The sequence below is a fragment of the Phyllostomus hastatus genome, unplaced genomic scaffold (assembly GCF_019186645.2).
Source record: "Phyllostomus hastatus isolate PE091 unplaced genomic scaffold, TTU_PhHast_1.1 phas_contig_34, whole genome shotgun sequence".
Lineage (NCBI taxonomy): Eukaryota > Metazoa > Chordata > Mammalia > Chiroptera > Phyllostomidae > Phyllostomus > Phyllostomus hastatus.
The window spans coordinates 49,999,566-50,141,732 of NW_025333857.1; the positions used below are offsets into that span (position 1 = coordinate 49,999,566).

General features: G+C 50.7%; 1 protein-coding gene across 1 annotated transcript; it reads left to right on the forward strand.

Moving 5' to 3' along the window:
- Positions 1 to 20,788: 20,788 nt before the first annotated feature.
- Positions 20,789 to 116,329, forward strand: COL15A1 (collagen type XV alpha 1 chain). Its single transcript, XM_045840807.1, has 41 exons — positions 20,789 to 20,907; positions 21,108 to 21,207; positions 21,298 to 21,383; positions 54,034 to 54,581; positions 55,767 to 55,841; positions 56,546 to 56,626; positions 61,930 to 62,077; positions 65,413 to 65,522; positions 67,557 to 67,742; positions 69,049 to 69,201; positions 71,048 to 71,206; positions 71,751 to 71,924; positions 74,872 to 74,964; positions 76,028 to 76,162; positions 76,701 to 76,763; positions 82,037 to 82,072; positions 82,416 to 82,556; positions 82,748 to 82,816; positions 83,604 to 83,639; positions 83,741 to 83,824; positions 85,284 to 85,352; positions 87,093 to 87,128; positions 88,358 to 88,420; positions 90,727 to 90,795; positions 90,906 to 90,941; positions 93,480 to 93,533; positions 93,634 to 93,693; positions 95,803 to 95,871; positions 95,995 to 96,036; positions 98,550 to 98,595; positions 100,976 to 101,056; positions 101,488 to 101,537; positions 101,650 to 101,751; positions 102,632 to 102,776; positions 106,468 to 106,532; positions 107,767 to 107,895; positions 108,042 to 108,101; positions 108,797 to 108,856; positions 112,847 to 113,032; positions 114,565 to 114,680; positions 115,622 to 116,329. The coding sequence occupies exons 2-41, from the start codon at positions 21,197 to 21,199 to the stop codon at positions 115,833 to 115,835; spliced, it is 4,140 nt and encodes a 1,379-aa protein (XP_045696763.1). The 5' UTR covers positions 20,789 to 20,907; positions 21,108 to 21,196; the 3' UTR covers positions 115,836 to 116,329.
- Positions 116,330 to 142,167: the final 25,838 nt, after the last annotated feature.

Consider the following 142,167-nt stretch of genomic DNA (forward strand, 5'->3'; position numbering starts at 1 on the left):
TCTCCCATGGAGAGGTGGAATCTAATTCCTGGCCCTTGAACCAGGACTGGCCTTAGTGATTATTTGACCGACTCTACGTGGCAGAAGCATTGTTCTGGGACCCCTGAGCTCAGGGGTCCTTGCAGCCTTAGTCTAGAACTCTCTGAATGGTTGCTCTGGCTTAGGGCCAGCTTCCACATAAAAACTCGAACGCTGCCTAGGGACTGCCCTGCTAGAGAGGCCAGGTGAATGAGTCATGGTTGGCAGATCCAGCCCAGCCCAGCCTGCTGGCATCCCTGGGCATCGGAACCTGAGGGAATCCTTGGATCCGCTAGACTCATTTGCCAGCTGAGTACCAAGTGCCCTCAGGGGTCATGAAGAGCAACTACATTGCTCAGCCGAGCTCTGCCTAGGGCCTTGCAGTATATTTTGATATCAGGCAGCATGGTATCTCCAACTTTGTTCTTCTTTCTACAAATTGCTGTGGTTCTTCAGGATCTTTGTGGTTCCATGTAAGTTTTTGGAGTATTTGTTCTAATTCTGTGAAATACACCATTGGTATCTTGAAATGAATTGTGTTGAATCTATAGCTTGCTTTGGGTAATATGGACAATTTAAATAATGTTAATTTTTCTATCCATTAACATGGTATAAGCTTTCACTTATTTGCATCTTCATCAATTTCTGTCTTCAGTGTCTTGTAATATTCTGAGTATGGGTGTTTTACATCCTTGGTTAAATTTATTACTAAGTATTTTTTAGTGCAATTGTAAATGGGAGTATTTTCTCTTCTGACAGTTCATTATTAGTATATAGAAATACAACTGATTTCTGGGTATTTATTTTGTACCCCACCACTTTACTGAATTCACTGATCAGTTCTAGTAGTTTTTTAGTGGGATCTTTAGATTTCTCTGTATACAGTATCATGTCATCTGCAAAAAATGACAGTTTTACTTCTTCCTTCCCAATTCAGGTGCCTTTTATTTCTTCTTCTTCTTGTCTGACCACCATGGCTGGGACTTCCAGTGCTATGTCAAATAAGAGTGGTGAAAGTGAACATTTCTGTCTTGTTCCCAGTGTTGATGGAAATGCTTTTAGTTTTTTCCATTAAGGATGATATTGGCAGTGGATTTATCATAATAAGGCCTTTATTGTTGAGGTATGTTCCCTGTATTCTCACTTTGCTGAAAATTTTTATCATAAGTGGGTGTTGGGTTTTATCAAATGCTTTTTCTGCATCTACTGATAAGATCGTGTATTTTAAACCTTCGTTTTGTTTATGTGGTGTATCACATTTATTGATTTGTGGATATTGTACCAACTTTGCATCCCAGAAATAAATTCCATTTCATCACGGTGTGTGATCTTTTTACTGTATTGTTGTATCCGACTTGCTAATATATTGTTGAGAATTTTTGCACCTATATTCATCATGGATATCGGCCTATAATTTTCCTTCTTTGTAGTGTCTTTATGTGGCTTTGGAATTAGGATAGTACTGGCCTTGTAAAATGGGCTTGGGAGCCTTTCTTTCTCTTGAATTTTTTGGAATAGTTTGAGAAGGATAGGTGTTAGTTCTTCTTTGAAAGTTTGATAAAATTCACCTGTGAAGCCCTCCCGCCCTGGACTTTTGCTCATTGGGAGTTATTGGATTACTGCTTCAGTTTACTAGTTGTAATCTGCCCATGCAGATTCTCTGACTCTTCCTCATTCAGCTTTGGGAGATTGCGTGTTTCTAGGAATTCATCCATTTCGTCCAGGCTGTCCAGTGTGTTGGCATATCGTTGCCTGTAACATTTTCTTACAACCCCTTGTATTTCTGTGGGGTCAGTTGTGACTTCTCTTTCACTTATGATTTTATTTATTTGGATCCTCTCTCCTTTATTCTTGATGAGTCCGGTTAAAGTTTTGTCAGTCTAATTTATCTTTTTAAAGAAACAGTTCTTGGTTCATTAACCTTTTGCATTTTTTTTAAAACTGTATTTCATTTATGTCTACTATGATCTTTATTATTTACTTCTACTCACTTTGGAATTTTTTATTCCTTTTTTTTAGTTCCTTTAAGTGTAAAGTTAGATCATTTATATGAGATTTTTCTTGTATCTTGAGGCAGGTCTGTAATGCTATGAATTTCTCTCGTAGGACTGCTGTCACTGGGTCCCCTGGATTTTGTGTTGTTGTGCTCTCATTTTCATTTGTTTGAGGTATCTTTTGATATCTTCCTTGATATCATTGTTAACCTATTCATTGTTTAGTAACATGGTGTTTAGCCTCCATGTCTTTGTGTGTTTTCCAGTTTTTTTCTTGTGACTGATTTTTAATTTCACACCATTATGGTCAGAGAAGATGCTTGATATAATTTTAATCTTCTTAAGTGTATTGAGACTTGTTTTGTGTCCTAACATGTGGTCTAGCCTAGAAAATGTTCCATGCGCACTTGAAAAAATGTATATTCTGCTGCTTTGGGATGAAATGCTTTGAAGATGTCAGTTAAATCTATTTGATCTATTGAGACATTTAAGGGCATTTTTCCCTTGTTGATTTTCTGTCTGGAATATCTAGCTATTGATGTCAATGGGGTGTGTTAAACTCCCCTACTATGACTGTATTACTGTTGATCTCTCCCTTTATGTCCATCAAGATTGACTTTATATATTTAGATGATCCTAAATATGGATGGATAAATGTTAGATTGATCTCTTTATCATTATATAGCATCCGTCTTTGTCTCTTTTTATAGCCTTTATCTTAAAGTCTATTTTTTCTGATATAGATATTACTACCCTAGCTTTTTAAAAATTTCTATTCGCATGAAATATCTTTTTCCATCCCTTTACTCCTAATCTGTGTGTGTCACTCTGAAGTGGGTCTGTTGGAGATGGCATATATGAGTCTTATCTTCTTATCCATTCAGTTACCCTATGTCTTTTGAGTGGAGCATGTAAGTCTTTTACATTTAAAATGATTATTATTATTTTCTTTTTTATTTAATTGTTGTTCAAGTACAGTTTTCTGTCCTTTACTCCCATCCCAGCCAAGCTCCCCAGCCATCCCCACCTCCCTCCCATTTCTACCCCTCCCCTGTTTTTTGTCCATGTGTCCTTTATACTTGTTCCTGTAAACCCTTCCCCTTTTAAAGTGATTATTGATAGGTACTTATTTGTTGCTATTTTATTTTTTTTAACTATGTACCTCTGGTTTTTAAAATTTCTCTTCTCCTCTCCTCCTCCTCCTCCTCCTTCTTCTTCAACAAGGTCCTTTAACATTTCTTGCAATACTAGTTTGGTGGTAACAAACTCCTTTATTTTTTGTTTGTTTGTTTGTCTGGGAAGCTCTTCATTTTGTCTTCAATTTAAATGATAGCTTCACTAGATAGAGTAGTCCCGGTTGTAGGCCCTTGCTTTTTATCACTTTGAAAATTTCATACCAATTCCTTCTAGCCTAAAGTGTTTCTTTTGAGAAGTCAGCTAACAGCCTTATGGGAGCACCCTTGTAGGTAACTGTCACTCTCTTGGTGCTTTTAAGTTTCTCTCTTTGTGTTTAACTTTTGCCATTTTAATTATGATGAATCTTGGTGTGGGCCTCTTTGGGTTCATCTTGTTTGGGACTCTCTGTACCTCCTAGACTTGTGTGTTGTTTTACCTTCACCAGGTTAGGGGAGTTTTCAGTCTTTATTTTTTCAATAGATTCTCGATTCCTTATTTGTTCTTCTCTCCTTCTGATACCCCTATGATGAAAATGTTGGTTTGCTTTATGTTATCCCAAATGTTCCTTAAACTATCCTCATTTTTTAAAATTCTTTTTTCCTTTTGCTGCTCTGATTAAGTATTTTTTCTACCTTGTCTTCCAATTGCTGATTCAATCATCTGCTTTATCCAGCCTACAGTTTATTCTTTCTAGTATACTTTTTTGTTTTAGATATTGTATCCTTCACTTATGACTGGTTCTTTCTTATGGTTTCTATGTTCTTTTTAATGCTTACCATTTTGTTCTATTTTGTTGTTTGTTTTGAGATCATACATTCTTCCCCTAAAGTCCTTGAGCATCCTTATAACCATTGTTTTAAAATCTGCATCTGGTATCTTGGTTGCTTCCATTTCATTTAATTCTTTGGGGGTTTTCCTTGTTCTTTCATTTGGAGCATATTTCTTTGTCTGTCCATTTTGTTTTCCTTTTCGTGTTTGTCTCTGTGTATCAGGTAGCTCTGCTATGACTCCCAAACTTGTAGGTGTCTTGTTGGGCTCAGTGGTGCAATCTTCCAGGTTACCTGAGCTCAGTGATTCAGGAATGTTTCTTGTGAGTATGTGCTCCCTCCTGTTGTAGTTGAGTCTTGAATGTTGTTGGCTCTTTTGTGGGTGGAGTCAATCCCTCAGGTAGCTAACTATAAGGATAAACCTCAATCACTGTGTATGAGTCACTCTGCAGGGGCTTCCCCCCACAGTGGAGTTGTTTCCAGCAGACTCTGGTGCCTGCCAGGACCCCCCTTGGGTGTGCCACTTGTGTGGCTAGTTGGGTTGAGCTCTGGTGTTGTCTGATGCCCACCACTGGTTGTATTGGTTTTGGGTCCACTTAGGTGGTGTTCTGGTACAGGCTGATGTCAGACACTGTGTGTAACCAGTCTTGGGCTACCTGTATGGAGCTACCACACTATTCACTGTCTGTGGCTGCATCTACTGGGTCTGAGTGTGTGTGGAAGGGGCCAAGCTAGGGGCAGATCGATAAAAGGTCTGAGCTCCATTAGGCCTGCTGCCCTCTGTCAGCTACACCACCTCCTCCTGAGGTTACTTGGTCTTCCTCAGAGCTTCAGAAGAAAGAGTGTAGAGTGGGCCCTAACTGGCCATGACCCAAAGACCCTTCCACAGGGCATGAGTTCATAGGGCGGGGTAACCAGGGTCAGGAGGGTGGGGCTAATAGGCCTCCTACTGGGGGTCCATGCAGTCAGGTACTCAATGAGTAGAAAGGGGCCCCGTACTCCAGAGTCATGATACTCAGTCTCTTCCAGAGTCTCCAACTCTAGTTCCCCCTGGAGGAGGGTATAGCAGGTTCAGGTTGGGTGCTGCCAGTGTTCCCTCTGCAGGAGCAAGCTCAGTGGGGTGGAGCCACCAGGGATCTGGGAGGACAGATCAAAAGAGTCTCCACTGGGGGTGGAGCCAGCCAACTCTGCAGTAGGGGGGGGGTAGCACTTTGCCTTTCTCCTGTCCCACAGCCAGCCTCACAACCCAGCATCTGTTGGAGACAAAAACCTCCAAAGAAGACACACTCCAAAGACCCCAGATCCAAGCAGCACTCCCTTTCCCTCATGGAGCTGAGCTCAGCAGGGCGAGGTCATTGGGATTTAGGAGGGCAGATCCAGGTTTTCATTGCCAGTGCGGCCAGCATGCCTGTAGGAGGGGGGCAGACACTTCTTCCCCCTCCTGGGCAAGAGCCTCTGAGGGAGACAGACTCTGAAGTTCCCAGCTCTGAGCAGTCTCTTTTCCCCCCACAAGACTGAGTTCAGCAGTGTGGGTCAGAGAACCCAGCTGTTGGAAAGGGAGGTCAAATAAGTCTCCCATTGGGGAAACACCACAAACTGAACTTGCATGGGAGATAGTAATGCCCCCCACTTCCCAGTGAAGTAGCCCCACAGCCCAACACCCACCTATCTGATTCCCAAACAAATGCCTCCCAGGGAGACATGCTCCCAAGGTTTCCGCTCTGTGCAGCACGAGAATTCCCCTGCGGGACTGAACTCAGCAGGGCAAGGCCACAGGGAATGGAAGGGCAGGCTGATTCAACAGGAGTGGGAGGAGGCACCAGCTGTGTACTTGAAATGGGGAAGAGTGGTCATCTTTCCAAAGCTATACAGTTTAATCCCTAAGTCTCTTCTAAGAGCTTCTCTAGAAAAAGAACATCCTAAAGGTCTGGGTGCAGCCAACAGGTGCCTCTGCAGAACTCGAGCACAGAAGGCCAGTGTCACCAATAGTTTGAGGACAGATTAATGTGCTCCCTGGGCTGGTACTGTAATAACAGGAGTGCTTGACTCTGGGAAGATGGCATTTGGGTCTCTAGCAGAATCCCTTCTCTCAAAGTGGGCTGAATCCCCACTGATTTTCACCACTTAGTTGCCATGCAGCCTCCTTTTCCCATATCTAGTTCTAGGTTGGGGAATCCCTGCATGGGGTTGAGCCCCCAGGTTCTTGGGGAGGGAGAGAGTTTTGCAGCTAAGATATCCCTCTGGATTCTTAGCTGCCACACACATGTGTGTGGGTGGGGTGGGGGCAACCCTTTCCGCATTTCTGCTCTTCTTACCCATCTTTATGTGGCTTCTTATGTAAATCCTTGGTTATAAAACTCCAATTCAGCTAGCTTTCAGTTGATTATTCAGGTTGATTGCTCTATAATTTAGCTGTAGATCTGGTTTGGCATCGAGAGGAGGTGAGTGTAGTTTCCATCTGCTCTGCATCTGTTACTGGATGGGGACTGGGTCCAGAACAGGTCTGCCTAGGGCTGGCCAGCAGTGTGTGGGTTCTTGACCTCATACAGGGAAAATTTCACAATGTAAATCCAGGTGATTTTGTGAGTACATGTATCAGAGGTGGGGACGGTGAAACAAGAAGGGTTCTAGGATAGAAGCTACAGAAGAGAGGCTAGGCAGGGTTGCTCTGGCTCACTAGAAACATTAGAGGGGGAAAGTGAGCCAAGGTGGGGCTGTTGTCAGCTCACTGGAGAGTCAGAGAGTCAGAGAAAAGAGGGCCCTGGAGACAGACTCAGGGAGTTAGACCAGGATGAGCTGCTGCTGACCATTGCTCCCCTGGTTGAAAGTCCTGTGGGAACTCCCAGAGTTTAAGAGATGCTTGCCTGTAGGGGGAGGAAGAGGGTGAAGGGAAAAGCATGGGTGTGCTCCTGGGAGGGAAAGTGTGCACTGGGACCTTAGTTTTGGAGGACTTTTTTAAACTTTATTTTTATTGTTGACACTATTACAAAAGTCCCCATTTCCCCACCTTGCCCACCTCCACCCAGCCCCCACCCCCTTGCCTCTGGCCATCACCACACTGTTGTCTTTGTCTATGGGTTATGCATATATGTTCTTTGGATAACCCCTTCACCTTTCATCTAGTCCCGCACCCCGACAGCTGTCAGTATGATCCATGTATCAATGCCTCTGTTTCTATTTTATCGTCAGTTTATTTTGTTCACTAGATTCCACATGGAAGAGAGATCTTATGATATTTGTCTTACTCTGACTGGCTTATTTTACTTAGCATAATAGTTTCCAGGTCCATCCATGCTGTTTCAAAAGGTAAGAGTTCCTTCTGTTTTTATGGCCATATAGTATTCCATTGTGTAAATGTACCACAGCTTTTTTATCCACTCATCTACTGATGGGCATTTGGGCTGTTTCCAGATCTTGGCTATTAAGGGGAATAGCAATGTTCCTAATAGCACTGCTATGAATATAGGGGTGCATGTATTATTTCAAATTGGTGTTCAGTTTGAGGGTTTTTAAGGCTGGGAGTTTAGGGGAGGTCTTAGGTGAGGATCTCAAAAGAATATTCATCAGCTTTTCCAGGTGCCCTTTCAGGGTCGTGGTCTCTTCTGATTGGTTAGTGCCAGAGCAGGGGGTTGTCAGTCACTGCAGCTGGCCCTGGCATTACCCACCGGGTTTTGTTGCTTTCCTGGGCCTGGAGCTGAAGTAGAACTGAGGCTTAGATGTTATCTCTGGGAAAGGTCGGGAAGGCTAAACTGCATGACCAGTGGTATGTCAGGGGAGGAAAGGCCACCCTGGGGGCAAGGTATGACACCAATGTTGCCCATTGCTACACACCTGGCTTCCTACCCTGCTGACCTTCTGCATGTGGGTGTGAACTGCTGGGCCAGTGTGTTCAGCAATGTCTCAGCGTCCCTACTCCACTTGCCGAGGAATTTTCCCAGCTTCTTATTATCCTGCATCACAGTCATCTTGGAATCCGAGACTGAACTTTTTAAAGTAGAGATATAATAATCTTAGAGAAATTTGAAAACAACGCAAAAATCCATAAGCCTACCACTTTGACAGTGTGACAACTGTATTTTTATGTTCCCTCCCTGTTTTTACAGATCACACATGTGCAAATATTTTTCCAGACTTTTTTCACCCAATATTTTATCACAAGTATTTTCTGTGCTCCTTCATAAACTTCATGCCCATAATTTTAAATGGTTATAGAATATTGCCTCAAGGCTTATACCATAATTTACCTTACCATCCTCCCTCCCCTTTTGGAATATTTGGGCTGCTTCCAGTTTTTCACTGAGAAACTCTTTGATGACTGTTTTTTTGCATATGGCTTTTTCCATATTTCAGGGTATTTTCTTAGGCTAGCTTCCCAGAAGTGGATTATTGAGTCAAAGTGTATGAACATTTTTATGGCCTCAAAGTATCTTTTGAAGAAGGTAGGTGTTCCATTTCATGAGGTCCGCAAACATAAAAGAGGAAATTTGGCTCCAGAAAAAGCCCTTGTAACACATGTATGTAACAATTTGAACAAAGAGCTGTTCTGATAATTTTCGAAGTCATTAAAGCTTGACCTTTTGAATGAAAAAAAAGTAAAGTTACTTTTTATTTTATTTTGATGAGACTCTTTGCTGAGATGCTTTACACATCTGAACTTTTCTAAAGAGAATCCACAAAGCACAAAAAACAATGTAAGCTTGTCTCGATGATTCACGTAATCAGTATAGCCATCAGCCATTTCCCCGGGCTTTCCGGAATTTCTGATGTGGAGGGCGTACCTGATCCTTCACAGAACAGCCACAGGCTGGCAGCTTTTCTGAGGGTCTACCCCACCTCTAGTTTCACGGCTCTGCATCTGAGTTGGTCTCAGACATGGCCTTGTCTGCTGAAGATACCAGTGCCAGCTTCGATCTTTCTTCTTGATTCGTAGACCACAGGCCGCTGATTGAACTGGGGGTCTGAAGGAAAGGCTGACCCCAACCGCACAGCAAGGCACGCACATCAACGAGAGTCCTTCTTGGTATGCATCACAAACATTGAGGTGCTGAAAATGCCTATTAGTATTTCCCTAAACTCTCCTTAGACTTACACCTCCTGCAGAAATCCTGTCATAGTCCTGTGACTTCTCATGTGAAGGTGAAAGCTCTCAGTCATCACTTCATGTATCCCCTGGATAGTGAGGCAGGGAACGCAGTCCCAAACACCACCTGGGTGCCTCACTGAGGTGGTGGACGGAAGTGGGAAGTAGTGGGATATGACCGTGAGACCAGAGGACCCGAGTCCAAGTTCCAGCTCTGCCCTGTGTTAACCTCCTGCCCTTGAGAAAGTGACCGGCCTAACCCTCTAAGCCTCAGTTTCCCCCTCTCTATTTGGAGATAAGAAGATGTGTCCTGACATCTCTGGGATTGCCAAGATGACCACGGGAGACAAATGGTGAGGAAGCCATCAAGGCCCTTACATGTGTAGATTGTTGCAGTCTTGTTTAGATTGGACGAACTCCGACCACCTCAGGCCAGGGCAAGCCAACGTTGTATTTCGTCAGCTTTTTGGCAGGGAAACACCTGGAAACTCATGGGTCATTAAGAGTGGGAGCCCTGGCAGAGCGGGCGTGTTTGAGGGGTCTCCGCATCAAAGGAGGCGCTGAGGTCCTGCAGACAGTGTGTGGGGGCTTTACTTGGGGGCTCTGCCTGAGAGAGCCCTGAGTCACGGAGCCCAGGAGGCAGGATGAGCATAAACCAAGACAGGGAGGAACTGTCCACGAAAGTGGTGTCCTTTCAACTGTTTAAAGGAACATGTTGATGTGGTGGTTATTGAGTCTGGTAAAAATATTAGAGGAAGAAGGGATCAGATTATTCAGTTTGTGGCTGACTTTGGTAGCCAAGAGGTGACTGGTTGTCCCACCAACCAGTGTTACAGATCCCACCCCTTAAGCCTGGCCCTGCCCTTGGCTTCCTGGGTGTCACCTATTCTCACTCTTCTGCCACATTAGAACCTGGCCTATTGCACATGGTGATAAGGAAGTTTGGATTGGTTTGAAGAACCAGGCTGCCCCTTCGACATAGGTGCCAGGCTGCGTTTCACAGAAGGTGAGAAACATTTGTTTAAGGCCTTTTGGCTCAACCCAAGGTCCTCAGCCCACCCTCACCCCACTCCTACTGAGTTCCATTGTCCACTGTGATGCAAGAGCCTTTAAATGGGTTGCATGCCTCTGTTCCCACTGTGGACAAACATGCAGTGTATGACCGGCCTGCCCCCGAGCAGGACCCTGTAAAAACCATGGGCCTCAGCAATGGACAATTGTTTGTCTCTCTCTGGACTTCTGGTCTGGGGAGACACAGCAAGGCTAGTTCAGCTCATCAGAAGTCACTGGGGCCTTCACTTTAGCCCTGAGATTTTTGAAGTCAAATAGTGTGGGCGGGAGCAGACAAGTGATTCTTACAGTGAGATTCATTCCATATTCCCACCCACTGGTGCTGACTGAGAGTTTTGAAATTGTCACACCTCATCTAGGTTCTGGGCTGCTTTCTCTCCAAAACCTTGGCTCCTAAAGGCCTTAACTCAATAGTGCACATGACCTCTTGCTCTTTCAAGGGTGTGGTGAATGGGAAAACCCATCTAAGAGAGGTCTTGGCAGTCTGTTTGAGTTAGAAACTGCAAATGCATCAGCGTAGGGGTTTATGTCTGAACAGGGAAGTATCCTAATGCAAGAAGTGTCAAGCTGGAGTTTAGGAGCTGGGTACCACAAAACAGATGTGCAACTTTAGGCCAATGGCAGTGAAACTTCAGTGGCATAAGATGGACCAAAGGAGCTCCATAAATTCCAGTTCCCAGGTTCCACCTGCAGACATTCTGATTCGGTAAGTGTTGGGCAGAGGCAAGGAATCTGTGCGTTCAACACTCTTCCCCCAGAACAATTCTGATGCATGTGGACAACAGACTAAAACACACTAATCTGGACCGTGGCTCACTAACACTGATTGGCGGAGTGACACTCCTCAGCAGCACTTAGCAAAACGTGCAGAGGCCTTGGGACATTTCATGAATATAAAATAGTCACCTCCTATTATTGCCTTTCTGATTTGCAATGGTCTTGCCTCTGGATGTGTGAGGAAGGTGGGCAGGAGTCCCAGCCACCCGAGAAAAGAGCACTGGCTGGGCAGAAGGGCGTTTGGCTGATGTGGCTCTGGGAAAGCCCCTTCCTCTCCCTGGGCACGAGAAGGGGCTGGCTTGAAGATCCCTGAGCACTCTTCCAGATCTGACACTTTAGGACTATAAATCCAGGCCTTTTATTTATATTGGACAGGCAAAAGCACTAAATAATAAATTAGAAAAATGCTTAGTGAGCTGTGTGTCTGAGTCATTTAATTTGATGCATTCAGCAACTCTGTATTATAACTATTTTTCATTCATGACACTGGAGGCCCAGGAAGGTTAAGTAACTTTCCTAAGGTCACACAGCCAGTAAGGGACAGCCCATGGATTTAAACAGATTGTATAGGTTTGATTTTAGATGCTCTATACTGCTCGTATGCCAGGCGTCGGGTGAAATCCCCTCTGACACTTGGAAATGACCTCTGCCTCCCCCAGTTCTGTGAATTTGGGAAGCCCGAAGGCATCCTCATTATCTACATAAATTCTGAGAAACCTCGTGAGCTTATGCTTACCCCTGATGCCGTGCTCTGGCGTGTCCTACGTTCTGGCTGTAGCTCATCACAACATCCCCTGTGGGCAGCCTTTGTTCTGTCCTGTCGGCCAAGATACAGAATTCACCTCCTAGCTGATATCTGTGAGACCCCATCTTCACAAAGCATTTGTGTGTTTGGGACACTTCATTGAAGGCTTCTGTTGTTGTTGTTGCTGAGGAAAGGGGAATTGTGGGGGTGATTTTGATTCCTGGAATGCAAGCAGCTCCAAATTGGACCTTGAATTTATTCTCACATCGATGATCTGGGAAATCATGAAGTTGCCACACCCATGCTGGAAACCTTTCCCTGGCTGCTTCGTCAGACGGGGCTTCGGGCTTCTGTCTTGATGGTGTCTACAAGCTGTTCTCTCTTCTTCACCTGGGTTTCAGAAGGCAGAGCTTGAGGCAAAAACTTCTGTGCTATTTTTTTTAAAGAGTACAACCCCAGGCATGGAAGAAGAGGGACTGAGGCAAGGAAAGAAGGAGGAAGAGCAAGTAGATCTCAAGTGGAAATAATTTCTTGTTCTTGTGGGATTTCCTTTCGAGAAGCAGCTTCTTTTTTTAAGGTGGTTCAGCTGGGGAGGAAGGGAGACATGTTTCTTCACTGGTTTCCGCCTCTCCTTGTTCAAAAGTTTGCCACATATTATTTTCTTTGCATTTCCAAGTTGCTCGTTTGCAGGTGCTAAGGAATCCTGCAGCATCCCAGGCCTCAGGATCAACAGGGCAGTTTGAAAGCAGGAGAGAGGAACTCGGTATGGGCGTGAATTCAGGCAGGTCAGGTCCTGCCCATGGTTGGATGGGGTCCATCCTGGGTTGATCTTTGCATCGATGGCATCACCTGGAGGCAGGTGATACTGAGAGGCTTTGACATGGTAAATGAGAGATATCTCCTACAGTGTACCCCCTGGACCCTTTAGCTCTGCCCAAGCCCTCCCAATAGACCCAGTTCCTATCCCATGATACAGGGCCTTTAATTTTGTGCAAACAGGATGTTTATAAGAGAAAAGGTACAAGTCCAATTAGCCAGAGTCATTTTCAAGATCACATCAAGTGAAATCTCCAATAAGACTCTAGGCAAGATTTAGGGAGAGACGCTACTATTTCCCAGCTGTAGCCAGTCCCCCTTCCCTCCTCCGTTGCCCACTCCAGATTTCCTGTATGTTGTGCTCAGACACGCACTCAGGATGGTCTGAGTTGCTCACCTGCTGGGGCGACCTGGACACTGACCCTTTAAGAGTCTGGTTTCTCAGTTATCTTGCTTGTTTCATATGCCCATTTACCATCAGTATGGAATGTAGAGGCACCAAGACATCCCCCAAGAAATTGCCTCAGATCTTTTCTATCCCCATTAGGTGGTTGCTGTTACATTTCCTGGGTAATCAGTTTCCTTATCCCTGTTTACATAGTGCCCCCCGCCTTTGTCTGCTGGCTTACTGTCGTGAGCAGCTCCAAGTGACCAGGTGGGAGCCTCAGCTTCAAGTTCAGTGGCCTTCCTGTGTCCCCTGAAGAATTCTTCCCCTGGAAACCAGAATCTTTACCCAGAAGAGCCAGGGTTTTGCTGGGTCCCTGGGAGAGGGCGTGAATGGGCTCGATCCTGCTACCCCTTGGCTCCTAGACCCAAGTGTTCTAGCTGTTGGGACACAGCGCCACATCTGACCACGGGCCCACAGTCTGGAGGAGAGTGTCACAGCTCTGCCCCGTGTTACACCCAAGCTGGGGCCCAAGCTGAGCCTTTAACAGGCCCTTTCTTCAGTGTATAAAGTCAGCTGCTTCTGGGTGGGGTGGTGCATGCTACACCCAGTATGTTCCTTGGTCACTTACCTATTGTCACAAGTCTTTCATCATAAAATGGGTCCCTCCATCTGAGACAATGTCATGGGCCACCATACTGGTACATTGAGCATCCTGCAGGCCTCGAATAGTGGCGTTGGCAAAGGCACTTACTTGATCAGGGCAGGCAGACTATGCCAGCTAGGTATCGACACTGGTGAGGAAGAATTAAACTGCTCAGGAAGGGGTATGGCAGAATCAACATTTCCCCAGGTGGCTGGCTGGTCTCTATGAGGGGCCATACTGAGGGCTCAGTGTCGGCCTCTGCAGCTGGCAGGCTGGGCATGGCAAGCGGGAGCTAGGTCTGTGTTGGGGGTTGGGCGCATGCTGTTGGCCTTTCCTTACCATTTACCCCTGCCATCGTCCATCGTCACTCTTTTTAAGGCCCTACCTTGTTGACTCCGGAGCAGCCAAAGGGAGGGGCTGGTTGACATCCACAGGATGAGTCATCTATCCATCTGGTCACTGAATGTCCCCTCTGTGGTGGACAGTCTCCAGGGAGCATTGTGAGAAACAAAGACCAACACATTTTGCACACATTCTCGTAGGTAAATAAACATAACACTTCCCTGGATCTCCTGTCCCTAGTCATCCCCGTTTGTATCTCTCAGGGCTCTGACAAACTTCCAAGACATTTGTCCATGGCTCAGGCATCTATGTATATCTGCACCTCAGACCACGTGTCCCTCCTTCAAAGCAGTTGGCCGAGTGGACTGCCCATAGTTCTCCCCACTGGGAGGGCTCTCTTCATGGTTGTCTTTCAGGGCCATCCCTGAAATGGCTGCAATATGACAGTCCCTTTTCAACTAGCGCCAACGTATCACACTGGCTGATCTGTGAAGCAGCCGAGGAGTCCTTTCCTTCTCTGCTTGTCGGCTGTAGGCAGCCACCGAGAAGGCAGAAGTGGGACTTGAAGAAGAGTGTTGGTACCACGTGGTAGGTGATGTGGGCTTCTGGGCTACCTGCTCATGTAATGTGTCTTCTAGATCTGTTTCGGACTTTTCTCAAATGTAAAATTAGGATAGATTTATTTAGCTTCTGGCAGAACCCTTATATTAGCTACTTGACTTGTGGAGTCTGGTAGAGAGGTCAAGTGGAAGTCCTTGAAACCACCTCCCTTTCTCCATCTCCGAGAGTCAATAAAATGCACTACCAGCTCCCGGGAAGTACTGCAGACATTAGAGCCACTGTTAAGACTTAAATGGTGCCGGGGTGATGGGTCCTGTTACATTTCTACTGATGCACTTGCATGGACTTTGCAAAAGTCAAGTGGATCGTGGTGAGTCATAGCAGATTGCCATAAAGTTGCCCAGATGGCGGCCTCAACTGCAGTTCTGTGCCAGACATGGTATCTTCACTGGCACATAGCCATGCAACCTAGGATGCAATGTGATCTGGCAACTACAGCCACAACCCCTATCAGTGGGAAAATCAAAAGCCATTTGCTTTCTTACGGCAAGGAAAATAGTATATATTTACTTTTTTGTGTGTGCCTCAGGGCTATGTTAACTCTCCTAGTCCATAGGGACCTTGTCATCTTGACATGCCACAGATCGTAGTGTTGGCTCCTTATATTGGTGGCATCAGGCTAATTGGACCTGGTGAAATGAGAATGGCAGTCACCTAGGTACCCGTTGAGATACAAGAGTGTGAGAGCGTGCGAGATAAACCACCTGTCTTATTCTAGGTGCCCAGGCAGCAGCCTTGGGTGTCTCTGTGGTATTAGGGAGGCTGGTTCTAGGCAGTGGAAGTGAAGCATCGGGAGCGGAGCAGTGAAGGAGAGAGACCCACTAAAGGGGCATTATGTGACTGATCGCTCTGTCTTGTGAGACCACACTGTGGACAAAACGAGAAGCTCAGGGGAGGCCTCCATGGTGGGCCTTACACACCCAGAGAGTAAAAGTGACCACATAAGATGGCCTGCACATAAAAATCCCAACTAAAAGCAGCTCATGGCGGGTAGTCAGGCCCTAGGCCTATAACATCCTTGACGAAGGTCAGTCATTACCCGAAACAAGCCCGTCTGTTGTCTTTTTGCATCTAAGATCACACACCGTTAAAATGTCAGAGGAATCTCCTCTTCAGACCTCTCAGGGCACACCCACTGCTCCAGGGCGGAGTTAGCTTGTCCCCCCAAACCATCTCTGTGTGCCGTGAATGCTAATTATTTAGCCTCCTGTGCCCACCAATGTAACAGAAGTATGTGTCTCTCATTTTACTTTGTATCCAGTCCCACAGGTTTTCCCACCGCCTTCACCTGCCACCAGTGGGTTTCCAGTAACCCTCCTTCCCTCTCCTCCTTTGACTGCAGCATATAAAATAAGCCGCAAAGCTGCCTTTCTCCAGAGCGTTTTCTCAGTCCGTTGAGATTTTGCTTCCCAGCCATGGTCACCAGTTTGGCTCAATAAACTCACAGAAATTCTCTACAGGTTTGGGCATTTCTTACATCAACAGCCTTCTGAGATGCCTTATAATGACTTTCTTCTCCCAGTGTATCTGGGAGAGGTAGAAAGAAAAATGTATTTAGGGGCTCCTGTTGGCTAAAAACGGGCTTCTTAGGCTTATTCCCACTGCACTTCCAGGCTGGTCACACTGGGTGGATGTGTAGGGTGTCAGCCTCAACATGGACGCCCTGGGGCCAGAAGCAAGTGGGACTCAGGGCGGGCACTGAGCAAGGGGCCATAAGGGGCACAGGGGACTCTGGGTGCCTGGGGGTTCCCACCACCTGGGAAGGGGGCTCATGTTCTCATCCACCAGCTCCTGTCCGTCCTTGGCTGAGAGCGGCTGGGGTCAGCGTTACCTCCCCAGCACGGCGGGGCTGCTGTGCTGTGGGCAGCCCAGGCTCCAGCAGCCAGAGAAAGTGCTCAGGTGACAGGAGGCAAGTGGTGGCAGTTGGAAGGTCAGGTCTACTATGTGCACAATTGGTAAGTGCAGCGGTTACAGGCACGGGGCCCTGAGAGTAGCACCTAAGAGTGTCTGACACACCCTGCCTCCTTTTTCCTCATCTTCTTCCCTCCAGCATTGTCAGATTTTCAAATTCATCTTTCTCTCTCCTTCAGAAAGCAAACCCCCGCTCTGCTCAGCCCTCCTTCCCTTTGCGTATCCAAACACATCAAGGTACTGATCAGAACAAGACGCTCCTTCCTGGAAGGCAGGTGTGGGTGGAAATTGTCACTGTTTTCTCTCGATTACCCAAAAGGCAGCTCTCTTCTCTGTTTATTCCAGTATATTCTTTTCTTGTCAGCTAGTTAAGTCTGTTCTGCTTTTCCTGCTCTTGAAGTCAGACGAGGGTCCAAGCTTGGGGGGCCCCCTGGGAATGTCTCATCACGAGTCCAAACTGGAGGTATTACCCTCACGTAAGAAAGCAACAGGTTCGGAAAGATGTGCACTGTGTGCCTGGCAACTTCGCCCCCAACCAGAGTCTGGAACGCCTCACACTGACTTTTGTGCCTTTTCCCGCTGCTCGAGACAGTCTGGAGAACGCTTTCGGAGGCTGCGTTTTCTGGGACACTTGGATGGGCTGTAGGAAACTGGAGCAGCCCACGAATCTGGCTGAGCCCTGGAAGAGGACGGAGCTCTGTGTCTCCACACGCCCTCATCTCACAAACCGTGCCGAGGCCATGGTAAACAGTTTGGACCCGTTCGGGTATGACACGAAGCTTCCTCTTGGCTAGTTCTGCAGCTTCACATTGAATGGAAGGAAATCGCTTAAACCCTCAAAAACACAGTCTGTCTGGAGGCAAAATGCCTGGATTGGCGTCCTGCCCCCATCCTTCCCACACCTATGCTGGGGCCATTTGGACCCCCTCCAGCTTACTGGCTGGCCACCCTCCCCATCTTCCATCAGTCTGAAGTCAGTCACAGTTGTCACCTCCAGGCCCAGCTCCAAAACGAGTGCCCCACTGCCTGTGATCACAGCCGTCCTTCCCAGGTGAGATAGGTACACAATGACTGATACCACTGTGCATCTATTTCCAGTCATTTGTAGGGGAGAACTGTTCTTTGGGGGCTTTCATCTTTAGATTTCAGCGAATTGGATATTATCAGATACTTACAGAGAACCAACGGAACAGGAAATGTGCACCCAGGATCTCCCTGCCTGTGCAGTCAAGGGACCTGCTGCCTTATGCAGATGTGTCTTGGACTGATGAACTAGACTTTTGTCCTTCAGGTAACATACACAACTAAGGGGGACCAGGTTTGTTATACAATAGCATCTTAGTTTCATGCTTTCAAGGTAGATATGCTTTATTTGTATATTAAATATGTAGAAATATGTTCTTCCACATCTTTCTTGAAACATGGCTCTTTCATCCATCTACCTACCTACCTATCTATATTTTATCCATTTTTAACAGAGACGTGAACACTCAACCTATTCCATCTTTCTCTTTTTTCTAAAAACAGGCAGAACATATGTGTGGTAATAAATGGCGAGTGATTCTTAGCCCTGGTGTTGGGGAACATTACGGAGTGGTGGGGACGATGGCAGAGCGGAGGCCGTTGCCTTACCTGAAGGCAGCCACCCCTTTTCAATGCCAACCAATCACTGTTGCAGGGAACATAGGTCCTATGGTGCCAAGTTTTCCAAAAGTTTGAAAAGCCAGAAATCTGGATTTTGATGTAAAATCACCTTATTATCAAAAATTGCTGGCTATTTTAATTTGGAGCTTGTCACCAGGCAAGCCAAAAAAAAGAAACAAAAACCTATCTGTAGGCCAAAGTGAATCCATGGGCCACCAGCTCACAATCCCTGGTTTTAATCGTCAGACCCAATTACAGAACTATTATATAATCGTGGTTGATGTGGTTCTTTCTAAGCAACATAGAAATATAGTTCCAAGAAAGTCAATTATGTTCCCAGTTGGTAGGGTACTGTATAAACAACAGACAAATATAGAACTAAGAAGGCGAATTGCCTGTGATTAGTAATTCATAATAAAGTAAGGTATGTCCAGCACAGAACAGCTGCCAGCGGGAGAGAAGTCATATTCACAGAGTATGAGCACGCTAACAAGCATGCCTGACGTGGGCAATTCCGTTGGAATGTCCTTTGCCTGCTCTACAGCTGCTTTGGCTACTAGTGTCTCACCTCCCAGAGGGGGCTTCCCCTGCCAGAGTATCACCACCGCCAATGACAGAAGTGAACATCCATTGTGCATTGTCCGGCACCAGACGCCCTGATAAATGCTTTCTGTCTCAGTCACACCTTGCATCCTCCCAACAACCTGGGGGAAGGAACCATTGTCACCTTCACTTCATATACTAGCTGCTAAGTAACAGAGCCAGAATTCACCAAGGCGGTGTGACCCCAGAGCCCACACTCATAATCCCTCCCTTCTCTACCACCTCTTGTTCGTTAAAGGGTCTGTCTCTGCAACAACAAGGAATTCACCACCTTGAGGATCTTCTGACTGTATGTGAACTATGCAGTGTCTGAAGACCTTGCCCATTCCCTCCTTCTGTTATATGTCTCCCTCCTTGGCTCTGGGACTTGTCAATCTGTCACTCATCGGGTACGTGACTTGGTAAATTGCACGTTCTCTCTGGGTCTGTTTCTTCATCCATAAAATAGGGACAGAAGGGAGATGGCTGGATCCGATTTCTCAGGGGTTTTCCATAGCAAATGTTCTGGGATTCCCAAATGCCCAGGGAACACCAATGATCTCACGTGACCTTCACAGCCACGTGCACACCCATCAGTCAGTTCAGCATCTCCCTGCCCACCGGTCTCCTCTCCAGCCCAGGGAGTTCTTATCCATTTATTACTTGGGTGTGCGTGTCCCTGGTATTTCCTCCCCCTTCTCCTCTTTGTCCCTCGAGCTCTCGGCAGACCCCGGAGCCTGGATTAACTTCACCCCCATCTCGAAGCCTCTTCTGCCTTCCCCAGGCCACAGTGATTTCTCCCTTTTCCAAAGGTGGCTTGCATTAATTCCAGACTCGGCCTCTCACGTTGGCACGGCACTTCGCAGGGGACAGAGCGCTGTGGCATGCAGTATCTCACGGAGACTCGCAACCACCGGCCACACCAGGATCGTCACATCCATTATGTAAATGGAAAAGTGAAAAAACAGACGAGGGCAGAATTTTCCCAACTTCACTCTACAGCCAGGGCCAGAACTGAACTGGAAGTAAGACTTCTGACCCCCAGGCCAGAGCTCCTTTCCAGTCCTCGCTGCCTGCGTGGGCATTAACTGTTTCATGCCTGAGTGTGCTGTGTCTCCAGTCCAGTTTTGTTCTCGGGGGCAGGGAGTGGGTCAAATCCTCTTGTTCACGGACCTGCAGTGTGAGTACCCGAGAGCATGCGTGTTGACCTGTGTTGAGCACGTTTTAAACTTCAGCTTCCTCATCTATGAAATGAGGATCGCTACAGTACCACCTGCCAGGGCCGCCGGGGTTAAAGGAGACAACACAGGCAAAGTATCCAGCACAGGGTGTGGGACCTAATCAGCACTCAGTAATTATTAGCTGCCCTCTCTGTGCCTGCCCTCCAGCCCCCATCTCCTCTGTGAGGCTAATTCAAACTACCTTTCATTTGGCAGGTGGTAATTCTCCCTCCAGGAACCAGATACAAACCAGGAACTGACCACCGAGCCACACACAGCCCACAGGGGCTACTGGCGCAACCAGGAAGGAAGACCCCTGGGACTTGCCTGACTTCAGAACTGTCTGGGTCTCAGCCCACCTCAGTGGTGATTCCTCTCGCTCCGAGATCTTACACCACTGTGCCTGCTGCTAATCATCAAAATGAGAAGCCCCCATCTGAGGGTTTCACCAGCGCCAGGCCTTGTGCTGAGCTTTGTACAAGTGGGATGGTCTGCCCTGTGCGCCCCCTCCTCGCCACACAGCATGGAGGGCTGCAGGAGGCTGAGCCTGGTTCGTCTCTCCAGCATCTCACCACAGAGCCTGGAGTGACCTCTTACCTGAGACTGTGTCCCTTTCGCCTGCAACTATTGGCACCTCCTACTACCTGAGGCTATTTTAGGCAGAGAACGAACCAAATATAAACCCTTGTCTCCTGTGAGGTACCACTTGGGGGTTGGGGTACAGGCAAGGTATAGGGAAGGAAATCCTGGAATATCAGCTACATTTACAATTTTTATTAGGATTAGTTTTGCTGCACTTAATTATACGTATCACTTATACCCCCCAAACTGGATCACTCCGAGGCATTCGAGTAGGTTCCCGGGTCCTGCACACAGGGCGGGGCACCGCAGCCAACCGCGCAGTCCAGCTGTGTGATCTCGGAACATCGGCATCACTTCGGACTCCGTTTTCCGGGACAAAAATCACAATGATTCCAGCCTCCTTGAGCCGTTGAGAGGATTCTACTGGCGGGTGAACGGAGAGTGCTTTGTCTGCGGAGCAACCCGGACAGAAGTGACAGCTGGAGAGACCCGCGTCGACTCGGAGTGGAATTGGCGGCTGGGGAGAGCGAGTCAGTTGAAGGGGAAAGGGGGCGTGGGGAGATCCCGGGGTGGGAGTGCGCCACCATTGCCCGAGGTGGGGCGCGGCGCGAGGGGGAGCGCAGGGCGCGGCGGAGTCGGGTTTCAGAGCGCGGGTGACTCAGGGCGCGGGCCGGCAGCCGGGAGCCTGCCCGCCGTGGCCGCTGCCCAGCACCGCCTTTGTTTCCTGCAGGAAGGACGAGCGGCTGCCAGCGCGCAGCGCCCCTTCGCCTCCGCTGAGCTGGGCAGCTCAGAGCCTTCGGGGCTCGGCAGACCCGGGAGATGGCGCCAAGGTAGGACCTGCGTCCCCGTGCCCCGGCCCCCTCAGCCCCTCCCGCCTGCCTCACCTTCTCTCACTCGGCTACTTCGGCTACTTCTTACAGGAGAAATGAGCAGTGTTGGAGCGTGCTGTGGCCGCGTTGGTTCTGCGCGCTTCTCTTCGCTGCAGTCAAGACCCACGCCGTGACAGGTAAGCGACCCGCCGTGAGGATGGAACCAGCTGCCTCTGCACCCTGGGGAAGTTGGTTTTGGCCGCCGGCGCGGCTGCGGTGCGCGCCTCATTCCTGGACATAAAAGGGAGTCCTCGCCGCTCCGTGCGCCTTGGCGGCTCTGCCGCGGCTTCCCGGGTCAGTGCGGGGGCTTCCAGGGGTGCACGAGAGTCCTGGGCACCCAGGGCGGGTGGAGCGCTATCAGGGCACCCAAGATGTCTAAACTGGGCGCGGCCTCTCCAATCTTGGGCAGAGCGGGAGTTTGGAAGCACAGCGACGGCATCAGAGGTTCCACGGGGACAGTTAGCTGCCGCTCACCGAGCGCCCGCGCCCAGGTCGTGCGTGCTGCCTAGCTCACTGTAAGGACAGGTCTGGTGCCCTTCCTGAACGCAGGCGCGGAGCAGGACTCCAGCAGAGACACCTGGATCCTTTGCTTCGAAAGAAATAACGGGACTGAATTGCTCTGATGCCTCCCTTAGTTCCGAGTTACCTACGAGTCAGGTCCCTCCCTGGGGGCAGTGGCGCCCAGGGTGTTGGGCTTGGAAGCCGGGAATCTGGTCCCGTCTGTTCCTCGAGACTCATTTTCCCCACCAGGAGGCTGTTGGATGAATAGTGGGGTCTTAGTTAAAATAGATTTTGGTTGAGTCGTGTTAGGCTGCGTGGGTTTGAATTGTGCCCATGGTAGGTGACCTTGGGCAATGAATTTCAGCTCTCTGGGCCTCAGTTTCTTCACTTGAAAAAGGTGAATAATGGAACCACCTTACTCCTAGGGAAGCTGTGAAGATTAATTAAGAGAGAGATTAGAAATAATATGCTTTCCACATGCTGGCACATACTGGGCAGAAAATAAGTGCTAGAAATTATGGCTTGATCCTCGCAATAGCTTTTAAAAAGCAGGGCAGGCGTTTCTACAGTGAGGACACTGAGGACAAGAGAGGCTTAGGAAGCGGCCGCCCAAAGGCAGGACCTGAGCCGGACTTGCAGGCTCCGATCCTTCCTTGCTCATCCCTTTTTCTCCATGCAGTTCTGGGGAAGGACTGTGCTCTCCAGACAGTAGTCTCTGCCCCTTTCTGGGTTTAGGAGGTTAGTGCACAGCCTCCGTAGAGGTGTGGGGAGAGGGAGGAACAACTGTCCCCATGAAGGAAATTGGGGATTGAGTGGGTGGCCTCGGTTAACTCTTTGTGTGCTGGAGGAAGCCTGGGACAGCCCAGACCATTGTCTTCTTGGGAGCGAGACCCAAACACAACGACAGCTTTTTCTGCCAGAGCGCGTCCAGCCTGGCATTTCTTGCAGATCAAAGGGCAGCTGGAGCGTAGTTTTGGCTTCTCAGCACCATGGCCCATGTGGGAATGCTGCAATTTTGCATGTGATATAGGTTCCTGCCAGCTCAGCAGCAGAGAGCGGCTTCGGGTTCCGTGGTCTTTGCAGAACTTTGCTGCAGCCCTCACGCCCCAAAGGAAGAAGGTTCTGGGGAGAGGCACTCTGTTGTTTCTTTCCTGCTTCTGCGCTTATCAGCTGGATCCCCGGATGTCAGGTCAGGGCTGTGGTTTCTCAGACAGAGGAAGTCCTGTTCCCATCCATAATGTAAAAAGGCTGTGCTAGGAAACCAACCCCCAGGAGTTAAAAGGGCCTGGGGAGGGCCATTTGCAACTGATGGGTACTCAGTGTCCCTTTGGGAGTCTGAAGAGGATCTTCCTAGACACCGGACATACCCTCCTGCAAACCAAGTTTTTTTTCTGCTGTTTAACTAGGTTAACAGTTGTGAACGATTTCATAGGGTGAGGCAGAGGTGCGAATACATTCACGTGTCATTCACCCAGTCCTCACTTGGGGAGGTGGGGACAGGGACCGGTATCGTCTCTGTCCTTCAGATGAGGAAAGTGAGTCCCAATGTCCCAAGGCTTCTCAGCCCCTCAGGGTTTCCTGGCCCGCCTTGTTTAAAGAGACCCCTGTGAACAGGACCCTTGCCCCTCACACTGATCCTTGTGTCCCTAAGGGGTGACAGCTGAGGAGTAAAGTTACAGTGTCATTGGAACACCTTCTCTATTTTAGAAGATGAGGTTGTTGTGGGGACAGAGACAGTAGTGTCACAAGTAATTTGTTCCAGATCATGAAATACTGATATGTGCAAATTGCTTGCTTTTCTTTAAAGTGTTTGTGGACTGTAACATCCATTCAGAAGAATGCACGCAGAAAGTCCAGTCCAGTGGTTTCTCCCAGTGCAGACATCCACATGACCTAGGTCAGCATAAGCATCGCCCCTGAGGCTCCTCTGTGCCCTTTGGCTGTGTTATCCCCTCCATCACCTTGACTTTCATGGGGATCACTCCCTTACTGTTTAAAAATAACTTTAGTATCTAAGCATGTATCCCTGAATTCTAAAAAATTCCATTTTACTTGATTTTGAAGTGTATACCTGTCAGATGTCTTCTTTGGTGTGTGGCTTTTATCATGGAATAGTGAGTTTTTGAGATTCATTAGTGCTATTGCATGTGGCTGTAGTTAGTCCATTTTCTTTGCTGTATAGTATTTCACTGGTTTAATATCACGTGCACTATTTATCCATTTTTCTCCAACAATATTTGTTTCTCTTCCATTTTGGTCTAACATGGTAGTGTGTCTGTGAACATTCTTGCACACGTGTCTGGGTGCACAAGCACACACATTTCTGTTGGTTCTGTGCCTAAGAGCGGAGTGTGGGGTAACAGGCTATGAAATTGTCCCGCTGGACAGATGGTGCGTGAACACCCAGCACGTCTTCCACTGCGGTTGTTTGGAGGGACACAGACGCCAACCTAGCATGCGAGCCCTCAGTATTTAGCATCCTCGCCAGCACTTGGTCTCATCACTGGGCTTGATTTCAGCCTTTCTAGTGGGCACCTATTGGAATCTGTCATCTTAATTTATATTTTCCTGATTATTAAATTGATTGCCTGTTCATATGTTTATTGGACATTTGGATATCCTGACGTTTTTTTTTTGAGGTAAAATTCACGTAGTATAAAACTAGCCATGGTCATGTGTCCACTTCAGTGGGATTCAGCACATTTACAATGCTTTGCAGCCATGTTTTTATCTACTTCTAAAACATTTGCATCGCTTTAAAGGAAAACCTTAATTCCATTAAGCAGTCATTCCCCATCCCCTCATTTGCACCTCACCAAGCCCTAGCAACCACTAACCTGCTTTCTCCCTGTGGATTGTCTATCCCGGACATTGCACATACGTGGACTTTTACAATACCCAACCTTTTGTGTCTGGCTTCTTTTACTTAGGGTGATGTTTTCGAGGTTCACCATGTTGTAGCATGTGTTAGTACTTCATTCTTTTTCATGGCTGAATAATATTCTGTTGTATGGATATACCACCATTGTTTTGTTCATTTTCCTATTCATGGGGATATTTGGTTTGTTTTCACCTTTTGACTATTATGAATAGTAAAAATTATGAAAATAATTGAATTATGAATTATGAATTCATAATGAATTATGAACTATGAATTCATAATATTCATTATGAATTATGAATATCTGTATGCAAGGATTTGCTTGAGTACTTGTTTTCAGTTATTTTGCATATGTAGCTAGAAGGAGAATTTCTGGGTCATAAGGTAATTCCATGCTTAAGTTTTTGAGGAACTCCCAAGCCAGTTTCCACGGTGGCATCACCCTTTCACGGTTGCACCAGCAGTGTACAAGGGTTCTGATTTTTCCATATTCTTGCCATCACTTGTAATTTTCCATTTTTAAAATTACAGCCATTTCAGATTTTGTATCACTGGCCTTCCGCCTTGCCCATGCCCTGGCCTGTAATGAGCTACTATTGCTCACGTACCGTTGGACTTTGTGATGAATATAAATGATTGTAGTGTTTTAATGACTGGCTGAGATTTTTGGTTTTGTCTAAAGTTGGAGATGCCTGTGGTAGCCTCGGGTCCCACTTGCGTGTTGTACAGCGGAGTGAGGGCTGGAAGTCCCTGGAGCACAGAACCCTTCGCAGCTCCCCATGTACAGCTGGGATTTTGCAGTCCCCTTGACTTGGCACAAGCGTGAACTGGTCTCCCTGTCTAGAGCGCACTGTCTCACACTCCCTTTCTCTCTAAGGTCTAATCCTGCCAATCGGCTTCAACGGCCCCTCTCCCAGGGTCCTTCCCTGGATCGCTCCAGTGGAGCTTTCTCGGCACTAAACCCCTGCAGTCCTTCATCTCTCTCTCCAGGCCCCCGCCATGGTCCCACTCTGTACTATCCATGTTTCACTCATCTCTGTTCCCCATGGGAGCACCCTGAGAGTTGGGGTCATGCCTCATTTGTCTGGAGTTGGTCACTTGGACTTCGGTCATTTTGTTATTATGATAAACCGCACTGCTGGGAGCATCCTCAGACAAATGTCTGTTTTCTTTTTGGGTTATTTCCTTTGACCAGATTCTCCCAAACAGACTCGCCGATCCCATATACAACTGGTTGGATAGTTCTCATGTATTTAGATGGATTTTTCTTAGAAGCACATTCAGTCATGCCGGGCTCTGGCATGATGGAATTTAATTCAATCTGCTCTGGCCAGGCTCTCGGTGTGCCTGGGATGGAGTCGTGCCCCTCACCCCTGCAGGCCCTCTGTGGCCTGTCCTTGGCCTGCCTCCTGGTCTCCACTCACCCGCAGCCCCCCCTGACTTGGGCTCACACCAAACTACCGGTAGGTTTCTGAATGAGGTATGCGACGTCCCACCTCTGTCTTTGCACAGACGGGTTCCTTTCGGAGAATGCCTTTCTCCTTGCCCACGGGCCAACCCTATTCATCCTAGAAGGTTCCTTTCTGGGAAGCCCTCCTGCTCTGCCAGGCACATAGGGCTTTCCTCTGGGCTAGTACAGCATTCCCCCATGTCTTAGTCACAGGGCTTTTCAGACTAGACCGTGACCTTTGATTGCTTTGCTGTCCCCCCTACTACAGAGGAAGTTCTGCGAGGCAGGGGCTGGGCCTTGTCCAACTCTGAATCCCAGGACCTAGTGCAGGGCCTGGCACAGAGTGGGCGCTCAGCAGACCTTCCCAGTGAATCCAAGGAGGAATGAATGGACAGTCTGAACTGTGGTCTAGAGAGAGTGCGCCAGTTCACCACATCCTCCGTGGTGTGTAAGTCATCCTGGTGTTTTCTGCAGCACTGCCAGCTGTGGGGTGACCATGACTGAGCCGTCAGGGTACATTATTGAGCTTTTAGTTTATCTTTCCTTTAATAACCTTAATAACTAGTTAGACTGGAGTTTACACAACTGTTACTTTGCTCTTTTTCTATTCCATCTAATTGTGTAAACACGTTTTCTAGCTTATCCCTGCTTATCTAACTCCTGATAGCCTCTGTTTTGTCCCAAGTTGTATATTTATATTTTCTCTGCTAGCTAAATAGATGAGCTTATTTTTCCATTTTCTTTTAATGTCTACAGCTTGATCCATTTAAAATGGACCGTAGATTAGGGTGTGATCTGAAGTCAGTTCTTTTCTAAAGTGGTACACTGGATTCCCCAACATGCTGATTAAAATTTGAGCTGTTTCCTTATCATTTTATTTCTTCTGGTTATCATATATTTTTTTCCTTTTAATGATAGGATTTTTTTTTCCTGGGATCTCTATACTACTGGTCACTTTCTTTGCATATGTGTTTTTTTTAACCCACATGGTCTTGACCGTTATATATGCTTTGTAATATGTTTATAATCTAGTAAGGAACTCACCCCTGCTTCCTTCACTAAGCCATACATTCTTTAGTACAGGTTGATTTATCACCTAATCTCCTCGTGACAAGCTTGGATACTGGGAGTGTTGTAGTGGTAGTGGGCAGGTGAAGATTATAGAAGGGAGGCAATCTGACAATAAGATTCAGTTGAAGACATTAATGTGCAGTAAAGAGGACAAATGAGCAACTAAGGCTTCACAGTCAGAGCAGCAGATGGTGGGGTCTGAGCTGTTGCTGCAGACACAGGGCAGCTGAGATGAGTCAGACGTGTTGGGAGGAGCCACGTTCGCTGACTGATTGCCTTCTTCTTCTCCACCCCAACTAGAAAGGGAGAAAGTGCAGGGTTAGGACGGAACCTGGGAGGAAGTCCAGCATCTTTCTGGGCAAGGGCTAATGAGGGAGGCACGAGTCCTAGGTCACCTAGTGAGTGCAGTCCAACCCTTATCCCCAACAGAACTCAACTCAGCTCAGCTTAACCTAAACCCACCCAAGTTAATCCAATCCAAATCATTTCACACTTGTTGTAGGTCCATGGACTGGACTGGGCAGAAAACTGTTCTGAGGGTCCTGACGTCACTCTCAAGTGACCAGGACCTCTGACCTCAAGTACTGGGGGAGTCCCTTGCCAGATTCGGGGGGCTTGGCTGGAGTCTGGCTTGCAGGGAGCAGCCCTGCCCCAAGTCTCTCCAGGGGTCAGTCATCCCATCACTGAGCGACTCAGATGGGTCCCGGTGTAAAAGTCCCCTCCAGTCCCTTCCGCCAGGAGGCCTTATGCAACCAGCTTCTTCCCAAAGGGAGCATCTGTTGAAATCTTCAGAACTGCCTGACATGTGTGTTTTGGCTACTATTACAGAGTTTTGTCTTTTTCCTACATTTCCCGGCTGCCTACACTCTCTGAGGCCCCCTGGGGTAAGTGGTGCAGTGGCTTAAGAGTCGCGCTGGACCCAGTGCCTGTCCTGGAGGGACTCGCCACCAGTTGTAGAGACCGGTGTGCAGCGGCTGGCTTGAACGCTGAGGAGCTTCTCCTGAGTGCCCTAACGCAGGTGCAGGCAAGCTTCCGCACCACCAAATAGGGATGCCCCTTTCCCCTGGAAGATGGGGGTGACACTGGGGCGGGGCCATGGTAAGCAAGCTTTGAAAGAGGAAATCTATTTTTTCAACCATGTTTAAAAATTTTGGTAATAATAGTCATTGTAAAAAATCTTGGAGGTGAAAAGAAGTTTATAAAGATCACATGTTATCTCGTGACTCAAGATAAACTCTGCTAACATTTGGTGGGCTCTCTTTCAAGTTCTTTTCCATGCTTACCTATGCCTATATGTTATACATAGATCATCCTACACATTGTATGTTGCCGCTTGGCTTTTTTTCTCCTTTAACGACCATCTAGGCACTTCCCTTGGAGCATGAATGTTCTTCTCGATTGTAATTGAAAGAGTATTTCATTATGCGGATGTTCCATAATTAAACGAGTCCCCTCTTAGGCCTTTAGGTTGTTTCTGGTTGTAGACTATTATAGAAACAGTATTGCGATGGTCCTATTCCTATAGCTCTGTATTTGACCATTTCTGTGATTATTTCCTAGCTTGAATTCCTAAAACAAATTGTTGGGTCTGGTGTGTACCAGTGTTTAAGGCTTTTGGTGCATTTTTCGGAGAGGCAATAGTAACTTACAGTCCTCGCAACGGCACGTGAGAGGCCTAGCTCACCCAGCCTTCGCCCATTGCTGCTCTTTTTCTGATTTGAAAAGAGAAAACCACAGCTAGAGGGACAGCGCCCGCATTACAGCTCCAAATTGTCCTTCCTTGAGTGGAGCTGAGGCTCCCCTCCTCTGTTCTCTGCTCCCTCCCCCCGATTTATTCAGCCATGTTGCATGTGCCTTGTGGTAAGGGCCACACGAGAAGAAGGTTTTTCAGGAAATTAGAAAGCAAGAGCTCAGGTCACAAGGACCTTGGTGCTTCTCAACCCTGACAACTGCTCCTTAGAATCACTTCGGGGATTCAAAAGGAACTTGACACTCAGTCTTCCACCGCTTCCGGGGTTCTTAATGAACCCATCTGGGGTGAGGGCAGGCTTTTAAAGCTCTCGGTGTGCTTCTCAAGGTGCAGCCAGGGATGAGAGCAACCAATGTAGGCCAATAGCTTCCCCAAGGGGAAAGTCCCTGTTCACGGTTGCAACCCAGGTGAGTGGCAGAGCTGCCACGGGACCCCAGAGGGAGCTCCAGAGGGGTATATAGCTCACATGCACGAGCTCTGGGATCCCAGGTCTCCTGGGTTCAAATCTCAGCTCTGCTACTTCCGTTTGAGTGACTTGGGGCCAGTTACCTTTCTTTTTCTTAACGTCTTTATCTGGAATAGGACAATAATCTCTACCATGAGGAGTAATGAGATAAGCATCAGGCTTGTATTTATTTGGTGGCCAGTTCAATACCTCCACCCTTCCCTGCTCCCACATCACTGTGGGTTCCTTGAGGGCAGGAACCCTGTTTTATTTGTCCATGCTTCCTCAACATCTGACATGGTATTACACGGACACAATGAGCATTTGAATACATTAATGAATGAATCATTCAAAGCCTGAGACTGTGGAGATCTTAGTGAAAACCCAGCATTATGAGCCCTTGACCGTAGCAAAGTCTGTGTGTCTCTGCAGCCCTGCTGGAAGACCACCCGCAGCCATCCGCTGCGGTGGATGACAGAGGGGTCAGAGCGGGGGTGACAGCAGGGGCTGGACGGTTACACCCCGGGGATAGAATACACATCGTGGAAGAAAAAGGAAGGTACGCTTTTCAGTGTCGGAAAGTTACAATCATTCCATCCCACAGAACAGGGGTGTGGAGAGTTCAAAGGCGATGACAAACTGAAGCTAAATTCATGCACTTTCAACAATGTCACACGCAGAACTCCATCTGAACTTGGAACAGCCAGTGGCCTCTCCCCTTCCAGACGCACAGTCTTAGTGGTAGCGAGTTCTGCCCATTTTCAGCACACAGGTCTGCCTCCTGGCCTCCATTCTCACCCATCCCCCCAGTGCAGCCACTGTCATCTGCCAGCAGCATCAGCGCCACCTGGGAACATAGTAAAAAATGACACATCTCCGGTCCCTCCCACAGGCTCAGTAAATCAGAATCTGCATTTTAATAAGATCCCTGGAGATTCACGTGCACATGAAAGTTTGAGCAGTGCCGTAAAACCAACTCTGATGATGTCACCTCTTCTTAGAACTCTTTGTCGTCGTCTAGTGCTTACCACCTGTCATAAACAGAGCAGCGGACCTCCAGGGGCGTCCGCATCCTGATCCTCAGAAACTGTGACTGTGTTCAGTTACATGGGAAAAGGGAACTAGGGTTCAGATGGAATTGATATTGATAATCAGCTCAATTTAAAAGAGGATAAAGATCCCAGATTACTCAGGCGGGCCCTGTGTAATCACGGGAACCTTTAAAAGTGGGAGAGGGAGACAGAGGAAGTCAGGGTGACGCAACGTGGGAAGGGTTTGAGCGGCCTTCTTTCCTGGTGTTGGAGGTGGAGGAAGGGGCCGCAAGCCAGGAAATGTGGGCACCTCTGGAAACTGGACAAAGCAAGGAAAGGGATTTTCCCTTCAAGCTTCCCTTCAAGGGAGCATAGTAAGACCTGTGTTGGAGTTCTAACCGGCAGAACTGTAAGTTAATAAATTTGTGCTAGTGGAAGTTACTGAATTTGTGGTCGTTTGTTATAGCAGCCTTAGAAAAGCATTATAACACTCCTCAGTGTGACGTTTGAGACCCCCCGAGGACCACATGTGCTGTTCTGGCCTCATCTCCCAGAATATTTCTCCTCGCAGCCTGATCTCAAACCACACAGCCTCAGCGTGGCTGGGGTACGGGGAGGGCCAGCCCGAGAGGGCAGGATGCGGCCATTTCTTCACGGATCCCCAGTATCTAGCACTGTGCCTGGCCCCTGGCGGGTACTCGAGCCATGCTTGTTGAATGGATAGGCAGGTGGAGGTTCCCTGTTGTTTTCTCTGTCTTGGGCAAATCTCTGTCTCTCTTTGGGCCTCAGTTTCCCCATCTGGGAAGTGAAGAGGTTGGACCAGGTAAACTCTAAAAGCACTGTCAGCATGAACACTCCAGGACACTTGAGTTCGGTTTGGCCAAACTTGGGGGCAGTTGGGAGACATGATTCACTTCAGCAACGCTGAGCCGGGTTCAGACCCTTCACTGACATCCCAGCCCATGGGACACAGACAGGATCCAAAACCGCGTCCAACAACTGTGTGTATTTGGGCCGAAACGGAGACCACGGAGGCTCTCTCCCTCCGTCCAGTTGCAAAGCCCAATTGCTCCCTCTCCCACAGAAAGAAAAAGGAGAGAAAGAAAACCGTTTCTCACTGCAGAGTTTTTCCATGTGACACACTTTCTAATTTTACTCCAGCCTGAACTGTCTAGAGTAGATGGCTCCATTTCAGGGTCTACCCCCGCCCCTTTTAGAATATGAGCTTCTAGTTTAAGAAATAGAACAGTTTAAAGAAAGAAATATAACAGTTCGGTTTGTTTAGTATTTGCAAGTGTGGGCTGATATTAGATTATAGCCGATGTCTTCATTTTCTCTGCTGGGGGAAGTTCTCTACATCGCACAGCGCTGACCTGGGTCAGGGTGCCAGAGACAGGATTCCTTGGTTCTGGGCTCAGCTGTGGGAGCTTGCCCAAGTCGTTTCCTCTCTTGGGCTCAGATACTTAATCTGCAAAGAAAGGGAATGCTGCCCTACCTTGGAGACTGTGCCTGGACTGGGAGAAGTGGTGGGTGGGCCCCATTTCTCAGAGTCCATAGTTCTATTTGAGATGTCATTGGAATTGCATGTACCCACGTTTCTACCTTCCATCAGCATTTACAGTCTCTGCACTGTTGGTCTACTGCTCGGAGTGGCCGAGAGATGTTTAGCCCCTGGAAGAGTACTGCAGCTTTGCTTCAAAGAAATCAGTTCTGCCCCTGCTATGTCTACAGCAGCCAGTCTGTCCCTTGCATCCCTTCGCCCCAACTGGGTCACACTCACTAATGGATTGTCTCAGCAACTCCTTGCCACTAGGGCCTTCCCTCTCTCCGTCTCTAGCGCATATCCTCACTGCAGAGTGCTTGTCAAAACACGGGCCCCCTCATGTCATGTCATGTCCCCTCTTAAAACCCTTCTATGCTTCCTATTACAACTCAGTAAAGCCCACTCTCTCTGGGCTGGATCTCGAAGTGTCTTTTCCCCTCACATGGCTCCCCATGCTCTGGCTTTAGCCACGCCGATTCCTTGCTGGTCTCTGAATTGAATGAGTATGTTCCCTTCTCCCAGCCTTTGTTAGTGTCATCCTGCAGTCTGGAATACTCTCCTCTCTTTCTTGAAATCTTCTTTCACCTTTTCCCCCTTAGAGACTTGCTGTGTAAAGTATGGTCCCTGCACCAGCAGCATTGGTATCGCTCAGGAGCTTGCTAGACACGCAGGGTTCCAGGTTCTGCCCCAGACCTGCTGCTTCGGAATCTGCACCTTTCCCAGGTTCCCGGTGACTCGTGGGCATGCAGAATAGGGAGACACGGGCCTCTGTGGCATGGTGGTGAAGTGCTGGGGCTTTGGGTCAGACAGAGCTGGTTCGATTCCAGGCTTTGTACCTATTAGCTGGTGACCTTGAAAAATTTACTAGTCCTCTTCTTGCCTCCATTTTCTCATCTGTAGAGATGATAATAGAACCTATTTCAGAGTTCTTGTGATGAGTACGTGAAATCGTGTCCCCAAAGCTCTTAGCACAGTACCTGGCACATGGTGAACCCTCAATAAAGGGTCATGGCCACGGTAACAAGGGTCAACCTCAATGCTAATGGCTGTGGTCCCTAAACCCTCCCGAGGCCTCTCTCAGCATTGTGCCTGGTTCATTCCATCAGGGGTAGAATTCATTTGCAAGTGCATCTTGCCTCAGATAGGGAGGGCGGCACAGTGCCATTCATTTTTGGAGTTTAAAATCATTGAACTTCCAGTCCATGACCTGCTATATCAGAATCTGAGCCTTACCCTGACCCCTGGTGCTGAGTGTTTACACTCAGAACTGGGAGATGCAGGCCCTTGAGGCATGCAGTTAGTGCCGGGGTCAGACAGAGCTGGAGAGAGATCAAGCAGGCTAAGTCTGGACTTCGTAAATGTGGGTGGGTGGGACAAGATTAATCCCAAAGTTTCTGGCTCGAAAACTTGACCACCCTGCCTGTCATAGCCTGATAGGCTTTTCATGTGTTCACTTGTTCACTCACTTTCACTCAAATATTTATTTAATCCCTACTCCATGCGAGGCCATGCGGCATGTGCCCGGCGTGCAGTAATGAGCTGATAGGCGTGGTTCCCACCCTCGTGGAGCCTGCAGTCCAATGCGGGACATGGACACTAAGTAAAGGATTGTACAAAAACTTTAAATATTTATAAATAGTGAAAAGTGTTATGAAGAAGCACAGGGAGCCAAGGAAGCACATACCTGGCCACTCTGATCTGTCCTGGGGCGTCAGGAAGGTCTCCCCAGGGAGCGACATTTGAGAAGGAGATGTGGAGGATGGATAGATTTAGCTGGGAAAGGAGGCGGGGCTGATGGGTTGGAAGGGCAGTGGGGTGTTCCAGATAGATGTGCAGAATGAGAGGATGGCAGCAGCAGCCTATGTGTGGCCCGAGCATGGTGGGGGGTGGGGGCAATGCTGGGGGTCAGGGGAGGTTCTCCAGGATAGAAGCGACCCTTTGTTTGGTAGCTGCTTTCCTGAGCAAGCATTTTGGCTTCGGTGATCCCTTGGGTCCAGCGCCATGCTCATAGCCCAAGGTTCACTGGCTGAGGGCTCTGGGTCCTGCTTGCTGTCCTGTTCCTGCCTCTACTTCTCTGAGAGCAAAATGCTTCAGGTGGATGCACAAAGCAGGGTCTCCAGCTCTGAGTTGCACAGAGAAGGGCATTTGAGAGACTTGCAGTGACACGTTTGGGAAGCCGAGCTGGAATGAGAGTCCTGAGCCAGCACAGAGTTCCTGGTCCTGCCTCGGCCATCAGGAGCCTCCCAGGCTGTCACAGCTGCCTGGCTGAGAGATCGCAAGGGTCACGTGGGGTAAGGATTCTAAGAATTGCCCTCTGCAGTTAGACTTCAGTTAGCCTTGGCTTTGAAAAGCTTCTTCCTGTCTGTGCAGCAAAGAGGTTGGGCCAGCTCTAAAAGGCTTGTCCAGGTCTGATGTTATCTCTTCAGATGTTTGATCCTCTGGATCTCTGTTTCAGGGAGCATGTGTGTCCATAAACACAATGCAAAATTTTCTTGCCACGGAGCAAAAATGAGGTCTCGGCAGGGCGAGCGGGAGGAGGACAAGTCAAGTGGGAAGTTTTTAGATGTGTCTGCATAGGGGAGCAACTCCTTGGGAATGGTGGGATGCGGGCGGTGTGTTACCCCGGATACAGTGTGGCACGCAAAACCCCATTGTTTGTTTCCTGTATCCACTTTACTCAGCGGTTGGTACCTGGGGGTGGGAGCATGGGGTGTCCGGTAACAACTGGGGGACCATTTAGAACTTTTGGGTTAAAAGAAACAGCACACGTGTATTATAGAGGGGAGTGCACAGCTTGAGTGCCTGTAAAGATAAAGCAGGGGGCTTGAGTTACATGTCCAAGCTCTGAGGAACTCTGTGGCTAGACTCAAGCCCTTGGATATGGGGTCCCCTCTCTCAGCTGGTGGGCTGTTCTAATGAAGATGATGTTATGTATGAATTTGAGGTCCTGAACTTGTAGGGAAGGCTCAAAATCATTGCAATGGGTGCCAGAACCCATTCTTGGATAAGCATGTTCTTGGTCTACAAATACAGAGTGCACTTGTATGTCAAAAGCCCTATTAATTTTTGTTTTTGTTTTTGTTTTGTTTTGCCATTGACAAGATAGAGATTGCTCTCCAAAGCTCTTGTACTAAACTGCCCACTCCATGAGGGAAAGACCCCAGCAGGGCCTTCCATACAGCAGGTGCTCAATGAATGCTAGTTGAATGAACAGTGTGTGTGCTCACGGCTCTAAGTCGCTCTCTTCTCTCAATCTGTGTTCGCCTTTTAGGAATAAGTGTGTGTGGCTGCATTAGCATGGGAAGTTGGGTGGAATGTGAAAAATGCTGCTCATGCATATGCATGTGGGAGAGACTGGCTGGTCCCACTCAAGTTCAAGGTTTCTAAGAATTGCCCTTTGGAGGCAGCCTCCTACCCAGTGTGGTCCATGCCGCATAGTGGCTCCTTGTGGGAGAAGGCACAGTTCACCATTCACGCTCCTTGGACAGCTGGGGGTCCTAGGGCTCCCTTGTGACAGGCCCAAAGACCCCCCCAAATACCTCACTTCCCTCAAAGCCCACTGGAAACCTTGAGGATCCAGAAAATGTTGGACTTCCAGGATCATCTATTCTAGCTCTCCTAAATGGCAGATGGGCAGGCAGTGGCTCAGGCAGAACAGGGACATGATGACAGTCACACAGCTGAAATACAGGAGAGCTGGGTGTAGAACAGGGTCTTCTGATGTCAAGGTGGGTGGCATTGTACCAACCCGAAGTTCCCAGGTGCTGCTTGCCCATCGATGTGCTGCCAGTGTTTTCCACCCTCAGGGATGTGGGGGGAAAGACAGGAGAAGGAATGAACCTATGCCGAGGGTTTCTTATGTGTGTGTAGTGCTGACCTTTGGAAACATCAGATGGACTTCCAATTCCAGTTCCTCCGTTTACTGGCTATTCCTCCATTTACCTGGGAAAATTGCCCCTGAAGAGCACTTTGGTTTCCCCCTCTGGATGGGGGTAGGAGAGGTCCTGCCTCCTGGCTGTGTGATGCTGGAGTGCCCAAGCAGAGAAGAGGCAGCAGGCATTCAGGGGCTGAGGCTCCCCACTAGCCCATGAACCCCATCCTGCTGCACAGCCACATCACTGGGTACTTTCACAACTTGCTGAGGCCCAGAGACTCTGAAGGGGCTGGGAGCCAGGCATCGGTGTCCCAAGGCCCCAGGTGATTCTTCAGCCCAGCCAGGGATGCCCAGTATTGACCATGCATTCCATGAAGTCAGGGGACAGGTTGGCCCTGCTCTCCCGTGAATCTCCAACACTAACTGTGCCCGGCACGTGGTGGTTGGTACTTGATAGCATTTGTGAATGAATTCTGAGTGGATCAGCAAGATGTGCTTGGCACCTGATATTACCCTGTACCACCTGCCCTGAGAGCTGGGTCTTGTCATCTCTGTGTCCAGATAAGAAAATTAAGACCCAGAGAAGTTACAACTGACCCAAGGTCATCAGCTCATAAGTGGTAGAGGAAGGACTTGCACGTGGGTCTCTCTGATGATGAAACCCACATCCTTCCCCTGCATCTGCTGGGCGAGGCTCGTGCTCCTTGGGTCCCCCCAAAGCCACTCACCCTGAGTCCCAGGTTTCCAGTTAGGGGTGTCTCCTGGGTACTCATTCGGGAAGGCCTACCTCCCCCTCCGCCACTCTGGAGGCACAAAGGCTCTCCCTCCGGCAAACATTTGGAGACCGTCAAGTACTTTCATCTCGATTAAACAAGAGTTAGCCTGTTTCAAAATATGACTTCAGGGTCACCATCTGTCCTGGCTGTTCCTTAAACTCAAATCCCATTTCAGAGCCAAACAGGGCTCCAACATCCCGCAGAGAGGAGGTCTCTGCACAACAGAGTGGGGAAATTGTAGAAAGAAGCTGTGTGTTTGGTAACAGCTGTAGGACAAACTTTTTATGGCATCTGTCCCCGTGCTCCACAGCATCCAAGTCATTATGCAGGGTGGGGCAAAAGCAGATTTACAGTCATTTGTATGGAAAGTGACACAATAATTAATGAACAGTGCAGGAACAAACTCTGTGTTTCACATACTCGCAGCCATAAACCTACGTGTGCCCCGCCCTGTGTGTGCGGCCCATAGAGACTCCAGAGCATTCACTCCCGCGCTGGGCCCTTGCTGTGTCCTCAGCACTTCCCCGTGCCCCAACTTCTTTAGGGGATGGGTGAGGGCAGTCTGCACAGTAGACTGCTGTGGGCACGTGACATAATGTAGGCACACAATGAGCGGGTCACACCATCAGGCTGGGCCTCAGTTTTCTCACCTTGGGGACATTGGACTGGGTGCTTCCTGAGGTCCTTCCCCATTCCGTAGGTCACCCGACTCTCCAGGCCTCCATCAGCCATGGTCAGTGTAGGCGAGATTTCACGGCGCCTGCCGAAGCCATGAGCTCATTCTGTCCCTGGGCTGCTTCTCTGCCCTGACCGAAGTCACACGAGTTCCTCTGTTGGGACGCCCCGGACCGTTCCCAGGGCGGCTGGACTGTGCCCCGGGCATAACATGCCAAGTGCTGAGAGGCTGCAGGAAAGTATGTCTCCAGCTGGTGCCAAACTGCCGCCTTCGCTGCACATTCCAGATCACTAGATCCCACCCTCTCCTTGGCACGGGGACGGGAGGGGGCCCAACTCCCAGGGGCAGCAGCTCGAGGTGAAATGGCAATGCCTCCTAAAATGGTCAGCTGCAGCCTTCCTCAGAAACCTGCTGAGGTGCCCCATTGTCTGTTGGGTACATTTTAGCCTCCTTGGCTTGGCATTCAAGGCTCTCCACAATCTGACTCTAGCCTCCTAGATGAAAAAGTGGCTAAAAGTAAAAACAGCCGGGAAGGACATTAAATGGCCCACATATGAGCCCCAACCATCTCAGTCACCAGCTCTTTGGCCTTGATCTCCTTCAGCGTCAGTCTTCTCGTCTGTAAAATGGGATACCGATAGTCCCCAGCTTATCAAACTGTCCTGAGATTAAATGAGCTAATGCATGTGGGTTCAGCACTCCTAAATCTGTATTTATCTAGATTCATCCTTCTTCCTGCTCTAATTCCGGAGGTTATCTAAGGGTCCCACTGCTCCCTCTCCTGGAACCACACATCTACCCCTAGTTTTCCTACTTCCCCTCCCCCGCCCTGTGGGTTCGCTTGTGTTCTGCTGGTTCCATCTCGTTCACCTGTGCAATGCCTTGCAGGCCTGTCTCATGGGCCCCATCCTTCAGTTCAGGGCTCTATGTGTCGGTGTCCTGTTCTAATCTACTGAGCTGATTGCTACTCAGGGACCAGAGTCTGAGTCCTCTTGATCTCACAGAGTCCAGCCCAGGGTCAAGTCTGGGTAAGGTCTGCCTCTGGACACTGGTTGTGGCCAGGCCAAACCCTCAGCTGGGACCAGGATGGCGTGGAAGGCGGAGAGGTCCACTCTGCTTTCCTTTTGGGGATTCTCTGTCCCCTATGGCTGCGTTCTCTTGGCCTGGGATCCTGTAAACTGAGAGTGAATTGAGGCATGTGGTGAGCAACTCTTTAAGAGATTTCATTGACCATGTGGTTGTCAACCCTGCCAGAGAATTCAAGAAACACCCAAGGACATGCCTCACCTAGAGAGTCTGGAGAGACTCTAGAGAGACTTGAAAAACGCCAGCGTTACTCTTCTAAGCTCCTGCCTCCATGACAGCTCTCCCCTCCCCGTGGGGCTGGCGGTGAGGGTGGGGGTGGGAGATGCACCAGGAGCAGGCATCTTGTTGTTCTGTTCCCGGAACCTCAAGCACTGGCCTGTCCCATCCCATCCTGTCTTGCCCTGTGTTCCCCGCTCAGCTCCAACACCCAGACAGGCTACGAGAGGCCTCCCGAAGGCCTCCAGCCAAACCTCGAGAACGCCAACGGTGTAAATGGAGAAGGGGAAGCATATGCTGTTCCTCACCCAGATCCTTGTTTCAGGGAGTGGGGAGGGGGAGGCAGCTGGAATTTAGTCTGAAGTCTAGGAGGCCAGTGTTTACGAGCAACACTCCTCACTCCGTCGAGGGGTGAGAGCCAAGGGCAGGCATTTTGCAGAAGGCTGGTCATCCAATCTGATTAAGGGGCTGCCAAAAGGATGGAGAGAGATCTCAGCCTCAGGGAAGTTAGCATGAAGCCTCTGTGAGGTTGCAGAGACAGGTTTGCCCCGCTGTCTGAAAGGAGAGTGTTCCTACGAAGCCTTTCATAAGCTGAAATGGTGTAAAGTGAAGAAGCAATTACCTTAGGACACATCTTGTGAACAGAGATATGAAATGGATCGAGATAAAGCACAGATGCCCTCAGACACACTTCAAAGCTACAGAGGCTTGCTGCTGAGATGCCGAGTGTAGCTTCCGGGAAGGGGCTCGCTGGGGGCCACTCTTGCTTCTTGGGCACACACCGCTTCTATAAGGCTTGCTGCAAAACAAATGCTGGGTGCTGTTTTCGCCTTTTTTCATAGAAGCAAAATCCTCTTTGGAGTTCCCTCAGTTAGTGTAAACAGGTCCTAATAATGTAGGTCTTTCATGACAGCGAAGTAGCACAAAGCGAGCTTTCGAAAGGCAGGGATACTTGTATTACATTATACCTGAGTGAGGCTATTATGTGCATGTTGAGCTAAATGGTGCTGGTGGGATCACTACGACAGTCGCTGGTGTTCATCAGAATTCTTTGTGATTGAGGATAATAGATGCTACATGCTAAGACAAGCGTGCAGTCACTCTTGTCCAGAATCCAATAAGCTCATTCATTCACTCACATGGGCATTACACACTCATTTATTCACCCATCAATGCTCCAGTTTTGCTCACCCCAGGCAAGGCCCTGTGCTAGATGGGAGGGGTGGAGAAGCTGGGAGATAGAGAGATGAAACGGGAGGTGATGCATCCTCACCTGGAGGGCCCACGGCCCATGGGAGACACAAACAAGTCAACAGATAACAGCAGAGTAGTGGGGAATTGGGACTTACTGGGAAACTCAGCCAGGGAGGGTTTCTTAGCAAGATGGTGACTCATTTGTACTAATCTAGACAGAGTCCCCCTGAGGCTCAGCTTCCCGCTGTGGCTGCTGTGGACCTTCCTGGATGTCTTTAAACACCTGAAGCTCAGTGCAGGGCAGGGGAGCTGGGGAGACAGGGGAGGTCACTGTCACTGCCCTCCTGGAAGACATGGGCTCCTCCTGGTCAGGACAGGCTTTACCTGGGGACCAGCTCCCTTGTGACCACAAGCTTCCTCCTACTTCAGACCCCTCACCCAACGTGCGCAGATTGTGGGCTGGAGCCCCCAAGCTCCTCTGCATCCTCCAGCCCAGGGCTACTTGGCTGCCTCACCCCAGGAATCTACTCACTAGGGAGCTCAGCCTCCCATCAGCTTGGTGGGGATGTCTCTCATTTGCTGTGCTGCTAGCAGAAGGAAGCTCCATTTTGGCCGGGGCCCTGCGTAGGTCTGTCCCCCGGCAGAGGCATCTGGAGTCCTGCCCAGGCCTGTGCGTGGGCCTCAGCCCTGCTGCTCTCTGCCTGTCCATGCCCCCTGCGCCATGATTCCCCACAGCTGGCTCCCCATCCCAGCATTAGGCTACCGCCTTACCCTCCACCACACAGGTAGGGCAGTGGGTCTCAAACCAGGGCATCTCCTGGAGGCCTGGCTGAAGTGCAGGGTGCCGGCCTCACTGCAGTCTCTGATCAGTAGGTCGGGAGCACAGCCCATGAATTTATACCTCTGATCACTTCCCAGGCTATAACCGAACGCAGGCCCGGCTGCCTGCCGCTTCAAGAGACAATACTCGAGAGGCAGGTGCTGATGTAAAGGGAAGTGGTTTTATTCAGGCGCCGGCACCCTGAAAGATGGGAGACTCTTGTCTCAAAGCCCTTCCTCTGGAAGATGGGGGACTCTTGCCCGAAAGCCCATCCCCTCCTCTCGGTGTGGGAAGAGGGAGAGGGGAACAGAACAAAGAGATCAAGGGAGGGCAGTTGAAAATTTCTCTACGTGCAGATGAGCGTGGTCCATTCCGACAAGGCAAGTGGCGGTCTGGTGGGCTTCTTCCTGGTGTAGTCATCTGGGCTCCACGTCATCCCGGCTTCCCGTCATCCTGGCTCAGGGATGAAGGTCAGCAAATCTCCCGGAGCTGGGATGCCTGCAGGTCAGGGTCTGTATGTTTTGAAACTAGTTCCTAGGAATCTTACATAGGCATGCTGCTTATCTACATGCTACATATTAGTCAGAGACAGCATTTGCAGGAACAGTGTCTAAAGCATGGTGGGCTGCCTTACAGTTCCTCCCTGTTACAACTTCCTGCTCTTACAAGGCGATGCTGCGGCTGCTGGTCTGGGAACGACCCTTGGAGAACTGTGGGTGTCCTGGTTAAGCAGATGGGCTGTGCAGCTTGAATCCAGGCTGTTTTGGTCTATTCTGTCTCTACCACTGACCAGCTGTGTGACCAAATCCCTTTGCAGCCCCATCTCCTCATCTATGAAAGAGAGGTAACAACAGCTTCCTCTCTGGGTTACTGAGAGTATGAGATGACCCAGCCTAGGCCATACTCAGCAAACAGTAAGCTCTCAGTGAACGCATTAGATTTTTGGCCGCTGCAACAAGTCACCATAAACTAGCGGCCTGAAACAACAGAAATTTATTCTTGTAAAGTTCTGGAGGCCAGAAGTCCACGATCCAGGTGTCGGCAGGCTCTCGGGGAGAGCCCTCTCTGCCTCTCCTGGGTCCTGGGGGCTGTCCATGCTCCTTGACTCCGGGCTGCATCGCTGCAGCTCCTGCCTCCGAGGTCACAAGGTCTCCTCCTCTTCTGTCAAATCTCTCCTGTGTCTCTTACAAGGATGCTTGTCATTGGATTACCCACCTGGACAATCCAGGGTGCTCCTTTCACCTCAGGATCCTTCATTTAATCATATCTGCAAAAGACTCTTTTTCCAAATAGTGTCTCATGACCAGGTTCCATGATTAGGAGGACATGGACATATTTTTTTGGAGGGCCATCATCCTACCCACTACAGTCAACACAGGCCATTGTCATTCTTGTTTAGTTGTCACTTCTCCCAGAAGCTGTGCTTGGGCCTGACCCTAGCTTCTTGCCTCGAATTTGGGGAGGGGGTGGGGCCCCACACTGATGTCCGGGTTTGAGCTCCTCTGGGTCGGCACCATTTGGCTAAAGCCATTCCAAGACTGGGGCAGGAAACTCTGCTTGTGAAGTTATCCTGGCCACACGGTGGCATTTCAGTCTGTCCGCACTGCAGTAACCTGAGGAAAACAGCGCTCTCAGCCCCAAGACACCTGTTTGGAGCCCACTGTCTGTGTTGTTTCTCTCACCTGAGCCGGGTACACCTGAGGGAGCATTTTCAACTAAGAACCACATTTGACCCTCACTGCAACGGAGTGGAAGAGGCTGGGTCACTCCATGTTTCAGGAGAGAGAGACAGGGAGGAAAAATCACCCAAAGCTACCTTTCATGGCAATCATAGACAACAGTCTAGGGGAGAGAAAAGTAGTGTGTCATCGGCAATAATCAAATAATCATCGTACTTGATTAAATGCATGCTTTGACTAGGCCCTCTGCTCAGTACTCTATGTCTGCTGTCTCAGGTCACTTTCAAAACTCTCTCCCGAAGCAGGTGGCATTATTTCTGTTACAGATGGAAGAACTGAGGCATAGAGAGGTAAAGTGCCTCAACATTGCGCAGCTTTTAAATGCTGAGCTGGAATTGGAAGCCAGAGCTGGCTGAGTCTTTCCCGCCAACACCATGCAGCTTGGAGATCCTTTTCCCAGCTCTGAAAATATGTCAGGTCCGCCCAAATGAGAGCAGTGGCTGCCTGTGGTCAGCACGACCAGAGTCTCCAGCCCTCCCAGATCTGTTCAGAAGGTGAAGGCTGTGAGAGACTGTCTCTTGCTGGCAGTGGAGCCCTGAGAGCCAATGGGAGGTGCTGATGTTGACCCTAAGAGTGAGGGGGAGGGGCAGTCAAGGCAATGGGGAGAGAGAGGCAGACGTGCTCAAGGTCACCGAGGGCTGGGACAGTCAGGGCGTGTTCCCTGGAGTGGGTTAGCCTTGGGTTGAAGTGACATTCCTGGAGATGAGCAGAGGGAGACTCAACTTTTTCCACTGGACAGAAGAGGCTTTGAATCACCAGTCTAGGACCTTGTGGGTGAGTTAGTCAACCTCTCTGTGCCTCTGTCCCCTCATCCGCAGGTTGGGAACCTTAAGACCAGGGTTGTTGTAAAGAACGAACGTGGGCTGTGAATGAGCATCACCGGGAAGCTGTGCAAACGTGCCGTGCCCAGGCCGGTCCTGGACCAGCGGCATCAGCATCTCTCGGGGTGGGCCTGGGCATTAGTATTTTTTTAAATCTCCTGATTCTGTGCAGCCAGAGTCAAGAACCACTGGTCTGCAGGTAAAGAAACTGGGTGTCCAGGACGCCGTGAGGGTTCAATACACAGGAGCTCTTATCATGCATTCACTTGCGCATTCACAGAAGTAACGTTTATTGGGCGCCTCCCGGCACCAAGCCCTGTGCCAAGCCCCAGGTGCCACCTGTGCAGGCCAGCCGCTCACGTTCACTGGCCGTCCATTTCAGCATTGCTCCCCGGAAAATGAGTCAATTGGGTTCATCTTTTTGTGAAGACGTGACCCAAACTTGGTATTCTGAGAAGGTTTCATTGCCAAGAGGAAAACACAGAAAAGGCACCCACATCAGAGGGACTGAAACCCTCTGTGCAGGAAGCGCGATCAAAGCTCCGAAGACCTTCTGCAAGGCGTCTGGGAAAGGAAGAGTGGGCTGCGCATGGCCTCCCGGCCCCGGCGAACACCGCCCCTGCGGAGCCCCGGATCCAGCACCCGCTGTGTGGAAGCGCTCCGGTGGGCGCGTTTCTGCTGGTCGGCTTCTCTCAGCCGCAGATTTGTTTCTCCGCACGAGGCTGGGATTGGAACCCGGGATGTGAAACAAGTTAAGCCTGAGTAGCTTTGGTGTGAGTGTGTGTGTGAGTGTGGGTGAGTGTGTGTGGGTGTGCGAGAGCACGAGAAAGTACCGTGAGTGAGTGTGTGAGTACATGTGAATAGGTGTGAGGGTGAGCACGTGCAGGTGTCAGTGTGCATGAGTGTGGGATGAGTGTGGGTGAAGGTGTGTGCTTCTATGCGTGTGTGTATGACTGTATGTATCAGTGTGTGTGACTATGTTCACGGGTGTGCTGTGAATAGGTGAGACTATTGTATGAGTGTGTTTTTACACATGTGAATCTGTGTGTGAGTGTATGCGTGACTGTACGTGTGACTGGATCTGTGCGTGTGAGTGTACATGTGACTTGGGTGTGTGCATGTGTGTTAGGGGCTGAGGGGCCTTCTCCTTAGCCTCCCACCCCCGTACCAGTGGCCCCCTCTCTGCCACACCCCCTCCCTGACCCTGGGGAATGCCATTCGAAACCCTGTGGTCCAGCTGTCTGCACCCGAGAGCCTGCCCTGCCAGCTTCTGGGTCCCTGTCCCCTTCCAGCACCGAGCCTGGCAGTTTTCGGGAGCTGCGAGTGGTCAGGTGCTGTCTTCCAGGAGGTCATGGCGTGTTCCTGCCTGGTGCCCCTCATGGGTCCCTCGTGAGGCCCCTCCTCACACCCCCCACCCCAGGCCCGCTTTCCTCGCATTTTCCTCCCTGAGCCCTGGCGGAGCCCTCCAGAGCGGCCTGCTGGGGTGATGACTCACGCCTGCTGATGTCATTGTGGGGACTCAAGGCCCTCATCACACTCAAAGAGCCTTTGTTCCCCAGATGGAAAAGAAGGCCCATAAACTGAGAGCAGTTGACTACAAAGCTCTCCCCAGATGCCCGCAGCTGCTCACACCTGCTCACACCTGCTGGCTGTAACCTACCACGTGGGGCACGTGGTTCCGAGGTGGTTCTGTACCCGGGTGTCCGGACCAGAGGTCTGGGCAGGCGGCAAAGCAGGGGTCCCGAGGCCTCACTGCAGGAAGACAGCAAGACCCTGGAGCCAGTCTCTGCCCAAGGGGTTTGCGTGTGCGTATGTGTGCGAATGTTTAGGGGGCTGCGGTGAGCAGACCTGGGTCTCAGAATGAGGGAGGCATACCACCCTCTCTCCAGGCTGGCCCCTCAGTTCCCTCGTCACTGGGACTCCTTATTCGATGATGTTATTTGTTATTTAAAGGCTAAGAGTTAGAGGGTGGCTGTGAGGGGAGCTGACAAGAGATGAGAGGCTGGCCCAGAGTCAGCCCGGCGAGGACTCACCGGGCCCTGGGCACTTGTGCTATGCAGGGCCCTGCACTGGGCACAGCCTCACTGTGCTGTGGGCCAGCCAGGCAGGTCACTCTACAGCTGAGAAGTGAAGTGACTTGCCCAAGGTCACCCACCAGTTAGTGGAAGACCTGGACGCAAGCCTAGGTCTGTCTGACATCAGTGCCTGAGAGGTTAACCTTCACCTGTGGCTTCCAACCGGGAGAAGGCCTCAGACTCACCCAGGCCCGGCCCTGGAAGACTCTGAGTCCATGGGGTCAGGGGCCAGGGGCCAGGGGCAGACCTCTGTCTTTTCAGAAGCTCCACAGGTGACTCTGACGTGTGGCCAGGACAGGAATGTTCCCACCGCGCTATACCACCTCTTCAGATGTGAATCCTGATTCCAATCGCTTTTTATCCTCATAGGCTTGGAGCCATAAGTAACTTCTCCAAGCCTCAATGTTCTAACCTGTGAAAGGGGGATAGTAAAATTATCTGCCTCATAGAGAAGCAGCTGTGAATATGAAATGATTGGCAGAAAGCTCTTCGAATGGTGCCCAGCATGCAGCAAGCCCGCAGTGAACCTTAGCTGCTGATGCTACTGTTTCTTGTCACTCATCCACAGGCCACCCTTGGCTGGGGACTGAGAGATGCGTCTGCAAGGTCCATGCCCAGGGGCCCATCTCTCATACTATCAGAGAAGGAAGGGAACTAACCACCAGGATGAAGCAGGAGGAGAGTGTTTGGATGGAGGGATGGACAGGGACGATGGGGACCAGAGGCATGCCACCTCTTCCCTGCCAGGCCTCAAGGGAAGCCTGGGGCAGTGGGCTGCAATGGGCAGAGCCCAGCGTCGGGGCTTCAGTGCTGGCTCCTGTCTTGGGGCCTCAGGTGAATTACTTCCCCTCTCTGGGGCTTGGTTCTCTCCTCTGGAACTGAGGACTCAGGGACTGAATGGTCCCTGCCTTGCCTTCTTCCTGGAGGAGGGAACAGGTGAAAGGAGGCTTTGGACAACAAGAGGGTGCTGGGTGGGTGCCTTCCTGCTGGGGCTCTCAGCTGGGCCCAGCTCCTTCCAGCTGCCGGGCCGGGCAGTCAAGCTGCAGGGCCCACACCTTGCCAGTCTCTGCCCACCTCCCGCTCCCTTCAAAACCATCCTTTTCTCAGTTCAGGCCAAAGTCCTGAGAGAGAGAGAGAGAGAGAGAGAGAGAGAGAGAGAGAGAGAGAAGGAGAGAGAGGGAGAGAAGCTCACACAGTAAGTTCATTGAGCAGGAAAATTCTTATGCTATATATGAAAACCGGAAAAGGGAAGGAGGCAGTCTAAGTTTACATGTAGAAAAATGCTCTTCTGTAGTTCAGAAAAATGAGGTCTTTCATTGTTGGCAAGCCCAGGTCTCCCTTCTAAGTTGGTCCAGGATTTTTCCCCTGGCAGGGGAACAGTTCTTTTTCTAAGAAATGCATTGGTGGTAGGTTTTTCTAAGAACCTCCTGCAGCTTTACGGGGTGTAGACGGACCCCGTGCAGCCTGGATTCTGCTGTGCCCACTTTCCTGAGAAGGGAGTCAGGTAGGGCCTGGGGCCTTTGGGGACTCCAGCCTGGGTGGAGTGATGTTTCCTCCTAGGCAGAGCTGTGACATTTTCCTGGGCACATCACTCCCTGCCTCTGGCCAGGCTGCTCTGTCCAAAGAAGAGTGGGAAGGCCTGGGTTTGTCCCGATCCCTGCTGGAGTCATTCCTTCCAGGCCCGAAGGCTGTGGGCTAAAGAAACCGCAGCTAAGGGTGATTAGAGAGATCAGAAGACAGACGGCAGATGAGGAAAATGCAGAACTGGAGACTCTCAGGCCTGGCAAGGGCCTTTGGAAACCATCGAGTCCAAGCCTCTGGTTTTGCAGTCGAGGAGCCTGAGGCTCAGAGAGGAGCAGGACTACTCAACATCAGACACTCAGCAGGCGGCCCTTCCTGCCGCTCTGCACAGCGTCTGGGAGGTCACGATGGGGAAGTCGAGGCCGACTTCTGCATGGGTCCCAGGGGGCAGAGGCAGGCCCAGCCATAGAGGTGGGGGGCTTCAGGGAGATGTGCCTAAGCTCACCAGGGGAAAGAGCTCTGAAGACAGAATTGTCCCACCGTAGTCAGAGCTGCTGTGGAGTGAGCTCCCCAGCAGTGGAGATGTGCAAGAACAAACCAGATGGCCTGTTGGTGGGTATATGGCAGAGGAAATCCCTTCTCCAGATGGTCAGCTGCTCTTTGTCTACGGGGTCTGGGCTCGCTGAACTCCCAGCTTCCTGTCTCTCCAGGGAGGTAAGAGGAAGGGAACACGCAGGCCAGGAGGTCTGATTTGGGGGCCACCTCCCCATTGGGGGATCCAAAGGGAAAGGAGAGATGGTCCTGAGAAGATGCCAGAATGTCCCCCTCCCAGGCAGGACAACCCAAGAAGGAGCAAGGAGGAGGGTCACGGGGTCTCTGAGGCTGCCCAGCTCATGCCACAGGTGGCAAAGGAGGTAGCAGGGACCCCCCTCTCCCCAGAGGCTGAGGGCAGGGAAATCCAGGCCAGAGGGACCCTGCTGGGGCCCCCAGGGCAGTCACTCCAACTTTACCAGTAAACTATGGCCTGTTGGCTTCAGCCCCTAGCCATAGGAACATGGGGTCCTCCGGACCTCCTGAGCCCTGTCCCCAGTGGGAATACACCAGCCACTTGAAGCAGTCCTTGTGTCTCCTTAAAGCTGACTGAAGTGTCCTGTGGGTCTTCACAGCCACAGGTGGGAATGAGCGATGTCGATGTCGGGAGGGGCACCTTTTGCTTTCCCAGGCAGCTGGTCGAGGAAAATGACAGAGGATAGGAGGCAGCATCTGGATTCTAGGATTGTAGTCCTGGTTGGCCACAGCTCCCTGTGTGACCTCAGACCTGCTATCCTGGGTCCCTTCCAGACCTCTGTCTCTGATTCTCCTGTAGGGATCCCAGTCTCCCAGTTTTACCAGGCACAGGCAGTGTCCCGCGCCCCTGAAATCACAGAAGTCTTCCTTGGGTTTGGTGGAAGTGCAGTTCTCCGTACGGCCACCAGGGGCCGCTGCCGCGCACGAGCCTGTCGTGTCCTCAGCCTCCCCGGTTCCGCCTCTGTCTGGCTTCTCGCAGTTCTTGTTGACCCGGAGCCAGAGGAACGCTTCTTAGCCCCTTCTGGCCTTAAACGCTAACAAGTATGAGCACTGGGCTCGGGGCCCAGATGTCATCTGTGAGATGGAGATTTGCAAAGCCAGATACAGCTCCCTAGGGAGGCAAGGCTCCAAAGCCCCGGCTAACCCCTGGTACTCCGCAGGACGCCGCAGGTGGCAGGACTGAAACAACCCATTGCACAGAAGGGGAAAGGGAGGCCCCGCTGGGGAGGAGAGGCAGTAGATGTCCTGGGGTCCATAGCTGGGAGGAGGAACAGAGGGAGGTGTTCCACCAGTTCTTCACCTCCTCCAGGCAGGTCGCTCTCATCTTTGTGCAAGGAAAACCTGCCCTGTTTGTTTCTTTGTTTCTGGGATTTTGTCCTAGTTTCCATGGAAACTGGCTTTGGACCCCTGGGAGGAAAGTCGCACCCTGCAGCGACTGCTCAGATTTTCCCCTTCCCGGTCCATCTCCAAAGCAGTCTGATTCCTCTCCCAGTGCCCTGGGGTGGGGCCGCCCCAGACATGTGCTCTGGAGCCTGAACGGAAGACTGCAGGGGAGTGAAGCCCAGAGGCATCTGTCTGTCCCCTGTCCTCAGGCCCCGTTGCTGAGCGCCTGCTCTGTGGGGCTCCCGTGTCCTGGGGGGTAGCTGAGTGAGCCTGGAAATTTTCCGCTGCAAGAATGTGAGGAAGGCTGTTACTGATAGAAGGCACCGCATGAGCATAGACAGAGACAAGGAAGGGGAGGATGAGGAGATGAAGCAGGGGGTGTCTTGAGTGGAATTTCGACTTCATCCTAAAGGCACTAGGGAGCCAGAAAGGCTTTGGAACTTGGGAGCTGTGCGAACAGACCACTGCAGAGACACCTGGACTGTGGGTTCCTCGGAATCCGAGTTCTAGGTTCAGCTCCATGACCCCAGCACCACACGAGGCACGGTGTGGGGGCTTTGTACGCGTTGTCAGAGTCATGAACTGGAAATGTGTGTGGAAGAACCCCCGTTGTGAACAAAGTCATCCCGGTGCATGAGTGAAATGAGAGACGGAGACTGGGGTCAGACTCAGCCCCAGGAGGGGGTTGGAAGGCAGTGAAGCTACATCGGCTGTGTCGGAGTGGATATGGTCTGTGAGTCTGTCTCGTCTAACACCCCGGTACACAGATGGGGAAACTGAGGTCAGCAGGGGAGAGCGGTTTGCCCCAGAGCATAGTTAATGGCAGAGCTGGGACTCCCCTCCAGAGCCCTGCCTCCCTTGCCTGTGTCCTCTCGTCCCATGGCTGTGTGCATCTTGGGGCCCATGGGCCCAGCATCGTGGAGGTGGCAGGGAGCGTGGTCCTCCGGGTGATGGATGAACACGCAGTGAGTTCCTTGTTGGATGTGGGACTTCGGGCCAGACCTCAGCAACCTCTACCAGGGCCTCAGTTTCTGTGCCTGGCACTTCCTGTGTGCTGCGTGTTTTAGGAATATTATTTTATTCAAGTTACACAATGTCCAATGAGACAGGTACTATTATCTGAGAAGTGTGGTGCCTTGCCATGAAGGGCCCTGAGGTTCCTGAGGCCAGGGCTGCGTGATCGCCCCCCCCATCAGCATGCCCCCTCCAGCCTGCCCCTCCTGGATGGTAGGATGTCTTCCCACCAGCTGTGATCTCCATCCCTCCAACCCCACCCCTTCCTGCCCTGTGCAGAGCCATTCCAGGACAAGCCTATGGACCAAATTGCTAGGCCTGTTTGTCTTGGCTCCCTGACTTCTCTTGTCTCCCCTCCCTGGTGGCTGCCTGAGCAGGTGGCCCTCCTGCCAGAGGCCAAGGGGAAATGATCCAGCAGGCCCAGATGCAGCCCTGAGCATGGGTCACTCCAGGCCAGGGGTCGCTCCCCGCCACACTACACCATGCCAGGGGACCATGTGTGTGGAGGGAGGTGGGGGCTGCTGAGAGCAGGGCTGGGCTGACTGGAGCTTCCTCTGGATTTGTGGTTTGGCTCCCTCTGTGGCCAACCCAGTGGAAACAAGATCTTTCAACTGGTGCCTGCACACTTGTCCTCCCTGGCGTTGTCTGAGGCAGGGGCTGCGGGGAGGGACACTGACACCTGTGATTCCCAGTCACCCCGAGGCAGAATCACGCCTGCCCTCTGCCCCTCCTTGCTTCGATGCTCCACCCGCTGCTTCCCGGCTGTGTCTCCTGGTGATGGAACTCTCTTCCTCACCCATCTCCCTGTCTATCAAACAAGGAGAGTGGGTAGATTTGTGATTTTTTTTAAAGCAGAATCTCTCTGGGACTAAGAATTCCCAGAATTGTCATATGGAAGCCCGGGCTAGGCCCATTAGGCAGGTGTCCTGGTGGGAATGTTTCAGCTTCTGCCCCCATCTGTCCCTGGGCCCCCTGGGCACCACTGGGAAACAAATCACTGGAGGGGAGTCTCTGGCCCATTTATTCCCTGTGGAACCACATGTTCTCCAAACCTGGAGCATCCCCTGCAGAGGAGCTCCCCATCCTGTTCTCAGTGGGAGAGGGAGAGAGGTGGGGGGACTGGAGGGAAAGCTCTGCCCTGGAATAGAGGGAGAGAAAGCAGGGCTGTCGGCAGGGTGCTCACGGTTTTGTTGTGTTTTTATCTTTAAACTGTGGAGGGGAGAAAAGAAGTCCCAGTGGGTGTTGGCTTTTATTTCTATTTCTTTTCACTCTTTTTTCCCCCTCCTATGCAAAGATGGGCTATATCTGAGCAAGGAAAAGCAAGAAGAAAATGTTTTGTAATGTCTACAGGGGGGTAGAAGGAGTGCATGTCTTTAAAAGTGTGTGAATGCCTGTACTTTTCACATCATATACATGCTGTGAGATTCAAAAAGTAGAAAAGAGTATTCGGTGAAAAAAAAAGTCTCTTGTCTCCCCCTTCCTTGGAGACGATCTCTGCTCTCAGTTTCTTGGGTATCCTTCTGGAGACATTCGAACCTATATTTTAAAACACATTGTATGTAATTAATATGTACTAATATTTGTATTTCCAGTTGATCACGATGCTATTCTGCACCTTGTTCTTTTGTCTGTTTTTTATCTAATACATCTTGTGAATTGTTCCATACTAATAACTAAGGAATCACACCGTTTAAAAGCCCGCATTGCATTTCATTGTACAGATACATCAAACATTTATTATTTCTTTAAGCTTTCCAGAGAGGGATATTTTGATACATTTTAATCTGTGCTGCAATGCATATTCTTGAACATGTTTTCCACGTCACATGTGTAACTGTATCTGTTAAAACAATTCATAGAGGTGTCATTACTGGATCGAAGAGAACTTGTGCGCTTGTATTTCAGATCAAATGTTGGCAAAGTACCTCCCCCTGCTGTTCCACCAATTTCACTGCCCACCCCCGGCCCCACCCGGTGGGGTGGCAGGAGGGGGGCCTGTCTCCTCAAATCCTCACCAGTGATGCATATTATCTGATCTTTACCAAGCTGATGGGGGACATGGGGTATCTCTGTGGCCTTAACTTCCACGGTTCTCATTCTGGGGGAGGTTGACTGTCTTTTCCTGTTTTGGAGCCATCTTTATTTCTTTTGCTGTGGAAAGAATGTCGTTCTCTTTGCCCATTTCCCCCCTTGAGTTGCTGCCCTCTGCGTGCCCCTTTGCTGTGTGTGTCTGGGTAATTACTCTGTCATCTATAATACATGGAACAATATTTTTGTCCAGTTTCAGCGTTTTATTTGATACTGTGGGGATTTTTATTTTGCTCTTCAGAGCTTTTAACATTTCTGTGCAGTTAAATTTAACCACATTCATCAAGGATTTCCTTTATGCCTTCTAGGGTTTGTTGTACCAAAGATTATTTTCCGTTTTAATGCATGTTACAAACTAAAGAGAAAAAGCATTGGATTGAGAATCAGATCTGAGTTCACAGCCAGCAAACCCCTTTCGTCTTTTAATCTCACTTACGCTTTCTGTAAAATGAGGGGATGGGACTTCATTCATTCATTCATCCATGCATCAGCCCTGAGACAGGTGGTGGGATCACAGAGGTGAATGGTGTGGTCCTTGTCTTCATGGTCCAACAGTAAGAGAGGCCTGGTGTCCAAGAGTGCAACGCAGCGTGCTGGGGGCTGTGGTGGAGGACCCGGGGTGGACTGAGGGGACCGGAAGGCAAGGAGGAGGGTGAAGGTGTGGGAGGGGAAGCAAGGGACTTCAAGGGAGGTTGGGGCTGGGCTGAGTCTTGAAGAAAAGGAGTTATTCTGGCGAAATAGCCAGGTGGTGCAAGGCCGGGCAGGGTGGGTGACAGAGGGGGAGCATTCGAGGTGAAGGAGGAGGACCTGTGGCTGCATGAGGCCCTGGCAGACGGTGTGGGGAGTGGAGGGTCAGAAACAAACAGTATCACTAGGTGCAAAAACCCTGTAGGCCTCTCCCAAACCACCTCTCTCTGCCTTCCCCACGTGCTGGCAAGAACAGGCTGCTGGTGGGCGTGTAAAACGGCACAGCGGCATCTCACATGTTCTCCCCACAGGAACGGGTGGTAATCACCTGGCGTGATGGAGGTGTTAGCTCAACTAAGGAGGAAATCTCATTGCAATATATAAATATATCAAATCAACATATCGTATACCTTAAAGGTACAAAATGTTACATGCCAATTATGTCTTGATTTGAAAAATGGCACAGTTGCTTCAGACAGCTGAGCAACATTCAGTGAAGCTGTGGGTGTACAGCCCCCATCACCCCATAAATGCACCCTCAGGTGGTGGCATGACCTGCACAGGTAACGATGAGGAGACAGGTATCAGGAAGCACACAGCAGTAGTGTTTGTGATGTGAGGGGAACTTCACGTTCCACCAACAGAGAGGTGAACCCATCCATTACGGCTTATTTGCACCATAGAGTACAGTCGTGAAAATAAGACCCAGAACCACGTGCCTCAACCAAGACAAATCTCAAAAACGGTGTTGACTGGAGAAAAAGTGCCTGCCGACATTGATATGGGGTTAAGAGTCACGCGCAGCGGCCCCACAGGGTGTTAGAGACACACCCCATCAGGTCGTGAACCTGCGAGAGAGACTGCAGGGAATGACCAGCACCACACCCCACCCAGTGGTGTGGCCGGGGAAGACGCTGGAAAGTCCATGAAAGCATCTGCTGAACTGATGTTTTCTTTCTGAAGCAAAGTCGGGGGCACATGCTTGTTCCTCATATTGTTCTCTTTTTTAAGATCTTATTTATTTATTTTTAGAGAGAGGGGAAGGGAGGGAAAAAGAGAGGGAGAGAAACATTGATGTACAAGAGAAACATCAATTGGTTGCCTCTCACATGCCCCCAACTGGGGACTGACCCGCAACCCAGGCATGTGCCCTGACTGGGAATTGAACTGGTGACCTTTCAGTTTGCTGGATGATGGCCAACCCACTGAGCTGCACCAGTCAGGGGCCTCATATTATTCTTTAAAATGTTTTTAATAATATATCTAACCCAGCGTTTCCCCCAATTATTATTTCAATATGTAATCAATGTAAACATTATTAGGAGTATATTTTACATTCCTTTTGCCAAACTACGTATTGGAAATTTGCATTTTCTACTTATGGCCCATCTCAGTGGGGATGACCCACATTTCAGGTGCTCACCAGCCACGCTGGGCCAAAGGCTATTTATTATGCTGTACAGTACAGGGCTGACCCACAGTCAGGCAGAGGCTGTATCAGCTGACCTCTGAGATGTGCTATTTCCAAACAAAGTGGACTGTATGTGTGACACACAGCCTCTCTCTTCCTCCCTGCAGGACAGCCTTCCCATGGTCCCGTGGACCTCACGGAGCTCATCGGTGTCCCACTGCCTTCATCCGTGTCCTTCGTCACAGGCTACGGCGGCTTCCCAGCCTACAGCTTCGGGCCCGGCGCCAACGTGGGCCGCCCGGCCAGGATCCTCATCCCGCCCACGTTCTTCCGGGATTTCGCCATCAGTGTCACGGTGAAGCCCAGCAGCGCCCGAGGCGGCGTGCTCTTTGCCATCACGGACGCCTTCCAGAAGGTCATCTACCTGGGCCTGCGGCTCTCGGGCGTGGAGGACGGCCACCAGAGGGTCATCCTCTACTACACGGAGCCCGGCTCCCACGTGTCCCAGGAGGCTGCCGCCTTCTCGGTGCCCGTGATGACGCACAGGTGGAACCGTTTTGCCGTGATCGTCCAGGGCGAGGAGGTGGCCCTCCTGCTGGACTGCGAGGAGCACAGCCACGTCACCTTCCAGCGCTCCGCCCGGGCCTTGGCTTTCGAGGCCAGCGCAGGGCTCTTCGTGGGCAGCGCGGGAGCCACGGGGCTGGAGAGATTCACCGTGAGTGCAAGTCCCGCAGGGCGGGTCGGCCGCTGGACGCCGCACCTTGGACAGGAGCGGCTGCGCTTCCCAAAGCCTGATCCTCGCGTCCTCACGGGGGGGGGGGGGCGTGCGCGCAGGGCGGGGAAACGAGGGCCGGAACCCAGCGCCTGCGTTCCTGAGTCCTCGGTGTCGCCGGAGGGCTCAGACAGTCCTGGGTCTTCTGAGCCTCCCTGTGCTTTCTTATCTGAAAGCGGGGAGAACAAAACCTAGGCCACGGGGGTCGTGGGGTCAAGTGCTAGAGCCGGTGTGAAAGCACGTTGTTCCATCTGAGGCACCGTAAAGAGAGCAGGGTTTGTCAGACCCCCCCCCCACCCAGGATTTCTCTCTCCCAGCAGGGGTAGCACGCGCCGTGATTTTCGCAGGGCGGCCGTGGGCCGGAATGCCTGCGCGAGAGAGTTTCGCTCTCTCCTTTTGGACGGTGGGCCCTGAAAAAAATATCAGAACCCTGAGTTGACGGTCAGAATGGGTTTGTGGGTGGGAGCCATTCTACAGAAAATCGCTGAGCTACGGCGGTTATTCATCGAGTCAGCTAGAGTACTGACTTTGGGCTTACCGGCGGCACGAGGCGGCCCCGTGGGGCGGGGGTGGGGTTATCTGCAGCAAGCTGGACGACTGAGGACTTAAAGAAGTTAAAATCCGGTTAGCAATTTTTAAACACTCGCTCTGGGCAGTTGTGGAGAATGAGTTGTCAGATGTGGGGGGAGGAGGTGAGCATGGAGGGAGGGAGGCCAGCAGGCAGTTCTTCTTGGGACGAGGCCTTCTAGCCAAGGATTACCCAGCTACAGGTGAAAGACACGTTCGGATCCCAGAGAGGGGAGATGGGCATTTCCGGGCCTGCCCCTGACAAGTGGGAGGCCTGGGGCGCAGTTAGGAGGCTGCTGAGGTAGCCTGTGCTTTGCACACAATACTGCCCACCGGGCTCTCCAGCAAATGGGGCTCAGATTACCTCGGCTCTAGCAGAGAACCCCCTGAATGAGAGCAGGCCAAGAGGTGGCTTGGCTTCCTTGTCGCAGCCACCAGGCAGCACATTCTCACACCGTCCTGTCCCTGGTGCTCCTCCGTCACCAATGCCATCGTGTTTTCGCCGGTGGTTGTGCTAAAGATGTGCACGCGGTGGTTTCTGACCCCTCTGCTTTCCCCCAGGGCTCCATACAGCAGCTCACCATCCACCCTGACACCAGGACCCCGGAGGAGCTGTGTGAAGCCGAAGAATCCTCGGTGGGTGAGCCGCCATCTCCCCTCCACTCGCCTCCCCCCGCCCCACCTCCCCTTCCCTCCACAGAGGGCCCTGCAGCCAGCCCAGCAGCCGGTCTGCCGGGAAGGGCTGGGCGCCCCGGCGGTTCCTCATCCCCAACGTCACGGGGCCTCCACATTTTCTCAGCTTGGCTGGTGCTGCCTCGGGTTCTATTTTGGGCTTTTGGGCTTTACTTTATTATTTTTAAGAGCTTGGTGGTCGGGGAGGGGGGCAGGCACGGTGGTGTTTCTCCCAAGGTGTTAGTTTTTTCTGCCGCTGTGGCAGCCAATGGCCTGGCTTGCAGACTTCCTGCCAGGAAAGGGTGTCAGGGTTCTCAAATCAAAGCCAAAATTCTCAGACACCCTGAATTCTTATAAAAGTGAACCTAAATTTAGCTTTTGTGCTTGGCAAATGAATACTCACTTCCTGAGTTAGAAGTGGGGTCGTTTTTTGTTTGTTTGTCTGAGCAATGAAATGTGGAAGGAAACAGAAAGAATAAACAAGCGTGTGCACCTCCTCAATTTCACTCTGTCCGTCTGTCTTTCCAAGACACACACACACACACACACACACACAAGCACACACACACACACACATGCACACACTTGGTCCTCCGAGGGAGGCTGTTCTCTGGCGTTCCCAGAGTACTCTGCTCCCCCTTTACCGGGCACCACTTGCCTCCACATAGGCATCCGGAGAGGCCAGCGGGCTCCTGGAGACGGCCGGAGTCGCTGAGATCTTAGAGGCCGACACCTACACTCAAGCCCCGGTGAGTTCTGGGGAGCCGTGCTGTGCCAGCGTGGCCAGCGGTGAGGGGGCTGCGAGTTACTGGAGAGTCCCAGAGCCCGGGGTCTGACACGTCTGTTCTCAGGTCCGTGACTTCAGTCGTCGGCCGCAGGGCGTTTGACAGCATCCCCAGCGCTCAGGACACAGGTTACCTGAGAGCCGCCCTGTGCTGCGGCTGGCCTGGGAAGGCTGCCCAGAGGCAAGCACTGTGCTCGGTTGCCTCGCAGCTCTGTGACCGCGGGTGACTTGCTCAGCTGTTCTGGGGCTCAGCTCCTCTTCGCCATAAAGCAGTAATCAGAGTCCTGTCTCAGAGGGTCGTGGAGAGGGTTACATGAGGCAGCGCAGGGCCAGGTGTCAGGCCCACGCCTGGCATGAGGGGTGTGGCCCTGAGCGGTGGCCACTGGAACATTTGCTCGGGACTCTGGCTGTGAGAAGGAAGTCAGGGCCCCCACTCCCGGAAGGTGCCAAGTCCTCCCAAAGCTCACCTCTGACCCCGTGGGAAAGCCAGCCATCCTCCAGGGGCCCAGGCCTCCTCGCTTCTGGGAGTATGCCCTGTGTCTGAGACAGGAGAGAGGTGTCGAAAGCACTGAGTCAGACTCTGGAGACACCGAGGAGCCTTCTGCGACGGAAATAGCCAGCAGCGTCTGAGTCACTGAAGACGGAAGCCCCGGAGATGTCCCGAACCGGTCTGGCTCACTCTGCAGACTCATGTCTGATAGTGGAGCAGACACATGGAAATCAGGCAGAGGCCATACATTACAGACCTCTGGCAACAGCTGTGTGGGCGGGCAAGGACAGGGCCATGGTCTGTTAGTGCTGGAGGGACTGAACGGTCACCTTCTTCTGTATAAGGTGTGAAAAGGTGCCCTTTGCACAGACGGGCAAGCTGAGGCCCCGTGAGGAGAAGACACTGGCTCTAGGACACATGGGAAGAGCTGGGGCAAGAGCACAGGTCCCCTGATGTCCCACTCAGGGGCCAGGCCATGACTCTGAGCTCCTGTCCTGGGGGCATTGCAGAAGTCCATCCCCAAGGCGGCAGCCAGTTCTTGGGCAGCTTGGATGGAGGAAGTCAAGGGCCCAAAGTGGCTGCCTCAGCAGTGACCACTGTGAGCAGTGTGGCAATCTTGTGTGCCCATCAACCCCTGGCTACTTCACTGGCATGTCCAGGGCACAGAGTGGTGGTCACTTGGGCCTCCTAGCCCAGTGCTACCTGCCTGGTGTGCCAGTTTGCAGCTGGGAGTGAGGCTGACTCAGGCAGAGATGCCCAAGGTGGGCCTGGGAGCGGGATAGGAGAGGGGAACAGGGTTTGAGAGTGAGAGGCAATCGCAGGGGGTGGGCCCGGTCAGGGAAGGCTTTCTGATGGATGGACGGGTCATTGCAGCTGGCAGCTTTGGACAGAGGTACAGAAATGGTAGGGAAGGAAGAGGACTGGCATTTCTCGGTACCTGTAGTGTGGCTGGTGCTTTGTGCATGCGACCTAATGTAATCCTTGCAACAACCCTACAAGGGAGATGGGCTCTAAGAAGGGCAGGGCGGCTGTGCCAGGGTTGCACGGTGCTGGCATCAGGGCCCTCACCTGGCCTCCTCTCCCGGGCCAGGGTCCTGCAGTGCAGGGCAGATGTGGGTGTGTGTTGCAGCTGGGAGTGGGTACGGCATAAATCCCCAAAGTGTCTCAAGAAGTGAAAAAGGGATCTGATGGACCGTGGCCGCCAGGGCACCCCAAACCCTCTCCTTCCTAGACCCTCCAGCTCCACTCTCCTCGGTGGTTTTAAGAGAACCGGTATAGACCCGAGCCCCACCATGCGTGAGTCCAGCTCTGCCTCTCACTGTTGCTGACCTGGAGGCTGACCCGTCTGTGCAGGATGTCAGAGTCCCCTGCATGCTTCTGCGGAGCCCTCGCTGCCTCTGGCCGCCTTTGCAGGGCCGTGTTTTTCCATTCGTTCCCCAGAGGACGCACTGAGGCATAGAAGAGCGCAGAGTTTTGTCCGAGGCTGCCCAGCGAGTAGGCGGTGGGGCCAGGTCCCCGGGGAGGGGACCAGAGTGTCCTCAGTCATGTCACCCCGGAGCTGGGACTTCCCCTTCCACTGTCGCCTGGAGGGGCTCCCTGGCTGCCCTCCCTGGCCACCCCTCCAAGGCGGGGGTATTTCCCGCTTACTCTCAGACATCCCCCCACCCCAGCCGCATCTGGCTTCTCTCTTGGAATGAATATTACTTCCCTGTCCTCACCCGTCCCAGCTGCCACCCTTCGAGACACAAGCCATGACCCTCGAACTGAATCATGGACTTAAAGAGCCAGCCCCTCCTCTCCTCCTTCCCCATTTAGGGTAGGAGGCCCTGCTATTGCTCTCTTCGCCCTGCTAAGTCAGCTTCTGCTGACACACCATTCCATTTCTGGAAACTTCTAGCTGATGCTGTGGTACAATTAATATCCCTATAGTTCTCAGTTCTGGCTGTGCACCAAAGTTGTGGGGGGGGGGGGGACAGGGACAGAGGCTGAGAGGAGGGAAGGGGACTCGTGACTGGGCTGCATCACAGGTATTCCGGCTCAGGAGGGCTGGAGTGCGGTCGAGAATCTGTACTTATGGAAAGTTTTGCAGGTGATTCTCACCCACAGCCAGGATCTCTCTTCCAGCCACACCCGAATGCTCACCGTTCCTCGGACACGCCCAGCACTTTCGCCCCCACCCATGCCTTTGCTCCCGGGTTCCGTTTGCGAAGAGGTCCCTTTCCTGCCCCCTGTCTGCTTGGCCACTTCTCCTTCAGGGTCCAGTCCACTTCTCCTTCAGGATCCAGTCCGCAGCCCCTGTTGGAGGCCATGGCCGACCTCCCTCCCCGCACTTGGCCCTCCCTTCTGCCGTCCCACGAGTCCCTCCTGTTCAGTCACGGTTCGTTGTGTCTGGATCTGGGTTTGTGTCTCCCACAGTTCAGCCGTTGGAGGACAGTCACCCTGTCTTATTTATTCATTTCCCTACCCCCAGGGATTAGCCCAGGACCCGGCACACAGTAGGGCCTCAGGAAAGCTGTGTTGAATATGAATGTGGGCTCAACAGATCACCACACTTTTGACAAAAAAGTCGTGAGACTGCATTTCTGTTTTGTCACAGGCCACACTGGTCCTCCATCCACACTAACCCCTGAAAGCCATTCCAGCTGCCTGTCAGGAGCAGGGCACTTGACCCTGACCCTGGCCCTGACCCTGACCATAAAGGGTCAGCTCACCAGATTCACACTCTGCCCTTGACCGGGGATTTGTGGCTGCCTTGTTAGGAGTTTTCCAAAAGAGGTTTTTGGCTGATGGGCTGGAGTCAGCGATTTCAGATAACTCAGCCTGTGCCACCTTGAGTCACAGAGCTCCGCCCACCCGTGCCGTGCTGTCCCGCATTTCCTCCACCCTCATGTCCAAGTCCCTTTTAGAATGTTACTTCCAGCCACGAGCAGCCTTGCTGCAGGCTGGAGACAGGATTTCTTGAGACCGTCAGGGCGCCCCGGTGAAGTGGCTGCCTCGCTGGGGCCTGGCCGGCAAGGAGAGGATCCTCGCCCCTCTGGTCCCCACGCAGCTGGGAGAAACAGGGAAGCCCTGAGGGTCTTCACAGCCTCCCCTGGGGTGGCCCTGCTCTCTGCTTCCACAAACCACCCTGGTGCCTGCTCACGGGGCCTCTTCAGCACAGCCTCCTGGTCTCCTGGCCTAACTCGACTCCCCAGACCCACTGGCACTAGCGAGAACTCCCCAAAGTGCACACCTGCCCACCCCACTCCCCAGCCTAACACCCTGCAGATGCTCAGACCCAAAGCCAGACCTCTCACCAGAGAACCAGCCCCCGCTCTCTCCACCTCCTGGCTCTTCCCTCCGCTTCTGTCCTTGACCCTCGCCAAGTGCGTGCTGTCAGACCCTGACGGTGCTGTGTCCTTTCTCACCTCAACGCCTCATCCATCCTTGTTTTCTGAAACTCTGTTCATTCTTCAAGGCCCAACTCCCTTCCATTTCCACCTCCACCCTGCAGATTGTACAGTACAAGGAAAGATACCTTTTTTTAAGTATACAAATATTCCATCTTCATTATTAAAAAAAACTACAACTGCAGATAGGCAAAAAGATAAAACAAACACCTTTAATGCCAGACAAAATCTCTGTGGCGGTGATGTTATTCCTCTTGCTTTAGAATTCTAGTGATGTTGAGGAATGGCTGTCCCGGGTGGGCTCGGGCCATGGCCCCGTGCTGAGTGCCGCCGTGCGTCTCATGTCCTGTGAGGAGTACCATTGGCCCCACTTCACAGAGGAGGAGGCAGAGGCTCGGTGTGGTTATGTGCCTCACCCAACATAACAAAGCTGATTAAGTGGAGAACTGAGATTTGACCCAAGATTGATTGTAAGAACCCATAACTAAGTTACGGGGTCTGTAAGAACCCTCCTTATTCTGATGGACCAGAGATTCATTGTTTATACTCTAGATTCTGACACTGAGGAAATAACTTTCTGCTCCTAGTCAAGGTAAGTAAGTGATAGCTGCAACCGCAAACTAACCCTGAAATCTTCATGTCTTTGTTACTTCTTGTTCACTCACATCGCAGGCCCAGCACTGGTCAGCAGGGTCCTTCCATTGGCCTTCAGCCCCTGGCACTGAGAGAGGGTGGGCTGCTTGCACAGCGGCCTTGCCCCAGGTCTCAGGAGCTGCTGCCCAGGGGTGGTGTCATGACCTCTGGTGCCTACCAACCCCCATCAGCATTTCTACCTGGGTCGCTGCACTGCTCTACGTTTCCAGCTGTTGGAGGGATTTGTTTGTTTCTTTCTTCCTAGTTGGTAAAGTTAGTTGAGACACTGACTGGCTTCCGAAAAGCTCCAGAGGAGTTGAAGTGTCCTAGAAAGGAACGCGTACCCACCTTTTATTTTCAGAGGAACTCGTGCCAGTGCCCACTGAGGGCAGCCTGCCTCATTCGTCTCTTCATCTGTCTCCTCATCTGACAGATCCTCACTGAGCACCTCTCTCCCAGCCTGGGAGGCGGGCATGCGGTCCATGTGCTCAGAGATGTCGGGCAAGCTTAGCAGAGGCTCACTGTAAACCGAACAGAATTAAATTACCCTTGCGTGCACCTTTTGCAGGCCCTGGCTGGCCCGCTGCGTGCCCAGGTACGCAGAGACAGGTCCAAGCTTTCTTCTGGGTCCGTTCAGAAGAAAGAATCTAGTCACTTTGTGGCTAGATTACTTTCTCCAGGGATATTCGTTGCCATTTTTTTTTCTGCTTTCCTACCAAGTAAATCCTTTTGAGTCTCATTTTTTTCTCTCTTCAGCCTAAAGAAGTGGAAGCTGAACCCATAAACACACCTCCAACTCTATCGCCTCCCTCTGAGGATGTGGAGTTTTCTGGTGAGCCTACGCCGGAGGCGACCCCGGAAACTGCCAACCTGAGCGTCGTCCTGCACAGCAGCCCCGAGCAAGGCAAGTCCTGGGTGCACCTTCACGCAGGGCGGTTTTTTTCAATTGAGGATGACTGTGTGTCCAGCCTGGGTGACATATGGGATATAGGGCATCTCACTTAACCTTGTACATTTGACAAACAGATGGGGGAATCGAGTCACCCAGCTGTGGCTCCACGGCCTGTGAATGGTGGAGCTGGTTTTTAATCTTGGATAGCAGGGACCTTTCTCTCCCCAAAGTCCACCCCTCCTGAAGTGCCTGAGGTTTAACAGAAAAGTTTGTCATAATTGTTGCTGCTTATTAAATACTTACTATGTGCCAAGTGTTTACATACTGCATCTGCAAACTCAACCATGCATCTCCTGGTTGCTTTAATTCAATACGAGCCAGGATTTTACAGAGGGAAACTCCGGTGCTTAGATGGCTAAGTGTCATGCCCATAGTCACACAGCCAGTGAGTGGTGGGATAGAGCCCACGCCCAGCCTGACTTCCAGAATCCCCAGCCTTTCCAGCCTTAGCCACATGCTCTCCGATTCTCAGAGGGTCAGGCCATCTAAACGGCTGTGCGGCACGCAAGAGGAAACTAACTGATGGCCGGCGAGGGGCAGGCACTCAGGAGGCCAGTGGCAGGCCCTGGGTGCGGTCTACCCTCTCGGCTCCCCATCCAGGGCTCTGGTCCTTGCCCAGCCATATGGAGGAGCACTGGCAAAACCCCATGATCTGACAGCAGCTTGACAGGTGCCCAAGGCCGAGATAGGCCTGCATTTTCTGCCCTCCATCAGAGGGGTAGCCATTTCAGACTGAAGTTACAGCCAACCCCAGGGCCCCGAGATTTAGGCACAAGGTCAAAGCACAGCCCAGACGCCCACCGGAGGGGCCAGCTGAGCAAATGGTATTTCATGCCCGTGTGCCGCCCTGAAACCGCTGGTGCGGCAGACGTAAGGGCCCAGGGACACGTTCACGGTGTGCTCCCTGACAGGAGCGCCTCTCCAGACTGTGTGTGTGTGCTATGACCCTAATTTCAAATACGTGTTATTTATATTTACACCTGCCCTGTAGGACACTGTGTGTGTGCCAGAATAATATACAACAAGAGGCTACCAGCAGTGAGGTTTTCTGGGTGGGGGGAGCGTGGGTGGTTTTAATTTTCTTCTGCCGCGGTTCTGGAGCTGACATATCTTTTACAGTCTTACCTCTTTTTTTTACTTCTGCCATCAGTAAATGAATGTTATTTTAATAACGAAACTTGGGAAGGCTGTGGGTAAGAGAAGTATGCAGAACTGAATAGAAAAAAATTGCATGATAATTTAATAAAGTCCCAGTCCGGCCACGGAGCCAGGGTGTTGCAGTGGAAAGACTGGCGGGCGGGCCGGCGTGAGCGGGCCGGCGCGGGCGGGCGCAGACAGTCTGGACGGAAGCCCTGCGGAGCCACCTATTCGCTGCCAGGCCCGGGGCAAGTGGCTTAACTTCTCCAGTCTTCAGCTTCGTTAACTGTCCACTGGGGGCGTTCACAGTTTCCCCTGTGGATGGGAGGATGTGGACGTGGTTTGTGAATTGCAAAGCTGTTCTCCTGGGTGAAGTTGGGATTTCTGAGGACAGGCAAGGAGGGTCAGAGGCTGCAGGGCCCGGGGTGAGGGCCTCGCCCAGGCGGAGGGGTGAGTTGGAAGGATGTGGGAGCCAAACTGGGACTGGGACCCAGATCCACACACAGCTTGCCTGTTCCCTGGAATCAGCCAGACTCCTCTGGCAAACAAAAGGCCAAACGAAAACAATGGAGCTGGCCAGAATGTTCCCGTTCTTCTTGTTGTGTAGAAAATCTAAATGGTGAGGGAAATGGTTCTGAACCCTGAGAGCCCCGTCCCTGGCTAGGGAAAGCCGCCTAATAGTTTTATTCACGTTCCCCTGACTCCATCTTGCACCAGGGCACATACTACCCCCAACTCCATCCTCCAAGGAGTGGGGACTCAGAGGCCCGGAGTCCTACCAGCTGCTTACACAGCGCCTCCTGGTGGTGGTAACAGGGAGGATGCAAGCGAGTGACGGGATGCGTGCCTGCAGACTCCCTTGAATAAGGCAGTGCCTCCACCCTTCCCCCACCGCACAAACTGTTCATAGCAGGAGGCAAGCGTGAAAACAGCACATGTAGAAATGTCTGGGGGTGGGGACCGGTTGGCCTGGCTTCACGGGCTTCTCCTAGCCACTTGCTCTCTGTGGGGCCTGTTTCTCCTCTGAGGAATAAGGTTAATAAATTAATAAGGCGCTAATGTGCAGACCACAGCAGGATACACATGCCAGGCTGTGATAGTGTGACCGGAAATGTGGGGTTCTGTCCTGGCTCTGCTCACTAGCTGTGCAGGGGCAGGGAGGTCCTTGCAGGTAGGTCAGACGGGCCAGTAGGAAGATGAGGAGAGAGATGAGGCATGCTCAGCCTGCAGCCCAGCCTGCAAGAGACTTCTACTCATGTTAGGATAATTTCTTTTTCCTTGCTTTAGGACTCCATGTGTTTTTTAAATTGCACAAGAAGTATGTACTTGCGGTAACAGTTTAATCAATGCAGAGTTGTATCAACCAAAATTAGAGTAGTTTCCTGTACTTTCCTCTGGAGGAAATCAATGTTAAGTATTGTGGTTTAGCCAAGAGTGTGCTGTTTATCTGCATACACACATATTTCCATATAGATAGCTATATGTTATGTGTGCTATACAAGTATGTGAATTATATAACGTTGATAAAACGTGTGCACTCATACATAGCTTTCCACCCTTCACAAACGCAGAACTGAATTGACAATGAACACGCGCCGATTGCTAACTAACTCCACGCCAGGGGCTGTCCTTGAGGTTCTTCTCGTTTTCATTTATTTAATCCTTGTAGCATGCAACCTTCAAAACAAGCCCACCAGATCGGGATTTTTCCCAGTTTACAGACGAGGAACCTGAGGCACAGGTTAAATGACTTGCCACAGGTCACCGAGTGCCAAAGCGGGCGTCCAGTCCTGCAGCTGGTGACAGAAACTATGATTGAAACCACGTGTCCTATGGCCTTCAGTTTGCTCAGCCAGTCCCTACGCTGGGTGTCTGGGGTGTTTTTTGACCTTGTCCCTAAATCTCGCTGCTCTGGCATTGCCTCTAACTTTGGTCTGAAATGGTTCCCTCCTGTGAAAAAGGGCAGAAAAACAGCAGGCCGATCTCAGGCCTTGGGCATGTGTAATTCTGCCTTGGGTTTGTTTGTTTGTTCTAATTTTCTCTTAATCCTGTATCCTGGGCATCTCTTCAGGTCTGTCAGGGAAGAGGTACCTCTTCCTTCTCAGGACTGCAAAGCACAGTTATTAATCTCAGGGTGCCTGCTTCCTTAGGGTCTGGGGAGATCCTGAATGTCACACTGGAGGGGGCTGATGCTGTGGACAGGACGCCCCTTATGGACACAGGCTCGGGGGATGGGGCCTTCCTTCATGTCACTGAGGAGGTGAGTGAATGGTAAATTCCCCTTGATAAGTCAGTGCTAAATTTGTTTGCTTATTTCAGACTTGATGGCGACTTGTGTTGGGCACCGTGGAGACACCAGAGGGTTTTAGGTGAATGTGGTGGGGTCGGCATCCCCCAGCTGGAATAGGAGGCAGGGGTCCCAGGGCCCCAGAGGCTCTCGGGGAGGCACCAGGACAGGGGGAGGAGACGCAGCTGGTCCTCATACCTGCCTGGGGGTGAATGCTGGGTCCCCACCATGGTGCCCGCCTCCCTCCTGCCCAGCTGTCCAGTTGTGAGGATGCACAGCCTCTCCCGCTCTTGGAGCCCCAGCAGGACAGAATCAGATTAACTTCGTGTGTGTCCACTCTGTGGTTGGGTAATTGGCTTTTATACCCACAGAACCCATTGTTTTTATCATCACCCGGGGACATTTTTTCATTGCTTTTAGAGAAAGTGGGGAGAGTGGGGGGAGAGAGAGAGAAACACTGATGTGATAGAAAAACATTGATGTGAGAGAGAAACACCAATTGGTTGCCTTCTTGTACATGCCCTGACTGGGAATTGAACCCGTGACCCTTGGTCTATGGGATGATGCTCTAACCAACTGAGACACACCAGCCATAGCTGCAAAAACCAAATTTTAAAATGCTGGACACAGCTGGGTACCAAAGTAAAACAAATGGATTTTTCTCACAATGGCCTCTGCAGGGTCAGCTCATCCTTCCCACTGTCCTGGAATGAGAACAGAGACATCCTCACACTCTCCCTCCCTGTCACTACGTGATAACAGCCTATTTTTATAAGTAGTTTCAAAGTCCAGTCCAGCATAAAATGAAAAATTCAGTCCCTTTGTCTCCCAAATTCCAAGGAATACGTATCCAGCTCACCAAATGGCTCGTAGTGAGGAGAAGGGAGGGCAAAAGCCACAGCACACTTAAAATTCCCTCCAAAGGAATTCTCACTCTCTCAAAATGAATTCTTTTCTTTTTCTTACACAGCCCGGAGGCAGGTGATGGGCTAATGCTGGTAGAACTCAGTTCACTTCATTGTCTCTTAGCACGTCCAACATAAGTGGCCTGGTTCCTTCATTTAGCAAGTGGGAGGTACCTGATGACTGTGGAATTGTACTTAATTTGTACAATTAATTAGTTAATTATACTTCATTATAAAGCCCCTTGGGACTTTAGCTAAAGTTGCATCCGAAAGAGTCTCATTTTAAAGCCTGTGACATCATCTTCTCTCTGGGCTTGTGGGGGTTTTCCTTTTTGGACAGTGTTCTGCAAGGACTTAGTATGTTATATGAAAAAAGGTGCAGCTGTCAAATAAGTCTAGGAAACGCTCCACTTTACACCTTCCCCGCAGGCTCTGAGAAGTCCTGCAGCAAGGAAATCTGTCCAGTTTTCATCAGCTTTCGGTATCCAAACAAAGTACTGTTTGCAAACCAAAACGACCCCAAAGTTAAAAAACCACCACCACCACCTTGGAAACTGAGATAAACATAGTCAGTTTGCTGCCCCATATCCATTTCCTACACCTGCTGGGTGACCTTCGGAGAAGGCTGTGCATCCGGAAGGAAACTGAGTCACAGGGAAAGAGGGGAAGCAGGCGTCCAGCCTGAGAAGGCTGAGGGTGATGGGGTTGCTGCCTGTGCACCTTGAAGCGCTGTCCTGGGCAAAGACATTCAACCTGTTCTTCGGGCTTTGGGACGCGCACGCGGGAGAGGTCACAGGGAGGCGGACGCGTCTGGATAGATGTCTCTGAGCTGGAGCAGGCTGACACAGGAGGCAGTGACCTCCCAGTCATTGGTGCATGCAAACAGGTGCCCTGCACCTGCCCCCCATCCCAGGGCGGGTGCTGTGATTCTGGGACGGTCATGGGGCTGGGGTGAAGTCCAGACGAGAACGTGCTTTGAGGGAAAGAAGCTACGGGAATGCAGGTTGACGGAGGGCTGTAGACAGTCTGTTCTCCCCGGTACAGGCCCATGGCTCAGGCTGTGGGCCCAGTAACGCTGTCCCTCCTGCTGCCTTTGTTTCAGGGTCCACACACTGAAGCCGGTTTGGCGCCAACAGCAGCAGTCGGAGAAGCCGAGGTGACCGTCAGCACTGCAGCAGAAGCCAAGGTGACCGTCAGCACTGCAGTGGAAGTAGAGGCCAGCAGTGTGCCCACTGTGGGGCTGGCCCTCTCCATGTCCACCCAGGACCCCGGGGAAGAGGTCTCTTCAGTGAGTAGCTTGGAGTGCACGCTCCACTTCACCTCCTTCTGGGAGATGGTGGGAATCTCAGGTGGGAGCGGTCACCGGCCTTCCTCATCTGTCTGCAAAACGCAGAGCTACAGCCTAGTGGGGCCAAGTTCGAGCTGACAGCGATGTGGAGGCTGAGTTGTCCGTTGACTCATTCATTCAGCAGATGTCCATGGGGGGCTGCACTGTGCTGAGCACTAGGTAGATGAGGTAGATCGCCTCCTGGCAACAGAAGGCAAGAAGTGCAATAGGAGAAGCACACGGGGCTCTGGCAGCACCGGAAAGGGGGCCAGGACCCAGACTCATGGGCCCAGGAAGCCTCCCTGGGGAACAGGAGCTGAAGGGGAGACCAGGGGATGCTTAGAAGTGGCCTAGCAGAGGGGAGTACGGCAGGTGTTCCAGCAGGCGGGCCAGCAGGAGCCGAGGCCTGGAGGCATCACCAGGAGCACAGCAAGACCTGACATCCTGCCCGGCTATGGGGGGCGCAGTGAGTGACGGAAGGCAGGGAAGCATGGCTGAGGGGCCTCTGAGTCCGAGGAAGCCACGAGAAAACTCCTGAGAGTGTTCAGCAGAAATAAGGAACTGCTGAGGGTATTACAGAAGGAAGTGATGTAGTCGGAGTAGGTTTTAGGAAGGTCGCCTGACCCCGAGTGGAGACAGGGTCGGGGAAGCCAGACTGGAGCGGGGTGTGGCTGGGAGGCTGGGTCTTGTTCCAGGCGAGGGTGGTGTTGGCTCGCTCCGGGTTGGGGTAATGCTGGCAGATCCTGCCAGGGTTCCCAGTGAGTAAAGGCTTGAAGAGCAGGGCATGAGTGGGATCTGTCACAGTGACCTTTGGTGACCTTGGGGAGGGCAGGCAGAGGGCTCTGAGCTAGGAGAGTGAGGCGAGCTAACCCCTCCCACTAGAAAGCTGTGCATCCCAGGACCCCGGTGTTGTCCCAGAGCCACGACTTGGGTGCTCAGGGGAAGCTTCACTCTAGGAGTGGTGAAGGTGGATGGCAGGGACTGTGACAAGCACTGGTCACTGAGGTCGGCAGGGAGGAATAGGATGAACGTATAACCACCATACTGGCCGGGGTGCTCACACCTTGCGTGGTGTGTAAGGTCAAGGCCTCTGTGTGGGTGGCCCAGTCAGGACAGTGGTACAAGGTGAGGCCTTGGATGTGCAAATGCTTTGAAGGTGAGGGAGCAACAGGATGCAACTGTGGGAGGGGCCTGCCTGTCTGCTGCCTCCAGGAGCCGGGCTGTCTGTCAATCACTGACCTGGTCCCCGTGATGTCTTCCTATGCAGAGTCCAGATACCGAAGAAGGTTCAGCAGCGACAGCAATGGAGGAGGCCGAGATGCCCACCAGAACCGATGGGGAAGCTGAGGCCCACAGTGTGCCCACCGGGGGGCCAGCCCTCTTCATGTCCACCCAGGGGCCTGGGGAAGGGGTCCCTCTGGTAAGGTTGAAGTCATAACTCAGGGCAGACCCTGCCTTGTCAAGGGGCTAGTCTGCATTCTGTCCAGCAAATCCAGAGGAGCCCGAGTGGGGTGGGGTGCACCTTCCTGATCAGATACTCCCACTGAGGGAGCATATGGTGAATCCCCTGCCGGCCTGTGGGGAGCCTGCTGGAGGGGTGGGTGAGTCCCAGGGCTGGTACAGGGGCCACCGCCTCTGCCAGCAGGGGTCAGGCCCAGGGAGGAGGTGAGCCGGGCTGCGAGTAGAAGGGATGATGGAGGGCTCCGCCTTGGCCTGTTTCTGGGAGCGAGCACAGGGCGTCAGAGGGCAGTGGAGGGTCCGGGTGCAGCCCAGCAGGGTCCCGGGGCACAGCCAGGACTTGTCAGCCCTCTCCTCAGACATCGAGAGAACACTGTTCCCAGCTCCTGAAGGCAGGACACACATGTTCTGGGACACGTGGCAAGTCTGTCCCTATCATGTCACTAGAATGCGTGTCCTCCCATAATGTCACTAGAATGGGTGTCCTGCAAGTTCTTGGAGCTCAGCAGACTTCGACCTAGACTGCTCATTTCTGTTCCTCCTGAGTTCCCACCTCAAACGAATAGCACCATCATCCCCAGTCCTAATCCAGGATTCTCTTCCCTCTTCCTTCCTTCCCACATCCCCTCAGCCATCACGTCTTGTTGGCAGCACCGAGCCCTGGACTGAGCCACCGTCCCCAGCCCAGGTGCTGGCGAGGGTTTGTGCCTGGCCAGCCCCAGTGTCTCCCCTGACTCCTCCCGGTGGGGGCGGCCGTCCCGCAGACCCTGCTGCCCAGCCTCGCCGACCAGGTCCTGGGCCCCTCTCTCCCAGCTCTCGGCCCTTCAGCCTCACTGACCTTGCAGTTTTGAACACTCCTCTTTTTGCCTCAGGATCTCCCCATACCATCCCCTCCCCACCCAGAACCTTTTCCTCCTTCCTCCCCTCCTCAGCTGCGGCTTCACCTTCAGAGTGCAGTTCAAACACTGCTTTGTCTGGGAGATGCCAGCCCAGCCGGGGAGGTCCCCACCCCTCCCCACAGGCACCCGCACTTCTCCTGGGAACGCCTCACAGAACTGTAACCAACGAGAAACTTGGTCAGTAGCTCCTGGCCGGCTCCCTCCCAGACTGTGAGCCCTGCGAGGCGGGGATTACACACGTCTCATTCATCCATCTGTCTCCATCCCTGCAGTTGGTGGGCACTCGATGTGTATTTGCTGAGGGAATGACTGGAGTGAGTTGTCAGACATCACACACCAATGGCCCTGGCCTCTGAGACCCTCCCACACCTTTGCCCCCAGCCTTTCACCCCAGCCGAACATCGTCAACCCAGTGAAGCTTTACAGTGGGGAGGGGACGCCCTCACCCGCCGCCAGCTCTCCCGGCCACTGGGCAGTCGTATGGGTTATTTCAATGAACCCAAGGGTCGCCACCACCTTCTTTTCCTCCCGCTCCTTCACCCCTCATCCCTTGTCTTCATTTCGCTCCTCCCACCACTTCTTCCTTAAAGGCAAAGCCCTCAGCACAGGGTGAGGACAGTAGGAGCCAGCTGTGACTCAATAGAAACCGGAACTTAACCAGCAGGGCTGTCTGGGAACAGAGGGGCCACCTGCAGAGGTGGTGAGCGTCCAGTTAGTGCAGACATGCAGGCTTAGCTGTGCCGGAGGGGACCCTGGGGCGGGGGGACAACCCGAGAAGTCTCAGATGGGCAAGGGAAGGGGCGCTGTGGCCATGCCAGCATTCCGACGGCCACAGGAGTCTCCTCCCTGTGGTCACCATCCAGGGGTGTGGATAGAGTGGCATGGTCCCTCATGCCAGTTTTGTTTCAGGGTCCAGGCAGCGAGGGCACCTTGGCAACAGCAGCAGCCTCTGCAGAAATGCCCCTCGGCACTTTCGAGGATGAAGATGAGGAGGCCAGCGGGGCTCCCACCAGTGGCCCACCTCTCATCATAACCTCAGCAGCCCCCGAGCAAGGGGTGGTCACTTTTGTAAGTGTGTCCTAGCATTCTCTGCTACTCACCAGGGGTCAGAGGTGTCGGCATGGTGAGACCGAGCAGTTACCACCTTCCCAGAGGCAAATGCCCATTCAGCTTGTTAGAGCGCCGGGCGTGGGGGGGGGGGCAGGGGCTGTGGGTACTCTAACTGCAGGGAGGCAGGATGCAATGGAGGGAGCATAACAGAGAGGGTCAGGGAAGTGGATGTTTGTCCTGACCCTGCTTCCCCCTAACTTTCTCCAGGAAGAACTTTCTGGGAGGGAGTGGCTGAAGTAGGAAGGGGTTGCTGGGAGGAGGGGGTCAGTGAACGCCCCATCACTGGGCACGGGGACTTAGAGGAGACACGTACTGCGGAAGGGAATACGAGTCTGCGTGTCTGTGAATGTGTTGGGGCTAATGACAGTTGTAGGTAAGACTGTGCTTTGGAATCGGGCTAGTGCCGTAGAAATGACAGTCACCAAACTCACCGGCACGCGGCTGTGAGCACATTGCTTCATGGGGGAGGTGATGTGACTCCTCGTGTTGGTGGTGCCTTCAGGGCCCTAGTGAGGAAGAAGACTTAGCAGCAGCCACAACGGAGGAGCCCTGTACCACCGCCGAGGCGGAGGAGTCAAGCAGCGCTCCCCCCGAGGGGCCCCCACTCCCCATGCCCACGGTGACCACTCCTGAAACAACTGTGACTCCCAAAACAGCGGTGACTCCAGCCATGTCGGTAAGTAGCATAGAGGCGTGAAGGTCTGACCTGGCCAGCTTCACAGAGGAGAGACGCAAAGGCTACAGTCCTGGGAGGAGCCTGTCCCTGGCTTTCTCAGAGGGGGCTTTTCCTTTCGGTTTGCAAATTGCCCCGTTTGGGCACTGGAGGGGCCTCCAGCCTGGGAACACACAAGGAAGCTGAAGTTTGCGGAGGAAAAAGCAGGAGGAAAACTCTAGGGCACCTGGCTCTGTGTCCCACGTGGCCTTTGCATTGAAATGAGAATGTCCAGACAGGCACAGCTGACCAGAGATGCAGAGGCCCATCGCCAAGGTCAGGAGACTCCCATCTTCAGGCGGGAGACCTGAAAGGGGGGGTGGGGACTGCAGAGGGTGCGAAGCATCAAAGGTGTGCGTGAGGGGCCGTGACTGAGTCCCTTCCACCAGAGTTTCTGTGATCTTGGCCTGCACCCGCGCAACCTCACGCACACATCCTTCCTTTTCTTTGGGCCCCGTTTCCTGTCTGTAAAAGCGGGTGGCTGGGCGGTCAAGTCATTATACCAATCACGCTTCACATGTTCCACCTCCTAACAGCATATTCTTAGCGCAGAGCAGAGAGGCAGGCTGGAGTGTTTTAAAACCAATCCCAGACACCGTATCCTTTAACTCCCACGTGCTTCAGTGGGTATCTCTGTGACAAAGCGAACAATGGTTCTTTCCCACTCTCTGATACCATAGTTCAAAAATCTTTTCACTAACCTCTGTTTTCTCTTACTTATTGGTTGATCTTTTAGACAGAGAAAGGAAGGGAGAGAGAGAGACACTGATTTGGTTTTGCACTAATTTAGACGGTTGCATGTGCCCTCACCGGGGATCAAACCGGCAACCCTGGCGCACCTGGACAGCACTACTTGGCCAGCGCTTTGCTAGCATTGGGTTGCATCTGGGTCCAAACAAGGCCTACACGTTTCATTTGGTGAATGTGTGTCTTAAGGCTCTTGTGATCTACAGTTGTCTCCCACCTTCTTCTTTTAGCCGTCGATTTGTTGAAGAACCTGGGCCAGTCGTCCTCTGTGCTTTCTGCTCGGAGAAACTGGCTCCGGGTGGGGGCGTGGCCAGTGGGAGTGGGGACAGGTTTATCACTTCTGGGACATTCTGTGTCAGCACATATTAACGACCAAAAAACCGCACATTGTTGACCCAGAAACATCTAAGAACCCGTCGTAAAGGAGAGTCCAATGTGTAAGCAGGCTCTGTGCACAAGGATTTTAATCTGTGTTGTCCATAGCAGTGAAAGAAATTGGATGTGGTTTAACTAGCGAACGGGGGTTCATTGAATTAAAGTATATTCAAATAATGGAACATAGGCAGCTATTAAAATTATACTTATTCAGAGTATTTAATGATGGAGGGGGAATACCATACAATGGTAAGTGAAAAAAGCTGGTCATAAACTTGAACATGTTGTGTGGTCTTAGGTATTTAAAAACAGACGAGTGCAAAACCCCTGGAAGGAAATACCCTCCCGAAATGTTAGCAGTTGTTGCCTCAAAGTGGCAGAACGTGAAGGCTGCTAGGGCTCTAACACACGTGGGTGTTTCCCCCAGCCCCTGACGACTTTTACGATGGGATTTTTAAAGCTCGAAGGAGAGGAGTGTGGGGGAGGGGTGGTTGTGGGGGTGGGTGAGAAGGGAGAGAAGGAGACGTGAGCATGCAGTACTTCACTGTGGGATGTCACTAATGCAGGCTGATCGCCTGTGACTGTCAGGAACCTGCGAGGAATGGGAACGGATGCCCTGGTTCCTGAGCTAAGGGTTTCAAAGCACCATGGGGACAGTCAAGAGAGTATCCACGCTGGAGGGTCTTTGGGGTCATTTTAAATCTCAGAGTCCCTCAAGATAGTGGGTGAGAGGGGCATCCAAGCCTCTGTGCTCTGTTTTCATCTCTTTCTCTCTCTCTGTTTGCTCACAAATAAAATGGGCATCACAGTACCTACGCCTTGGGTTGTTGTGAGGATTAAATGAGTTAATACATGGAAAACTGTACCTCGCATATAGTACACGCTCAATCAATTAGGTATGTAGAGTTATTTTGCAGAAGAGGTTCAGAGAGGGTTAAGGGTTTGCTCAAGGTCACACAGCTCCCAGGAGTCGAGTTGGGTGAGTCTCACTGTCTGGACTTTCACGTTTGTTGTCTGCACTCTCCACAACCAGCTGTTTTCAGACATGATCCAGAAGTTGAACAGCAAATCCCACAGTGGTCCCAGTGAGGTCATTCCATTTCTAAGGTCATTCGAAAAATAATTGCCAAGAGCCTATTATCTGCTGGGTGCAGGCGACACAGCTAGCAGTTAGATATTAGGTAGATACTCAGGGTGTTTTGGGAAATTTCTTTTGTTCTTTGGGGGACTTGATGGCATCCAGCAAGTATGCGCTGAGTGTCTTCTTGGTGCCAGATCTCATGCTGGACACGGGGCACCCAGAGGTGTCTCAGGATTGGGCTGACCCGGGAGCAGCCCTAGTCTAGAGCGGCTGAGGGACTGCACACAACTGAGCTTCAAGTCAGGTGGCCCTGGCACCAAATCAGACCTCAACAGAGGCTAGTGGAAATACAAAAGAAAGAGAGATGAATTCTGTCTGGAAAATGTAATGGGGGAGGGCTTCATGGAGGGAGTGACCATGGAACTGGCCCTTGAAGGCTATGCAGGGATTTGAAAAGCCAGAAAGGAGGCTGAGGAGAAGACGTAAAAGCATATGGTATGTTTGAGGATGGGCTGCGTGTTAGCTGCACAGCTGGGGGTGGGGAGGGAGAGGGTAGCTCTAGAGTGGGGAAAAGGCGCCGGAAGGGCCAGAAGGACAGGTTGCAGCAGAGGCTGATAGAGCTACGGAATGTGGGAAAGCATTCAGTGACATGCTGTCCCTGGGGAGCTGCAGCTGAAACCAGGTTGTGAGACTTTGTTTTCCCTGCAGGTGGGAGTGGAGGCTGAGGGCTCCGGCCTGGGCTGGGGCTCCAACATCGACTCCGGCTCTGGTGACCAGGGGTGCGGTGAGGAGCTGCTAAAAGTAAGTGTGAAGGCTGACAGGGCCTGGCGTCTGGGTGGCCTTCACAATGACACCAGGTGAAACCAGACTGGCTGCCATCCATCACTGTTAAGGCTGAGGGTGGGCTCCTGGGAGTTCATCGTATTTTTCCCTCTTTATATATTTTTGTATATATTGTCTATGTCGATTGCTTTTGTTTTGTTTTAAGTGAGTATAAGCCTAATTTTACATTCAGGACCTCCACTTCGCCACCTGCCTCATTTCTGGGCAGCCTTCTCTAGGAGGTGTGTTCATGGCCTTCACCTCTACCAGTAGACTTCTACCTCTGACCCCTTACCCATTACAGAGACCTACTGGCCTCTTGTCTAGGTGGCATTTCACTGGCTTTCAGACTCTTGAAATCCACCTGCCCTGAGGTGACCCCCTGACTACCTGTCTATACCATCACGCCCTCAGGTGTTTCTTGCTTCTCTGGACTCCTGCCCAAGGCCAGGCCCCCACTGGTCTGCCTCTCAGTTGACCCCCAGGGAACACCTCCCTCCTTCAGCTGCAGCTGGCACCGTTGCCCCTGAGCCACAGCCTCAGCTCTATCTCTTCCTCTGCGCCCCTGTGCTGAATGCCCACACAGACGGCTCCACTCAGCTGCCCCTCTGCCTGGTCCTGGCAGGATCGGACGGGTTTAGGGTTCACTGCACAGGTTCTCCAGGCTGATGGGATCGGCCAACCCGGACAGAAGATAAAGAGACTAGCACAGTGCAGGAAGCTTTCTGATGACAAGAGTCAGCACAAAGGGCAGTTTTTGACTGACTTCTCTATTACTGAGAAAACTAAATTAACCAGAACATCTCTGAGAATTCCAGTGAATTGGGTTTTTATTGTATACATACACCTAAGGAAAAAACACGATCTAGTGTGCTCAGAAAGACCTGGATTCCAATGCCAGCTCTGCTGCCACGTGGGAACACCATTCTCTACTTGTAGGGTTGTCATGAGCAGTGGAGAGAATGTGTAGAACATATATGCTCAGTGTATACTTGCATTTATCACCTCCCCTGTTGTTCCTTAACAGACTGTCTTTTTTTAGGGTCCCCCAGGCCTCCCAGGCCCCACAGGCCCACCTGGCTTACCTGGGATTCCAGGAAAACCAGGAACTGATGTTTTCACGGGACCCCCTGGATCTCCTGGAGAAGATGGAGCTGCTGGCGAACCTGGGCCCCTGGTAAGCCACCAAAGTCATGTCTCCTCTCTGTGGCCACAGGTCTTCCTTTAGGCAGGGAGGGACACACAGATTGCAGTGCCCAGCACCAGCCTGAGCTCACAACGGGGAGTGAGCAGCTAGCTCTGTTTGTAAACAAAAATCCTCAGCCAAGTCATTGCTAAGACTCTTCTGAGAAACAGCAGAAGAAAAACATCATCCTACACATCATTCTGCTGCTTTATCTCAGTCAAAAGAGGAAATGCAGACTCACGTGGAATCTTAGAGTTGTAGGATGTCCGTGTGGGGCCTGGGGTGGGAGCCCGTCCTAGGCCGTCTCGTGCGACCCTGCCCCTGATTCCCCCACAGAAGAGAAAATGTGACCGTCATCTGCAGACATTCAGCTTCTGCTGGCCCAGGCCTGGCATTCCACCGTGCACCTGGTCCAAGGACCTCACCTGTGGGGTCCTCCCAGGCCTGGCCTCTTTTTCTGGGGAGGGTTTGTACGATACTTGACTCTCATCAAGGATGTCGTGGGCTGATTGTCATTGACGTTCCCCAGGGCCCCGAGGGACAGCCTGGACGTGACGGAGCCTCTGGCCTTCCCGGGGTGAAAGGGGAGAAGGTATGAGGAACGTGTGAGCCCCCAGGCCCACCCTGCCCCTCTCTGGCCTCTAGGTCTGACCTGGCCTCTTCTGTGAATGACCCTCTCCAACCCCGATGTCTCCATCCGGGGCTCTTTATGCCAAATCTGAACTCGGCATCTTCCCTGCGTCCTCCTGCATGTCCCCAGCTTCAGTCACCTGGACTCAGAAACAGAGACTACTCCAGCTCTTCCTTCCTCTCCTTTTCTGGCTATGATCTGTCCGTTGCCAAGACTGGCCAATCTGTCGTCCACAGCTCTCGCCTCTCTGTCTATCCTGGTCCGACATCCATCTCTCCTTGCCTACACTGCGGCATCAGGCTCCTCCCTGGTACCCTGTGCTCCCACCCACAGTCCCGCCTCCACCCTACAGCCCAGGCCACTTCCTACAGTGGGTTCTCACTGCCCTTCTCTGAGGAAAGAATATCCACGTCTTTCCACAGCCTCCAGGACAAAATCCTAACTACGCGCAGACCCCCAAGGCCCTTTTTGACCCGCCTTTCTAGCTCCATCTCCCACACGGCCTGCGGCCCTACCGAAATGCTCTGGGCATGCTCTCCCTCCACAGCCTCCTGGCCTTTGCACATGGTTTTCTCTGCCTCAGATGTCCTTTCCCTCTGCTCATCTCCAAGGCCCCTGTGAGCTATGTTTCCTGGGAAGCTCTCCCAGATTCCTTCTGAGCAGAAAGCACACCTCCTTCCTCCACTTCCCATCAGCACAGCATTTATTCTGCAACAGCGCTGAAGCGGTTAGCTTACCTTTCTGCTCCCTACCGCCACCCTGACAAACACAAAATGACATTATTGCCTGTGAGTCCCGAAAACCTAGCCCAGGCTTTCCCTTTGATGAATGAGTGAGATTCTGTCACGCCCCATTTCAGTCTCCCATTCCCGGAGGCTTGCGTGCCTTCACTCCAGCATCCTCTGCAAGCTTGCCTGTCTCCTGTCTGTGTGCCTTTGGTGGCTCTGGGGGTGAGTTCCTGCCTCTCCAGTGTTCCCAGACTGGTGGAGGAGATAAGCCACGTCCTGGGAAGGAGGACAGTAAAGATAAGGTCAGCCTCCTGGTCATGCAGGCTTGAGTTCCACTGGGGCTTCAGGGGAAGGCGAGTCTCTCCCAGCTGGGATGTGGGGCAGGGACTCCCCTGTCTGCCCTACCTGGATGAAGCTGTGGAAATTTCCTAGATTTCATCATCCTCACTGAACTGATTTTCCAGCTTCCGTCAGCTTGCAAGTGTGTGTATTTTAATTGAAGCAGTAACTGGATTTTCGTGGAAAGCTCATTTCTCAGAAAAAAAAAAAAAAAGAAACAACTGTCAGCTTTATAGAATTCATTTTACATGTACCAGCTCTTTCAGAAGAAATTAAATTTTGCAGGAAACACCATAGACCCACACTCCTCTTCCCTGCTCTTACCAGCTTCTCCCACCCCCGCCCCTCCCCCCCCCACCCCCACATGCTTGTCTGGCACTTGAAAATACCCACGCCCATATCCGCACACATGCTGGCACAGGCACACGGTGGCTGCGGGGAGAAGCAGCCATGCTCACCCCAAGGAACCGTGGGAGACGAGTCACATTCCCCCCCCCCCGAAGTTTGCTACCAGTTTGCTGATTTGTTGCACTATGTATGTCTGTGATGCTCTCTGGTGAGGTGAAAACAGAAGCAAGCACTACAAGAACTTGGAAATTTGCATCTGGAGAGCTCAAGGGGAACCTTGCCCATGACATTTACACCCCCACCCCTCTCAAAAAAAGGGGTAAAACCAAGGAGTGTGGAGCATGGTCTGGATGTAAAATAATAAAATCACGCTAAAGAAAAGGAAGCATCTCAGGGATATAATGCAACAAAAGATCCAAGTTCCTATGTCTTGAGGACATCTGATCCTCGAGTCCCCTCTGTAATATCTATTCTTCAGCTTGCACACCTCCATGGACAAGGGACTCATCCCCTGCCCAGGCAGTGCCTTCCGTGGACACTTGTAGGGAGGCCTTTCCTCGTGCTGCGAGGAAATGGGCCTCTGTTCTCACCTGCAGGGCATGTAGACAGGTTTAGGTGGTCTTCTGAAATAAGGTTTTTCCCCAAAGGCCCAGCTTCTGGGGCTGGTATAAAACACTGTTGTGTGTAACCATTCTTGCAAATGTGGGGTTGCCATCACATGTGGATGTCAGTGAGAACTTACCAAGTAGATAATTCCATGTTGAGTTCCATGATACACGTGTCCCTTACTTTATTTTCCCCAAATTAAGATGAGCAGCTAGCTGATTCTGAGATCTTGAGCACGCAAGGGAGGGGTGAGGAGTAGCCCACTTTCTCAGACACAGAACGCTCCTGGAAAGAGCACCGAAGGACCTGCTGGAGACGGACCTCCGGAACATTCCTTCCAGCTTTTTGCACCACAGATTCTGCCGCTGGGGTCCGCAGCACCTACCTAGGACTAACTGTGTCCTTCTTTTCCTTCTCTTGTAATCTGAATCATTCGTGGTCGTCTTCGGTCTCAGCAGGCGCCCGGGCATCCAGGTAGAAAAGAATTTGTGCTTTGAGATTCTCTTCAGTGCCCGGAATTGCTGGGCTTTGAGTCATCTCACTGAGCTGCCGAAATGTCATTGTTTGCCTTGTGAAAACCAGCTACGTAAGAGGAATGCAAATAAATCATGACTTTCGCCCCTTTCTCCCAGTAATGCCGCTTGACATGCGGCAGTTCTCTAAACCTCGTGTGATAAAGAACAGGGTCCTGCTCCAGCGGTCAGGGGCTCTTAACTAGGGTCCAGCCATGGGTTTAGAGCTTGTAACAATTGATTCCAAGTAAACATTCTAGTCGTTGGCCCAATTTCCCATTTTATATCTTATTTTGACACCGGATATGTTTGGTATGAGACCTGAATTATAGGCCTCCATAAAACTAAATAAACTATGGTCTCTGGCAATTGTAGACATATTGAAGTTATTGGTATAAGAAAGACCATGAGCAAAACCAACAGGCAGCCGCAGGCAATTAGTTGTGCTGTCTCAGAAACCACAACAAGGGGGGAAATCCATGTATTAATATTTATTAACTTTTCTGGTGTTCCTGTATGACGAAGCCTAACCGTGTCCGTAGCAAACCCAGCTACCGTAACGAGCTGAAATCTCGCACGGATTCTAAACCGTGACTTTGCAGCGTACAGACTCCCTCCTTCCTGCTGCTGCTTCCTCCCCGTGTGTCTGTCCTGTGACCCGTCTCTCCACACCACGCCCTCACAGCCAGGCTTGCGGTTGTGCCGGCTGGAGTGCCGAGGCCGTGCCTGGTCTCAGCACACCATGCTCCCACTGAGCGTGGAAGCACAGCTCTGCCACCACCATTGGGGGGCTGCGGCATCTTCGCTGAGCCTTTGGACTGGGGCTTCCACTTTTCCCTCTCCCTGTTCTTGTGAATTCCAATGAGAAGAAACCTTCCGTCCCCAAGCCGACCTGCTCATGTTCCAGAACGGCAGTTGCGGAGTCTGTGGGCCAGGGGAGTGGGCCCGGATACTGTCTCTTTGCGCAGTTCCTCTCCTCAGGTGTGTCTCTTCTGTCACTCAGCCCTTCCACAGGGTTCGTTCCTCCTACGGTTGTGTATTTTTATTGCTAAGACCTCTGCTTGATTCTTTCCCATAACCTCTGGTCTCATTTCATAAGAGTGCACCCTGGTTTCATGACCATAATACACGCCCCCCCTTTCCTTCCTGAGAATAGATCTCATATACTTCAGGTGCAGCTTGGACTGTGTCCCTAATGCTGTTTCCTCAGGCCTCCATTCCATCATTGATTCCATTGTCTCTCATAGTGTTGTCTTCCCTCGGATGTGTGGTGTTTCTTGCTTGTGCATTTGCTTTCAACATCGGAGTTCCTCATTGCTCTGTCTTCTGCGTGTGTTTTTACAGATTGTTGGGAGTTGGGCAGTAGCTCCTTCTGGGACATGCAGGTTCTGGGAAGAGGATAGGGGCATAGGATGTGCTATCAGGCAGGCACCTCAACAGCTGATCAGCTGGTCTTGTGAGGTTTGGGGTACCCCTAGACCTCCCAGAGTTCCCTGGCCCCTGGGGCTCTGCCCCATCCTTTTGCTCCAGGAAAGAACAACTACTGTCCTTGTACTAGCCGTGGGGGTGGGGAAGGGAAATGGGCAGGGCTCCGTGGCTGTGCCCTGCTCCCTAATTCCATCCCGTCTCCCTGTCTGAGCCACAGCCCCCTCCTGGAAGTGGCTTCCACTACTGCTTTGCCTGATACTTTCCTCCCCTGGTTTCTCTCCACGACTAAAGCCTCTGGCTTCAGCTTCTCATGTGTTTTCCCTTTGCATTCTTCACCACTTCAGGTTCAACGTGACTCTCCACTCTGAGCGTGACTCTTATGGAACTATCCACTCTGTCATTTCTATGGAATGGGTATAGACAAGGGAGCCTCATCCAGGGAAGTGGGACTGGGGAGAAGGCCACAGACGTAGGTGGCAGGTACCTCGCAGTCAGGCATCAGGGCCTTCTGCGTGGCCTTGCAGCTGCTGACTCCTTCTCTTGAGGGTGCTTTTGGGGTTTTCTCAGTGATTCTCAGCTGCAGCCCCCTGATGTAGGACAGTGTCTCCTGTGGCTGACTGCTCCTGAGCACCAGCCCCTCTTGGTCCTCCCCTCTGCCCAGAGCTCACAACTGGCTCCTTTCTGTGGGATCCACATCTAACCTGACCTGGGGCCCCCGCTGGGGAGTGGCACGCATCCCGCTTTAATGCAACACATCGCCGCCCCCGCCGCATTCTGGGGCTACTTGGTCTTTAGATTTTTCTCAGAAGAGAGTCAGTCATCACTCTACGTATCTCCAAAAGTCTAGTGAACACATACCAAGTTCCAGAAGCCCCTTCCTTCGGCTTTGAGTGGGGGATGCGCCCCTTTACTTCCATCATGGGAGGGGCGGGGACAGGGGCCGCCCAGTACACTGTCACCCCTTCAAGGGAATTCTTCCTCTACCATCTCTCCATGGTTAGTCACTCTTCAACTTCTCCTTTTTACTCTCCAAGTAGGTGATGAGCAAAGAGCTGAAAAATGGGTTTCACAAGCTTTCCGCCCGACTTGCCCAGCAAACTGACAATCCCTGAAATGCACTTGGCTTTGAGACATCAGTCAAAACCAAGACAGAAAGAGTCCCATTTAAATAGCCTGTTGCTTAAGAGTCCATAATTCTACATTTTCTTCTGTACGTACCTAATGAGCTATGTTAATTAGCCTTTGTTTGTTTATTTGTTTGTTTGTTTTTCAGGGAGCAAGAGGGCCTAATGGTTCAGCTGGTGAAAAGGTAAAAAGAAAAAGCAAAGCGTTTTCCTCCTCCCTCTGCTCTCTCCGGGTTGACTATAATTGGACTGTTGGGCTGGAGTTCAGTGTATGGAGCAGAGAGGAGGGCGGAATAGCTGAAGTTTTCTCCTCCCTCCCTGCTCCACACAAATGCACTCAAAGGACTGCCTCGGCCTGTCAAGTGCAATGTCAATTAGCCAGACAGCTGTTTGTGTACCATCAAGCAGTACAGACCAGAGAATTCATCAATCTAATTAAGCAGAAATGATTTTCGGACTTGGGGTATGTGGTATTCTTTCCATGAGTGAACCCAGAGCTGGGTGGTCAGCCTGTCCTCTTCCCTACAGGGTGACCCCGGTCACAGAGGCTCACCGGGACCCCCAGGGAAAAACGGACAAGCTGGCACTCCTGGGACCATGGGACCCCCAGGGCCTCCTGGACCCCCAGGACCCCCAGGCCCTGGATGTGCACTGGGACCTGAATCTGAGGTACTTTCACCCTTTACTTGGTTGAAGGACGGTGTGCCCCAAGGGTGACTGGGAAGGCCAGGACAGTGAACACCGGTCTGAGGGCCGGGGCTGCGCTGATTCCCACCAAGCTCCAGCTCCCCGGACCACACCTGGCATAAGTAGGTGCTCAGGAATTGGATCTGAAATTCTCTTTCTTCTTCCTTCCCTAGGATACCGAAGGCTCCGGAAGCGTCATGCTCCAGCATGGACCCAGACTCTCTGGAACAATAGCTTCAGTTGTAGGTTGACTTTTGAAACCTCCATTCTGAGGAGTGTCATGCTGTCACGCTGCAGTGAGGGGACTGCGGTGCCATCCCGGCTCTGCTACTTTCAGTGTCACCCTCTCTGTAGCTCCCGCGCCCGGCTGTGCCGGGGGACGCTAGGCACTCTTTACAATGTGTTTCTTCGAGAAGCAGCACAGAAGTCTTGCACAAAACATCCTGTGGGAAAACTTGAAGATCGTCTTTCTCTCTCTCTCTCTGTAGCCCCTCACCACCCAGCGTCTCTGCTCCATCGCCTCCTGCTTGCTGCCCCATTCCATACTCACAGTTTGACCCCTGTCCAAGCCCACGCTCCTGACAGGTGCCCCTCCCCGCTGCGTCCAGCCCCAGGGAGGTCGGACGTGCTGTCCATCTTTTGCTGTGATACCTGGACCTCATTCTCTTTGTGCTGTGGCACCCAGAGCTGAGCACCTGGGCCAGGAGGAGCCTCACCTTGCCCGGGGAGCACACAACCCCCTCCACGATTGACTAGGAAGAGCTCCCCCAGCCCCCAGAGGCAGAGGACTCTGAGATTTAGGGCCAAGAGCACACTCACCCTGTGCTGGGAGAGGACCTCTGGTGTCCTTGCTCTCTGCTGGGTGTTCCTTCTAACTCTGGGAGGGGAACTTACCCCTCATCTCCTGCTTCCCTTGCCTGGGACAAAATCCATATGAGAGTGTATAGAGAGATGGTGAGATCCAAGGATAGAGAGAGAGTGAGCAAAGTGAAGAGAAAAAAACACAAAGTTATCTGTTTATTTTGCCAGGGCCCCAAAGGAGAAAAAGGAGAGCCGGGACTCAAGGTGAGGTCGCAGGTCCGAGGTGGGGTGCGGACTGTCCAGCCTGGTGGTGGGGGCGTTGTCCACATGCAGTGAATTGTTCCCCCCCTCACTGTTGTTTCCAGGGTGAAAGAGGGATGGATGGAGTCAGTGCTGTGGGACCCCCTGGGCCCAGGGGGCCACCCGGGTGCATCGAGGTCTTGTCTAGCGTGAGTATCATCTGGGTCAGAATGTGGCTGTTTACTTTCTGCCTTTGCTGAAGGGGAAAGAAGGCTGTCCACAGCGTCAGGGCCTTTGGGGCTGGTGGTTATCCAAGAGACATGTAGCTGGCGTCTGGCTTTGGAGTTTCCATCCGCAGGCGCGCCCGACCTGTCTGTGTCTACCCTGGTACCTCTGTTCTCTCACACGGCGCTTCCAGAACACTCTCTTCTGGTTGGCAGCATTTGTCATCACGAGAATGCCTATAAGAGAGAAACAAAGGAACATAAGTGGGGATGCGAGGGAGGAAAGACTGTCTGGGATATGATAAATCAAGGAAGACTTTCTGGAGGAGGTGACTTTGAGCAGGCACTTGAATGCTAAGAATGATTTCCCTACATCAGCACGGGGAACAGGACTCTGGAATTCAGGTGGCAGGGCACTCTGATGCAAAACGCAGAATAAAAAAAGTGTGTGTGTCCAAAGCACAGGGAGCTAGTGGGCATGGGGCTGGGTAGAGAGTGATGGAAATTCGTAGAGAAGACTGGCATGCCGGCTGGGACCAGGCCGTGGTCCACTTAATGTTAGGGCCCCACAGTTGTGAAAAACTGTGGCCCTTCTGAGAGAAATGATCTCGTATGGTAGACAACAGTCAAAACATCCCAAATGATTTTTAAAAAGATAGCCAGAGTAAAAAATATCTCATATATACGATTAAAAATATCACGTGTGGGTAAGGGTGCGGTAAAATGGACGCTCTCACATGCTTTGGTGGAGTGCAAAGTGCATGACCCTTTACACAGCTTTCTGGCCATTTGCGAGCCTGTGCCCCTAAACTCCACGTGGGAAGATTTCCATTCTCTAGGGTTGAGTGAAAAAAAGCAAAGTGAAGAATAATACACACAGCCTGATGCCATTCATGTGAGATCACCACATGAAGTACAGCATGGGGAATGTAGTCAATGACATTGCAATGTCCGGTGTAATGAGCATTGTAGCCTAGATGGGCACTAGGCTTATTGGGGTGACCACTCTATAAGTTACATAAATGTCTAAGCACTGTATTGCACACCTGAAACTACTATAATGTTGCATGTTAACTGTAATTTAAAAATGAAAAAATTTAAAATAAAATAACTACATGGACTCACACATGCATACATACACACACCAATGCTACAAGCTTTCTGTGAACATATATATACATATGTACATATAGATAATTTTTAAAGAGAAGGCATTCATATAGTAGGCAATGTTTAAGACTGATTGAAAGAAGAAGGTAACAAGGCGGCTCTGAGCTACTTCCTAAAGAGTGGGAGCAATGGGTGTGGGCTGGCCGTGGGTGTGGGGTGTCATCAGCCTGCCTAGGTTCTGCCACGCTGGCTGACTTTAATTAAAGCCTCGCTGCCGGGAACATGGTGGGACACGTGCCACCTCTGTCCCCTTGTCTGGTTTTTCCCTTTTCAGTCTTTGATCAACAACATCACTCACGGATTCATGAACCTCTCGGACATCCCTGAGCTCGTTGGGCCTCCGGTGAGTATCCGCAGCTGCCCTAGACTGAGGCTCCCACCCAGATGCCCCTGCTGAAACTGGGTCGGGTTGGTTTGCAATCCTTCCAGCTTCTGAAGCCTAGAGCTAGACTACATCAAAGTAGAATGGAAAGAGAACTTTGCATTTCTGAGAAGTTGCTATTGCATTCACTTGATCACACAGGGAGTTTTGTCCAATGCCGTGGAAGCTCCCAGTCCCACGCATCAGACATGTGAGCAATGGAAATCAGAGAATCAGAAGTGATAAACCGATGGATGTCTGTGCAGCACTTTTGGCCTGCTTTTACCCACATGATCTCATTTCACAGAATAGCGAGAGCCTAGAGAGACCCACCCCCGTGCTAATGGACACACTGGCACTTGAGGAGGTTGCGTGACTTGCTTCAGTCTTTCTAGCCCCCTTGTAGACATCAGGAACACGCAAAGAAGCTGCATTATTTCTGCAAGTCCGCACAGTCAGTCCATGGCACAAGAAGACCTGAGAGGAGGGAAGCTTCCTCCCGCAGCCTGGGCAGTCAACCCCACTGCATCTTCCAGCGCCTGCTCATGACAGCCGGGGAGGGGGAAGAGCTCTCCCCGTAGGAGTCTTGGGGTTGCAGCCCTGTCTCTGCCACACACCACTGAGCCTCTGAGCCTCTTCTCTGACAATACCTCACCAGTGTGGGGGCCACTTATAAAGAAGTTGTGGATGTGAAACAGCTTTGCAAACCATGGCACTGTATGTAGGCCAACGGGGAGATTAAGGCTTGTCATTCTACAGCTGTGTAGTCCAGCTGTCTGCGGGGGCCACCTGCTCCTGCAGTCCCCAGTGAGGTTGGCTCGGACCCCCAGTGTCTTCGTCAGGGCCTCTGCAGATAGCCTCGGGAGGTCCTCTAGAGCTGGTTTCTCCTGCTGCCTCTGTTGGCAGGTCATCACACTGTGTCTTCTGTACTGTATGTCATGGGGGCCCCTTTCCTTGATTTCTACCATAATTACCTCCAGTAATTAAACCCTACAGCAAACTAGCTAACAAGCAAAAGTCCGTTCACAGAGGGTCTTGGTTTTGCCCAAACTATTAGAGGGCTAGGGTGGGTCCATACTAAAGCAGAACACAGATAGCCCACAGTTGGAGATTCGGCATCTCCATTCTAGGAGTCCCTGGGCCTTGTCTGCCTGCATCGCTGTGCCCCACCTCTAGCATCCTCCTTCCTCCCCAACCCCTGTCCTCTTCAGCAAATCCAGGCCCCTTATTCCACCCAGAGAAAAGACCTGAGTCTCACCCACATGCCCCCGCTTCCACCCTCAAACACTCCAGAACACCCTTTGTCCCCATTCCTCAGAGTTTAGGGATCTGTTTTCTAAGAGTATTTGTTGAAGTCTCATCACCCTGCCCCACCCCCACCCCCCCACACCCTGAGGTTTCAGACACTGAGTGATTTCATGGAGGGGGAGGAGGCAGTGGCCACTTACAGTGCAGACAGGTCTGGCTCTGGGGGGTGGGGGCTCTGGGCGTCTGGGCACAGTTTCTGGCTCTGCCACTGACCAGCTATGTGACAATGCACACAGTTCTGTCCTCTCCCGGACCTCCACATCCTCTCCTGCAAAATGGACCATGAGCCCCACCACGTGGGAATATGCGTCAGCCTTTGGGAGGTGCTGGGAGGGGTGGGCCCCTGAGGCACAGCGCTCCTGCCAGGTCTGGAATTGCCCCTAAATCACCCGCTTTGTCTTCGTTGTGTCACAGGGCCCGGAGGGCATGCCTGGGCTGCCTGGGTTTCCAGTAAGTACCGCAGTGGCCGCCTTCCCTCCGTGCCCCAAGGCCATGCTCACTCTGTTTCTTACGTCTGGAATGCTGCTCTCCATCCTGTGATCAAGCTCTGGCACCACGTTGTCCATGATGCCCTTCCCCATTGTCCCCTACCTGGAATGGCCCCTCCCTCTGTTCCGTTCCATACAGCTTTACTTTCACCTCTGCTGCGGCCCTTTTCTGTCTTTAGTAACAGTTGTTTGTGTCCTTGTCTTTTTGCCTCGACTGCCCTGTGACCACCTTGTGGAGGGTTGGGGCTTACTCACCTCTCTCCACCCAAGGGCCAGCCAGTGGTTGGCTTCCCATCAGTGGGGGTGGGTAAGACAAGCATTTCAAGTAGATACAGTGGTGAGATCCTGCAGAGTGAGGAGGGCAGCAGTGGAGGCTGGGGGGAGGGGAAGCACAGACTAGACATCCAATAATTAATCATCTATGTGCCCCACACTCTGGGGCTTCCACCGTGGAGGGGAAAGTGCATTTCTGTGTAGAAAGTGCTCTAAGGTATCTCGCCCTTTAACCCAGAAGACGACAAGGGCTTGTCAGAAGCCAAACAGCAGTAGTGTCAGAATGCCTTTTGGGACAGATGCTGGCTAAGCAAGTCACACATAGTGTCTGCTGGAGTTGAGAAGAGGTGGCCTTTGTCTGGGAGTGCAGAATTGAGCTGTACGAGGGGGTGGATGGGCATTCGCACAGGAAGAATGGCATGAACAGACGTGCAAAGGCAGGAGGGAGTGCAGAGAGGGTGCGGGAAGAGGCTCACCCCCAGGGGTGCAGTGGGGAGTGGAAGGTGCAGTGCTGAGGCTGCCGGGATGGGTTTGGGTCTCGAGCCAGGATGTCTGGATACCAGCCCACAGGGAGTGGGGAGCCAGAGCAGGGGCGAGAGTCATGGAAGGTGGATAGAGGGGGGAGGTGGGCCGCAGCGTGGCCCGGGAGACCCTCGGGGAGGCAGAGGCAGCGGGACCAGGTTGTTTCCACAGTGCCCATCGGAGGAAACCCAGGTTCAAAGGGGCGTGGGGTTCAGTGCCGTCTTCCTTCCCTCAACACAATTTCCAGACCACTTAAATCTGGGAAATACCATGACTCTTCCTACTAGGAGAATGGCACTCTCTATTCTGCGAATTTTGGGAAAAAAACCAACAACTTCTATTTGGATAAAGCACTTCAATTTTAACAACCAAATGCTCTCCAATGATTCCTCTCAGGGCCCCAGAGGACAGAAAGGAGACACCGGTGTACCTGGATTTCCGGGACTGAAGGGAGAGCAGGTAGGAGGGGCCCAGGTGTCCGAGTGGAGTCTCCAGCGTTGACTGAACATTTCAAACAGGCTGAAAGTAGCTATTCACTTTTTAAAAAACTTTTGAGAGATAATTCACATACCATAAAATCCACCCCTTTAAACTACAAAATTCATTGATGGTCTTTAGTATATTCACAAGGTTGCACAACCATCGCCACTACCTCCTTACGGAACGTTTTCGTCTTGCCCGAAAGAAACTCCGCTTTCTGTTAGCGGTCACTCTTCAGCCGTTCGCTTTCACGATCCCCAGGTTCCTGCAGATGAAGGCGGTCGTGGGTGGGAATATTGATTTTCATCATAGTTTGAAAAAAGAGCTCAACCAACACCCCCTTGAACGCGGCTACCGCACGCGCTGTGCTTTGTCTCACTGGCCCAGGGGCATCCCCGTGAGCGTCTGTGTCCTTGTGGGCAGACTCAGCCTGTGCCGTTTTCACTGCCCCAGTGCTTAGTGCAGGGCCCGACACACACACATGGCGCTCCAACTTCGGTCTGCCGGATCGAAGAAGATCCAGTTAATGGCCGTCCGGGTCCAGAGTCTTTGGGATAAATATCTGATATGCAGAGCACATCCTGGGAATGTCCAGAGCACTGAACTGACCTTTGTACCCTGCACATGTGCCCCTTAGAATTAGCTCACCGGGCGGTGTTTATAGAGAAGGGAGAGCAGTGGCATCCACACACAGATTGCAGAGACGCTGCAGTGCACGCATGTATTCATCCACCCGTTTGTGGAGTCATCCGTCTTCTATCCATTCCCTAAGATAATACCAGCCAGGTTCTCATACCTGGCTCCAGGGATCTAGAGATGAGATAAGAGGAATAGGCATGCAAAGAGCCAGCAGAAGGTGTGGTCACTGCTGTGAGGGAGGTCTGTGCAAGGCCAGAGGAAGCAACTGCTGAGCCTGCCTTGGGGAGTCAAGGAGGGTGGGGTGTCTCTAAGAGGAGGGAGGGATACAGAGTATTAGGCTGCTCTCGTTCCTCCCTCCCCGGGCCATTCCGCACTAGCCCCAAGGCAGAGAAGCATGGGGATTGACATCCAGTGTCTCTCGGACCACAGTTCCAGGAGGTGAAGGGTTCATTGTGCAGGGCAAAAGGGTTTAAGTTTGGTGCCGCATGGGGTGATGTCTTGGGATATGTTTTTTGCTGCCAGGGGCCTATGAGATGGGAGGGGGCCTGGCCAAGCAAGAGTGGCTCTTGCTTCAAGCACTTTGTTTTCTGTGTGATGAGGTCAGATGGATCTAAAGGGACCTTCGTGCCATCCCCTCCCCTAATCCCCTGCCACCTTGAACACTGGGTTGGGCGCCCAGGCAGCTCTGCTCCAGTCCTAACAGAAAACTCGCTTTCTCCTGCTCTGCCTCTAACGCCTTTGTACTCGCTTCTTCTCGCTGCTGGCGTGCTCAGGACTGCCTTTCCTCACCAGCGGAGTGGTAAGATCCTAATACCAGGTGTGGGCTTGGGGGGGTAGGGAGAGAAGAGGCTGCTGCGCTTGCTTTGGCTGCTGCTGGCCCCCACTGAAGGGATACGGGAGCATGGTCCAGCCCAGTTCCCCAGGGGTCAGCATGGGGCTCCGGGGCCCCAGAGTGATATAGAAGGTTCCTCTCCCTGGCCTTTGCTCATGTGCCTTCTGGTTTAGTAGATGGCTCTGCTGAGGACAGGATCCTATGTCCCTGCCACCAGGCTGCTCATCTTCCCTGTGTCCCAACACCTGAGAAACTTTGCCTGGTCAAGTTTGCTCAGGAGCCTAGAGTTGGGAGGCAAAGCTTACAAGGAGACATGGGATCCTTTGTTGAGAGAGGCCTCTAGTGTTCCCACCTTCACATCTTTCCCAATTTCAGTTGTTTTAACAAGGATAAAGGCTCTTGGTGGGAACAGATCTCAAGTTGAGTTGTTAGGAAAACAAGTCACCAAATACATTAGGAGTCAGAGGTTCCTGGAAGGGTGCTGTGCAGCAAGAGGTGGGGGGAACCTTGCTGGGCTGGTTCCCGGGGAGAGAGGCTGTGGATCCATCAGCAGTGGGGGCCCTGGAGGAGCTGGCATGGAGGGAGGGCAGGATCCCAGCCCGTGACAGTGCGTGGGGGGAGCAGCCCAGAGAACGTTCGGTCACCTGGGAGGCTGTTATTCTAACACGGGTCTTGTCTGAGCCATGCTGCCCGGTTGGAGGGGCAGGATACAGGCAACAGAAGCCATGGTAGGGAGATCGAGAGGCCTTGGTGAGCCTCCAGATACAGTGGCCAGAAGGGGCCCGACCTCACTGAAAGGTTCTCTGAATTGCAGGGCGAGAAGGGAGAGCCGGGCGCCATCCTGACGGGGGATGTTCCCCTGGAAAGGCTGAGGGGGCAAAAGGTAATGATGTCCCGGGACCCTGGAGGCACACGTCCTCGTCAGTACCCCATCTCTGTTTCTGCCGCGAGCTGTGTGCCTCTGAGTGACAAATCTGCACCTCCCTGTTTCAGGGTGAGCCTGGAATGCACGGAGCACCAGGACCGATGGTAAGCGGAGCATCTCCCTGCGGGCCAGGCTGGGGTTGGAAGCATTTCTCATACTTTGGTTGGACTGAGTTGTCCCAGTTGTGCAAATGAAAAGGATGTGGCAGAATGTGTGTGTCTTGGGGCAAGCTAAGTGCCATGAAATAAAAAAAATAAAAATCTCTGTTGCTAACACAATGGGCTTAGCGCTCACTCATAAAGTCCACTGTGGATGTTCCTGGGGGCGGGGGGCGTTCCCTCCAAGAAGTGACTGAGGGGTCCAGGATGCCAGTGGCCTGTGACTCCACCATCTTTTTTTAAAAGATGTTATTGGTTTTTAGAGAGAGGGGAAGAGAGGGAGAGAGGAAGAAAAACATTGAGGTGAGAGTGAAACAGAAGTTGCCTCTTATACATCCTACTGGGGACTGGCCCGCAACCCTGGCATGTGCCCTGACCGAGAATTGAACTGGTGATCTTTTGCTTTGCGGGATGATGCCCAAACAACTGAGCCACGCCGGTCAGGGGCGACTCTACTGCCTTGTGCAGTTAGGGCCACAGTGGCATCTTCTGGCTGGGACGCCAAGGTTGAGCAGGGGGGAAGAGATCATAGAAAGTGATAAACATCACTTCTAGTACATTCTACTGGCCAGAACTCAGATGCCCAGGTGGGTGGGGCCTCAGAAATATGGTTTAGCCCTGTGTCCAGGAAGGAGAGGACAATCGGATGGTGGAGAGCATTGACGATTATATCACAGGTCTTGCCAGCTACAGGTTGCCCTGCCCAGGGAACTCCTCAAAGGAACTGCAGAAAGTTGCTTGGGCTTTGTGGGTTCTGGATGTGGATCCGCTGCTCATTGGCTGTGACGCCTTGGGCAAGGCCCCTTCCCTGTCTTGGCTTCTTCTTTCCTGTCTGCAAGTGGGCTCGTTGAGTTAGTACCTGATGACGTGGTAGCACGCTTCTTGCCTTATTTCTCAGGAGTCTGTAACTCATTTGGACTGCTGAATGGTTCTTAAGCTTGCAGTTCTCCCCAGGATGAACCTTGAACTTCCCTGTCATATTTCTCCCCAAAGAACACAGAAAACTCAGGAGTGGAACACCCACTGTGTGTGAGATGCTGTGCTGATATTTCACCTCCTCGCCCTCAGAGGTGGATATCAGACCAGGAAACTGAGGCCAGTGAGGTTAAGGAACCTGCCCATTGTTTCACACCCTGTAAGCGGCCCAGCAGGGATTTGAACCCAGCCTGTCAGACTGTGCCATTCAGTCCAGGTTCTCCCTGCCACACCCCCCGGCCTCCAGTAAGCATCTTCATTCTAAAACATGTTAGGCTGCAGCACTGCCCATAGGGGTTGTTTGGCTGAAGCTGGATCTCAGGCCTGGAGAGGAAGGGCCTCACAGTGCTCTTGAGGAATGGCCCATAGCATCCAAGGGGCATTCCTTCACAGGACCCGAGGAGACCTTCGGTCTCTCAAGTCAGGCTGAATGAGTGCCCTGGAGAGGGGCTGCTGAGGGCTAAGGCAGACTGGGAGAGTCCTGTGTTACTCGTTAACGCCTTAACTAATATACCGTACCCTGGGAAATACCAGTGGTTAGCAGTGCTGGCCACGGTCTGCTGCAGATGGCCGTGGAGGTTGTTCCCCCACAGCCCCGCTTGTGCACAGCTTGCCAAGCACAGACAGCAGGGGACCCCTTCTTTGATTTGCATAAAGGTGCCATACTGGCCAGCTGTGGCCCTCGTGACTTGCGTAGCTTATAATTTCCTTACAAACTCACTAGAGCCCTGTTATCCATGGCCCGTGGACCAGCATCTGCATCAGCTGGGAGCCTGTCAGATGTGCAGAGCTTTAGGCCCCACCCCCCAGACCCACAGGATCTGCATTTTGACAAGTCCCCGGTGACACTGATGCACATTGATGTTTGGGGGGCTCTGCACAAGAACGTACCACCTAGTAGCCTGTGTCCTGTGAACACCTTCTGTCCTTGCTTTTCTTTACCTAAGAGGGACGTAGTCTGGGTACTTTACACACAGGGCCCGTTTCAACTCAGTCTTGAATTCCCATTTCCTAGGGCCTGAGTATCTCTGTTAAAGGCAGAGGAAGAAGGGCCCCAGGCTTCCGCCAGCCATTCCGCAGGAGACAGGGCAGACTGGCTGCAGGAGGGAAGGTGTGGCCTGGCGGTAGAGCTTGCTCTGTGTGCGGCGTGCATTACACGCGTTCCAGATGCCAGAAGGCACGAGGGGTCCTGCAGGAGGCCAGAACAGGGCAGTGGGAGCATGTGGACATAGCAAGCCAGCCCTGGAATGAATAAGATCCTGGGGTCAGGGACCTCTCTGGAGAACGTGGGTGCCAGGCCAAGACTCGGATCCTTAGGAACAGGCAGGAACAAGGCAGAAACCAGATCCTGGAGCAGGTGATCAGGACGGGCTGGCCTGAGGGGCGAGGCAAGGTTGCTTCATTGTTACCACCGCCCACAAGGGCAGATGTGCCCCCCCCTCACCCCATCTCCCTGGCCCTTGAGTTTCTGTTCTCTTCTGATCTGGTCGATGTTTCTTTTGCCTCCAGGGGCCCAAAGGACCACCAGGACACAAAGGAGAATTTGGCTTCCCTGGACGACCTGTAGGTGTTGGTGCTCCTCGGACTGGATGTAAGAGAGGACATGTGGGCCAGGCTGGCCGGTGGGCAGTGGGTTTACTAAGGTGTCTTCTGTGGGTTTCAGGGTCGCCCAGGACTGAATGGCCTCAAGGGCGTCAAAGGAGATCGGGGGATCATGATGCCGGTGAGTGCCACAGCCCCTGCCCCAGCCCTACACCGCCCTGGGGACAGAGCCGAGAGGCCAGTGTCCAGAGGAGGGGGGAGAGAGTGCCAGGGCGGTGAGCGGGGCTTGTGGACAGAATATATAGGAATGCTTTTCTTCTTTCCCCATTGCCACTTCCCAATGTCCTGCAGCCCAGCCCTGTGCCCCAGCTCACTCTCAGGAGGGTGCCTGCCCCCAAAAGCACCTGAGTGGAGCGGGGCATAAACTTCCTCATCCAGACCCCTGAGAGAGGGTGGGAGACCTCCATGTACACATATTCAGGAAACCTGGTTTCCAATCCCAGGTCTTCTGACTCGGGTGACAGCCCTCTGTGACACAGTCCCAGGGGTTTTGCACGTCACCAGGGGCTTTGTAAATGCTTGTGAGCGAAGAGCAGAGGTCGATCAGCTATGTAGCTGGGGCCTCACAGGATGGCAGACACAGGGGGCACCAGCAGGGGCCAGACACTAAGCTTTTAAGGACAGTGTCTCTCAGTCTTGAGAATAAGTGCTGTGGGAGACCCTCGGTGGGTCCTTTGTTTTGCTCAAGAGGAAATGGGGGCCTATAGACATTAAGTGACTCATTAAAAGTCACCAAGCTAAGACGCAATTGCAGCTCTAAGTCCGAGGCTACTTTGATTCGCACCACGCTGGACATACATTTGCATGTCCAGGAACCCAGAACAGCAATTTTACTGAAGCTTTAGGGAACTAACTCAGTCATCAGGCCTGCTGGAGCTGCTGGGAAAAGCAGACAGTGCTGCCTTCACTTAGGATGGTCAGCGAGGCTGCTGAGCGGGCTAGACTCCTCACGCCTGCAGCCAGAGCCCCACCCCTCTGGCTGCAACATCCTACTCAGGATCCAGTATCAGGGAGGAAACGTTGCATGGTATTAAGGCCAGACTGGCCTGGCTTTGAAAATGACTCTACTACCTAGCGAGAGTTTTGCATTTACTTTTGCATTTAGGAGCACTCTTCAAGGTACCCTATCGCCTGAAGGACCCCTGCCTCACTTGCCGCTCCGTGCTAGGGATGTGCTCATGGAGAGAGGGGTGGTGGACTCGGTACCAGCCTAGCACTGACTGCGCTTGCAGTCAGAATCTGGGTTCCAATCTCAGTTCTGCCACAAATTGCTGTGTGGCCTTCAGCAGGTCACTTCCCCTCTCTGGGCCTCACTATCCCCATTTATAAACCAGAGATGACACTTGTTGCTCTGCTGTCTTCCATGTGGCTTGTTGGGAGGATGCAACGAGGTCATATATGGGGTCTGTCTGGAAACAGTCCCGCCATTGTTAATATAAAGAGGATGGTTTGCGCAGTATCAAAGTCAACGTGACCTGGCAGCCAAGGAGAGGGAACTGAGATGTGCATGGGGGAACAATGATGACTCCACTGTACTAGTCAGTGGGGGCAGTAGACGCCATGGACTGAGCGTGTGTACTGTGTGACCATCACATTCAAAATGACTGAGTGAGTACAGCTCCGAGTCTGCAGCAAATGTTGCATTAAGCTTGAACATCCCTCTGCAGAAACTATTCAAATGATCCAGAAGGCCACAGCTATGGGCAACTCGTGTCATCACGCCAATGCACCTGCTCATGCATCAGGTCTCGTGCAGAATTTTTTGGTTAAATATCAAATCACCCAGGTGACTCAGCCCCCCTCCAGTTCAGATTTGGTGCCCTGTGACTTCTGGCTTTTCCCAAAACTAAAATCTTTGAAAGGGAAGAGATTTCAGACTGTTGATGAGATTCAGGAGAATGTGACAGGGCAGCTGATGGCGACTGGGAGAACCATGTGAGGTCCCCTTTGAAGGAGACTGAGGCATAAATATACAGTGTTTCTTGTATCTTGTATCTTCTTCAGTGAAGGCCTCTGTTTTTCATGTTACATGCCTGGACACGTTCCAGACAGACCTCATATGTAGACAAGCTCTATGGAAAGGCCTGGCTTACCCATGAGAGAAATTAGTTGGCTTTGGAGGACTCTCTTTTCTGCGTTGTGTCCCCAAAACCTGGGGAAAGCATCGTGCCGCTGCCTCTGCATTCACAACCACCTGGACTCAGGAATGGCCTTTCTTTGTTCCCCTCAGGGCCCACCTGGCTTACCTGGTCCTCCAGGCCCCCCTGGACCACCTGGAGCTGTGGTTAACATCAAAGGCGTAAGTTGTGGGGGAGGGGAGGGGGCAGAGCCTTTGTCAGGGAGCAGCACCAGACTGACCTAAGCCCGAGTCAGACGTCCTGATGGCCTCACTTGTCTTGTTCTCACTCCCCTTTTCCCACAGGCTGTCTTCCCCATCCCAGCCCGGCCGCACTGCAAAACCCCCGTAAGTAACATGTAGGCACCGCCACGGAGAGCAGGCCTGGGCACAGGCAGTGAGCTGGAGAAGGCGATCAGTCTTTGTCTTGAGCCCTTTGTATCCATCAGTGTCCTCTTCGATGCCTTCTATCATTTACGTATAGACCCTTAAGCGGCTAGAAGCTTCTAGATAACAGACGGTGGCAATGAAACATACCGGATCTTCTAAGGGGGTACAGGCTGAAAGTGTTTCTTTTAATGCAATCGAAAAGCAGTATCTTTTGTTATTATAACCTATATTAGGTTCATGCTTGGAACAGTATAATTAGGAAAAATAGACATCTTTAAAATATAGATGAGACCAAAAAAAGCCATTCTAAGCAATGCTCTTTACGCTGGGAACTTTGGGCTAAAATCTGTAACTGCGCTGGCCTTTGCCAGCTGTCATCACTGCCCAGCACACAGCCCGAGAGGCGGATTCTCTCCCCCTTCTCTAATGAAGAGGCAAACTGCGACTCACACAAGCTCACGGGCTTGTCCGAGGTCACGGGACCCACTGAGCTGGGACTATTACTTGGGTCCCCTGACCACCAGGCAGCAGGTGCAGGCACTGTGACGCCGAGGGGTCAGGCACGTGACTGGTCTCCCAGCCAGTCAGTGGCACTGTGCCTTAGGTCTCACCCATGTTAGGAGAGTCTTGTATCTGTGGGGACCCAGGGGGGCTGGACGCCCCCGTGGGCAGGAGCATCTGTCACACAACCACGCTGAACCATTCCCTTGTTCATTCAACACATACTGACTGAGTCCTAACCCAACGCCAAGTACTCCGCTAGACCCTGGAGACACGGTGGGGAACTAGACAGGGCTGGTCTCTGTTCTCAGAAGCTTGCAAATTACAATTTAGAAACAGCCCTTAAAAATAAATTCATCAACTCTCTTACAAGATTCTTTGATGTGGGTTCACCACTGATGTCTGTCGGGGGTGGCGATGAGGCTCAGGTCAGAGGTTCTACACTGACACCGTTTGGCTGTGCGTTTGCCTAGACAACAGTCCATGTCTCAACGTTGAGGCACCCAAGTCTGCCGCCCAGGCCCTGGGAACTCTGGCCGGGAAGGCAGAGGACAGGACTCACCTGTGTAAGGTGAGCAAGGGGCCTGCTGGCTCCCAGATCTACGTGAGGACAACAGCCCCCCAGGTCACATTTCTGTTGGTGGCCTGGAGGGAAACATAAAATACCGGTGCTGGAGGGCCCCTCTGGAGTGGTGGCCACATCCCACCTCCTACGGTGCAGAAGGGGAGACTGCAGCCCTGAGAGGCAAAGGCCCCTCCAGGTCCCACCATGAGGGAGGCCCCAGGGGGCCTCCCAGATAACACCGTGGCGGGTTTCTAAGGGACTGACCATGGGACAGCACTGGACAAACTTAGGACTACTGTAAAAAGTGCGACTGCAATTGCCATGACCTGGACTCAGACCCTTCGCTGTAGCCACGGCCTTTGGGGGTCATGAGGTTACTTAAAAGAAGCCAAAGATGAGATTGGAGCATTTTTGCTGAGTTTCTGATTTCATGCTGCTGGACACCACGGAGGCTGGGCCCTCCACATTTCTTGACCAGCTCTCAGAATGGATACTTGAAAAAGAAATGCTTCCTTCCACATCCAGCATTTTGCAAACCCCTTCGAATTTAAGCCCCTTTCCTGCCATCACGATTCACAGCTCCTGCCTGGAGTGGAAGGACTTTCTCCACAGAGCTGCAGGATAGCAGCCTGGCGCTGCTGCCTTCATCCTTAACTTAGACATGTTTTCCCTGGAGGATTCCCCACCCCCAGCCCCCGGGACCCCTGGGCAGCTTGTGATCCTCCACCCAAAACCCCAGGGGAATCCTGGCACTGGAGCGCTTATTCTAACTCCACATACCGACTGGGCAGAGGGGGCGGGGTGGACTACTGACAGCATGGTTGCAGGTGGATCTGTTCTAATAGGCAGAGAAAGACAGGGATCTGGGAGTGAGCCGGAAAGGAATGTTATCTAGAACAGCTTGGACTCCAGACCCCTGACACTTAATATGAAGTCCGGAATAGCCCCCCCACCCGATGAAAAGCACCCCTGTCCTGTTCAGTATACTCATCACTGACCGCACACAGTCGCCAGACTTGTGGCAGCCCAGCTTACTGCTGGGGACATCTCTAGCCTGAACACTTGACCTCTCACGTGAATCAGTCCTAACTGATGAGAAAGGGGACCAGCAATACCCACAGTTGGACTCCCTCTTTGCAGAGCCGCTTGGCCAGGAGGGCTCAGGCGGTCCACCCCAACCTGGCTGCCTGATAGGAACCCCAGTGGAAGATGTGGGGTTCCTGGGCATTGAGAGCCACTGGGGAGCTCAGGGCTGCTGAGGACCCCAGAGCCAAAGGAAAGCCCAACTCTGTGACATTGCTCCTCCAGCCACATGGCCCCCAGGACAGGGGCCAGTTGGCTCCCTGGGCGTGCAAACACCAGGACAGGGTTTACAGTGTATGGTCTTGCCTTTCTCTCTCCCCAGGTTGGCACGGCTCATCCCGGGAACTCAGAACTCATCACCTTTCACGGTACACACTCCCTTCTTCATCTTATGTTTTTCTGGAATAGTTCCAGACTGTTGTGTGTCTTCTGGGGTGGTTGCTACTTGTGCATGGGCCTAGACTGGGTGGTCAGGAAGACCTGGCTGCATGTGTCAGGAGGGGGGCTCACAGCTGAGCAGAAGCTGTGGGACTGGGCCTTTCTGTTTGGTTTCGTCGCCCATCTGTCTGTTCTGCACATCTTGGCTAAACCTCCTAGTTAGCAAGAAGCCCTCCACTTGTCCATTCTTTGGTTAGTTTGTTCATAAAATATCCACTGATAACCTTCCCCTTGTTTGGCGCTATCCCGTTCACTGGGCAGACACAGGTGAATCCTCCACCACCCAGGCCCTTGGGCTGTGGTAGGTGAAAGAGAGTATTTTAAAAACCACTACAATGCAATACACCAAGAGCTAGTACAGGGCAGGGCGTGGGAGCTCAGAAGACCTTTGCTGCATAGTGTTTTTGGGCCGGCAGCATCTTCGTCTCCTAGAAGCTTGTTAGAGATGCAGCACCCTCGGCCTCACTGAGCCCTGCTGCGTTTGCACCAGCTTCCTGCAGCAGAGTGTGAGGAGCCTTGGCTCTGAGCATTTGATCAGTAAACGTCACCGAGGCCGAGGCCCATAGGCACTTACCTACCACACATCAAAGAGTGGGAAAGGCCAGGAAGTGAGCGTGCAGGTGAGTGCTCACTCTGATCTCTGTCCCCACTCACCCTTTTGTGCCTCCTACCCCCTGTTTTTTTTTAAATCCTCACCCAAGGACACACTTATTGATTTTAGAGAGAGAGGAAGTGGGGAGAGGGAGAGACAGACAGACATACAGACAGACATGTGAGAGAGAAACATTGATTAGTTGCCTCCAGTACGTGCCCTGATGGTGGATGGAACCCACAACCTTTCGGTGCACATGGGACGACGCTCCAACCCACCGAGACGCCCGACCAGGGCTGTCCCCCTTTTGCTGGAGAAGCCTGCACATTGCAGTTTAAACAGGGGAAGGCTTTTTTTTCTCTTTCCAGTGCTGACCTCTGGCTGGGCTCTGTCACCCCTGGCCTGCCAGGTGGTGGTCTCCCTGGTGCTCTCTGGCCCCATGGTTGTCCTGTCACTTTGGTTAAAAAGTCCCAGCTGTTTTCAAACTCCGTGCTCAGAGCCAGTGAAGGCTTCCCCTTCCTCCCACTGCAAGGTGGGCCTTGGGGAGGAAGGGCGGCTGTGGCTTTGCTTTCTCGGGCCCCCAGTGGTTCCGCTCCCTCATGGGGCTCTTCTGGGAGGAGGGGAAGGGAATAGACCTTTCCAGATGAGGGCCCTGGTGAGCCAGTGGTCCTATGCACTCATGGGTCTAGTCCTGCTCCCTTGGCCGAGCAGCCACATGGGCAGTGGTGAGCTCCCTGTCCTCCTCTCTGGGCACATCGCTGTCTGTGGTGTCACTGTGGGCGGGTGGAGGCCCCGAGAGCCCTGCTCTCCAGGTCCTGGCTTCGGCAGCTCCCCCAGGCCAGTGAGGCCTTGCCAGGTGGGACTGCATCTCCCACTGACCCCCTGCCGGCAGCTTCACGCCTCTGCTACATCCCTTCTCCCGTGCTGGGAAGCCTGAGCCCCAAACTTCATGTACGCTGCGTGTCCTCGTCTCTAGGTGTGAGAGCCTCGATCGGTTGGTCTCTCATGCTGTTTGGGAACCAGGAATTCAGAGATCTAGTCTTCACCGCTCATCAAGGCAGGGGAAGGGAATGACCTCTCTTCCTAAATGCCGAGCTCCGAGAAGGAGTTCATGCCTCCCTCCCTTATAAAGAGTTGGGGGAGAGGGAGGCCTATGGTGTCAGTTCTGCAGGAAGGGTGTTTCTCACAAGCCCTGTGGGGAGTGGGGTGTCACACAACTGGCATTGTCCCAGCTTTGTCCATGGAAGGCTTAGCCCGCGAGTTGTCCTCTGCGGGCACTCCTGGGAGACCTCCTCCTCCCCCGACACCACCATGCTGCACGGGCACAGCTGAGAGGGGACTGCGAGCCTGACATGGTGTGGGCCTCGGGCATGTGGGTGAAGCTGTGGGGGAGAGTTACCTGGAACCTCTGCTGGGTTCCCATGAGGCACTGCTGGCATCCTCACGGTGGTGCTCATTCCATCCTGCCTCCCATGATCTGTCACCATGTCTCTCTCCCCCATGAGACTGAGCCCTTCAAGGTCAAGGTTATGTCTGCTGCCTCTGTCTTCCCCATCAGTATCAGTTAGCAAAGGATTTAACACCTGCAAACAGGCCTTGGGTTGAGAGGACTTTGCTGAAAGGACTCAGCTTGAAAAACTTGTCTCAGAAAGGTTTTATATAGGACAGAGGTGATTTTCCACTTTTGTTCCTTTAAATGTGTGTGTATTTGGTGGCAGGTGTTAAAGGAGAAAAAGGATCCTGGGGTCTTCCCGGCTCGAAAGGAGAAAAAGGCGACCAGGGGGCCCAGGGACCACCAGGTATTTCACACCTTGGGCTAGATGCTGCCTTTGATTCTCCATCCTAAGGAATCCAGCTGGGGCAGAAAGGAAGACTAGTTACATAATCGTCTTGACCGCCCGCTCTGCAGACTCCAAGAGAGACCTGGGCACAGGTGACGCATGTCCAAGATGGAACATTGTCAAGAGAGACCAGAAGCTCCTATTATTCGTGCTTCATGTGCACCATGGGGCCTAACAAGAGTGGGGGAGGTGCCCCGGGACCCACAGTGTCTGGGAGGGGGGTCCGGATCAGGACTGGCTTCTGCCTCCAAGCACAGTGGCCACTCTGTGAGCCAGATCAGCGCAGAGCCACTGCCGCTGGAAAAGAATCATGGTTGCCACCTTGGAGACTTTTCTTTTTAAATTTCTGAGCTTGTGATCACGAATTTTACAAAGCCTTCCTTTTTCAGGCCCTCCAGTGGATCCAGCTTACCTGAGACATTTTCTGAACCACCTGAGGGTGAGTATTTCTCTTCTAAATGTGGGCCTGTGTTTCTGAGTTCTTGGGCTCCTGTCAGAGACTGGTGCATTTGACCCTGACTATGTGTTCTTTGAATATTCTCTGCTTTCAGGGGGAGAATGGAGACAGGCGGTTCAGAGGAGAAAAAGGAGACTCTGTCGGCGATGTGTCTGTGTCGGGGCCTCCAGGCCTGCCAGGAAGCCCAGGCCTGGTTGTGAGTAGTGACCCCTCCGTATCACTGTCCCAAAGTCCCCCTGTGTGACTAGGCAGCTGGAGAGTCAAGGGTCAGTCGTAGCACCACAGGCTGAGGCAGGACTTGGGTGTCAGCCTCTTGTTGACTGACGGGGGGCGTGGCTGAGGCCCATGGAGGGCAGGGAGCTGGCCAAGGTTACGTGCACTCAGGACACTTCTAGATCATTACTCTGGTGCCTTATCCGTGTTCGTGGTGGAAGAACCACTGAACGCGAAGAGATACCAAGGATGAACACATCAAATAGCAGAGACAGCCTGGAAAGTGAGGGAGATATTCTCAGAGGGGCTATTCGATTCTTTGGAAATTTCACCAAAGAGGGAGCTCTTAGATAGGCTTGGTCTCCTTAAGCTGACTCGTTTCTCCAGGCCACAAAAGAGAGAAGCGAGTGATGCCTCTAACAAGACGAGGATGTGATCATTGACCCTCGGGGACCGTAAGCCAGCTCTGGTCCCAGAGCTTGCTGTGAGGGCAGACCCAGCAAAGCCAGGAGACCAGGATTCCACTTCTAGCTCTGCTGCTAACTGGTTTCAAGGCCTTGGGTCAAGTCCGGTCCTCAGTCTAGGTCTCAGTTTCTTTGTCTGTGAGCTGCAAAGGCTAGACTAGATGATCTCTCCTGAGTCCGGGGCTCCCTGGGGTTCCCTGGAGTGTCATTCCGCCTAATCATTGGGCAGCTGCTCTTTAAGTCATATACCACTCACACTATGCCCAGGACTGAGGCTAATGATGACAATAGCAGGTATTTTACTGACTTCTTACCAACGTCCTCATACAGAGGGTAGACGGGACTTCTAGTGATTAATGGTGCTTTCTCTCTCCCGTTTCTGTGCATTTGCCTTGACAGGGCCAGAAAGGGGAGGCTGTTGTCGGGCCCCAGGGCCCCCCAGGTGTTCCTGGCCTGCCTGGGCCCCCTGGCTTTGGAAGACCTGGTGCTCCTGGGCCACCAGGACCCCCAGGGCCACCGGGACCCCCGGCGATCCTAGGAGCAGGTTAGTACTGTGAGTGGTGTCCTCGTCTCTGCTGCTGTTGTGCTCAGGGTCACCTCATCTGGTGGCAGGTCAGCCACACTGACAAAGGGTTGTTTCCTGGATGCAGCCAACTCTCTCTCTCTCCCTCTCTCTCTCTCTCTCTCTCTCTCTCTCTCTCTCTCTTTCTTTTCTTTCTTGAAAAATTGAGATAATTCACTTGCCATAAAATTCACTCACTTAAAGTGTACAACTCAATGGTTTAATACACTCACAAGGTTGTGCGGCCATCACCATTTCAGTCCAGAACACTTTCGTCACCTCAGAAAGAAACCCTGTGCCCGTTAGCAGGCACTCCTCTCTTCCTCCTCTCCCCAGACCCTGGGAACCAGCGATCTACTGTCGGTATCTGTAGGTTCTCCGATTCTGGACACTTCACGTAAACGGGATCATGGATCCTGTGGCCCTTTGTGTTTGGCTTCTTTCACTTAGCACAGTGTTTCCAGGGCTCGTCCCATCGTATCGCTTTCTATGGCCACTCGTTATTCCACTGCGGCATTCTGCTCACCCATTCATCCGCTGGTGGCCACTGGAGTCGTTCCCACTCTTCAGCTGTTCTGAATAGTGCTGCTCTGAACATCCATGTACAAGTTTTCACGTGGACATGTGTTCTCACTTCTCTTGGGTGTATACCTAGGGATGGAATTGCTGGAGCGTCCATGCTTAACTCTTTGAGGAACCTTAGCAGACTCTTTTCTACAGTGGCTGCCACAGTTTGCATTCCCACCAGCAGTGTGCAAGAGTTTCAGTTTCTTCTTATCTTCATCAACACTTGTTATTATTATCTCTTTTTTAAATTCTAGCCATCCTAGTGCATGTGAAGTGATCTTTCGTTGTGGTTTTGATTTGCATTACCCTAGAAACTAAAGATGTCAGTACCTTTTCATGTGGGTGGAAACTTCTTGGCTGCTTTGCCTATGCCTGGGCCTTAAGGAACTTGAGGACCAGCATTGATTCTAATTCTCTGTGTACAAGTTCTTTCCCCCATTGGTGCCTCGCTTCCTCAAGTGAAGAATGAGTGAAACAGGAGAAAATCTCCATTTACCCGGTGCCAGGAATGCTGCTGGTCACTCCTGAATTCTCAAAGAAAAAGCCCTTCAAAGAAAAGTATCACGTCCCTGTGTGGCAGATGAGAAAAATGAGATCCAAAGACATTGGAGAACCTTTCCAAGGTCACGCAGCTAATAACTGGTCCCGGCATGTTTAGGACCCAGATCAGCGTAGCCCTGGCGCCTGTGTTCTTCCCACTGTGCCAGGTAGGAGGTGATGCTGAGAGAAGCAATAAGCGCACGACCACACCATTTTTTGTTGTCTGGGTTGGCGTGACCCAGGTGTGGCAGAAGCATACCTGGGAAGATACCTGCAGTGTCTGGGGCACCAGGGAGACCTTTACATAGGACATGCCTTCAGGGCTGGGACTTTGACTGCATCGTGGGTCTTTTGGCTGCAAGTGACAGAAATATAACTCGGACTAGATCAAGCCAGAGGGAAATGGATGTAAAGGAAGGGGTGACCAGTCTGTCTGTGAGAGGGGCAGACATGCAGCAGGACCTTAGCTACAGCCAGAACCGGAGCTTCAAGCCCAGCGAGGATCCTCTGGCCACCTCTTGTCTCAGCCTCTCTCTGTATGTGAGCTTCGTGTTCCTTTACCACAGACCACATCCTCTGCACAGTGGGAAGTAAGGTTATTGACGACTTACAGCTTCTGTTGTCAGCTGCAAACCTTGGTCTTCCTTCTCAGTGCCCCTGGGACGGGGCACGTCCTGGGGAAGGATTTTGATTGGCCTGACTTGGGCCAGGTGCCCAACCATAGACCAGTCACCAGTGGCCGGGAGGTAGGATCACATGAGAATATGGCAGCTCCTTCTAGAACCAAACAGTTGTAGAGGTGAAGGGAGGGCTCCCAAGAGAAGGTAAGGATACAGGTCCTGCAAAGAAAGAAGGTGCTGGGTGGCTAGAACCATAGGTGCCCGCCTACTCAGCCTTGAGGGACAGCAGGGATTACAGGAAGCAGAAGGACAGTGCAGGATGAGTACAGGGTGCAGAGAATCTGTTGCCCATCAGAGCCCCACGCTGGGGGTCCCCAGGACTCCTCGCTCAGTAGAACAAAGATTGCCCCTCACACGATGTACAGCAATTCTTGGTTTACAAGACACTCTCATATTCATGATCCCATTTTAGCTTCACAGCAGCCTTGGGAAGGGGAAGGAATCAATGCTATCAACGCTGTAAAACTCACTTCATGCATGAAGACCCTGGAGCTCAGAGAGCTTGAGAGACTTGCTCAAGGTCACAAATGCCAGTAAGAGGCATGGCTGGGCTCCAAATCTGAGTCCTCTGGCCCGCTCTCCACTGGACATTCATCACCTACGTATAGGTGGTCAAGCTGCATGTCGGAACTGCACATTTCCTTGCGATGACCTGAAACATCGGAAGCAGTAGTTTTCCTGGGACTTGTAGAAACATCCTTAACTCAGCAAGAGCCTCACAGCGTTTTGGAGGGTTCAGTGGCAGGAATTGGAGATTGGAGAGGGAGAAGGAGAGGAAAAGCTGTAACTATATTTTTTTATGCTTACCTAAAGGTGGGGCTTTTTGTTGGGGACCATAAAGCCCTGAGAGTTCAAGGGTGTGCCCCAGGAAGCTATTGTCCCGCTAGCATTCTAGGTAGAGTTGTGTGCGTACAAATGCCTTTTTCTAGGGAAGAAGGCAGTGGCCTTGACCTGATTAGTCGGGGCACTGTGACTCTTCAAAAGCTAAGCACTTCTGGCTGAATGCTACACAATTTACAAAGCACATTCCTAGTTCGTCTGTTCCTCAGTTCTCACCACAGCCCAGTGAAGAAGAAATGCCTGTTTCCATTTCACAGGTGAGGAAACTAGGCTTCAGAGAGCTTGCCCTTTCCCCAACATCACGTAGCTGAAACCTGACCAATCAGGGGACTCGAGGCCATGTCTCCTGGCCCCAAAGGCAGGGCACCTGTCGCCTCACTGCCTTGCCCTCCCTCTGAAGCCTGGCACCTTCTCTTCCTCTTTCTGAGTCTGCTGTCTCTGCTATAGTTACCTGCTTGTCTCCTGGGTGCAGTAAGCTGTAGGAGTCAGGGCGTGTGTGGGTATGAGTGATAGAAAGCTGACCTCAGACTGCCTTAGACAAACAACAGCAGCCAGGGGGATTTATTCACTTGTAAAGCTGAGAAGTCCCGGGAGGGGCTTCATCCAGGGCTATATAATCAAGAAACCAGCTCTGCCCTGGCTGGGTGGCTCGGTTGGTTGGAGCATCATCCTGTACACCGGAAGGCTAAGGGTTCGATTCCTGGTCAGGGCACATATGGGAGGCAACCGATGTGCCTCTCTTACATCAATGTTTCTTTCTCTTTCTCTCTGTCTCTTTCTCTCTCATCAACAAACTTATCCTCAGGTGAGGATTTTTAAAAAATAAAATAATTTTTTTTAAAAGAACAAGTCCACCTCTTCCCCAAACTGGTCCACGTGGCTGAGTCCAGTGCTGGGTCCCCAGGGCCCAAGATTCAGATGCGAGCTCCCGCGCTTTGTAGCACTTCGACTGGGGTTGCACACGTTCCCTCGGGGACCAGCTAACGCCCGAGGCATTTTTCAGAGTGTGTGCCTTTTTCTAACTTCTCTTTTCTGCTTTGTCTTAGCTGTGGCCCTGCCAGGCCCGCCCGGCCCTCCAGGACAGCCTGGGCTTCCCGGATCCAGAAACCTGGTCAGTGCAGTGGTCAGTGTGTGTCCACCCTCTGTCTAGAGGCGTTTACTTGGCACTCCGGCTGCGGGACAGTAGCACTGGTGCACTTCCGCGAACGGAGGACATTTATTGCCTCTCTAGATGCCTTATTAAGTGAAAAGATACAGAATAGAAAGTCACTTATGATTTAAGTGGGACCCTTTTAATCCTTAATTCACTGCACTCTCACTGGAACCGATCATATTACATCCAAACACATAAGCACTAGAGTATGAGCACCATTGCCACAGGCCTCCTCTGTTCTGCCCGAGAACGGATGCCCCCTCCCCTGCAGGGCCCCGCAGCGGGGTGCAGCTCCCAGAGGTTATCAAGAGGCACCAGCGGAGGGACACAGACCTCACGAGGGTGTTGGGAGTCCTAGGGATGTTCTGTGATCTTTGCGGGCTTTTTGTTGGGAAATTGGGCTGCCACATGAAAGAACAACCTGGCAGATGATGGAATTTTGATATTTGGTGCCTTTGGGAGATTTCTAAGCCATTCAGAGGCACACAGTCATTATTTTCAAGGCGAGGTAAAAATTAATTTTTTATAATCCTCCTCAGTCGAGATGAAAAATAAAAGCTCTCTTGGCTGTTACATCTTTGAGACTTGATGCTTTTCGATGGATTTCTGCAGCTCTTATGTCTGGGTATGCCAAGGTGGCTCTCTAACCTTTGGCAGCTTTCTAGACGCAAATGACGAACCCTCCTTTTCCAGTGGGCCTTTCATATGGTAACTTCCTGGCAAGGCCAAGAAGATTCCAGGCGTTAGTAGCATTGTTCTCTTGCTCCATTTCTTATTCTAAGTGAAAACAAATGTGGAGCTCTCTAAGGGGCAGCATGAAGTAACACGTTGAACCACTGAGCAGCCCACGGAAATGGAAGTGGCAAAACTTACCGATTATTTTGCTCAAACCGGCACCCACCAAAGGCAACCCTGTCTACAGCTTATCAGGGTCTTTATACTCTCAGAATACTATCTTGGGGTTTTAACATATCTATTCTAATTTAGAGTTGTGCTCCAAAGAAACTCCTGTCTTTGGTTTCTCAAAAAGGCTGTCCGTCAGTTACCAATGGAGCTACATGGGGGCACAATCAGCCTTTTCTTCATTGGCTGTGAGGGGACGGCTCCTGCTGGGCTGGACCAAGGGGCTGTTTCTCAGGTGTGCCACCGCCTCATGATAACCGCGGTGTCTGGGTGTTACATTACCTGACAGGTGACGGCCTTTAGCGACATGGACGACATGCTGCAGAAAGCGCACTTGGTGATAGAAGGGACGTTCATCTACCTGAGGGACAGCACGGAGTTTTTCATCCGTGTCAGAGATGGTTGGAAAAAGTTACAGGTAATTTTTAGACGTTCCTTAACAAACTGCCTCCAAATACCCTCGAAAAATAATAATGTGCTCCCGTAAATGCTGTTTTTCTGTTTTGAAAGTAAGCGAACAGTTTCTGGTGGTGTCATGGTCAATGTTCTGTTTTTGTCTTCAAGCTGGGAGAACTGATCCCCATCCCTGCAGACAGCCCTCCGCCTCCTGCGCTCTCTGGCAATGTGAGTTGCTTTCCTGCCGTGCGTCTTGCTTCTTCCTCCATCAGCATTTACCGAGGCCCCCTTGGTACCCTGCGCCAAGCTCCCCAAACACTGGGTAGCCAGCTCTGCGCGCTGCGATATCTGCTGGCGGCCCAGGAATGACGGGGTGCCGACAGAATGTTCTCACTGTAAGAGTGGAGGGAGGACTGGACCCAGGCGCTGGAGATCTGTTCCCCTGTCGTAGCTGCATCCTCCTGGGCAAGGAGCCTTCCCTCTCTTGGCCTCGGTTTATTCACCTGTGGTAGCATGGTCGGTGTACGCAATTTAAAGGGGCCATTTAATATCTGACACTTGTAAGCAACTTATACTGGCTGTTCCTTAACTCCGCAGCAATGTGTTGAGGCAAGTGCTGTCACCCCCATTTTGCAGATGAGGAAACAGGCCCCAAAGAGGTGACTTGCTCTGTTCAGTGAATGAGTCCTCTGCTTCCCCAATTCACTGCTCTTTCTAAAGCACTTGAGACTGTCCCCTCCCTTTCTGAAGATTATTTTTTCATTGGAGCTTGCAATTCTTCCCAGTTAAAGTGGCCCAAAGACCATGACAAACTAGTTAAAATCTCTTCTCAAGAATCATTGCACTCGTACCTGAATGTACGCTGAAGAACAGATTGAATGGAATGAAATCAGAACTCTTTCTTTTCCTTTTTTACATCATAGCCACATCCGATTCAGCCTCCACTGATGCCTGTTTCCAATGTCCATTACGAGAGGCCTGCAGTAAGTACAAGTCATGCATTTACTCTGCAAATGCTGAATGCGCGTCTACCATGTGCTGGGCCCCACGCTGGGCACAGAGTTCCCACCCTCAAGATGCATGTAGACTAGCAAGAGAGGCAAAGAAAAAACAGGGGACTGCGGTACAGTGTGGTAAGTCGTGTGGGTTAGGCAAACACGGGATCCTGGGGGTGTGAGGTAGGTCAAAGAAGCCTGCCTTCTTTAGAGGAGGTGACCTCTAAACTATAAATCTAACAGGCGATTGAGAGCAAGAGAGGGTCAGATGGGAGGAAAAGAGTGGGAATTCCGGGCAGAGAGCACACGGAGCAGAGGGAGGCAAAGAAGAGTGCTGTGCATTTCTGTAATTCTGAGGATTTCAGTCTGGCTGAAGGAGTCAGGTTCAAGGCAGAAGGGAGGTGTTCAGTCTGCAAAAGGCACAGACTGGTCATCAAGAGCCTGTAAGGTGGGCGAAGGACTTTGACCTTCACCAGTGGGCAATGGGGAGCGATGAAAGGCCTTAAGGAAGAAAAGCGTATTATAGGATTGGCATTTCAGAAATCACCTTGGGGACAGTGCACAGAGGGGCTGGAGGGGACCGGACCCGGGGCACGAAGTCCAGTTCGGCAGCTGCTCTGCTGTCTGGACTGTGACCACAGCAGGGGACATGTGCGCAGGTGGGCAGGTTAGAGAGGAAGTAAGGAGAGAGGATGAACGAATGTGGTTATTGACTGTATGTATATAGGGAGCTATGGATGAGGGAGCTCAAGAATGATGTCCCAGTTTCTGCTTAAGTCACTGAGTGGTGACAGTTTCCCTCCAGGGCCCTTTGCAGGGGACATAACTCATGTCCCTGCTGTCAGCCTGCTCCCCTGTCCCTGAAGATCGGCTTGCTCAGAGGTCTTTCTTCCTGCCTCCCTTCCACCCCTGCCCCAACACACAGACATAGGCACCATCTACACAGCTCACACATGACTTTGGATGGTCACAGCACTGATTCTGGCCCCAACTCATCGTGATCTTACAGCTGCAGAGCACAGCACTACCTGACCAGTTCAGAGTTGTGAGAGAGAATCTATATGGGTCGTCTTGGGTCAGTCGCCCACCCCCAGATGAATCAAAGGTAGCCAGGATTGCCTGGCCTGAGAGCATGCTTCTCCACGAGTGTCGTGGAGGCACTTTAGCAAAGGTGTTGGCTTGGCAGGCACCAGAAGCACATTTCCTGTAACAGTGCTGTCATCTAGCACGCAGGGGCTCACGTGGGGCCCAGTGCCTCTGAGGCACCTACCTGCAGGATATCTGAGTGGAGACTTCCAGGAGGGAACAGGATATGAAGATCTGAAACCACTCGGTGGGTCTGGTCTGGAGATACAGACTTAAGAGTCTTCAGCTGAGCCACAGCAATGGTGATGGGGCAGGGTTCGCAGTGAGAAACTCTGCAGTGAGAAGAGATTGGACCATGAAGAGCACCCCCCACAAAAAAAAGGAACTGATGAAATATGAGAAAGAGAAGGAAACTGAGATGCCATAGTCAGAGAGGAGGAAAGAATGCCAAGCAAGGTAGTTGCCAACAGCGTCCAATGCTGCCAAAAGGTCCACTGAAAGGACCAGCAGGTGTCTTTCAGCCCTTGCCGATGTGGCTCAGTTGGTCGGAGCGTCATCCCATAAACCGAAGGGTTGCAGGTTCGATTCCTGGTGGTCAGGGCACATACCTAGGCTGCGGGTCCAATCCCCGGTCTGAGCGCGTACGAGAAGCAACCAACCAATCGATGTTTCTCTCTCATATCAGTGTTTCTCTTCCTCTCTCTCTCCCTTCCTTCTTGCCTCTCTAAAATCCATAAGCATGTCCTTAGGTGAAAATTAAAAAAAAAGAAGAAGAATTAAAAGGTGTCCTTCAAATTTAGAAGCCAGAGGAAAGCATCCTCTTAGCCCAGAGAGTTGCCCACAAGAGCCTAGCTGGCTGAGGAGTACAGGGAGGTAAGGTGAGGAGAGAGAGAGGCACGCATAGGCGACCCTTCAAAAAGGTCAGCTGTGAAGGGAGAAGTTAGGGCGGAGCTGAAGGAATTTTAAAATAATATTTTATAAATTCTAATACATGCTATATATTCGTCATAGAAAGTTTGGGCAGTCAATAGCAACACGAAGACTGAAGGAGAGCACAGTAAATCACCTACAACTTCACCGAAACTACAGCCATCCACGGAAACACCACCTAAACATTTCAGTTACTGTAACGTTATTGCCTCCACAAAAGTGATACAGATTCATGATGAAACCGTCCTAGCAGTTAGAGAAACACAGACCTACACCAGAGCGCAAAAGCCCCTGGCCCCCACCGTTCACAAACAGCCGTCACTCCCGACGTCTGCCTGTGTCTGTCCCTGACGAAGGAGAGCCGCAGATGGGCGCAGTTAGAGGCGTGAAAGGAGACCCTCGACCGCTGCCCCTTTCCCAGGTGGCCCCCTGAGTCAGAGAAGCCAAATGCCCTCAAGGCTCCTTGTGACTGCCCTTTGGTGTGGGCAGCAGAGAGTCACTGGTTGGAGAGCGATGAGACTCTAGAGTCTCTTCCCTGGGGTGCCACTGTCTGTGTATACGTGAGAGGGAGGGAGACAGGGAAGGGGCAGTGTAGCCAGGTGGCAGGGGCTTGGGAGGACCAGGGTTTATACCCGGGGCTGGAAGTCTGGCGGCCTGGAAGTGGCCCTGGTGAGCGAGCATCGTGCGGAAGGGCTGGGAGTGTGGGAGCATAAAATGCTGCTACCCGGAAGGCTACGGGGGAAGCCTCATTTCTGTGTGTTTGTGAGGAGGGGAGCGGAGGGTCATGCTGGACTTCTCCCTAGCATGGTGATAAAGGCAGAAACAGGGACAGATGCAAGGAAAGAAACTGGGGAAGTAGCAGGCCTGGAGTCCGTCCTTTTTGGAAGGGGAAGGAAAAGGGTGGTGAAGTGGAGAGAGATGTACAAAGGAGTGCAGGGGTGCATGGGGCAGCCTGGACGTTGTATGTAGTTCATGGCCGGCTGTGGGCAAGTGGCCACGTCCCTGACGAGCAGAAGAGTACCAGCATGGAGCACCTGGTACTGGGGACATTCAGACCAGGGAGGCAAAGCAGAAACGGGGACGGATGCACCGACCACCTCCTGCCTCACTGTATGGGGCTCATTTCCTGTCCATCCATTTAAAATGTTTTCAAGTGTTCTTCTTTTCTGGAGACTTGGGCCTGGGGTCTGCACCAGCCCTCCCTAGCCGTATGCTGCTGAGGTAACAGTTGCTCCTGAGATGAGATCCAGGAGGGAGGAGACCACCGCTTGATTGTGGAGCATCCCGGTGGGCGCACACTAGGAAGGGCTGGGAGGGAAGGCTGGGTTTGGGAAGCAAAAGTGTGGGTGAAAACAGACCGTGGCTTTTATTTTGGCTGCTGACCCAGTGGCAGGGACATGAGACCAGAATGACTGTATGACCCCATGTTTCCAAAAGGGTCTCTCCCAGCAATCTCAGTAGTAACTGTCACGACCTTCTCCTTTTGATGTCTGTTCACTCGGGGCCCTCGGGGCCAGCCCCAGGCCCACTCGGGAGGTAGAAAGAGGGGCAGGAGGCAGACGGCTTGTTGTAGTTCTGGGGCCCAGGACCAAAGCCAGCCTGAAACCTCCTGGAAACTGAACTAGACCCAGGGGTCTCCAACAAATGGTAGGCAGGCAGACTCAGATCTCCGAAGGGCTTTATTCTATTTCATCTTCCTCATATATGGGCGAATTTCCCACTGTTTAGAGCTCTTCAGAGAGCTGCCACAGGCTGCGTGGGAGACCCGAGCTCTCCTTCATTGGAGAGGGCCAGGCTGGGGCTGGGATTGCATGGGCAGACAGAGGTGCAGTAAGACACCCTCGGGTGTGCCTTCCACCGTAAGAAGGAAGTCTGGGATCTCATGAGGAACATGAGGCGGTTACGAGACTTGGGGTTTGCCCTCAATGCTTCAACAGCACTGCCTTCTCTCCTTTTTCTCAGCTGCATTTGGTCGCTCTGAACATGCCATTTTCTGGGGACGTCCGCGCGGATTTTCAGTGCTTCCAGCAGGCCAGAGCCGCGGGGCTGTGGGCCACCTACCGAGCATTCTTATCCTCCCATCTGCAAGATCTCTCCACGGTTGTGAGGAAAGCGGAGCGCTACAGCCTGCCCATAGTGAACCTCAAGGTAAAACGAAATATTGTCCCCACGCCTCCTGGGTGCACGGGTCTCCCCAGGGACTTCGGGCAGTTTCTGCTTTCTGACAGCATCAGAAGTGGCTGGTTGAAGGCCCGGCCTGTCCCTCATTGGCTCTGTGACTTCGGGTGGGTCGCTTTCCGTCTCAGGAACTCAGTTTTCTAATAATATTCACAGTAGCCCCTCCTGCCTGGATGGTGTGACTTGTAGAGCAGACAGGAGGGAGGAATAACAACCTCTGTGGTGTACCTAGCTTTTTAAATGTTTACAAAGTTCTTTACAGTCATTGCCGTATTTTTAGGACCTTAAGGAGCACCTAGGTTTTAGAGGAGGAAAATAGGAAAAAACTTGAAGCAAAAAATGTGATAAAATATTTAATAACATGAATAACATAATATCTCACCAACGTAAATGTAAACAGAACTCAACAGCAGCATTAACAACCAGTATTCCTCCCAAATTTGGTGGAGGGGATGTGCATCTTATAATTCAAAAAATATGGTATCTTAATAGATACTTCTAGTGAAAATGGGAGTTATTCTTTTGTCAGATGAGGAAGTTGAGGCTCGGAAGAAGAAAGAAGTCTGCTCTAAGTCACTACAATCTAGAATTAGTTTCCTTGATCCCCCGTTTGGGGCGCCTCGTTCCTCCCGGGATGCCTTCCGTAGCGCATGAGCGGAGGGACACCAGAGAACAGCCAATAGGCACAGGTCCCAGAGCTGGGATACTCCGTCCTGCACCCTGGTTTGGCGTCCTTGGCTCATCTGAGCTGCCAAAGCCTAGAAGATATTTCTCTGCCCCCATCTGGGGTCAAGATAAGGCCTCACAGGGTCCCTCACTGGTACAATTACACCGTGGAAGCAGCCGACTCCTTTAAAGCTGCAGGGCGTCAGCTGTGTCGCTGCTCACACACTCCCGGGGTCCGGACCTCCCGCTCGATCTCAAAGGCACTCTGAGACCGTCTGGTGTCTGGGACCCCAGTATTCCCTTTTGGGACCTCGAGGCTAGCACGTTCCATCCTGACCCTACCTACACGCAGCGCTTTGCATCTCTTCCCAGGCCTGCCCCACCACATCCTGCCTCCCGGATTATCTCTATGCTTAGAATACAAGTGACTGAAGGAAACCGGGCTCCTTCAGGACAAGGAGTGAGAGATTTATCTCCACATCACCCACAATGTGGCCTGGCACAAACTGAAGCTCAGTACATGCATATAAATTTTTTTTACAACAACAATAATAAAATAAAGGCCTAAAACACAGTTTCAATGGGGACAAGACTTTCTGTACATATCATGAAAGAAATTACCCCGAGAAATAAGACAGTAAAGCCAAAAGAATTTAAGAACGGATGATAAAGTCGGACCACAAACATTTCCTGAGTTCCCGCTCTGTCCGGACTCTGTGATTGGGGTTGGTGGCTTCGGTGTGAAGTGACATGTGGCCTTAAAGAATGAGTAAATAGCTAGTCCATTTGCAGTCAGATGCTACGGTGTTTCTAATGTGGCATTTTGGTCTCCATAGGGCCAAGTCCTCTTCAATAATTGGGACTCGATTTTTTCCGGCCGTGGAGGTCAGTTCAGTACACATGTTCCAATATACTCCTTTGATGGCCGGGACGTGATGACAGATCCTTCGTGGTAAGTAGGGGTGGAAACCTCAAAGTATATGGTATGATAGACAGTTTTGGAGACATTCTAATCACGGGAGGTTTTGTCCGCTGCCCCTCTGGGGTGTTGTCAGCGGTAAGGCCGCTGAGGGCCATGGAGAGAGCCCTTTTCTGGCTTTGGAGCCAGGAGACCTGGGTCCAGGACCTTAATAGGGAACCTTCGAGAAGGCACTTCTGCTCTCTGAGCCTCGGCTGCCTCACCTGTCAAATGGGCAAGATAATCGTATCTATCCCACAAAGTTGCGAAAATAGAATGGGAACATATAGAATGCAGTCGGCACTTCGTAAGTGGTACATAATGCTACCCTTGGTGACCCTTTAACCCTCTATGGTGAGCTGCATTCAAATCCTTTGAAAGCTATGTATGCTGTTAAGAATAGAACAACTCGGCAAACCTTTCCCCAGCATCTACTCTATGCCATGCCTGATGCCAGGCCTGGAGGACACTGTGATAAACCTACATGGTCCCTACCCTTATGGGGTTTACAACCTATAGGGGAAGACAGACACAGACTGACTGTGACGCTAGCCAGAATGCTGTCAGTGTACCAAGGGGAAGCAGATAAAATGATAAGAAGACAGAGAAAATATTCACCGAAGGCTTCCTGTAAGAGGAAGCATTTAATGGACTTGGAAAGATGAGGAAGTATCACTGGTCAGAACATGAAAGAGAGCTGGTTCCAGACTAAGGGGCCTCATGAGCAGAAGTTCGGATTCACTGAGAAAGAGGCCAGGCTGGCTGTGGTCGGGGCACAGCGTGTTCAGCTAAGTGGAGGGAGCACAGAGATGACATGTATCACACCATGGAGGGTTCAGGGGTTTGCCTTGATTCATTCACTAGACTTAATGCCAATTTGTTCGCTGAGCTACGCCACAGAGAAGAAAAAGTAACATGACAAAATTCCTTTTCAGGCCCCAGAAGGTCGTTTGGCACGGCTCCAACACCCAGGGGGTGCGCCTGGAGGATAACTACTGTGAAGCCTGGCGAACGGCTGACGCGGCGGTCACGGGGCTGGCCTCCCCGCTGAGCACGGGGAAGATTCTGGACCAGAAAGCGTATAGCTGTGCTAGCAGGCTCATTGTTCTCTGTATCGAAAACAGTTTCATGACAGACGCTAGGAAGTAATGACCTTCCCGTGATCCTGAAGAGCTTCCCAATTTTTCTTATGTGAAGAGTTGACACTGAAATCGAAAAGGTCTAAATGTTGTAAATATTAGTTGTTTTAATTACACGTTCATCACAACAGCAACCAAAGAGAACATACCTCAGCCCACTCAAAACTGAAGACATCGAGGACTCAGATCAAAGATGAACATCTGATCCATGTATTGGTGCTAGATTTTGCAGGAACCCCACGCAGGGTGAACACATCCCGACACGGTTAGCAGCGAGTTGAAAGCCAAGGTCTTGGCATTCTGCCTCCCGCAACCTTCGGAAAGTAACGTCCCCCTTCAACCATTGTTGTTAAACGTAAGATGTCCTTCCTGTCTTCTTCCAAAGTCAGTGTTTAGAAATGTTGCCCCTTTTTAAGTTATGTGCAGACCAAGTGCTTCATTCCTTAACATGCCTCTGTCATTTGCAACTGCTGTTCATATAAAGACACAGAACTGCTCAAATGATCCTGTTTGTAGCTTCTGACATCATCAGACTTTAATGTGTTGGGTTTTTTTCCCCCTAAAATACGGTCGTCGTGCTTTAGGAATTTTATATTTTTGCTACAATCATATTTCAGTGTGGCATCTGTTTATATCACTCTGACTTGCTGGAAAAGGTTAAACTCCCAAGTTCTCTGAAATTAGAAAAGAAATAATACATAATTAGTACCTTTTCTTCAGTGGCCCTCCCCCACACCCCCATTATATGACTTCCATTTGGCAACTCTTGAATTCTAACTGCGACTGAACAGACAGGTTCATGGGGATGGATTTTCTGAGATACCTGTATCTTCATGCTGTATGCTTTGATTTTTTTTCCAGGTAAGTGAACATAAAAACATCTTTTCCAGGTGCTTTCTTTTGTCTGACTCCCCGCCCACCCCAGTTCCCTGATTCTCCACCACGGGTGTGGATGTGGCCCTGGGGAGGGTTTACTAACCAAGTCACTGCCACTTGTGTTGTCCCCGGGCGATGATCGAAACCCAGGAAGATTTTCCCACCATGCTCATCTGCTCCTGCTTGCGCTCTCCCACTTCGGGGTCGGGCAGCACGGGGTGGGCAGAAGAGCCTCGGTGTGGGAAACAGGGCGCACTGGGACTCTCTCAACACACGACCTTGGACAAGTCTGCTTTTTTCTCTCAAGAAGGTTGGGAGAAAATAAGCATAATATCGGTGCCCAGTTATTACACATCATGCTTGTTATAAGCCCCGTTTACCTTTCCTCGTAACTTTGCAAGGTGGGTATTTCTCCCTCTACTTTAGAAATTAAAAAAAAAGTTGAGGGTCAGGAAGTCACTTGTTCCAGGTCACGCAGCTCGTGAGTGATGGGGCTGGCTTTAGACTCAGGGCCCGTCTCAGTCCAGGGCCCAGGATCTTTTCAAAGAGCCACTGTGCGAAGCTGCCTCCCCCGCGCCACCCCCCCCCCCCCCCCCCGGCTCGAGTCTGACTCCCTGTGTCTTGCCTTGACCCCGCAGGAGAAACAGCCTCACAGGCAAAGGGCATGCTGGAATGCTTCCTCCCATTCAGCTGCGTCCAGTAAGTCTGCAAAGTGAATCTGCATAAATAGTCCTTGAAGTAGGAAGGAAATTGACCGCCTCCCCCCCCCTCAAAAAAATCCAGAACCTCCACTTAGGGACTTCCTAAATAGAGGAGTGATGAGACTCTCTCTAATGAGTCATGGAATGAAGACAGTTATAGGCTGGAAATTCCCAGAGGTGGAGTGCCGAGGACCAGGGAGTCAGTGGGGGTGCCTGGCCCAGACAGGAACTCCAGCGGGAGGGGACTGTAAGGCTCCCGAGGCTCCTGTGGCCATGGAGTGAAATGCCGTCCGTTTGGTCGGAGCCCGCCATGGCCCTGTATCACAGAGGGGCGGGGTGGGGTGGGGGCTCTGGGAGAGCCAAAAGGAGGAGAGACCCCATTTGCTAACCCCGGGAAGTGGTGTTGAGGTCCATGTCCTGATTCTCAGTCCTCTTTGTGCACCAGAGGAGGGTTAACCACCCCACTGCCCCCCTCCCCCAGGAGAGACTCTGAACCAACCCCAGCCCTATGCAGACTCTGAAGATGACAGTTAAAATCTGGGCCTGGCATTCAAGACCCTTCCCTGGACCAGCTTTCCAGTCACTCGCCAAGCCTCACAGGCCCCTTTGCCAGGCTGCTCATGGCCCGCCCCATCCTGGGAGAGCCTTACCCCTCTAGGTCCAGGCTGGCTCTCTTGCTAGTAGCCAGGGCAGACTCCACTCCATCTGTGACATCACACCTTCCCCTGAACCTGCCCACCTTTTGCCACACTGCCTCCTCTGAACACCTGGTGTTTCGCACCTGGACCTTGTCACACATTTGAAACACAATGGCTGCAAGTTCTCTAAGCCCTCTCCCTGCTCCTGGGTGGACCTTAAGGCCAGGAAACAGACTAATGCTCTCAGACATAATAAGGCAGGGAAAATATGCTACAAGGAATTCATCTTCAAGGCGTAAGGGGTCTTTGAGTCCTTGCCTAGTCCATATTGTAGACGCGCGAGGTGGAAGCCTGCAGCGCTCAAGGTGCCCTGTCCAGAAGCAGAACCAGAAGGACAGAGGTGGCTGTCCTATATTATTAACCCATGTCAGGGCCACACCTCATGAGGAGGCAGACTTTGAAGGGCACAAGGAAGCAAAGGGATTGAAAGGAAATGGGGGGTGGGGGAGACAGAGCGTGAAGGAAAAGCCGCAGTGGAATCCTCTCGACCACCTGCACGTGGCCACGTGGCGGTGCCTGAAGAGAAACAACAAGGGCCACCCTCAGATTTCTCGCACCCCCTGGACTCTGTACGGCTTGCACTGTGCTGCTCGAACCTGCAGGGAGTGCAAGCAGGAGACTGTGGAATTCGGCGACTGTAAGCACTCCAGTATAGCTGGACATCAGTCAATAAGGGACACATGTCAAATTCATAAGCAAAAAAAAAAGGAATGTGTTGGCTCATGAAACCAAGTAGAAGGACAGAGGATGCAAGAAACTCAAACAACCTCGTCACTTTCTCTCTCTTTCTTTCCCTGCCCCCACCTCTGTGTGTGAGTGTGTGTGTGTGTGTGTGTGTGTACATCTTGCTTTTACTTTTCTCTGTATGTGGCTTCTTTCCCTCCAAACGAGGACAAGATTCCCTTATGTGGCAGGGGCTTCCCTCACAGACAGTTCCAGGCTTGCATAACTCCACCACCCAGAGAGTGGCCACAAAGGAAAGAGAAAGCTTCCTTTTCCCCTCTGGGATTATATTGATTCCTGGAAAGGACTCTGATTAGTCTCACGTGTGTTGTGTGCCCGTGACATGATTGGCACCCCCTCCCAAGACAAGCTGTGCGGAAGGAATCATTTCTCCACCCAAAACATGAGGTTTGCAATGACCAGAAAATGGGGGCTGAGGAGGTGGTGAAAATTAGGCGGAAAAAAAGGAAAGAAAAGGATTCTAGCCCTGGCTGGTGTGGCTCAGTGGATTGAGTGCTGACCTGCAAACCAAGGGTCCCTGGTTCGATTCCCAGTCAGGGCACATGCCTGGGTTGTGGACCAGGTCCTTAGTACGGGGTGCATGAGAGGCAACCACACGTTGATGTTTTTCTCCTTTTCTTTCTCCCTCCCTTCCTCTTTTTAAAAATAAATAAATAAACAATATTTTTTTAAAAAGAGGATTCCAGGACATACAGCAGCAAGAAAGGGCTGAGTGTGGAGGTTTGGGGGGTGGAATGATACACAGAGCAGAGAGCACACTGGCACTTTATTCTAATAAAGTGCTTGGACTTTATTCTGCAACTGGTGCAGCACCTGGGGAGATTTTAAAAGGTGAGAGATGGTGTTCCCCGACAGAAGCCCAGCCCAGAGCAGGTCTGCCTCGGGCCAGCTGGTAGCGTGTGGATTCTTGACTGTGTGCAGCAAACATTTCACAAGTGGGAGTCCAGGTGATTTTGAGATTACGTGTATTATGGCTGGGACAGTGGAACGAGGAAGAACCCAGGATAGAAGCAGCAACGGGAGAATCTAGGCGGGGCTGCCTTGACTCACTAGAAACATTACAGGGAAGAAGCGAGCCTAGGTGGGGCTGCTTGTCAGCTCACCAGAAAGTCAGAGAAAAGAGGGTCTTGGGATCAGGTTCAGGGACTCAGCCCAGCACAGGACGAGCTGCTGTTCACCATTTCTCCCCTGGTTGCAAGTCCCATAGGGTCCCTTAGAGTCCAGGAGGTACATGCCTACTGGGGGAATGAAGGGAAAGGTGAGGGCGTGCTCCTGGGAAGGAGAGTGTGTACTGGATCTTTCAGCTTGAGGGTTTTAAAGGCTGGGAGTTTAGGGGAGGTCTTAGGGGAGGATTCAATAGAATATTCACCAGCTTTCTAGGTGTGGCCTTTCAGGGTCATGGTCTCCACTGATTGGTAGGTCCTGGGTGCAGTGGGGGGTTGGGGGTATGGGGCTGGGGGATGGGTCTTTAGTCATCACAGCTATTCCTGGTGTCCCCTGGTTTTGCTGCTTTTCTGGGTCTGGAGCTGAAATACAACTGAAGCCTAGATGTTATCTCTGGGGTGGAAAGGTCAGGGGGAATCTACACTGAATGGCCAGCAATAGGCCCCGGGTAGGAAAAGCCATTCCAGGGGCAAGGTCCGGCACCAGTTTTGCCTGTTGCTAGGCACCAGGGGCTTTCCACCTTTGTGACCTTCTGTATCTGGCTGTGAGTCAATCAACCCGTTCGCCCAGCTGTCTCAGTTTCCCCATTCCACCGGCCAAGGAATTTTCCTAGCTTCTCACTACCCTGCCTCAATGGGATCAGGTCGCCTGTGACCCACAAGGTGTGCCAGCCGGGACTGGAGCCAAAGGCACGCTGGGAGCTGCCCGGGGAAGCCTCGAGGTGGCTTACGCAATTGCTGACCGTACCTTAAAGAGCTATCAGGCCTTTTCAGTGTAAACTTTCATATTCACAAATATTGACAAGTGTTTGATTTGCCAAACCCGCTCAGTCATCTGAATAGATAAAACAGTCTCAAAAAGGGAACCAGCAGATCAATCAGAGCAAATGGTTTTTGTTAAAAAGAATTATGACAGGAAAGCAGGAGCTAACTTTTCCAAAATTCAAATTTGTGTTTTGGTGCAGTGCCAAAGGGTGAAAGAGGTGTGAAGTGGAACACCAGGAGAGAAAGAAATAGTTCTTGAAAATACAGCACGTGATTGTATGCACCTCAGAATACAATTGATGCCACACATCTGTTGTGACATCACGTTTTGTCTTCACATTGAGACTGATTAGACTAACAGTTCATATCTCAGCCCCTGTTCATATACAGCCCTTGAAAACTCTTGACTTCGCTTTAAGATAACTCTCACCCCTCATTACTGATTGTTTTTAAGTACCAATTCAGAAAATGAGAAAAAGTTACTATTATAATCTCTTATCTCCTTAAGAAAATAAAACTCTAGAATGTATAAAAGAGAAGAATAAAGGTATTTCAGAAAATAAAAATAAATAAATAAATAAAATGGAACTGCAACGTATACACTATTGCAAACCAGTTTAGGGAATTATCGGGGTAAACTCGTAAGAACTAACGTGATCCTCTGAGAACAGAGACAAAAACACAGATTCATGAGATCGGAAAGGAGACAGAGAGGAAGAGGGTAGTAGGTATAATGTCCCCAATACAACAAGAGTCACAGAATAAAAAAAAAGAATGAATGGAAATGAGCAATCAATTAACAAAATAATGAAAGAAAATCTCCTGAGCTAAGAGAGAATTATCTATGGATTGAAGTGGCTAGGTAAGTCCTAGGCAGAATTGTTGTAAAAATCCAGCTACAGACATATCTGGTAAAACTTCTGCATTTTGAAGTATGATGGAAGAATCCTATAAAACTTACATAAAGAAGGAGATTTAGATGGGTGCTGGAGTTCCCATTTGCACTATTAAAAATTAGGAGGTCATGTAGCAATGTGTAAATAATCCTGTGGATTAAGAATTATGATCTTGCCCTGGCTGGCATAGCTCAGTGGATTGAGCGCGGGCTGTGAACCACAGATCGCAGGTTCAATTCCCAGTCAGGGTACATGCCTAGGTTGCAGGCCATGGCTCCCAGCAATTGCACATTGACATTTCTCTCTCTCTCTCTCTCTCTCTCCCCACCTCCCTCTCTAAAAATAAATAAATAAAATCTTTAACAAAAAAGAATTGTGATCTTAAAGTACTGCAGCCAGCCAAACAGAGAGCAAAAGAAAGATGCTTTCAGAAATGTCAAGATTTGAACTTACATCATCAGGTGCCCTTTCCGAGAGACAAACTTTGTGGAATAATTATCACCAAATAAAAATAAATAGAGAAGCAAAATCTCACAGAGTAGAGGGCATTGTCCTACACTAGAAATCTCATGAGAAATTAAGTCTGGGTAATTTAGACTTCTGTCCAACCAGTGTTTCCTAATGTGGAATACATAAGCCACACATAGGAATTAAGGTGATTTTTTTTCCATAGGTATATACTTGTTTTCATGTATGTGAGAAATATATGTGTACAGGTTGCACCCAAAACATAACTTCACATTTATTTTTACACAGTCTGAAGTTTAGGTATTTAAGTTTTAACAGTGTGTTGGTTTAAAGAAGAATAGCGGATAACTAATTGTACAAATGGCACGTGGTTAAGGTCGTAAGCAAATGAATGAGTCTGGGAAACATTTGACTGGGTGATTGTTGACAATGTAGTTGTAAAATATGACGTTCCAGGCTTTACCCACTCATGATGATAAAATAGGTTCACATTTCTTCTAAAACCTAAAGGACAAGCCGGATCTCCTAGATGTGAAGTTAGCACAAAGTCCAGTCCTTTTCTTCCTCAAATGTCTTCCATTAATTCTGCCTTCATATCTTCCCGGGTTGCTTATATCTTCCCAGACATCAGATTCTACTCATTTAACTCACATGCAATAAAAATGCACTCAGCCCCCCTTCTTAAGATTTGACCACCGAAGTGCCATCCAACTGCTGGCAGCTGAGGGTCTCTGGGTGGTGTGCATTCCATTCCCCGAGGGCCTGGTGCTGGTCAGTCAGTGGCTAATTATTTATTGAACATACAGGGGTACCAAAAAAAAAGACAGAGTAAATGCCCTCAAGGATCTTATGTTCCAGTAGAAAGGGACAGAGATAATAAACATGCAAACAAATAAATAGATACAATGAATTCGGATATTGAAAATTGCTAAAAGAAGGCAAAATAAGGTAAGGAGTTTGTCTAGGGGAGGGGGATGCTTAGATACCCTTCTGACAAGATGACATTCGGGTAGAGATGTTTGAAACTCTTGTAATGCAATGTCTTGATGAATGCAAATATGTTAATACAATACAAATGTTAATGTAAAATGACTTGCTTACAAGTGCTGTCTCTGGCTATGCTATAGCGTAGTCTCTTACAGCATAGACCCTTATGATCCTGTGGGAAGTGTATTAGTTAAGGTGTGTGCAAAAGATAGAAAGCACTTTAAGTGTTTCAGATAGAGGGAATTGAATGTAGGCTATTTGTTCCACACGTGATAGAAAAGCTGAGAAACTGAACAGGGCACAGTAAGTCTCTCCAGATGTTATCAAAAGAGGGGCCAGTGAAGGCGGAGGTTACCAGAGCCCAGAGGCTGGGCTGGGCTCCAGCAGCAGAAATCAGACCGTGCCAGACCTGCAGCCGTAAGAGAGGAAGCCCCCACAGCCAGAAGCTGCACTGGAAGCAGAGAAACAAACTTGAAGGAAAGAGAAATGCCTTGATTTGTGTATTCCTCCTGCCTCAGTCAGCGGACCCAGCAGCCTGGGCAGGAGGCTTGCAGGGTCAGCTCCCACCGGAAACCTGGGGCGGGAAGGGTGGAGAAGGGTGTGAAAAGTGCCTTGAGGCAAAGAGGCCCAGGACAGACGCTGGAAGACGCCATCACTTCCTAGTTACTAAAAGCCCAGCCTACTTTCTGATTTTGATCTCAAACTCTGATTAAATCTCTTTTCCCTTTCCCCTGCCCTCACACGGAACATTCCTGAGCTGAGATCCTGCCCACAGAAATGCAGATGGGAAAGGAGGTGACCAGGTTCTAAGATATCCACCCCTACCCCTGCCTTCTTCAAGGCCCAGATCTTCAGGGCATTTGGCGGGGTCGGGGGTGGGGGGCGAGTGGGCAGAAGGAGAGGAAACGGGACGAGCGTTTCTTTATTCACATGGCCACAGCTGCCATCCTTTCTAGGTTGCCTGGTTCTTCTTCTTGGGCTCGCAGTGCCACCGATGCCCTCTCTGTGGCGGGCATTCAAATGTGGGTGACTCACCTGGAGGCCCTTCCGGGCCCAAGCCTCGCTGCCTTCCGTAATGTCCACTTAGCCTAGCTGGGAATTCTTCTGTTCTGGCCAAAGCAACAGGGGGAATTTACACAGCTCCCCTTCTACCCCAGCCCCATCTTGTAACAATGCCAATCTTCGTCTGTCTTCCTCAGGTCATCCAAGGGCAGATCAGAAAGTGACAGCCAACTTGGGGACAGCATACCAACTTCCCCTTCCTTCAGGGACCCCTCTCTCTCTGTCTGAATCTTTGGAGCCTCCCCGATATTTGACTTAGGGGAAGGGTTACCTCTCACGGCAAACTGCTCTCCCCACGAGGCAAATGATTCTAACTCCCTCTTTCTCTTTTTCTTACTCATCTAGTGAAAATTAGAGAGGAGGGGTAAGGGATGGCTGGTAGCGACATTTTGACACTTTTTTTGAGTAAGCCCCAGGAGGGGACTCTGGTGCCATGGTGTACAACTCTTCTTGAGAAGGTGGCATGCTCATGCCTCTTTGTCTTCATCTTTGAGCTTTAGCTGGAATTCCTGGACTACAGGAAGAGTCCCACTGAACGTCCTCTTACCTGGGAACAATGAAAATCAGGCAGGCTTGCAAAGGTCTGGGGGAAGAGTGTCCCAAGCAGGAAGAACTGCAGATGTAAAGGCCTGAAGATGCAAAGTTACTTGGTGAATCTAAGCGGCCGGAAGGAGGGAGAGTAAAGGAGGAGGGGCTGGGGGAGAAGTGAGCAGAACCAGGAGGGCAGCCAGGTAGAGCTGCCGAGCACTGACCTCTTGTAGACCAAGCTCGGGGGGCGGGGGAGTGTTATGTCTGGTTGCTCTGAGAAGCTACCAAAGGACGTCAAGCGGGAAAGGAACATAACTATTTTAGTTTTTGTGGCAGCAAATTATATAATTAGATGCATCATTACAACATTTTTCACTGTCAGAAAACAGAAAACCAGTGTTAACTCTTTACATTCACAAAGAGAGCTTCACAGACGCTCGCCCCCTGCTGCTGGCGTTCACTTCATTAGTGAGATGGCTGCAACTGTCTAGATCTTTGTTCTCACCAGATCTGTTAGGTTCAAAAGTAGTTGGATTGAGCGCGGGCTATGAACCAAAACATTGCAGGTTCGATTCCCAGTCAGGGCACATACCTGGGTTGCAGGCCACGGCCCCCAGCAACTGCACATTGATGTTTCTCTCTCTCTCTCTTTCTCTCTCCCTTCCCTCTCTAAAAATAAATAAATAAAATCTTTTTAAAAAAGTAGAGAAGCTGACTATTGTTTTGGAAAGAACACTGTGACTTCTGTGTGCTGAACAGACTGGGGGGGCAACGCTGGGGTAAGCAGACCAGCTAATGAAGCACTGTGGTGATTTACCGATGTCCTGGGCGATGGCTGAAGCAGAAGAGACGGTGAGAGGTGGGTGGACTGGGATAAATTCAGGAGGAGCCCTGCGGGAAGGATGCATTGTGAGAGAGTGAGTCCTGGGCTTTCGGGTCCCGCCAGTTGCCTGGATGGCAGTCCTATTTCTGGCGTGGAAATGAGTCCAGAAGTCATAAGTCATTTTTAATGGTTGATTTTCTTCATTATTGTGTCCTCAGGGTCTAGGCGAGTGTCTGCTATGTAGTAAATGCTCAATAAATATGTGCTGAATAATTGAAACAGCAACAGTTCGACCGGGTTACAGATGAGGTGCCTATTGAACGTACTTATACTCTGGCCACGTATGACTGAACAGAGACAGCAAAAACTCACTTCTCTGCCCGAGGAGCAAATTCCTCTGTCCTCCTAGTGGCCCTCCTCAGGGGGCACTTCGGAGAATTCCACTCAGGAGTGGCAAACTGGACTCCAGAGTGGAGGGATTTCTGCTTTTCACCACAGGCCTAGAGAAGGGCGCATTTTCTGGGGACTGAGCAGGAGCTGGCTTAAAGCTCTGAGTGATGGGGAAGGTCCTCACAGGCCCTGGGCTATTCCAGTCAGTGTTGCTGTGAGATGAGATGCTCCCTCTTTACTGCAGTGCCCCCAACCCCAGGGTAGCCTCCTCCCCAAACACAGGATTCTGCTTTTGCAACTCTTAATGGGAGCAGATCATCAGATTCTCTGCCTGCTCGAAATCTTGCTGCAAGGGAAGGGAGCCTATCTTTTCTGGCCTGCTGTTCCCTTCTGCTTTCAAACAGCCCAGCTTCAATGGACGCAACCTTTTTAGAAGCACACACAGGCAGCCCTTCGGACATCCTGACATCGTCTGACCTGGACCTCTGGGAACAGCTGCCGAAGATTTGCAGGAGTGCCGGTGTCTCCCCCCAGGAGAGAGGAACCTTCCGGGCTCCTCCCGCCGCTTTGCCAGAGCCATTCCGCATTTGAGGGTCTATTTATTACCTTCATACTTACAAGTCCCCATTTGCAGGTATCACCTTCTGTTTTATTCGAGCTTCTTTAGTTATGGGGCAGAAATCCAAGCAAAATTAGCTTAATTTTAAAAAGGAGAGTCATTGGCTTCTTGTAAAAAGGGTGGACCTGCCATTAGGATCAATGCATCCAGATAAATAATGTTGTGAAGTCTTTCTCCCTCCTACTCCCATCCCTTTCCCTCTTCACTCATCTTGACTTTCCTCTGTGCCCTGGCCCCATTTTCCCTCCCTTGGGATGGCTTTGCCCTGGCAAGGACAGGACCCGGGAGGCAGGGCCACCAGAAGCTCCTGGCTTATATTATTTAGCTCAGCTATGCCAAAGCAACGAGAAGGTTCCTCTATCCTCCCTCTGTTTTACTGGATTTAAGTCTCAGCTGATTGGCCCAGCTTTTGTCAATCTCCACATTCAGTCTCTAAGGCTGGGTGATTGGTTAGATCTAGGCGGGCATCAACTTTGTGGCCACAGGTCAGGAATCTGTGATTGGTAGCCCCCACCCCACCCCAGAATCGACCCCTACAAAAGGGGAGGGGCAGATCTCTAAAAGAAGCAGGTAAGGGGCTGGACCTGTTAAGAAAGGAGGATGGAGGACCTGGACAGGCACTCACAGCAGATTCCTTTTACAACAAGTCAGATTTAACGCCAGGAACCAAAGAAGGGGTGTGCATTCAGAGGCGTGTTTTGTTTCCTCTTCTAAGTTAAACAAGAAGTGAACTCTGGGGGCAGGAATTTTAAGGAGGAAGTGAGCCCACCAGCTTCCTCTGTGGAGAAACGTGCTAAAGGGGAAGTGTGAGAGCAGGCTCTGCCCTCTGCCTTTGCCCGGGCCTGCCGGGGGCTCATGAAGGAGCCAGCCATTCCGAGCGATGACTCAGTGCTGGGGATCACGCCTTCCTCAGCTCTGGTCTGTCCAGTTCTCCAAAGCCAAATAAATAGGAAGTGTGGCAGACTGGATTCTTTTTAGCAGCAGTACGCTGGGGTTTGTTTTTGTGGGCATGCGTCCACTGGAAAGCGATGGTTTTCTCTTGCCTCTTTGCTGCATCAGAGAAATGGAGCCATTTTAAAAAGAATTTGAAGAAACAATTTTGTTGCTTACAAAATGGAATCACAGAGTGTGACTGCCAGGTTGGCTATGCTACTATGCCATGGGTAGTATTTTTAACCCCAAAATCATATATATTTGAGGTGTAAAACATTTTGGTGTACGTAGTAAAATGATTACTACAGTCAAACCAATCAACGTCACCTGCCTGTGTAGTTGCCGTGTGTGTTGAGAGCCCCTGAGATCTACTCTCAGCAAAAGTCCAATATATGCTATTTCCAATATACAGTATTATTAACTGTAGTTACCACGTTGGACATAGATCTCTAGAACTTATTCATGCTACAGAACTGTGACCTTGACCACCATATCCCCATTTCTCCCACCTGTCTGCCCCAGTAACCATCATTCCACTCTATGATTTTTATGAATTCCACTTCTTTCGATTCTAAATATGCATGAGATCGTGCAGTGTTTTTCCACTCAGCACCATGATCTTCAGGTTCATCCATGTTGTTGCAAATGGCAGGATCTGCTCCTCTGTAAAGACTGAATAATATTCCATTGTGTGATCGTGCTTTCTTTGTCTGCTCCTCTGTCCTCAGACACTTGGGTCGTTTCCATGTCTTGGCCATTGTGAATGACGCCGCAGTAAACATGCGAACACAGCTCTCTTCTGAAGGTACTGATTTCATTCATTTGGGAGACAGACCCAGAAGAGGGATTACTGGATCACACGGTAGTTCTGGTTTTGGTTTCTAAGGAATCTCCATACTGTTTTCTATGGTGACTGTATCAATTTACATTCCCACTGACAGTGGACACAGGTTCACTCCAAAACTCTCTCCAAAACTGGTTGTCTTTTGTCTTTTTTATCATGGCCGTTCTAATAGTTATAAGGTGATGTCTCACGGTGTTTTTATTTTGCATTTTTCTGATGACTAGTGACATTGAGCATCTTTTCAAGTGCTTATGGCCATTCGTATGTCTTCTTTGGGAAAACAGCTCTTTGGGTTCTTTGCCCATTTTTAAATTTGGGGTTTTGTTTTTCCTATTGAGTTGTTTGAGTTCCTTACATATTGTGGATATTAATCCCTTATCAGATACGTGATTTGCAAGTATTTTCTTCTATTCTGTAAGTTGCCTTTTCATTTTGTTGATTGTTTCCTCTGCCGTGCAGACATTTTTTAGTTTGATGTTGTCCTTATTGTTTATTTTTGCTTTTGTTGCCTGGTTTCCTATCCAAAAAATCATTGCCAAGACCAATGTGTCATGATTTGTTTTGATCATATTGTTCATACAAAAATGTTAGCGTGCCAGCATCAGAAGGGATCTTAGAGATCACAGTCAACCCTCCCATCCTACAGAGAAGAAACTCAAGGCCCCAGAGAGGGGGCAGGAGTGACTCAAAGGACCCCATGAGTGAGAAGCAGAATGAAGTCTAACACTGAGGTCTTCTGATTGTTGCACAAGGATCTTTCCATTAAGTCCCTCAAAGATGCTTTATAAAATAAATAAGTAATGGAGTGTCTGCTACAACTTCACTTCTAAATGTCCTTGCAAGCAGTCGATGTGAAATTTTCAACCCCCTGCAGCAAGTGAAGTTGCTAAATGAATCTGAGTCTGGCATGCCAAAAATATCTCTGCAAAGATGTGACTTTGTCCTGCTTTAAACACAGGACATCTGAATTCAGTCATCAGGGACATGATCTCACCTCCCCGTGGCTGGCTCTGAATCTCTGTGGGCTGAAGGTTGTCTTCCTGAACCCACTGCTCGACTGCGTCTTTACTGTCTCTGGTACCTCCTGCTTTTCCTATTTGACTGTCGGGCTGTGCTGCTCAGGACTGGCCCCCATCGGCCTGCTTCTCACTTTTACAGAGAGGCTGTGTGGCTCGATTGCTCCTTCAATGCCTCTACCTTTGTGCCCTGCCACCTAATCAGTCTGGGTGCAGCAGTGGTTTCCTTGCCCTTTGGCTCCTGATGAGGTCAGGCCACCTGGCTAGAGAGGGGAGGGAGAAAGAGAGTGAGAGCAGGTACCTCTTTGCGGAGTTCCCTATCTGTGGGATCGCCAAGGTCTGGCTACATCCCTCCATTGAAAAGCTCAGCTCCTGTCAATCAGCTCCCTTCACAGAACTCTCTCTCCAGGGCCAATAGCTCCTTTGGGGTTCTGCCTTGTCTCTTGTGATTTCTCCAAGCCCTGCATCCCTTTAAAAACAATCCTTTTATTAAAGGCTCCTTAAATTACCCCATTTCAGTGTTCAGCTGGGAACTGATTGTTGACTACCTGGCGCCAACCTGTCTCAATCTCCCCTCATCCCTGGGACATATGCTTTTCCCAAGAGAGACAATATTTAGAGCCCAAGTTCAGGAGTCAATTTACATGGAGGGTCCTTGAGCCTTAATAGCTAGTTCTCACCTCATTCCTGAGAATGAGCCTCCAGGACCTTCGGGAGGAACTCTTCTCATGGAGATGGCAAGGAGCCTGAAATCAGGACCTTGAGCAAGGAGCCAGCAGAGCTGGGCTGGCTGTCTGGGCAGGAGTCAGGTGTCTTGCAGCGAATGGTAATCCTGCAGAAGAGCCGGCTCTGGCAGCATCAGAAGCCAGAGTGTCCCTGTGCTTTCTTAGGTTGATGGGAGCTGGGGGAAGGGATCTCTGTCCACTTAGGCCAGGACACTGGAGAGTAGCCGCCCCTGCCAGGGCACAGTGTGAGGGTGGCAGCGGCAGTCTGCTAACTGGACTGAAAGAGCCTCTAGGGAAGGTGAGGCATATTACCCTTCGCTCAGCACTAGCAACCTCCCTCCCGGATAGCCCATTCATTCAAAGTTTTTCTGCCTTCCCCCTTCCCTGACTAGCCATCCCATGGGTCTCTGAAGCTTTGAGTCCCTGTTCTGCCAATCACACGCTCTTCAATAGTAGCCGGTATCATCTTTATTTGTGTCTTTCATTGTGCTAGACACAGAAGATGTTAGACTGAGAATAATTTACAGTCACTTACAACCTGCTTCCTTCAGACTGTCACTTGAGCACAAAACTGTGTGAGATGGCAGTTTCACAGAAGAAATAGTTGCAAAGATATGCAAAGTGATAATATTATATTTTTGACAGTTCACCAGACATTTTTCTCATGTATTTCATATCAATCGATTCCCACAATAAACCTATGATACGTGTGTGTCTGTCTTTCTATCATCTGAAATGTGTCTGAATGGAAAAAGTACAATAAAAATAAATGATTAAAAATAATAAAAATAAAATGTATCTGAAGAGCCTCAGCCTTCAAGAAATAAAATGATTTACCCAAGGTCATATAGCTAGCAAGTAAATTGCTTCTTTATATTTCTGATGATCTCATCATACAATATGTTATAATTATGTCTGTCTTCCACTTGAGTCTGTGAGCTGACTAAGCATGGAGTCTGTGGCTTATTATATTTTTGTTATACATACCAGTAGGCTTGTGTACATGCATATGTATGCATACACTATATCTTTCATGTTTAATGAATAACAAAACATTAATAATCTAAGTATCTCCCCACTTAGATTAGGAAATAAAATGTTCCCATAACTGTGTCTTTTCCTTGTCTCTCCCCCCACCTCTCTCTTTCTCTCAGTCCCCTAACCACTATTCTGAATTTTGTCTTTATCATATGAATGCATCCTTAAAAATATATTATTTACTTGTATGTGTCATTTGGCTTCATATAAACAGACGTGTGGCCCATTCATCCTCACGCCTCCCACATACACCTTCTGCATACACAGACACTGTTCTGCACACAGTAGGTGCTTGGGCTAGCCCAAGGTGTTTTGGTCAGGCTAGCCCTAGCCTGACCAAAAAGCATCGGTCTACTCATCGTGATTGACCAGGGGTAGAAAAAATCTGGTCAGAGGCAGTGGTTGGGTCCTGGGTAACAAAAATCACAGGACAAAACATCTCAGGGGACCCAGCTGATTTGCGTGTCCATAGTGGCCCTTGAGGGGAGTCCGCGGTGGCCACGAACCTCATCTGCTCAGGGGGCAAGTCTCAGTGGACTGCCTCACTACCTGAAGCTGGATCCCCCCCATTGGAGCTCAAAAATCTCTTCTCTCGAGGCCTTTCTTCTAAGTCACAAGCGGCAAGCACCACCCCTACATGCTTAACGACCCCGTGCCCTCCATTAACCCCACCCCACTTCCGTCTCACGCTTCCCTCTTATATTTCTGGAGAACTTATGATACATTTTAGTAACTATTGAAACTGATGCAAGCAGACTATGCAGACCTTAGAGTGGCATTTTTCAAGCTGTGGGTCATGACCCACGAGTGAGCTGTGAAGCTGATTTAGTGGGTTCAGACCAGGATTTTAAAAAAATTAAAGTAGAATTGGGTATTACCTGGTTAAGAAGCCAGATGACAAAATATCAGAGTTTGTTTCCAGGAGAAAGGGGTGAATATTATTTTGTGAAAGTTTTGTTCCAATGATGGTGGGGGGGGGCGCGCGGGGTGTACTGGGTCACAGTATAAAATGCATTTCCTACTATGGATGGTGTTCCAAAAATGTTGCAAGCTACTGCTCAAGAGATACTTTGCAGAGGACATTGGTTGCTTACTCACCTCCCATCTCTTTCTGTCCCATGCAGTGGGATGGCCTCATGGCTTGGATGGGCTCTAGAAGTGTCCAAGATAGACCTAAACCAATTGTCATAATTCCATCTAGGTTAGTACTAGGACTGGTTTAGGAATGGGCAGTAATCCTAGGCCTTGGCTAACCAGGACACGTGGGGAGAACGTGACCCAATTAATTCAAGAATCTGTCTGTTAGAAAATTCATCCAAATCCTGGTAAGGTCTGCAAACCCCACAAATGAATGCTGTGGAGAGCCCCATGCTGGTATGAGACACAAAAAGACTATTCACTGTCCACCCAGCCCCCACCCCAGACCAGAACTTGCTGGGGAGGGAGAGACCGAAAAACAAACAAATAAGACACAGGGTAATTTCCAAGTTACATCATCAATAACCTACTTATAAAAGTCGTGGTTTTGCTGCCCTAAAAAAGAGCTTTGTAGGTGACCACAGGTTCCTCTCCAGCTCTAGGTTCTCCAAGGAGTAGCTTACACACTGAAAGACCGGGCACTCAGGAGGCTGGATTCCTGGGGAAACAGGCAGTTGGAAGTCACCTGCGTGCCCGTGGCAGGGGAAGGCAGGGAAGCACTTGAGGTTGTCCAGAAAGAGGTGTGAATTGAGTCAAAGGGAGAAGGTCTGGGACTGATCCCGAGGAGCAACAATGTTTGGGGACGGACACAGGAAAGAGCAGCGAAAGAGAACACCGCCGCCTCGCTTGTCTGTCGCATCCTGGTGAGACAAACAGGAGCGGTTGGCCCTCCCGTCCTCTCGGGCAGCCTGCCAAGACCTGGCCCGCATTCTCCCACCAGGCTCCCGGGGCCTCGGGGCTAGAGATCTGCACAGTGGGACAGTTACAGGGAGAAGGCTGGTGGGTGTACATGAGAACGGACAGAGGGCCTCTCGGTAGGATGGAAGAGGATGAGGCGGCACAAGCCTCATTCTGAGAGATTTAAATGTAATCTTTGTGGCACTGTCTTTTCAATAAAGACTTTTAAGACTTTTTTGTGATTTGGGGAAAGTCAGATGACTGTTTGTTTTCATGAAACATTATAGTGAGGGACTGAGGAGGCGATCCAGCTATATTGTTGGTCCCCATACTAGGAGAGGTGATTCATTGTATGCAGCCGGCTCCCTCGCCAAATGGTGAGCTCCTAGAAGAAAAGAGAGCTGAGCTGAGAGGCCGAGGCCTACCCTGGGTTGAGGAAGGAAATAAGAACAGTTGAATGGAAAGGTCTCACATGCTGCAGTCTTGCGCCTCCAGGGCACCTGCCCTTCCCCACGCAGCCCTGCCCGTGAGGGCAAGGAGAGGGCAAGGAATGTGTGCAGGCACCTGACGGGCTTTTCGCTGGAGTTGGGAGGAAGGAACCCACCTCAGAAATGGTGTGGAGTCATGCCTAAATGGAACTCTCATATAGAGTGTGGAGCAGAATCTTCCAGAAGCAGAGACACAGATTCTGTAAGTTTAATGGACTTTCAGCATTTTCTTTTTCTTAATTTTCCTTAGCTTCACAGTTAAATTCCTTTAGAAAGTACCCAATTGTCTTACCTATTTTACTGAAGATGAAAAAGGAGGTTGGGGTACGTTCTGGGGCCTGAGGAGTCTAGTGGCATCCTCTGGGGAGCTGGGCGGGACGGCTCGGGGTGCAGGCGTGTCCCTGTGTGAGCAGTGCCCACCCAGTGCTCAGGCTCTCTGAAGTCCCTCCGAAAGTGGGTCCTGCAATTTGCTTTTGAGTCACATGAGATGCTTCCCAGAACCTGACTCCTGCGGCTTCAGCTCAGCTCAGCTCAGCTCAGCAAATGGAGCTAGGAAATCACCAGGGTTCTAGAAACAGCACTGCCTTCCATTTTTCTCAGAACTTCAAAGATGGCTGGGCTCTGGGCCTCTCTGCTCTTTCCTGGAAACCCCATGAGGCCTAGTTCTGACAAGCTCGTGAGTGGAAAATGGCACTTGCCCTGGGTGTGATTGGTTCACAAAAGCTCCCTCGCTGGCTCTCATCTGTTCTAGCAAGTTTAGTCCAGCTGACTATTGGTGCTGACCTGGGATATGGGTTGCCTTGACCTTCTTGGAGGTCAAAGTTCAGGGTGCATGTGGGGAGGTCAAAAACACAAGGAATCAGGAGGACCCTGTTGCCAGCTTCACGAGGGTCATTTTTTGAGCTGAAGTCCTAAGACTTGGGGTGCCGAGTGGCTGAGGCGCGGAGGCTGGTTGGCGGGAGGAGGCGCTCACCGCTCGGCTCAGGGACGGAGGTGGAGGCCTGCGGTCCACAGCTGTTGGTGTGCACAGCATCCCTTCTGGTTGTAGGAGCCTGGTGACAGGTCCTCTGGGAAATGACTCTTCCTCAGCCACTGGTGCCATATGAGTCTGGTGGGGTTGCCAGACATGGTGTCCTCTCCATCCTGACGCACCACGCTGAACCCAGGTTACCAAGGTTGAGCCAGTCACAGTGCCCCAGCACCCTGGTGTCAGCCGCTGACACAAGGCAGTGGTTCTCCCCATGAGGAGGTACAGAACCCCACACCACTGTGCTGGAAATGGGGGTTCGGTGCAGTTTTGTTGTTATCACAATGATTGGGGAGCACTTGTGGCATTTAAAGTCTAGGGGTCTCAAACATCGGCAGTGTCCTGGACAGTGCCCCACTACATAGAATGATCCTACTCAAAAGGCCAGTAGCTTCTCTGTTGAGGAACCCTGACCCAAAGGATGGGCACCTGACCCTAGCTGAGCCAATCAGAGTCCATCCCTAAGATTTTGTTTAAGAATGTCTGGCGGGAGAAGGTATTGGTCATTCCCTCTACCCCCTAATACATGCAAGAAGATGTCTGGAGGAGAGAACAGGACTACACAGAGAAAAGACTGAGATGGAGAGAGAGATGCGAGAGAGCTAATGATATCATCTGCCCTGTCTTTCTGTTACAGCAACCAACTCCTCCCTCCCTCCCTCCCTCCCTCCCTCTTTTCCTTCCTTCCTTCCTTCCTTCCTTCCTTCCTTCCTTCCTTCCTTCCTTCCTTCCTTCCTTTCTCTCCTTCTTCCCTCCCTCCCTCCCTCTTCCTTCCTTCCTTCCTTCCTCTTCTTCCTCCTTTCCTTCCTCTTCTTCCTCCTCTTCCTCCTCCTCCTCCTCTTCCTTCTCCTTCTTCTTTTGCTTAAGCCCTTTTGAGCTGGGTTTCTTTCTCTTGTAACACAAAGAATTCTGATCACTGTGAGGCTTCGAGGGACCATATTCTTCCTCCCCGACCACTGACATAGGGGATCAGATTTTAGAAAGCAACGTTAACACTCTCTCTCTCTCTCTCTCTCTCTCTCTCTATCTCTGTTCTTCCCAAACATCTCTCTACATTTTCTGCAAATAAGGAAACAGATTCAGAGAAGGACCACAGAACAACTCTGTGACTAGAAGTCAGGTCTCCTGCCTTGAAGCTCAGAATGAATAGCCTGTTCTCATTTAATAAGATCAGTTGTAAGTTCTTGCCCTTGAGGTAGAGGTGTTATTATGGGAATGGTGAGGGGAATTCTGAGATACCCAAAGGGGAGGTTCAGGTCCTCTGGAAACTTTCAAGCTGGTTAGGACCGTGCTGGATCCTGTTGGTTTGGCTTAAACAGTGGGGTGTGCAGATGGAGCTGGGGACACAGGCAGCCAAGCTAAAGGGCAGAGAATGTCAGTCCTGCTAAGGCTCACCCTCCTTCCTATTTTTTTCAGTTTAGGTAATACAACGGTGCTCTAGGATCTCCCATTTCCTCCAGCAAAGACCTTCAGGAGACAGGCTCCATCTCTCTTTGGCCCAGAGAATTGTTAGAGGTTCCCTGTGGCCAAGACACTGCAATTAGGTGAAGATGGGATTCTTTGCCCTTCCCCTGTAGGTAGGAAGGATCTGTGCAAGGCTGGTGCTTGCCTGACTTAGGTGGGTGGAGGCTGCACTGGGGCAGTGGGGCAGTGGGGCTTTAAGTGCTATCCCTGATCCTGAGCTGTTGGGAGGTCTGATTCTCTGGGATGCCCACTATCCACCCCGCCCACCACCTTGCCACTCTCCACCTCCGTGCCTGTTAGACAGATAACCTGAAAAGGCACTGTCAGTTTCTTCTTGCAGTAGAATATTTGCTATGGATATCAAAGGGAATTCAGACAAAAGTTATTGGCAACACAGTACAAGAGAAATTCGGCTTCTGGTGTTATTGCAAGTTTTCCAACTGTGAGAATATGCTCACAGGCTGTCCCTCTTCCTCGCTAAAGCTGATTTTTCCAAAAGCTTGGGTTGCCTTAGGGATTTTTTAAAAGAATTTATTTATTTAGTTTTAGAGAGAGGGGAAGGGAGGGAGAAAGACAAACATCGATGTGAGTGAGAAACGTCAATCAGTTGCCTCTTGTAGTGTGCCCTGAGCAGGGGACCAGATCTGCCACCCAGGCATGTGCCCTAACCGGGAATCAAACCAGCCACCTTTCACTTTTTGGGGCTACCACAGGAAAATTTTTAAGTGTTTTTGGATATTTTCTTTTGTTTTGTTTTCACTTGAACTTTTGTTGGGAATGTCCAACTTCAAACACACTGGAGACATGGGATTTACCCTCTCCTCATTCTCCTTTGGAGGAAATTCTTCGGGTTTCCTCCTTTATGATCAACTTTGTAAATGTCCCGTGGACACTGGAAAACAGAAGTGGGCTCTGCTGTTTATGCATGTGAACCTGTGTGTGAGTGTGTGCATGCACACGCATGCTTAGTCTTGGAGGTTATCCTTGCTTGTATTTTGACTGCTGGATCTGCCATGTAGTTGTGCTAAGCTTCCCCCCAGTGCTGCTGGGTTTTGGTTGAATTCTCACACCAAATGTGAATTTGTGTATGTGTGTGTGTGTGTGTGTGTGTAAAAGTAAACTTGTGCAAGGCTCCTATATACAGGCCACATAGGCATGCGTTTGATGTCTTCTGATCTTTTTTCTCCTTTGTACTTTTTCAGAGCATGTGATTAAAGGGAAATTTGAGCCAAAGAGAAGGCGTAGTGGCTACCTATTGAAAACCATCAATTTGTCTTGACCACAGGGAATCTTCCTGGCTGGTGGGGGGTGGGGAGCTAGGCTCCCCCTGAGACAATGCAACTGGATAGGGCAGACCAGCAGGAGGAAGGTATAGGACCTTAGTGAGATGATGACACTAGTCAGGCTGCAACCAAAGAAAGAGCGACAGATGACAAGCAGGCAGACAGCTCCAGAGATTCTAACAAAGAACAAGATCTTTAGACAGACAGAGAACAGCAAAGGGCGCTTCAAAAGCAGAGACAGCTACATTAGGAGGTTGGTCTGGGCTCGGTTTGGGGCAGAGATTCCAGTCTTGCAAGGGGAAATGATAAAAGGAAGGCTGGGCCAGATGGAGGAATTGTGGGCCACACCTGAGACGAGTACCACAATCTAGACATGGGAACAGAGCAGAAACCTCTTAGCCAGCCCCTGGAAGCTGAGTCCCAGAGAGCGAGGCTGGGACGGGTTAAGGTCAACTGTCTGAGGGCAGGACTGGTGGAAACAGAGCCACAGTCTGTAGCTGTGGGACTCCTTCTCAGGGTCAGAGAGAAGGTGGCTGCAGCCTGCTGGCCCTGACCCACAGGACCACGAAGTTGGCGGTACTTTTTACTTCTATGATGATGTGAGGAGGGTGGGGAAGGCCACAGGATGTGTCTCCGGGGAAACAGGGAAAGCAGAGGGGAGAGCTTAGGGCACCGCTCTCTGTCTTGGCGATCAAGCTGCTGAAATGAAACAAATTAACTACGAAGATCAACTATGAAGATCAAATACGCACACATACACACACACACTCACTCACGAGTTTGCACGCACAAAAAGGAGTCCACTTCTGTTTTCCAGTATCCGTGGGACATTTATAAAATTGATGAAAAATTAGTGACTAAATGCAGTCCCCAAAGCAGAGAAAGTATGCATCCGCAGTGTGTTGAAAATTAGACAATTATAACAAAAGTCTAAGAGAAAACAAAAACAATACAAAATACAAAACATGTTCTTAAAGCCACCCTAGCATTTGGGGAAAGCAGCTTGACGGAGGCGAGTGGGGACAGACAGCCGGTGAGCATGTTTCAGCGTTTGGGAAGCAGCAGAGACAATGCCAGCTGCTGAATTTCTCTTGTACTGTGTTGGCAAAATAGCTTTTGTTTGAATTCCTTCTGGCACCTATGCCAGTTACACAGTGTTCTGCTGTAACAGAACACCTGATAGCAGTTTTTAAGATGTCTGTAGATGGAGGAGGTTGGGTGGTAGGAGGTTCATTGCTGGTAATTGGTGGGTTGAGCCTCCCATGGGGAAAAAACTAAAAATGCTGGGGAAATATGTCTTCCTAAATGTGCTTATAAGCTGGCAAGAAAGTAAGAGATTCTCAGGCTGAAATAGTAAGTGAAAGAAGGAGCTCAGCGGGGTAACAGGAGCACCGCAGCTGGCTGTGGCTCTGGGGACATTTATTAAACAGATGAATCTGAGCGTCTGTCGTCTGGCCTCACAGAGGACAAGGAATCACAGAGTACAAAGATCAGGGGCCATCCAAGGCCTCTAAGCTCCTCCCCATAAAAATGAGACTTCGACAGTCTGCTCCTGGTGAGAGGGTGAACCAGACACAGTACTGACGAACCGCATGGCCCACCAGGGGCCTGCAAGAGCCTAGGTGCTGAGTAAAGAAGAAACAATAATGTCATCACTAAAAATCTAGAGCCACAGGCTATCCCTCATGTACCTTCAAGCCTAAATTCGTGTTCCTTGTGTGTTCTAAACGATAAACTAATAAATTAAAACCCCCAAAACTCAAGCTAATAATTTAAGTTAGAGTAATCCGACGCTGGTAGTGGTACCGGTTTCAAAAACAAATGCAAATCCTCAATAGAGAGCCCTACCACTATCTCAGACCTTAAAGAATTTCCACAAATAAAACCTCAAAGGAGGGGCACAGCTCTTGATAAGAAGTAACTAGACTTAACAAAGAGGCACTATATGTGAGAAACAATAGAGAGTAGAAATAGACCCCCAGGAATTCAAAATTCAAATGCTAGAATTTTTATAAACAAACTTGACTATGGAATACCTGATTGCTATGTTGTTGTTTTTTTCCCTAAAGAGGACCAATTAAAATAACAAGTTAGAAACAACGAACAACAAAGGGAGACCAAGCAGATTTGGAAAAGATTCAAATAGAACTTCTACAAATGAAAATTAAAATAATTAAAATTAAGATGTAATGGAAACCACAAATGATTTTAGTAAAATTTAAAAATTAATTTCAATTACAATAACATAAAATTCTACCCAGAAATAAATGAACAAATGTTATGAAAGACTTCTACCAATAAAAACTACAAAGCGTTGTTGAGAGAAATTAAAGGCCTGACTAAATGGACAAACATACTATGCTCATGGATTAGAAAACTAAATATTATAAAGTTTTCAATTTTCCCCAAATTCTTGCAGATATTGAGAAGCTATCAATAAAATTGACTGGGACTTGTAAAGGTCTTAGATTAAGCAAAATGATGTTGAAGAAGAGCAAATTTGGAGGGCTCACTCTACCTGATTTTAAGACTCACCATAAAGTACAGTAGTCAGGACAGTGATATTGACATTAAGATAGACAAATAGACCGATGTAAAGGAGAAGACAGCCCAGAAATAACCCCATAAATATACAGTCAATCATTTTTGACAAAGGTACCAAGGTAGTTTAACGGAGATACAAAGGTTTTTTCAACATATACTAGATCCACTAAATGTTAGCATGGAAAAAATTGAACCTTGATTCATATCTCATATATTACACAAGATGTGAGTTATTTCAAGAGAGCTTTAAGACTTAAGACTTTAAATGTAAAAGCTGAAACTATAGAGCAGCTAGAAGGCCATGTAGGAGAATATCTTTGTGATTGAGGGTAGGCAAAAATTTTCTGGACAGAACACAAAGACAACTAACTGTTAAATGAAAAAGAAAATGACTGCTCTTTGAAAATAACAAAACAAAAATATTTACCATACACACATCTGCAAAGGACTCATATACAGATTATATAAATTATTCCTATCAATCTTTACTAAAAGACTACAGCAAAAGACTTGAATGGACACTCATAAAAGATGGCATGCAAATGAATAACAATGCTCAATATTTCATCCGAGCTGAGGCGGTAGAGATCAGTGTGCAGGAAGCTTGCAGCTGCTCGCATCTGCAAGGCAGATCTGGAGAGGAAGGAGCTACACAGAGTTTTAGAAACCTGCACAGGAGTCCCTTTGAGCCTTTGGCTGAATACTGATCTATGCATGCACAGAGAGAAACCACATAAAGCCAGCAAGACAACTTTGGAGGAAAGAAAAATTACTGAGAAGCTATAAAATAGACAATTCTCAGAGTTCAGACTGAGTTAGGAATCATTTCAGTTCTCTCCAGTCAGAGTAGAGAGACCTTGTTAAATATATGGAGCATTTAACAGAGGTGCCAGAAAAGGCCATACCTTACAAGTGAGGCAAAATTAGTCCTAGGATAATGACTACTTTGGACTCGTCCTAAGGTAATTTTAAAATAAGCCTCAAAAGGATTGAACTAACCTGAAATACCTAACTTACTGCCAGAAAAAGTTCAAGACTCTTGAGAGGAATACGACAAAATTAAGCATTCCACACCCTAAAATTTACAATGTCTGGCATCCAATAAAAAATCATCAGGTAAGAAGTAGCAGGAAAATGAGAGCCCAAAATATCAGTGGACAGAAGCAGACCCAGAAATCACAAAGACGATGGAATTACCTAAAAATGACATTGAAACAGCTATATATATATCACGTGCTTAAGGATGTAAAGAAAATTGTGGACCTAATGAGAGGACAGAAAGAAAAAATTTTTAAAGAACTAAATGAACCTTCTAGAGATGAAAAATTTAATAGATAAAAGTGGTCAGCATATGGAGCAACAGGGGCCCTCATTTATTGCTAGTGGGAATGCAAAATGATACAGTCATTTTGGAGGATAGTTTTATAGTTTCTTACAAAACTAAACATACTCTTATCAGATGATCTAGCATTTGTACTTCTTGGTATTACCCAAGTGGAAAACTTATGTCCATACAAACACCTGCACATGCATGTTTATAGCAGTTTTATCCAGAATGAAAACGTGGAAGTAACCAAGGGGGGCTACAGTAAGTGAATGGATAAGCTGTAGTAAATCTATACAATGAAATATTATTGAGTGCTAAAAAGAAATGAGCTATCAAGCCATGAAAAAACATTGGGGAAATTTAAATACATATTACTGCGTGAAAGAAGCCTATCTTAGAAGCCTGTATATTGTATGATTCCGACTATATGACATTTCGGAAAAGACAAAACTATGGAGATGGTAAAAAAAAAACAAACCAAATCCAGTGGTTTACAAGGGTTAGAAAGGGAGGGATGAGTAGGCTGAAAACAAAGAATTTTTAGGGCAGTGAAACTACTCTATGTGATACTATTGAGGTAGATACATGTCATACACTTGTCTGAGCCCATAGAATGGGCAATACCATGTGTGAATTTTAATGTAAACTATGGACTTTGAGTGATAATGATGTGTCAATATAGGTTCATAAATTGTAACAAGTGTACCACTCTGGTCAGGGATACTGGTGGGGTGGGGAAGCTGTGCATGGGTCAGGGCAGGGGCTACCTGGGAACTCTGTAATTTCTGCTCTATCTTGCTGTGAACCTAAAACACAAATATTTTTATTTATTATTTATAATTTTAAGTTATTTATTTATATTTCATTTCTTAAAAAATAAAGTCTATTTTAACAAAGCAGAGAAAAGACAGATTGTTTACAAAGGAGAAATCGATTAATATCTGATTTCACATAAACAGCAATGGAAGCCAGAGACAGTGGAATGACATCTCCAGTATTTGAGAGAAAACAAATGATCAACCCAGAATTCTAAGTCCAGCAAAAACACTGTCCAAAAA

Coding starts and splice junctions, on each gene's coding strand:
- COL15A1 (XM_045840807.1), top strand. Junction 85,353..87,092: donor CTGAGCTCGTTGGGCCTCCG/GTGAGTATCCGC, acceptor GTTGTGTCACAG/GGCCCGGAGGGCATGCCTGG. Junction 114,681..115,621: donor GTGATGACAGATCCTTCGTG/GTAAGTAGGGGT, acceptor ATTCCTTTTCAG/GCCCCAGAAGGTCGTTTGGC.